Below are 126,876 nucleotides of genomic sequence, written 5' to 3' on the forward strand. Positions count from 1 at the left end.
CCTGCTGTAAATTACCCCATAAAAGTATATATTTATGAACAGTAGACAAGTCAAGGTGTTCAACTAGGGTAGTTTTGACAGTTTTCAGCTAGCCATTTCTTCACTGATGTCTGCCAAAGTTCACGGAAAATTTATTTTATTGCGTTTTTAACAAATACATTTCAATGTTGCAATTTATTTCTTGCACAGCATATGTGTAACACTGGAAAAGAACCCCCCGGTTCCAACAAGGCCTCACTTGCATGGTTCATGTATTTTTTGAGGAAGCTATGAGGGCAAAACTGGAACATGTGCATTTACATTTTTTTTAATATTTTTTTTCATCAGATTACTTGTAAGTGACAGGTTTAGGCCGCTGACATCAATCAGGGAGACCGATCAATAATCAGCGACTTAAAATGTCACCGACAAGTGATCAGGTAATAATTATGATTTTTTCATTTATTAATAATTTGTGTTTTTTCATAATTACCCTAGATGACCCCTCTCTCTTTGTAGAGCAGGGTCATCCGTGGGCTGCCATAATGATCTGATCACTCCTATTGGCCAGGAGTGATCTGATCAGCCCAGCATTTGACCTGGAAGCACCCTGGACTTTCAGGTCAGTGCTGTTATTTTTTTTTTATTATTATTATTATTTTATTAATTTTTTTTTATTTATTTATTTGTAAAAAAAAAATAATTATTATTATTATTTTTTACATTATTTTTTTTAACTCTTTCAATGCTGATGCTCCATTGAAGCACAGCATTGATTGATATTTAGTCCCCACAAGCTTGTGGGGACTAATATTAACCCCTGCAATGCTGCGATGGGGGTCATACACAATCACAGCATTGAAGGGGTTAATTGAGGAAGAGGGGGGGTAGGGGTTAACTGAGGAAGGGTGGGGGTGGGGGAGGTCTGGTCTCCACACTCATGTGGAGACCAAAGAACCCTGTCTCCCTGTCCCTGAAGCTGCCTCTGGCAGCTGGGACACAATCTCCAATAGACTGGAGATTGTAGGGGAGGAGTCTCTCTGATCAGTCCTACAGGACTGATCAGAGGACTTCTGGGGGCTCGTTTTTGCTGTTGCTGGTCTGCCTGGGCTTTCAGGCAGACCACCAGCAGCAGAACCCCCTAAAAAACGGGAATTAACCCCTTCAATGCCGCGATCGCGGCATTGAATGCCGCGATCGCGGCATTGAAGGGGTTAACGCTGCACTGACGCTCTCATGGAGCGATCAGGCAGCAGGGGGGTGTTGGATCAGGTCCCCACACTTGTGTGGTGACCCATTCAATACCCCCCCACCCTTCCCTGAAGCTGCCTGTGGCAGCTGAAACCGCGATTGCAGATTTTTCTGCAATCGGGCTTGGGGGCGGGCTTAGTCAGGCTGTGCTGTCTGCCCAGGACTCCTGGGCAGACAGCAGCAGCAGCGTCCCCACGATCACCGCGATTGTGGTGATGTGGGGGCGTTTTTTGGAGGAGACGTACCTGGTACGTCCCGGTCTACCGGTGACTGTTAACCAGGAAGTACCAGGTATGTCCCGGTACTGAAGGGGTTAAAACTCACATTGTTTATTTATTATGTAGCAGAAACCAGTAGAAGTACAGTAACAAGAAGACAGCTCAAATGATTAAAGGAACACCACCAATTTACGTATTATACTATTTACTTTTAAATCGAAGATATAATACTGTGCAAACGTTTTAGGCAGGTGTGAAAATATACATATAAATTGTTTATTTTTTATCTTTTAACCAAATGCAAAGTGAGTGAACAGAATAAAAATAAAAATATAATGGGACTACCTTTTGCCTACAAAATGGCATCTTAAGAAAATGCCATTAGCTCAGCTTTGGCAGAAAACAGTGGGACCCTGGTACACCCATCTACTGCTCAGAGCAGTCTGGTCCAAAGTGGCCTTCATGGAAGACGTTCAACAAAAAAATATACCTCAGATGTGGAAACAATGCCAAGCAACTCAACTATTCAAAAACACACAGGAACTGGGGTACAGAAAAATGGCAGCCGGTGCTCTGGACTGATGAGGCAAGGTTTGAAATATTTCGCCATAGCAGAAGGCAGTATGTTCAGCTGGAGAGGGGTTCAAGAATCAGTGGTTGCAAGCAACAGTAAAGCCTGATGGAAGTTCCTTACAAGTGTGGAGCTGTACTTCTGCATTGGGGACTGGAGATTTGGTCAGAATTAGTGGTCTGATTAATGCTGAGAGGCACAGACAGATATTTATCTACTATGCAATACAGGGAGGAAGGCAACTGACTGGCCCCAAATGTATTCTGCAGCATGACAACAACCCCAAACAAATAGCCAAAGTCATTAAGAACTCTCTTTGGTATACAAAAGAACAAGGAGTCCTGGAGGTGATGGTATGACTCCCACAGAGTCCTGATATCAAGCACATCAGCAGCCATCTCCGTTGACAAACACTGGTAGTAGAATGGGTCATACTGAAGAGCTCAGTGACTTTAAACATGGCAGAGTCATAGGATGCCACCTTTGCCACAAGTCAGTTTGTTAAATATGCCCTGGTCCAATGTAAGTGTCATTATCGTGAAATAGAAATGTCTATTAGTAGCAACAGCTCAGCCGCAAAGCGGTAGATCACACAGGCTCACAGAGCAGGACTGCCAAGTGCTGACCAGCGTAGTGTGTAAAAATGATCTGTCCTGTGTAGTGTTACTCACTGTTCCAAACGTCAGCGCAAGCACTGTGCTTGAGGAGCTTCATGAAATCTGTTTCCATGGATGAGCAGCTACACACAAGCCGAAGATCACTATAAACAACACCAAGCGGCGTCTGGAGTGGTGTAAAGCACACCAACACTGGACTCTGGAGCAGTGGAAATATGTTCCCTGTAGTGATCAATTGGGCATCACCATCTGGAAAGCTAATGGATGAATCTGAATTTGGCAGATGCCAGGATAATGCTACCTAATAGAATGCATAGTTCCTAATGCTAACTTTGGTGGAGGAAGGACAATGGTATGGGGCTGTTTTTCAGGGTCTGAGTGTCATAGTTCCAGTAAAGGGTAATGTTAATTCTACAACATACAAAGACAGTTTGGAACAGTTTGGGGAAGGCCTTTTCTATTTCAGTATGCCCCGGTGCACAAAGCAAGGTCCATAAAGGCATGGATAGATTAATTTTATGGGGAAGAACTGGACTGGCTACACAGATCCCTGATCTCAACCACATCGAACACCTTTGGGATGAACTGGAACGGAGATTGTGAGCCAGACCTTTAGACCTTTTTGATCAACATTAGTGCCTGACTTTACAAATGCTCTACTGGATGAATGGGCAAAAGAAACACTCCAAACTCTTGTGGACAATTTTCCCAGAAGAGTGATAGCTGCAAAGGGCATACCAACCACATATTAATGTCTATGTATTTAGAATGAGATGTCATAAAAGTCCCTCTTGGTATAATGGTCAGGTGTCCCAATACTTTTATATAATATGTTATTTATACCTTAACTAACTCATGCTTTATACCTGCATCAAGGTAACTCATATTTCATATGTAACACATTCCTTCCGAGGAAGTTGTTTTCTGTTGATTGGTTCATTATCCTGCACTACTAATGCATCTATTTAATATCTCTAAATAACTCTCTAAAAGTTAAAGTTCAAAAAATATACATAATGATTCAAAATTCTTACTATTGGGCCAATAACATTATGTGATTTTGTCTTTCACTTTGGATACATTTGCAGCACAAATATTTAAAAAACACTATGATATAATACAATAAATATATGAAAATCAATAAGGAAGATTTTTTTAGATCTTGTATTTTACATTTGTACACAAAAAATAAACCTATTTTATAGTGTTTACAGAATAAAATAAGCAATATTAGAAAACAAATGTATGTGTATACCATAAAAAGAGCCATCTTAGCTTCCTGTTGTTATGGAGCTGATTGTTCTGCTATAGGTATTTTTGACAAATACATTTAGTAACGCTTTAGTAAGCTGTGTAACTGACAGTTCCCCTATCCTTTTTTAGGATTTACTTGATTATGTCCATCCCACCTACAGAACCCCTTCCATTTGATATGCTGTTTCTTTGTGTATACTGTACCTGTAATTACAGTACCCTATAGGCCATGTCCTTTACATAGATATGCAGATTTTACTACTTACACATCTTTGCAGGGACAATAAATAAACATGCTCCACATCCTCATTGTGTTTTTACAGTTCATTTATCAAATCACAGCCCTCAAGTGTATAAATATATATTTGAGTAAATAATCATAGGTTTTTGAACCCAGAGGGCAGTTTTGTATACAGTCAAAGTGTCAGTCAAATAGCTGCATCCACTGTATGTTATTCCAGCTCATACTAACACGTTGTTGTTGGGCAATTGAAGCACCACATTGAAATTTCCTAATTTTTTTTCGTTATACTATCAGCCTTCCTCACATTCTTAGTTTCACTGAGCTTATAAGTGGACTGTATACAATTAAAGAAAATGCATTAATAAAGTAATAATCAATTATGAATTTATCACATTTTTACCCATGGGTCATGGATTGTATCAAGTAGCAGTGCAGAGAGTTTTGGTTGTTTTGGTTCTCCTTGTTTCCACCAGATGGCAGTAATGAACATACTAGAATTCACGGCTTATGACAGCAAGCATCTATGTTATTACCGTAGTTGCTCGATTATAAGACGACCCCCCAAAATCAGAAAAAGCCTGAATATAAGAGGACCCTATAGGAAAAAAGTTTTACCAGTAAATGTTAATTCATGTAAACTATTCAGTTTATTAAAAAAAAAAAAAAAAGACAGCGTTTAAAAGCCGCTTGCTGAAAGAGGGAGAGCATGAGTTGTCTGAATGAGGGAGAGCATGAGTTAATATGTGGATGAGTTGTCTAAATGAGAGAGAGCATGAGTTAATATGTGGATGAATTGTCTGAATGAGGGAGAGCATGACTTGTCTGAATGAGGGAGAGTATGACTTGTCTGAATGAGGGAGAGCATGAGTTAATATGGGGATGAGTTGTCTGAATGAGGGAGAGCATGAGTTAATATGTGGATGAATTGTCTGAAGGAGGGAGAGCATGAGTTGTCTGAATAAGGGAGAGCATGAGTTAATGTGTGGATGAGTTGTCTGAATGAAGGAGAGCATGAGTTAATATGTGGATGAGTTGTCTGTATGAGGGAGAGCATGAGTTAATGTGTGGGTGAGTTGTCTGAATGAGAGAGAGCATGAGTTAATGTGTGGATGAGTTGTCTGAATTAAAGTGTGAATTAGTGAGTGACTGTAAAAGTGTTTGTGTGTATCATAGATGTATAATTGTGGAAGGGCAAAGATGGCACTAGCAGGAGGTTTGAGCCTTGGGGACCAAGATGGCACAGGCAGGGTGTATATGGGACAAAGATGGCACAGGCCGGACTGTTTGGGGACAAAGTTGACTTGTGCTGTGCTATTTGGGGACAAAGATGGCAAATCTTATGTGTGTGATCTGGGTGCTGGTCAGGTTGAATGTGGGCAGTGTGGATGTCAGGGCTGGTTTTGGGGTGTGCAACCTGTGATCTATGCCTGTAATTTAGGGGATTTTAAATATACCTTTAATGCTGTTTTTTTATGTGAATTCTAATTGATCTATACCTGCAAAGCTGGGTTTGTGTATTCTGTAGATCCATATCTGCTATGCTATGTTTCCATACATTATTTATGTATACCTGTAAATACAGGGTTAATATGTCTTATTCAGTTGATTAATACCTGCAATGCTGTTTCCATGTATTTATTTGATCTATACCTACGATGCTACGTTTCATATATTACTATTGTATACCTTCAAATACAGGATTTGTATGTCTGATTCTGTTTATTTGATATATACCTTCAGTGCTGAGATCACAAGTGAATTTCAATTGATCTAGGTTTGTGTGTTGATCTATACCTGCTATCGGCAGCAGGGACTAATATTTATATATATATATATGGGCAGCAGGGGCTAGTAAATGGGTTTTAGATATTTGGACAGGGGCACAATTTCAGTGCTTGCCATAGGCGCTATTTTCAGTAGATAAGCCTCTGGTGTACAGTATGTATGTTCATGTGTGTGAACATGGTTGTATCTACTTACTAAACATTCATGTTAAAGCTGTGAATATTGAAAATTGGTAACCACAACATTGCTAAACTACATCTTCCAAAACGTCAAAAAAGAGCTAGATTGTTTAAAACATTTTTTTTGTAAAATAAATTAAAAAACAAAACATCAGGCAGAATGCAAAACTATCCACATTTCCTGAGGCATCTAAATATGTGGTAAGCAAAACGTAAGCTCATCATCAATTCTTGCAATTTCCTCTTTTTTCCAATTGCAACACCGCACAGCTCCAATTCCATCCATATGATCACTATACCATATTGCAACCCATTCATTTTCTGTTTTTGTAATCTAAGCTTAGTTATTATCAATATTTTTTTCTATTTTATCGACATATTATTATTAGTAGTACATATATTTGATACAATGTTATATGTAATAGTTCTGTGTTTAGTTGCTTAGATAAGGGAAATGGATATAACATATTAGACCAAGAGAGGTTGATACCTTTTTATTGTGTCAACATGAAAAAAAACTAAAGTCACATAAGTTTTTCAGAAGCTCAGCTGTCTCCTCCTCAAATTGAATAGTTTCTGAAGGTATCATATTTAACTAAAGACTCCAGTTGATTAAATAAATTTTTTTTAATTAATGATTTATCACTTAAAAACATCTGTTTTGGCTTCAGGAAAAAAAGAATAATAAACCGATAAATATTTGGACATTATTATTGGGCTCTATCACTAGACAATACACATATTGGGATTAGGAACATCAGGAATGTACCTGGAGTTTTTTAGGGACAGCATAAAAGGCAAACAACAGTAATGGGGGTTAGGCGTGATAAACTGGATGATAAAGAAATGTTATAGTTTACGAGACATGTGCAAAAGGTCCAAAAACGTTTTAGACAATTTTTTTTCAGTTTTTGGCCCATTCATTTTTGGGCAATGAAATTCCATCCATGCCCATTCAGTTTGGCCAAAAATTCGGGCTGCATTTCTGCACAAAATTTATTGCCCGCTGCCAACATTTACTCTCATTCTCGTTTACTTTCTCTCGCTCTTTAAATGCTTCTCTACCTTCTCTGCCGACCACTTTCACATCTCCTTCTTCATCTTCTATGTTCTTTCTTTGTCCACACCTCCGCAGGCATAGGTTCCGACCAAAATGGGGACACTTGCATTAATGTCCTTTCCCCGATCCCCCAAATAGGGAGATGCAGACAAAGTAAGCAGATTGAAGAAGATATATGAAGAAAATGTGGAAGTAGTCAGCAGAGAAGGTAGGGAAACATTAAGAGAGTGTGAGAGAGAGAGAGAGAGAGAGAGAGAGAGAGTGAACGAAAGTGCGTGAGCATGTGTGAGTGAATGTGGGCCCATGAATTTGAGACAAACATTCTCAGGTTTTTTGCTTTGTTTTCATCCAAATGGGGGGGTCTGGCTTCGTTTCAAGGCTTCTTACGAGATGCTGAATTTACCAAAATTCTGTAAATTTGCAATTCATATGAATCCAAATGCACAGTCTATTGTTTACACACAGGTATTAAGAGTCAGAGCTAAAACACATAAACATGGCTAATATGCAGTTACCTGAAAACATTATATTTTGCAAAAACTAAACATTTTTGAAAATATGTTTTAATCTGATACTAGTAATAAAAAGGATTGGTGAGAGTGCCCTTTGAGAATGGATACTTCATGCTAAAATTATGCTAATATTTTATATAATATTTCTTAGTACTTTTATTCTCTTTTTGAGGTGATGATTTTGGGTTAAGATATACATTTAAATCCTCTCATCTCCAGCATCCCCTATTGCAGAAGCAAGAAATCAAAGTAATACAGCTCTGAAACATATAAAGGGCATCCAAAGAATCTTTCAAGGAAATACATTATTTCCTTCACTATTCTTCTATCTTAGCAGAATTCTTAACGTTGTAATAATTTATTTATGCAGTGACAACATTTGTGTTGGTGAGATTTATTGCCATCACTACACTATCACAGTACTGATTAAAGTCAGGAAGTAGGTAAGACACATAAAGAGAACATTAAGCCTCGCTACCTTAGGCTATTTAAATGTCAGTAGGATTTTACTGTTTTAGCAATTGATTGCCGTAAATGTATAATATATAGCTCTGAATGCATCAATACATACATAATGAATCACCATTTCATTGCATTCTATCGGCTGATGTTATTTGCCTTTTAAAGAACACCCACTCAACGCCCTTTTCCACGGGCAAATGATGTCTCCTGCTGCATCTACTTGGTTCTTAATTCAGGAGAGGATATGGCAGCATTCTAAGCCGCCAGCCACTTAAATTGATTATAAAGTGTGACAGAGAATGCATGATTTGTATATGGTTCCCTTAAAAAACTGTAACTTGAGTGTTTATCACATCTTTTAAAATTTAAAGATTGAAGTAGTGACATTTTAAGGGGCCTGCCATCTTTCCCAGTGACAGTATTCCTTCCTGCTTTAATTATACTGGGAAGGGGGGAACAGAAAGATCTCTTCTTGGCACTGGAATGTATGGTCATACGCTCATTGTATATGATCATACACATTGTATGTCTGCTCACTGTGAACTTTACGCACACTCATGCTACACAACCAGGAGGTAGCTTTCAACGCCGAGCTTCTGAGATCTTTAGTCACTGCATCCTCTGCTATGGGTACATCGCTTAAACCAGTCTGAAAACGTCAAGAAGTTTCAATAACTGTTCTTATATGCCCCTGGTGTCAGCTGTCAGAAGGTGATCAGATAAAGGAGACTGTAGCAAATAGTGAGCCCTGTATATACAAAACATACTTGCAAATATAAGGCACATTTTTAATGTATTATGGTTTTCATTTACACCTTTAAGAAGAAAACTGTGAAGATGTCAATCTGAGCATTTTCTGTGAATGCACACACTGCATCCATCCATTTTGAAACAAAGATGTGTTTCTTTGGACAATCTGACAGATTCACATTTTGTTTTCCACAGTATTCCTCTTAAACGTGTGCCGCTTGAAGGGTTTTTAATTACGGTTGCAGGATGACAGCTGAAGGGGTCTTGTTTTGGTATCCCTCACTATTTGTGTCATTTTTTCTGTTGTTTGAGATAAGAGTGTATACCATTTGCAGCAGAATTATCAACATTACCTTAGTAATGCTTCATGTAAATCCGATTTTTACGCGCTTTGTTTGGGAATAGGGGACTCCTCGTCTGTCGTTTACAGACGAGGAGTCCCCTATCCCCAAACAAAGCGCGTAAAAATCCTATGGCAGGCATGGAAAAAACTCCTGGGTAAAAATACTGGCAAACACTGAAAGAGATACAGAAATCTTGGGAGGATGTTCATCTTGATTACCGCTATACGGCCGAACCAGGAAATATGGGGTACGGACCACCTGCGTAAGTCTCGAGTTACGGTAGCCAATAACGTGGAAAAATTTAGTGGAATAACCTGGGAAAGGTCGGACGGGATCCATAAACCTAAGTATTTAAAGGCCGCGTCCTTCCATTTAAACGGAAAAGTACGGGACATATGCAAACGCAATTCGTCGGGAATGTTTATGCCAAGAATTTCCGATTTCTGTAAGTTAATTTGATAATTAGAAAGAGTATTAAAAAGTTTCAATTCCGAAATAATATGGGGCAAAGAAACGGAGGGATTGGTGATCATGCACAACATGTCATCAGCATAGATGGCAATTTTGTGGGTGGTGGAGGCAATGGTTAAACCAGTGATCAAATCGTTGTCTCGTAGCGCCTGAGCCAGGGGCTCCATCGCCAAAATAAACAATAATGGGGAGAGAGGACACCCCTGTCACGTGCCATTCCGCAGGGTAAAGGATGCCATTAATTTTTATGTGAGCAGAGGGATTAGTGTACAAGGCGGTGAGTAGGTTGAGAAAAGGGCCCTGGATGCCCAACTTCTGTAATACCTTAAACAAGAACACCCAGAAAACCCTATCAAATCTTTTCGGCGTCCATAGAGACCAAGGCGTAAGGGATGTTGTGGGCGTGTGCATACGTGATTAGATTAAGTGTGCGGATCGAGTTTTCCCTGGCCTCCCTCCCCGGGACAAAACCGACCTGGTCCTTATGAATAAGGGAGGGGATGTATTGTTGCAAACGAAGAGCCATCACCTTAGCTAAAAGTTTTATGTCCGTATTAATCAAGGATATGGGGCGGTAATTGGCACACAATTCCGGGTCCTTGTCCGGTTTGAGGATGACCGAAATGTGTGCGACATTGGACTGGGGGTCAAGCTGAGCTCCAGCGGCCAAAGTATTGAAGAGAGTGACTAAATGCGGGCCCGGAACGGGGAAAAACTTTCGATAGTACCCAGTGGTGAAGCCATCTGGGCCAGGGTATTTGTCACGGGGGGATTTTAACGCTGCCTGAATCTCATCCCCAGTAACAGGAGCGTTTAAAAAGGCTATCGTGTCCCTGTCCAAGCGCTGGGGCAAAAATTTCCCTAAATAATCCTCAACGCGAGTGGTCAGAGGAGACCTACGAGCCTACGAGCAAAGCCTACGAGCCTACGAGCAAAGGAAAAGAAAAAATACCCTGGTTAGGCGACGAGTCAGCGGAAGAATGAGACCGTACTGCATAGCGTCCATGGGTCCCATTAACAGTCAGATCTCAGCCAAGACAACGAAGAAGTTCCTGAGGAGCAGAAAGGGAGGCGACCCCATCGAGTAAAGCGCCATGATCAAGGGGTGTCTTGATGCTTGTGCTTCTTACGTCTTTGCGGACTGGGGGACCAATCTTGTGATGGGTCCAGCAGAGTCGCTGGTGCAGAAAATGACGGCTGCCAGTCGGTGATCCCGCATGCCAGTAGACCAAGGTCCACTGTAAACTGGCGGACATCACTAGCATGCCTGATGATATGGGTAGCGTTGCCACAGCGGACCAGAAGAGCAAACAGAAAACCCCACTGGTAGGGGATATTAGCCTCGCGCAGGGCTTGTGTGACGGGACGGAGCAGTCTCCGGGACTACAGCGTGAGTGGCGAGAGGTCCTGAAAAATGGTAATAGGGTGCGAGTCCCATAGGCAAGTTGCGTTACTCCTGTAATGGCGCATTATTTCTTCCTTCAGGGGATATCTTTGGAGACAGCAAACAACATCCCTTGGGGGTGCTGATCCCGTAGGTTTATGGCGGAGAGCCCTATGAGCTCTGTCAAAATGGATGACTGTGTCAGTCGGCCTGTTGAGAATCTTATTAAAGATGAGTTGTAGCGTCGGGGCGATCCCCTCATGAGCAACCGATTCCGGTATACCACGGACCTTCAGGTTATTTCGCCGACCCCTGTTATCGAGGTCTTCCAATTTCCTGGTGAGTTGCACCAGAGCATCACCCTGGTCCCTTAGCTGGGAATTTAGAGCGTCAACGGTTTTGCAAATCTTTGGCTGCGCGTCTTCCAGAGAGGCCACGCGGTCGCCAATATGTCGGATGTCTGCTTGTATAGCAGAAAGACTCACGTGGATGCCTTGCGTGGCTCTGTCGATAATCGCCGCTATGTCATCCTTAGAGGGTAGAGAGTCGAGCTTATCGTGCCATAGTCGATCTGCCCGGTGAGTGTGAGGTGCAGCGGTCCTCGTCGGCTGGTTCACTAGCCGGGCTCGCGGGAGAAGATGGCGGCCTTTGCGAGGAGTCGCGGGAGTCCTGGTCGGACGGTGCGTTGAAGAAGGAGCGCATGGAGGTAAGAGTGGATCTATCCTTGGACCCCGATGGCTTCGGGGTTTTTAGCTTAGAATGCTTGCCCATCTCGGGGGATATAGCAGAAAACCGAAGCCTATTAACGAGCGTGATGTGCGGGAGCTCAGGACTTATGCATCCATCTTGGCTGCTGGTCGGTCACACCCCCTGCCTTCCATTTTTTGTCATTTATATAAGTGATACAACACACTAAAAAAGAAACACTTTATCTGACAAGTTCAACTATTTTACTAATAGTCTGATATAAAGTTAGAAGGTGTTTGCAGGTCAGTGAGGCAGCTTCTGGACATCCACCGTATACTTCCATATAGATGCTCACAAGAACCATAGGGTTATAATGGAAAAAGAATTCCAGATGACTTGACTACAGCTTGGATTTTTTATAAACTCAGCAAAGCAAGATGCGCTCAAACCCAAGTTGTCTTCTCCAACCACCTTCCAACAGGAATATAACCAAGGATTATTTGAAACCAATGTATGCACATTGCTGCCGAGGGTTGGCCACTTCAACTAATACATTAATGGTTTAACTCTTAATTAAGAGGTATATTAAACTTTATTTTGCCAAATCAAATACCGTATTTGCTCGATTATAAGACGACCCTGATTATAAGACGACCCCCCAAAATCAAAATATTAATTTAGGAAAAAAACAAAAAGCCTGAATATAAGACCACCCTATAGGAAAAACGTTTACTAGTAAATATTAATGTAAACTATTTTTTCATATTTAATAAAAGCTATGATTGAGAAAAGTATATTTTTTTTATTTCCTGCCCCCCCAGTTATGCACATCTGCCCCCAGGCTTGCCACTCTGCCCCCAGAAATGTCTTCTACCCTCCTATATGCCACTGTGCCCCATGATATGCCTTTTAACCCCCTATATGCCCCTCTGCCCGATTATATGCCAGAGTGGGATATAGGGGGTTAAAAGGCATATAATGGGGCTGAGTGGCATATAGGGGGTTAAAATGCATATCATGGGGCTGAGTGGCATATAGGGGGTTAAAATGCATTTAGGGAGATATATATATATATAACTGCTAACAGCAATCACACTCCTATCAAGCCAAGGCAACCAGTACATGCTGGAACCTGGGGATGATAGTAGTGTGATTACAGCCTCCCTATGCCATGCTACCACCACCACCCCCCTTACACATCCATGCTATCACACACACACACTCATTCACAAACATTTAAATACTTTCCATTCATTCCATTAATCACACATACTTCACACATTAATCACAAAAACCCTCCCCCACCCCCTTACCTGAACTGCAGATCTCCCACTCGCAGACTTCTGCAGGGGCCCGGCTGTGCGAGCAACTTCTCTGGCCCCGCCCCCAGAGGAAGGAGGGGGGAGGTAGAGTTATGTGAGGACTGTGCTAGCTTCCTGTTCTCCTGCAGCTAGTAGGAGCGACGCTGCTCCCGACCAAAGCCCAGTAAGCAGCCTGGCCCCAGCAGAATGAGGTCTGATTAGAAGACGACCTCGATTATAAGACGAGGGGTATTTTTCAGAGCATTTGCTCTGGAAAAAACCTCGTCTTATAATCGAGCAAATACGGTAGTTAATAAATCACATTATGGATAGAAACATTGTGCTTGAAAACAGGTATAATTCTGCCAGTATCCTAACTTGCACCTTTCCCTTTTTACTATTACTAAAAATAGAGAGACCTTTAACTAAATGTGCTGTTAGAGAGTTTTTAAGTACACTTCATGGAGCTTCACTCCAGGGAAGAATACTGTGCTTTATCATGAGGAACAATCATGAGAAAACAGCCATCTGACAGCGCAAGTTTCTCGTTTGGTCCAGTGAATTCTAGTAAAGAAAAAGGTCATAATTGCACTTGCATTATTAATAAATGGTACCTACAGAAACACACATGCTTAAGAAAGTGAAACTGATCATTATTAGAAGACTTACGGTCAAGCTGAAAAGAGTTTAGTCTTTTAACTCTATGTGTCAGTGGTCCAGATCCATTCTTCCTTCTAGTGGGATGAAGACATTATTTGTAGTTTTGCTTTAGTTACATAGATGACAACCATATAAATAGTTTAAAAGTTGCCTACGGTAACATTATATGGTTTTGAAGGACATGTTAAGCTATTCAGAGAAACTGCAAACTGTACATCACATGATAATGGTAAAGATGCAAAGACAAACAATACCTCTAGATAATATAAATGACAGAGCAAGGAACATAAAAATGAATTTTGCTGAAGGTAGTGATAAACTAATATTTACTTTTTAGAGCAAGCCTTTACGAACATCAGTCTCCGGATATCATGTCCAAAGTCATATTTGTCACAGTGTATGGTTGAAAAAAAACCCCAAAAAACCAGACTGATAAATTATTGTATAATGTATTGAAGGTGGCATTAATAAGGGATGCACGAGTACTGAAAAAGAAAATAAATTTATTCATTTATGAACTAGAAAGGCCACTTCAACTATCATATAAACTTTCCTGCATATTATAGATGTGTCCCCTTTGAATTTTTGTAAATACCACACATAAAACATGTACAACGCATTTGTTACATTAGTTGTTAGTGGGGCTACATGGGGCCTTATATTGTAAGAAATGTTATAAAATATTTCTAATGTGGCAAGACACAAAGCAAATGTGCCATAAAGCAAACTTCCCTCCGAATATTAATTTTCAAAACTTTCCTTACAAAATCCTCATGATGATCAGTGAAAAATAGTATATTCAGGGCCAGACTGGCCTACTAGAATACCTCCCCTGTGTGCTGGTCTTCATGTTGGCCATCAAATTATACATGCAGCTGCCACCTCAGGGGCAAAATAGATATTTTTTATGCCCACACAGATCTCATACTTAAACTCTCCTTATAGACATGGTTGAAGGAGTTTGGTGTGGAAGAACTTGACTGGCCTGCACAGAGCCCTGACCTCAATCCATTTGAACAGTGACTGACCTCATAAATGATCTACTGGATGAATGGGTACCCCTCACTTTTTTGTAAATATTTTATTATATCTTTTCATGTGACAACGCTGAAGAAATGACACTCTATACTATAATGTAAAGTAGTGAGTCTAGAGCCTGTTTAACAGTGTAAATGTGCTGTCCCCTCAAAATAACTCAACACACAGCCGTTAATGTCTAAACCTTGGCAACGAAAGAGAGTACACCCCTAATTGGAAGTGTCCAAAATGGGCCTAATTAGCCATTTCCCCTACCTGGAGTCATGTGACTCGTTAAAGTGTTACAAGGTCTCAGGTGTGAATGGGGAGCAGGTGTGTTAAATTTGGTGTTATCGCTCTCACACTCTCTCATACTGGTCACTGGAAGTTCAACATGGCACCTCATGGCAAAGATCTGAAAAAAAGAATTGTTGCTCTACAAAAAGATGGCCTAGGCTATAAGAAGATTGCCAAGACCCTGAAACTGAGCTGCAGCACGGTGGGCAAGACCATACAGCAGTTTCACAGGACAGGTTCCACTCAGAACAGGCCTTGCCATGGTCGACCAAAGAAGTTGAGTGCATGTGCTCAGCGTCATATCCGGAGGTTGTCTTTGGGAAATAGACGTATGAGTTCTGGCAGCATTGCCGCAGAGGTTGAAAGGGGGGGTCAGCCTGTCAGTGCTCAGACCATATACCGCACACTGCATCAAATTAGTCTGCATGGCTGTCGTCCCAGAAGGAAGCCTCTTTTAAAGATGATGCACAAGAAAGCTCGCAGACGGTTTGATAAAGACAAGCAGACTAAGGACATAGATTACTGGAACATGTCCTGTGGTCCGATGAGACCGAGATAAACTTATTTGGTTCAGATGGTGTCAAGCGTGTGTGACGGCAACCAGGTGAGGAGCACAAAGACAAGTGTGTCTTGCCTACAGTCAAGCATGGTGGTGGGAGTGTCATGATCTGGGCCTGCATGAGTGCTGCCAGCACTGGGAAGCTACAGTTTATTGAGGGATCCATGAATGCCAACATGTTCTGTGACATACTGAAGCAGAGCATGATCCCCTCCCTTTGGTGACTGGGCCGCAGGGCAGTATTCCATCATAATAATGACCCCAAACACACCTCCAAGATGACCACTGCCTTGCTAAAGCAGCTGAGGGTAAAGGTGATTGACTGGCCAAGGATGTCTCTTTTTAAACTCCAAATTTTCTTTTTGGTTAACATAGGTTTTTTGCAATGTTTATTACCTACTGTAAAAGTAGTTTCTCTGTTTTAAATAAATTTGTTTTCAGTAATTTGTTTATGTACATTTTGAAATGGTAAATTTCATGCTATTCACATTATTTGAAACTATACCAGTGCTCTTTTAGTTGTAACCAGCCCATTGCCTTGTGCCACAGTGATATTAGGAAACATGTGTTTTCATATGTATTATTTAAGACGAATGCATTTTTCAAAATGTATGGTTTATACCTATTCTGGGATATAAAATATTGGGGCAGAACCTGACATGTGTGACCAAAATATAGGACATGTATTCAATTATTTCCATGGCTGGTTTTAATTTCCTGTCTGGCCCTTAATATATTATTCACCATTTAAAATAATCTGCTAAAAAAGGGTTAGTAGTAGTACAGTAATTTCTACTAGCCCCACTCACTGAAATACAGGTTTCTTGTTCCATGTGTTATATTCAAAATTAGAATTAGTATTGTACATACAGTCCCTGCTTTACATGATCAGTTTAGCAGGACACATATATATTCAACTTTACAGAACAAACACCAAAACAGAATGTCATAATTTCAGTTTACTAAACCGTATTGAATTTGAGACTCAAAGGTTCAGTGCAGTTCTTTGATGTGATTACAGAGCAGGAATTGGAGCACGTCTAATATGTGCGTAACTACTGAAGCTTAATTTATTTTGGCTCGTTTCCAATGGGCAAATACTTGAATTTTGAACAAAAATTTTCTAATCCTAGTGAAAAATATTTACATAAAATTGGCCAACTTTTATTTTCTCACAATATTTTTTTATTATGAATGTTTGAGAATGTGAGAGAATTTGATACCTCACCATAATTCTCCTTTCCTGAGTACGTAGGTCGAGGTTGAACAGACAGTCGATCGTCTCCGAGATTCTCTGGAAATAGTTCATTTCAAATACTTATAGAGTATTTCAAATAAGCTTGCCTCCTGCACTTTGTTAAATGCCTTTAAGTATTTAAATGTTTCTGTTGCATCCCCCTTTCTCTTTTGTTCACCCAGGCTGTACATATCGAGATTCCTTAGTCTTTCCTGTTTTCTTGCAAACCATTTTTGTAACTCTCCTCTCAACTCTCTCCGATGTGTCAATATCCTTCAGGAGATGGGGTCTCCAGAGCTGTGCACAATACTGTAGGTGAGGCCTGACCAGAGATCTGTAAAGTGGAAGAACCACCTCCATTTTCCTGCTACTAATGCCTCTCGCTCTACAACCCAGCACCCTGCTTGCTTTTTCTGCTTACCTTTAAGTCATTAGAAATGATTACTGGCCAGTACCTCACTGACAGAATCATTGAGTGTCCTCAATGCTACATGCTGATTTGGGATATTTACATGGGATTTTTTACATCATAAGCATTACTTGTTTAATCATACACCTAACTATTTGTCTACAACAAGTACTTCCCAGAGATATGTCTCAACTATATGAAATCAATATCTTCATAAGATAATGTCTGATTCTAGGGGAAAGGCAGTAACACAAAATGTTTGTGATCCACACATGTGATTATGAAATGACCCAGACCTAATCCTAGTCCCACTGAGAATCCCTTGCACTATTTGAAAATTGCAGTCTACAAGCGATGTATGACCAGCATGGAGCAAACACAGCCATCTGAAACACACCTTTCAAGAAGAATGGGCCAAAATCACTCTGACAATGTGCAAAAAGCTGCAACATATCTACCCAAAAGACTTGTGCTTTATTTGCTGAAATGATGGCTATGCTAATTATTAATGTATGGGGGTTCAATAGTTCTTTCAGTGTATCATCTTTGAGTCAGTAGTATGAGAGAATTGGTAATAGGTCTGCATACATATGTTACATATGCGATATAATATAATATAACAATACGTATCTTGCTGATGACGTAAATGACGTAAAAGAAAGCAATAAGGCAGTTAAATTGCATGCAATATGTGAAGGAAGAAGCTTTAAATCTGTATTTAAAAACTATTATGGGACAACAAATTGGCATCATTCTTTCTTTTAGATACTTCAAGCTATCAATGAGTAAAGCATTACTGGGAATTCATGTACCTAATATTGTAGCAACTGCTTAAAAGATTTATTAATGAAAGTGCCGTAATTATTAATTTGCATAGTTCATCTTGTATATCGACATTAAAAATTAATAGACATTCTTAGAGTAGCTTGCTGAAAGCCAAGATGAACGTGTGAGCACTACCGATTTACTCCACGTGCCACTACACAAAATGCCATTGTGTGGGGTAAGAGGAAAGACAAATAACTATTGGGAGAGGGAGAAGGTCCACAAGGATTTGAGCATGGTCATCGGTATACTATGAACCAACAGGCCAATCAAGCATGGCCGTCCAGAGAGGGTGGGCAAGCTACTACATATCATATATTTTTTCTTATTAATGGGTAACTAATATTTGCCTTTCACCAGGAAACCACCCCAGTATGCAATGGGGAGGAGATAAGAAAGTATTGGGTGGGAGAGAGGGAAAGTGGGGAGGATATTTAACCCCTTGGGAAAAAAAATCCCAAAGATATCACTCTATGAACAGATTGTGATAAACTTAAGGTTGAGCGCTACCTTTTTAAGTTGACACTTTATTATTAACCATTTTTTTAAATGTATTCCCATATGCCAAAAGGATAGTCAATATAATTTAGTTTGTTTTTCTTATTTTTGTAATGTTAACAAAACATTATCTTTTCACCAGCCTATTGCATATTTTGCCAAAGTGTTTTAAAATTGATGTATTTACATTGTATACATGCACGATTCTCTGTATTGACTATGCAACCAATAGATAATTGGCAACAGGCAATGCTGTAATTCCTGTATTCTTTTAAATTAATACATTTAGAGATTAAAGAAGCAGCTACAATTAATGAAACAAAAGGTTCCTATATTGGGCCTATGACTTAAACAGACGAAGGCAGCTACTAGAATATGCCCTGCACTTATAGTACTTAGAACGTGGAAAGGTCCAGTTATCTACCAATGGTTTCAGGAATAAGGGATACACAATTTCAAATCTGAGATAGGAATAAAAACAATTCTGTAAAAAAAAAAAAAAAAAGGATCTCGACATGAATGTAGCTAAACTCTACTTCCCAGTAAGATTATTAAAAAAAAATCCATATTTAGGAAACGTCAGGATATTAATAAAACTGTCAGTTTACCTGGATTTGCAATTTAGATCTAGTACAGTAAAAAATATTCTCCCAACTGCTGGCCATATTGATCTATTTAAATAAAAGTTTCCTTATGTATTGGTGAATCAATAAAAGAAAAACAAAATATTAAAGGAAATAGGGGATTTCATATTTTATTGCAATGGTATATCAGTTGATATGTGCAAATTGACTAAATTGTTCAGTTTAACTGTACATGCACATTACATATTACACACCATGAGCATTCAGGCTGATTGCATGCACAGTTACATATTTTTTCCCCCCAAATAAAATTTTAATTAAAAATGACACATGTATATGAAAAAGTACAAGATTATATTTACACAGTTGTCAACATTAAGAGCGGTTTTAACCACTAAGTGGTATAGTTGAGCCTAATGGATTGCCATGGCATTTGTCGCATTCTCCAGTGGCACCCAAAGTGTTAAAACCAAAGGAAGACTACACGATAAAGAAAAAATAAAAGTTGCAGTGTAACTTAACCCTTTGAAGGCCAGAGGAATGAACAAAATATCTTAACACTGTGCATTGCTCACCTCTGTGATAGTCAAGCTGTTAAAAGCTCAACAGGAGCACTTTCTAATAAAACTGTCCATCTTGTAAACAACACAGAATTGGGGGACCATATACAATTTACAGTCTTAGTAGGAAATATATTTCAGGTTCATCAGTATTGCTTGGCTCAGTCTGATAACTGAAATGATCTATACAAAAGGGATCATTATATCTATATGTTTGAGAAGTACATGCACCCTCTGGAATGCCTCTCCTTTCAAGGCTCTCTCTGTTAATGTTGTTATAGTACCCTGCTATATAAGAGCCAGTGGAATGTCTGTTTATAGTCTGAGAAGGTGTAGGCTGTTTGTTTCGAAGAACAACTTCATTAAGGTTGGGATTGCTGTGTTTTTGCTTATTGGCCTCCTGACGTTCCTTGGCACGGTTAGCAATGTTCCTGACCCTGCTTTGACTTCTAGAGGACAGCTTTCGAGTTAGAGGTTTAGGATCATCTTCATCTTCACAAACAGATGATTTACTACAGTCGTCTTTGTCAAACAGCATCAATTTACGCAACTGTTCTGTCAATGTATCCGTGGATTGAGGTCTACTTTTTGCCAAAAATGCATTTTCCTCCACAATGCCCGATGAGAGAAAGCCCCTGTTGATTCGTTTGTATTTGCTGTCAAAAGTACAAGAAATGTCATCTGATGTCAGATCACCAAGACTTTTTGATTTGCATGTACTGGGTTCCTTGTTACCTTGGAATGTTCCAACACTGGAATTGTTGAATGTGGACATGTTGCAGCTCTTCATTCTGGCCCTTTGGGGAACACACATTATATGTTGCTTTTGATAAAATTCTTGATGTTGATAAAGCTGGTCAGAATCTTGTTGTCTGACGGACATATGACTGGTTGAAAGCCCATATGATGCAGTCCCATGGACATCTGTGTGTAATGTATAATTCTGGAAGATTTTCTTTGGATGTTTATCTATGTTTAGTGTCTGTTTTTCTGCCAAACAAGGCAAGCGTTGCCTTTTGTCTTTGGCACTTGAATTCATTGAAAATTGAGATGTATTACCAGTTGCAGCACTTTTACTGGGATTTTGAGATCTATCAGGCTGGATCCTGTTAGTATAAGCAAATGAACCACAATTCACTTGACTTTCTGAACTAGCTTGTCGTATTTTGGCTGGGTTTGGTTTTAATTCAGGATAGGGGGATCTGCAAGGTGAACTTCTGACGTTATGTTCCGAACGACTTAATTGATTTGCATCCATCAATGAGCAACTAGCATCAGGAGGAAGGTCTTCTTCATGAATAATTGTGTAGACTGAATATTCACTTGCGTCTGGCCTAGAGAAGACAGTAGTTTCAGCGGTTGAGTATACATTTTTTCCCTGCTTCAAACCTGACACGGACTTTTTAGGTGTGTAGATGCCAGGTGTGAAAATCTCAGAATATTCACTAAACTTGGTGTGGCTACTTGGGTGTTGTAAACTTGAGACACAAGTCAAATTGGTTTTGTCTTCGGTGAGGTCAAACTGCTTAATAAGCGCAGACACTGAACTTCCAAGCTCACTCTGAGTAACAGAAGGTAACTCATTTATAACATGGGAAATATCGTTTTCCATCACAGCTACTGTGGATTGTAGATTATTGATGTCTGAGCACATGGTACTTGATAAAGCAGTAATCGAAAATAATTCAACTTTCATATCATAATCTGATGCTTTGTTTTCTGCAGGTATTTGAAACACAGAGCCATTCAGTTTTGGTTTTTCATTTTCGTCATCCGATTCACTGGTAAAGGTATCATTAAACTCCCTAATATCTTCATCATCACTCCGCTTCCCATAGTCTAAGTGTAAACTCTTCCATTTTTTATGTACAATGGGTTTGTTACATGTAGCTTTAGTCTGGCACAAATCTTTAGAAGTACATGCAGAAAATGGTGCAGGTGAATTATTTTCAGGAATCGGAAAATCCAAATCTTCTATAAACAACTTTCTTCTGACTTTACCATCCAATCCTCCTATGAAACCAAAACAGACAAAAAATAAATGAATTGCATCATATATATTTTGTAAGACAAACTAATGGAAAAGTGACACAACATTATGATTCTGTGCATTGTGTAAACAAGGTTTGGCGTGAAATGAAGACACAAATCAAAAATGGCAACTTGGTTGGACTTTTCCTTGAAAGTCTATTATTACATCCGACATGTGATGTAATACTTGTTGCAAGTAATGGTAATATGATACCATACTGAATACATTGCATTACCTTGTGAAGTTTCCTAGTCAGATCTGTACTATAAAACATAAAATAACTATGTTAACATCTTAAAAGTAAGCATAATGACAGCAACATGGCAGTATAATAATTCACATCAAATCATGCAAATGATTTATAGATGTCAATGGGAATTTCAGGATTTGATCATTCCGAATACGGATATGTCCTCTTAAAAAATATGGGTTATTGTCAGATACAATATTTGCTTATTTTTTATTTAACACAAAGTTGTGTCTCCATGTATGTTAAAGACTCCCTTTAATAAGGCACTCAAACATCATATTCTTTCATAATAGGAAGTCAGAGTCTCTGTATTATTAAGTAGGAAAATACAGAACTGCATTGCCAATAAGACACGAGGGAAAAATTCAATTTCCTACTGTCTGTGCAGATTAGAATCTAGTTAATTTCTGTAATGCGTATACATATAGACAGGTCCAGATTTCCCATAAGGCAGACTACGTGTTTGCAGAGAGTGCCATATCGAGTATTCCCCAAGAGGCAAACAATATGGCTTAGTGATAGCCCTGTGTATGTTACAAACATTTTCCTATTCTACTCGTAACTCAAGACCTTTGTGCAGAGCTATACTTATATAAATAGTTCAAATGCACATTGTAGTTAAAAGTAACAACATAATATAAAAGGTTAATTACTAGTTTATTACCGAAAACTGCAAGGGCCAGATGCTTGTCACAAAATCCTGTTAGGTACGCCTAGGAATTATACCTTCTTCCACCATTACAGCACCATGCTTCTTTTAAAGAATCACCAATTAATACGACAACAGAGATAAATGTATTAAATCGATTTTTGGTCTCCCCTTCACTGAGATGTACCTTATTTCGAAACCACAGGCATAAGATATGGAACTACCTCTAAATACATAAATTGTGTCCTAAAGACATTAGCACCACAATTGCTTCATGCTTGTATGTAGTTCTTTCACTCAGCATTTACTAATGGAGTAAACCATTGATTGGCACACACATTACCTCTTCCCACTTCCAAACAGGAGAAGTTACACATAAACGTTTGTGAAAAAAACTTTCTTTTGACCTCCTATCCTAATAGCATATAGACCACATGGTTCTTATGGGCAACCCTGCAACCCAATTGGCATTGCATGTTGCCATAATTCCCCAAATCAATACAAGCCAAGTCGTGTCTTTAGATAACATTAGAGAACATGCAGCAAACTGTTTTAAACCACAGTCTCTTTATGACCTGCATACATTATTCACTGATATGGCAAATCCCAAATTGAAATAAATAACCATTTTCTTTCTCTGAATTTTAGCCATGTTTCGCTTTACATCCACTCCTCTTATTTTCCTTAACTTATTCAGTTTTGCAGTCTAAGCTTTAGTCAATCTTTTAACTCCTTTAAGCTCTTCTTGATTTAATCTACCAAGCAGAAGGACTGGATTTAGTTGCTTCCCCACTATTCTACGATAAGAATAGATCCTCCCTCAGATGCTGCAGTGTCCCGTGGAACCACATCTTCGTGTAGTCCCTTTATAACATCTGCTTTAAAACACTTCAGAGAAGATCAAGAATTGCATTTGTGCTTTCTGCGTTCGATTATGTTCACGCACATTATGGCTGAGACTCCATACTGAGCTATCTCACCTGAAGATGGGTCATGTATTTTGGTATCTTTTGAAGTGTTTGACATTGAAGGTTCAAAAGGCCCAAGAAGGAGCTTGTCCACAGGCATTGATACAGGGCGTGCTTGTAGGCTCCTGGAAGTTCTCCTGAGCACAGTTTCTTTTTCTTTAGCACCTGATACCTCACAGCTAATGTCCTTACTCTCTGTAGATTCTTGAAATACCATCTTGGTTTTCTTTCTGCCTTTTGCTGGTGCACTGGCAGTGCGTCTCAAGAGGCGGTCTCCGATTGATCTTTTCCGTACGTGACCATTGCTTTCAACTGAACTGTGCTTGGAATTCTTATGAAAAAGCCCTTTAAGACCAATAAACTGTCTGTTCTGTAAAGAGCAGAATACGAAATCATACAAGAGTCAAAACACTTTCTTTACACATAATGAAAATTAATAATGGATGAAAGACGCAAAAAAAAAAACAACCTGCGTGGAGTACATTGAATATCAATATGAGCTGAAAAACTCATGCAGGGATGAAAAGCTCCAAGTAATTAAGCCACAGCCACCGTAACCCCTCACTGCATACAACTTCTAATTAGCAGACAATCTGACCTACAAAGTGTATGACAGTAATAGATTACGACTTGGAACAACTATGTTTAATGCATGGGATGCGTAAAATCACAGTGTTCAACTATTTCATGCTCGAGTGAAGAGTGACTGGTAATGATAGCTGGAGTTAATTGACACTCAGCAGAAGCCATGATGTCTACCTTTGTAGCTCCTAAAAAGTGCAATATAGTATAACTTGGATTGAGGATTAAGGGGCTCCACTGAAATGGAAAGAAAAGTTAATTTTTAACACATTTATTTAGTCGTACACCATCATGCATATCACTATTTGGACTGATTCACATTTCTCATCAAATTTTGTTTTTTAATGCACAATATTTATTTCACTTATAGCCAATATTAACAGAATCATGCCAAAAAAAAATAGCCAGTTATTTCATGAAAACTAGAATTTGGCAAGGAGATTGGTATTTTTACAATAGCATAACCACACCACTATCTTGCCATCAATATTTTGAAAGAGGGTGCTGCTTTGAGAGGTGGCTATTGGGAGAACTATCATAACATAATCTAGCCATTTTTCTGTAAACTTTAGAAAGTAGGGCTCGATTTTCATATGTCATGGACTGGGAAGGACTTTAAAAGGCCAGGAACTGCCAAATAATGTACACACAGTGGATCATAACATTTTCATACTCTCGTATGAGCATTGCCAGCAGATGCATGTACCCAGCAAGTAACCTGTAGAGCAGGGGTAAGCTTTAGTATGGGCTAGGTGGCCAGTTGGGGTCTGCAGGCTGTACACCTCCCCTGATGTACACACACACACGAACAGACCGATTTAGTGGGTGCTTCATACATGAAGAATAACTATAACAAGTAAGGTGAATTCTAATCAGTCTGCTAATTAGTGAGCCAATAAAGACATATTTATATATATTATATATATATATATATATATATATATATATATATATAACCTATATACACAGATCCTGAATAGTTTAAAATCAATCATAGTAAAAACAGCAATATGATTGCAAATCTTGGCCTAGAGAGAATACATGATGATAACGTATATTCATCTGAGCCAATGCATATTGCTAACATATGAACTCAGAATGTAAATAAGTTTTACTTACTTTGCCATATATCTCATTAATAGTGACATGGACAAATATGGAAGCTTCGGTCAGACCTTCTAAGTAAACGTGGCGATATCCTGGTAGGATCAAAGACATTTTGTATTTAGGGACTACGTTTTGCTATATAATTGGTTACATATAAAATACCATTGTCTAGTTAAGAAGGGTAATACACCCGCAAGACCATACCAGGCTAGCTATCGCTGTGCTTACCAGGCATGAGGCTGCTGAAAGCCACGGTTCTTTGTCCAACGAAATCCCGACCAATTGGATCGTGGTCCCACACTAAAAACCGTACCAATGCAATGTCCGCCATGTGAACGGTAAAGGTGAGGGTCTCTTCCCACACTGGATTAAAACCTGTAAACCATGAAGAACATTTCAATATCAATTGCACATACAATCACACTAAAGGTGCTCCATTTGAAATCCACATGCATTCCTTAGCAGAATGGGAATTGCTCATTTATGTCTAGTGTTAACAGTACTTTGGTTACATACTAATAACAAGATTTTACGAAAGAGATGCATTTTATTTCTGCCCCATAGTTTCTCTTGATGCCCATTTTAATAGATGGCACAGCAATGTTATCTTCCCTATACCAAGTACTCTAGGCAGTGCCGCACATGTCTGTAAACGGACAAGCTATAATTTAGCGATACCAATTTATAGCAACCTCAGTAAAAAGCACTGAAATGGAAAATGCAGTATTGTTATAACATGCGCAAGATGATAAATCCCGCTAAAGATAGGAATACTCTTAAGGCACTACAAGCTCCTTTCTCAAAATCTGGGGTTAGACTCAATGACCCTTAATTGGTGTTAACAGTGGTCAAAAATGTACCATACAAAGCTGAAATAAATACGTGCTCAGAGGCAAAAAACACAGTGTACCAGCGACTATCTAACCTTCCAAAGCCATCATTACTATAACGTGATTATGCTCTTTTTTAAAACTTAATTATATTGGTTGATACATATTATAGGCTGCAAAACAAAAAACAAAATTAAAATATCTAACACAGGAGTAAATAGAAGCATTAAAAGAAACTCACACCACAAGCCAGTTAGGCATAATAAGCTTCAGCTGTGGAAACGCACTCACATCAGAAGTTTGCCTTTGATGCTATCAGTCGCACGGTGGTTTCCACGTGCAATCAGTGCACACTGGGCATTCTCTAACTAAATATTTAGGTGCATTTGAGCAGTTAGCAACCGTCTTTGGATTTGTGCCTTGGGATTTCAACTGCTTTTAGTGTGCAATATTAATTTGCAGCAAAAAGTCTTTTGGACTTTTAGACTTGACATCGAAACAAGCCCATGGAATCTGGCAATTCCCATTAGTTTCATTTATAACACAATACATTCTTAATAGTAAAATAACTGGATACAGTTTATCCTAAATAAAAAAAAAAGTAATAAAAAGAAACCGAAGTTAATAACTCCTACTCCTGAAAATTATATACATTATCTTGTTACTTTAAGGTTGTGCTGAGGTGTTCTTCTGTGTCTAATGTTTTAATTTCCAAATGACATTTAGTAATTTTTATGTTCCATACGGCAGGCAAGTGAGACGGTTGTGGTGTTCAAAAATGAAAAGAAAAAAAATAATAAATGTGTAAAAAAATATTAAATTTGGAAGCATTTCCAGTTGAAGAATCAGAGCCTGGATTTTAAATGGGTCACTGAATCGAGGCTCTGGAATCTGGCAACTCTTATTAGTCAATTTATAAAACAATACATTCCTCAGACTATAATAACTGCACACATTTCTTATTAAATCATTTTCAAGACAAACCTTTTGTTAGTACTTGCAACTCCTACTCCTCATAATTACATGTATTATCGTGTTAGTTTTAGTTAGCACTGAGGCATTCCCCTGTGTCTAAGGTTTTTGTCTTCGAATGACATTAGGTAATTTTATTGTTATATATGGCAGGCAAGTAAGAGAAAAAAAAAAAATGAAATGTTTTATCATTTGGATGGTTAATACAATTATATACAATTATGCTCTTCCAGCTGAAATATGCCAAATTAAGTCTTAGATATATCAAACGGAATCTGTAGTTTTTTCTTAATGGGAGTATTGCACATACTGTATAAAAGATTTATACTTGCAAGAAATAAAATAGTCATAAGCGAAAGCATAAGCATAGTGCAGGTTATTTAAGTAGCTGCATACATGATATGATTGCTGTGCGAATGCCTCCGTGCAGTTTAACACTTACAGGGCAGCGCGGCTCCATCTACTCAGAAGATCCTGCTGAAAACACCTGGATTTTAAAGGACTCCAACATATGTTATGCTGCACCGAGAAGTCATTCGGGATCTCTGTATAATACAACAGACTACAGCGGGGCCTCTAAGTACTTCCAATGCAAGCCCTGTTACGTCAGTAGCTTTTACTGATTAGAAACTCATGTCTAGAATAAGATGCATTGAATTCAAGAGCATTCTGAAATCTACCAACTAGAGATTATTGTATAACTGGGTGAAGGGATATTCAGGGCTTTTTTTGGGGGGGGGTGGATGGGACAGTAAGGGAGACCATTGATCCTTCCCTCCCCACTTAGACAAGACCATATTAAAAATCTGTATTAAATACAACAGGATAGATACTTTAAGAGTAACTTTAACTTACCATCTGCCCCCCCCCCCCAAAAAAACCCCAATTATAAATCAGATAATGAGAATCGATACTAGTTCACTAGTGTACTGTACACTACAGAAAAGACACATACAAGTACAGGATTACAAGTAAAAAATAACCCTTTTTTTGTATAACCTTTAGTTTATTATTTATATTTCAGGTTTTAAACCCTGTTTCCTATGTGAACCCAGATGGGTAAACAAAGTATATTGTGTAGGCCTCTGCCAATATATGACTGTAGAGTTTTGATTTTATATTTAAAAATATTCACAATAAAATTGTTAATTTAAAACTGAGAAAAACAAAAAACAAAAAAAAAGACACCCCACAGATTTGTTGGCAAATCCCAGATATTGTTGTAATGTGCAGTCATATACCATGCCAATTCCTATACATTGCTGCTGTTGACATCAGGGTATGTGAACTAAATGTTAAGGTAGAGTTTTTTTTAGGCAAACTCATTGCCTCTGGGGTGAGAGATTTTCTATAAGATTCTGTGCATCAACACACTCTTTACTGAACTAGTAAAAATACAGGTCAAACAGTCTGGTATATTTTATCGCTCACAGGACAAAACAAAAGAATAGTAATCTTACCGTTGTCATCGACCACTCGAGTTTGCTCCTTACAACAGTCCACGGGCAGTCCAATAATTTCAACTTCTACAAAAGGGTCAATTATCTGCGCAGCAAACAGTCATAATGATTAAATATGCACCAAACGAAAGGTGGGGGGAATGCTAAACAAAAAATACCCTGAATATATAAAAATCAGAAATAAAAAAAGGCCAGGGGTTTTTAATGCCTTTTAATTATTAATTATGAAATACTACTTAATTTTTTTTTTATTTTTTTTTACTTAATTTTTTTTAATGAGAATCATGACCTTACCTCTCCTCTGTCTCCTAGCATGGAATCTGGGGGTTTCGGTAGCTGCTGTCCACTTATTATTTTAAGAATAAGTTGTTTTTTAGGACTGGCAGGATGGGGATCTCCAGAAAATGGATTAAACACACCTATAACACAATGGAAACACACAAGATCACAATTCACCAGATATGAAATGTAGCACCAACCATTAATAATGATAAACTTTGATAATATCCCTAATTAAATCCACCACCTTAAGCCTCACCGTAAGTGTTTTGTGAACAAAACGGCAAACTGCATTAATTCATGACAAGTACTTGGAAACTATGGAGTTCACTGAAATTTTCAAAGTTGCTGATTATACATTCTAGTTACTTAGGTTTTCTGTTTAGAATATTAAGTTATATAAAACAAATGAACAGGCAGCCTAAATAAATAGGTAATTAAAACCCAATGCTGAGCAAGAAAAACCATTTCAAATGATCTCATTAAAATAGATGTAAAATAGGGCAAAGCTTTCCATAAATCCAAGAAAGCACTGGCCTCAGAAGGCAATTTGGTCCCTTCTCACAGACCATTTATTTAACGACACATATATCTATACAGACACAACATTTAAAGATACTCACGAACGTCTACCGACAATAACTCACAAATAACGCTTTTAACAGCAGGAAATTGTAGGGAAATTGTCAGGGGGATATAACATTGTGACATTTTGATGACAGATTGCCTTTAAAGATGTCTATATGTTGGAGGAAAGAGCTGAAATACCTTTGCACATCTGTTGAGGTTTCAGGACGTATCCACAATTACCATTCACCTTGAATTTTGCACGGTTTAATTCCATCATGCGTCCCTCTGTTTGATAGTTTAGGGCCACTGCAGACACAGAGACAATGGTAATCACACGAGTACAATGCGAGAGAGGCAACACATTTATTATAATGAGTGAAGTATTGTCACTGCTAGAACAGGCACTCCGTGTGGGGGATAAGGAAGAGATGTCTAAAATGATTCCTCATTATTCCAAACTTGTAATTAAAATAGTGGCCTTTATTAAATGGAAGCCCGAGTGACTCTGCTTACCCAGCTGAATCCCTGCATTCCAATATGGCACGGGATTAAAATTGCTAGAGTCTATCCTGTACGCAGATGGATAAATCCTGGTGAGTTGTTTCTGGTTGTATAACATAAACGGTTCTGATTTCTGTTGAACCACCTGATGGGCTCTTGTTTCGCTGAAGGACAGAACATTTCCTCCAGAGCCTAAAAAAATATACATGAAAGTTGATTAAATCAGTCAAAAGCCAGATTTCATAAGAGAAGATGATCAGAAAGCTCGAGCTTTGATACACAGCAGGGCCTCTAATGCTTGGATGCTGCATATTAAGTTTGAAGTCTAGGCACTAAACCAAAAATCCATCAGCTCAACCAATGGCAGGGCCACCATCAAAAATCTCTCCGGCACAGTGTCAACTTTAGGACCCCTATCATGTCACAGTCTATCATTGTAATCAACCAAGGTACCCTGCTTGTTAAAAAAGCACATCCAGCCCATTCCTTAACCCCACTATGGTAAAATACAAGTTGCTACCTTGAAAACAATGAATTGGTGGCTGAAAGTCTTATGAGGAAAGGTTTTATGCTTCTCGAAAGAGGTGGGTTTTCAAAGAGCTTTTGAAATTTGCATATGAGGGAGAAACTCTGACAGAACTGGAAGGGAAATCCAGAGTACAACATGGGTGAAACCCTAGATGTGGGAGTGGGAAGAGGTAATGATGGTAGAAGAAAGTTATGAGAGTTACGAAGAGAGCGGTTAGGGGTGTGTTTGGATAGAAGGGCAGAGATATAAGGGGGTGCAGAGTTGTTAAGGGTCAAATCAGGATCACGAGTTTGAATTGGATTCGGAGTGGTATTTTGGTTGTTTCCTATGTGAGTAATGGGCAGATTCGGGAGATGTTTTTCAGTTGAAAATGGCAGGATTTGGTGAGGGACGAAGGAGAGAGGAGAGTCAAGTGTGGCACCAAGACAGCAAACTTTGCCAGATGGTTGGATGGGGAAGTTGTCAACGGTGAAAGAGAGGTCTGGAATTTTGGAGCGGATAGTGGGATTAACAGAAGCTCAGTCTAGGAGATGTTGCATTTCAGGTTATGCGACACCATCCATGATGTGATTCAAGAAAGATAGCCAGTCAGGCGAGTTAGACGAGAGGGTGAAAGGACAGGAGAGGAGATAAAGATTAGGGTGACACTCTACATTTAGGTGGTATTGGAAATCAAAAGTAGATATGAGTTGTCCAAGTGAAGAGGTGTAGATGGAGGTATTAATAGGTTAAGCCACAAAAAATGCTGTAGAAAATGTTTTTACATCTTATATCCCACAAAATATATTCAACTACATTTTTTCATGGGGTATATTTCACATGGCTCAGACTTGCATGTACATGTTGTGTAAGTGAAAATCCACAGAATTTGACCTTAAAATATAACACCAGCTTCCACATATAACTTCTAGCGCTGGTGAGAAAAAGAATCCTTGTTCACCCACAATAACCTTTACTTCAGGAGATGAGAAGAGATTAGGATGATTGGTATATGAACCAAAAGGGTAAGAATAATGAAAGGCACGGTCTAACTCATAAAAAAAACATGAACAAGCCATCTCTCTACCACTTACGCTCTACAACGGCAGTAAACCTTTAAAGGGTCATACGATGTTTCATCTAATCAGAAACACTGTAGAAACAGATGCTATCATATCTAGATTTCAATAAATCCCCACATTGGTTTATTTACTCTTTGCAGAGAGCCGCAGGATTACATAAATCATGGTGACCTGATTGCATCTGTATTTTATTATTATGTAATTATTGGGCATTTTAATATAATACGGGACAAAAACAACAACCCCCCCCCCCAAAACAGGTGTACGTTTATATCTCTTCACCATGCTATAGTCACTGGGCTTATGGAACAACCAGACTGTCTATTTATATGGCTCATTGTAAATATAGGGGTTACATAAAAATGGGTATACTTTTAATTTCCAGCTTCTATTTCCAGATAGTGTCCTATGCACATGCAAGTATTGCAAAACCTATTAAAAAAAACAGGTCAGCACGGTACATGCATATGATTTAAATGGAACCACTGGCCATATAATGCACTGGACAAAAAACATGCACCCAAACGACCTCAATGAAAATATAGCTTTATAATTTCATATATTTGTAACATAGCTATCTATTATAAATAGTTACTTTGTGTATAACTGCACAAAGGAACAGAATACATTGCGTTTTCCCCAAAACACACAATATCAAATACTTACAAATGTTCTGCATCGTATAGTGCTTTATTAGCTCCAAATACCATTGTGCTGAGCAGAAAAGACCAAGGCAAACTGCTTTTGTATGAACCTTTTAAGTAATGTAATAACTGCAAGCATGATACAAAAAGGCATTTGTGTTGCCTAAATAAGATAAGCTGCATTGTTTGGATCGATGTCAGGAAGACACACAATTATTATAAATGCTCAAATCGCAGACCATAACTGACCCAAAAGCTTCCTCTAAATACGTCAGTAGAAATGTAAATATAATACGGAAATAAAAATTTCTATATGAAAATAGAGAAGAATACAAGTTCTATTGTCTGTTGACACGGCTAGTTCATCCGAAAATAGACAGCTTAACTCTTTGAGGACCAGGGTTATTTTATAATGTTTTCCAAAAACAACTAGAGTGATTTCCATGTTTTTGCAATATTTTTTTCTTTCCGGACACATAAGGCTTTCTTTTGAAATAAAAAAAGACTAGAGCCACTACACCTTTAAATAAAATAGGGTCACAAGGTTGAACTAAATCCCAGAAAAAATATTATTAAAGAAAAAACAAAAGGAAAAAGGGAAGTTCTAAAACATAACCTTTATTTAATAATAAAATTAGTAAAATTGTGCAAAAAGCTGTTTGATTCTTAGGTAGGACAGGATATTTTAATAGGAATGGAAGTTAAGTTCTGTGTGCTAATCTTATACTAAAACATGTACTCATGGTCTCAATAACCTATCCAAGATTGCTACCTAGTCTGCACTCTCCCTACAGAACCTAAGCCTACCCTATCTAAACACAGACTAGGAACTACGAATTTCAATATTATTGATTATTGGTGTTAGGTATTATTAGAAGTTAGAGAATTCTTGAAATAGTTTGTAGGAGCCAGTCCAGACTAGACTACATCCTTGACACAACGGTCCCAGAACGCAATATACTGTGTATAATGGTTTGGAGTGGCTATGAACCATTTCCAGTCATCTCTCATGTGGACTATATTGAGGTTGGACTATAAGATTATTAGATATATACTGAGGGCCTGTTTGATGTCTCTAACAAGGTAATTGTAGGACATAAACAAGACTACATTAATAAAGCAATGATGTACCAAGTACAACATGAACAAATCTCCCTAGAGGCTATCAAGTGATTAGTGGGGTTTATATTTATCCTCAGCCCCAGTGGAACCATTTTTTATCAACATTGTTTTAAGCTGGCCACTTCCCAAAGTTTCAATTACGTCTTACATATTTTATTGTGGTGCTTGAGCTTTGATTTAATGTCTGAACCAATGTCATTCTCCTCCTGACTTGTCTTGTTAAATATATTATTGGTAATCATTCATCTGGGTTGAACTTGATAACAAATCTGTCACTGTTGTGGCTAATAAGGTATTGAAACCTAAATATAGTTGAAACATGCGTCAGAACTTTTATTTGATTTTCTATTCTGAACAAAAGCATTTATATATTGTTTAAGTACTAGGGGCGTCTTTTAGTTAGTGACAATCATTATCTAACATTACAGTAAAAAAGATGCAATATTTTTCCGAGGATATGTGCAAATAGAAAAACAATCCAGAGTACAGCAATACCCAGCATGGACAGGTAAGCCAAGTTTCTTGGATGTTGCTGGGTCAAACTTTGAACATGCACATTACAGAACACACTTGCATTAGATGAGAAGAAATAGAAGAGAAATAAAAGGATTTGCATTCCAAAGAAGGATACTTTGCGGGTACATATTATTTTACAATGAACAGTACACAGCATTGGTGATGGAAGTAGTAGTGTAACCAGTCAATGCCTGTTAAGACTGCACAGCTTGGAAACAGCTTCTTAAAGGGACAGTGTAACACCGTCTTTAGAATTCATGATCCCCCCCCCTTTACTTTTTAACACAATTTTCCCCAAATCATAGTGTCCACGGGTGCAGCACATTGGCGACAAAGTACTTTTATAGCAAATGGATGGTATCATAAAACTACATTACTCAACTAACATTAAGCACATGCTATAACTAAATCAAAAAGCTATTATAACCAACAGAAAGTTAACCTATACATCAACATATTTGTAGACAGAGATTGATTGATTATGATATTACTGATGATATACAATATGTATGAACACCAAAACCATTACATTATTCTGCACAACATTTATGTGGACAAACAAACTATTACTGTTACTACGAATGGCTATTAAATCTCTACATCATATGTTACACTGCAGCATTTCAGTCCCTACATTGATCTACAGCATCTGCATAAGGTACATTTAGTAAAACTGTTCCACTGAATAACATTGGGTCCAATGAGGCTTCTTACTCACAAGATTAGGTGCCATTAATAGCAAGTGGCAGTACAGGACAACAAGTTCTCAAGGCTCTGCAGCCTTGTACCAAAGTCAAACCTTTTTCCTGGTGGTTTACTTTAACTTCCCATACCTAGCAGTTACTTTAACATCCATGTCTTAGCATAAAACAACCAAGAAGGCTAATAAAGAGATAGGAGGATGTGACCCTTCTTCATGTCTTTCTGGCATTGTATGAGGTTGACTGAATTGCCTCCATTGTTAAACCATTCTTAAATATTACACATACTTGATGCCTTTTTTCTGATAAAGGATCAATATGTTCAAACCTTACCATCATCTATAATGTCCTGTGCAGCCACTGAGTTTGTGTAGACAACCAGATCTGATAAAGCTCGACACAGTTTCATGGTCTTCCTTCGTCGGCCCAATCTGTTGATGAATGTTACATTTCAATAAAAAAAAGATAGATTTCAGGTTCACTTTCATAAGAGTAATGCTCAAAACTAGACAGTTATTCTCATGTAATGATTTAATTGTCAGAAATAAAAATAGCTGTGTTTTGTTTTTGGGAGGGGGGGGCTTAATATATTAACGGCAGTGATACCTACATTTTAAATGTAAATTCCATAAGGTATGCCTATTACACAGCAAGTGGCTGACGGAGGTTTGTGGTACATATAGTCCAATAACATACGGCGCTCTACTTTTTTCTGTCCAAACTATAACATTGGGTTAAAAATGAGGTAGACAGTTTACAAAACATTTCCGTGGATTGTATAACTATTTGATAAACATCACTGATATAGTACATCGGTAGGCAACACATTCTTACCGGTAATGCGCATTTTCAAAGTCTTCTTCTCCACCAATCCAAGCACAAGTAAGCAAGATGCCATACGTGGCTTGGCTCCACCTACAGGAAGTTGTAGGTAATGACTTCATTTACCCTACCCACCCCCTTCATTTCCAATACTTCTTGAAAAGTAAGGCAAGAGTTATACAAGAACAAAAGTAACAGAAAGAAGATAGAAAGAAACCAAGGAAATAAAGATTGACTAGTAGAAAATGAACTGTGAGCAAAACCAATTAGATTGTAAGAATAAACCTGATGCCTCGCTGGTGCAATTCTAATAAAAAGTAAGATATTTTCATTTTCTCCCAATCAGGAGAGGAAAAATTGTCATTATAGAAGAAGGTAGAAGGAACAGCTGGATGGATGGAAATGTTTATGATGTTTGTGAAAACTGTTGTAATACAATAAACAAATGTAATAAAAGACACAGCCAATGGACAGAGCTGTTGAATATGATGTCACTTGTGTATTACAATACACACAACTGTCAAAGCTTGGGCCAGCGTGTTATAAAGAGGACTTCGTACATCATTATCGCCAACACAGCTCAGGAGTGCGCAGAGTTAAACTACAATGACAAATCCTAGCAAATGTTTGCCGTTCACTTGATTGTGTTTTAGCTGCTTCTCCGTTTTTAATGTTATATTATGGAGCTTAAATGCTTTAATCTGGTTAAAAAACCCTATTCATAAGATAGTAGGACATGATGGTTGTTGCCCAAAGTAAAACACCATAAGCTTATACCATTTTAATGGTTAGTTTTTTTGTTTGTTTGTATAAAGGGTTGATACAAAAGGTTAGATTTGGGTCAGTCCCATAGAATCAGAAATAGTACAGGAAGGAAAGAAAAAGGCATATTGGATGTGATGAAGGGGGGAATTGCCATTTGGGGGGAATTGCCATTTAAAGTGAATTTACACACTTTATGCGTAGTGGAAATGCATTTCTAGCAAGGGGTTAATTTACTATTAATATGGCTCTTACCTGGGTTTGCATTGGTGGTGAAGAAAAACGTAGTAACTAAGAGAGTTACTGAACTGTAAACTAAATCATTCCAAACTGCATTTTTACCTTCATCTAGTGTATTATTTCCACATTAACCTCTGGGGCAAAATCAAATGCCCCAAAATAAATACAGCATTACCCGCATGGCAGCAATTAGAATACTTTCAGCTAAAGAGTAGAAGGCGTGCCATCATTTGTCTGGTCTCTTCAGTTTGTATTAGACCGTATCTGCAAATCTCACACTGGTGAAACACCACAGCTGCATTTCCAGCAATAATTTGTTTGATAATTCATACTGGGATTGTCTTAAATTCTTTTAAAATGACGTGATATGGAAGGTCTGAACGTGGACATGATTTATGACTAATCAAGACGACAGGACAAATCAGATGATGTCTGACGGGGGGAAAGGGGAATAGTAGGAACACTTTAGGCACCTTAACGGCATCCGGCTACAGTCGTATTATAGCTACAGGGCCGTATGTTATTAAACACAGCCTGAACACATGCCAAATGGTAGAAAACAAAAAAATAGCATATCGAAGAGGTCTTGTTTTTTCCATTAGGTATGGTAGCCGAAGCATTAATATATAATTGACTTTATATCGTAACAAATTCAGACCTGTGCATCTGTCCTGCTTCCTTCGGAGGGGGATCTTCCTCTTCATCTGTGCTGCATGATTTTGACCTCGATTTTGAAGTTCGCTGTTGGTTAAACAAGAAGATAAATTATTATGCACATTGTGGTGTACGTTTGGATTGACAATTTGAAAATTTCCATAATCACCACGACACTATCCCACAACACATCTAATTACAGTGTTCACATGGTAATAGTAGTGTGCTTTGAAGCCAGTTATAAGAAGAATTTGAAAGCACATATATAATATAATATACATTATATATATATATATATATATAGATATAACATATGATGACATACATTTCATCCGTATCTATTACAGAAACTAGTTTTCTAAATGCTCCAGAAATAAATAGAATGTAAAAATGTGTTTACAGAAAGTTTTGTAGATACAAAATGTCATGGAAATGCGTACAATAGTGAGTCTAATAAATCCCCTCCACTGACTGTGGTTAATATGACATTCAGCTTCAAGGGGTAACAAGCAGCGGTTCGCAGGCAGGGTATTTGTCTCTTCATATCTCTCTATGGAGTTTAATGATTCCTTGATGATTCCATCTGGAAGCTAAATCCCTTCAGAAGTCCTGAATGTTGGCAGTGGCCTCACAGCTTATTTGAGAACGTAATTGGGCAATTGGTTACAGCACTGCTGTAATAGTTGATTATTTATTTATCTTATGCTAAAATATCTAGTATCTAATTTGTATCTCAATATCGACTCTTATGATTCTATGTCTTTTAAGGCCAACTACAGTTATGCAATCAAAAACATACCCTCCCTACTTTTAGACTCTCACTTCGTAACAAAATATAGTATAAATTGGCTGTGGAACACCCCACAGCTACAAATTCAAGTGCCGGTCTATCATAAAGCTTGGGACCTAGAGTTGCAGGAGTTTCCCTCTACAGCCCAGATCTTGATCCGTTTCTTCAAGGGGCTCACCCCTGGCCTCCGGTCCCCCTCTCATTTTTTTGTACAATTACTATGATGGGGCTTGTAATTGTGAGTTTTTATTACACCACTGTGTATGCCTACTTCCTCATTACCTTTATGGTGTTCTTTAGTAACCATACCAATAAGCATTCCATGGTTGGAGTTGACCTTCCCAACCTTCCCACAGGTTAACAATAATTGATGCACTGTATTGGGCTGTGCTTTTCTTGTCCTGTTTTTGCCTTTTTTTGTCACCTTGTTTTAAGGTGGTCTGGGGCAGGAGGATTTATTTTACGCCCTATTTTTTAATCGGGCAGGGGGTAAAGGCTGCTGTGAACATTTAGCTATGTCACTAAATGGTAAGGTTCGTTCTTTATAGCATGGGAGACATGTTACATATAATATTATTGGGAATATTATCTAAGAGTAGAATGCAAATGTCCGTCTTACCATAAACACAGACAGCTGCCTCTTGGCATACAACACACCTTAGCATAAGTGTTACGGCATTGACTCTTCTTCTGATTACTAGTTGTGCCTTCATATTGAGATTTGTTGTTGCTTCAGAGTGGATAGCGGCACAGCAAAATTGAAAATGCAGGGTGCTGTGTGAACTTCACTAATAAAAAGGATTCATGGCCGTGGGGGGTTATTAATGTAATAGGTGTAGCAAGAGGACATGAAAGCTATGATTTTGTATCTTTGATGAGAAATGTTGATTACCCAAAGGCATGCGTGAAGAACAAAGTAGCTCTCTTCAGGGGAATGTTTTTAGAGGAAATAGTAAATTATTTGTCTAAATGAATTTTTCGCTTGCATACAAACTAACAAGCTAAACCGTACACATCGTAGATGTTTTGTAAATGCTCATTTTACATGGAAACACACTTTTACAGTAGAATGTGGTATTTGTCTGTAAACTGTAATACAGATTCTTACATATAAATGTCCTCTTGTATAATTGTTTTAAGCGCAGGCATTTACTTAATTCTCTGAGGTGTATTTGCAAATTTTTCTGGTGAATGAAACAATTAAGCTTTCCTGGTGGGAGTTTGCAAGAGAATTATGCTTTCAAATGTACTGACTTCATTATACATTGTAAGTGTAACCTTCAACCCCAAAAGAGTTTGGTATGGCCCTAAATAATGCATAGTTAGACTATGACATCTTGTCAATTAAGCTATACATTATGCAAGGGCAGCTGAGCCCTTCTTGCAGGAGAAACTTGCCAGAGATGGTTCTCCATAATTTACAATTAATTTAATTAATGGAAACCACAATTCTCTAGGTAGCAAACTCAGTTTAACACTCTCTCTTGATAAAGAAAGTTGATATCTGTATATTGGAACATGGAGAAATAGCCACAGTGGAAATTGGACCCTGGAATCTTCCGAGGTGGCTCTCCCTGAAGGGATATGACAATCTTCCCACTCAGCTGAAAAGCTGAACAGTCAGGATCTTTTTGGTCCACCTCAAGAGTGTCATGAGGTGGGCCATTGATGTCTTCAAGGACAGACAGAGCCAAAGGGCACAACGTCTCTCCATCCAAAAATAGCTGAATCATTTCTGTGATCAAATTTGTGTCTGTGTCATCCTGACATTGTAATGTTAGATATCAAGAACAACATCATGCAAATAGAAAAATATACAAAACCTAGAGGCACACATGCACAAACAATTTATTGAGGGTAAGTTGCATATACACAGAGTAATCATTTTTTAAAATGTACCCCCCCCCAAGATCTTTCTATTCCTTTCATCCCATCCATAACAATTGATTTTTGGCATGATTACCAAGTTCCAAGACATGTTACGTTGGTAAGCTATGCTAAGCATTGCAATGTACTTGAATCACCACTAGTGAAATGCTGTTATGCCCGGGGGGCCGGTGCCCAATGGTGCCTCCCGTGTACTTTTATTGGTCCTTGCGTGGCAGATACTGTCATTTAGTGTGCGGCTGCCAGCTCAACACATGCAGCTACATGCGACAAAGGTGTACAGCCACGCATATTGGCCACTGGCTTTAAAGTGCCAGTGTCAATTTTAATCCCGTCTCTCCCTGCCATTTGTGATCTCGACCTGGAAACCATGGGATGCCTGCACTGATCTGTGTGCTGTAAAATGCATTGCAGTCCAATATGCACAATGGACTCCAATATTCTTTTAACAAGACCACAGTGCTGTAGTTGATGATGGATTGTTCACCTTAGGGGAAAGCTGTCACCAGCATACGAATGGACATTGTTTACTTTCCTGCAGTGCAATGCAATAAAATACTTCACATAATGAGAAAGTACCCCTCAATTTCATTCCGAGTAATGCTTTGTAGACGGAAATCTTGCAAAATATACACTAGCAGGTTGTTTTCATCCTGACGTGATTAGAAAAAAATAAATAATATTTTTCTGGCGATCTTACCTTGTGTTTAGTGATGTTACCCATCGAAGACCTTTTGGATTTCTCTCGATCTTTTTTGTCTGAATTCTGTGTAGTATAATAAAAATGTTACCGCTAGAGTCTATTCTTTATCCCAGCCAACAAATTGTACATTGTCTAGGGCCAAATGTTTTCTATTGAGTGTAGAGTGGAGGGGTGCTAAGTTAAGCGTCTCTCAACTCTAATCTTTTTTTATTGGGGACTGAACTCCAACATTGCTGAGTGCTGATCCAACATTGCGCAAGAGCTGTCCCGCTGAGCTGTGGAATCATAGAAACATCTATGCTTTTTCAGCGCATGCAACAATTGATTCGCAGATCCCACATGCCCACCTCACATTGTATATGATGCGCCTTCATGGTACCCTAGTTAACATAATTTATTTTAAAATTCAGATAAATAAGATATATAAAATGTTTTACGATTACGATAAACTAAAAAAGTGTGACCTAGTTAATGTTTAACTATTTGGCTGTCAGTATAGTCTACGCTTAAGAAATTAAATATATGAACATAATTATGGGTATATAATAAATATCTAATTTCGAAAATGGCATTTTCGATTACAAAATATGTATAGTCAAGTGTCAGAAGCAGTTTTTTCAGACACAAAAACAAAATGCACAGAGGGAATAAGATAAATGGAATTCCAAATGAAAAACAGTTCCTGGCACGTAACGTTTATCTATAATCTCTCAGTTATGACTAAAGATGACATGTAAACAGGGAATATCCAGGGCTTTTTGTATTGTTGGGGGTGGTTTAAACAGAAGCTAATTTGCCAGTGGGCAACCGAAAGACAGATGTGGTCTTTATCAAGCATTCTGAATTTCAGTTCTACAAAGCTTCCCTGAGGGACGCTGCTTTAAAGCCGACCAAATTTGTTTTCTGTGCTAGCATAAAAAAAAAAAAAATCACTTCTTTTATACCTAGAGGCTCTGCAACAAAGAAACCTAGTTCTTAATGAACCCTTCAAACCTTTTAGACCTTTTCCCAGAGCCAGGTTTAAGATGCTACTTGCCCTAAGCAGGGTAACAAATCAGGGTTCCCCTTTGCAGGCCATTAGACTTTACTCATAATACAGGAGCTGCAGCTGGCATGTGCAACCCATTTAACCATACTATGACCACTGGCAGGACCACCATTGGGTCGTGGGCCCTAGGCAGTACATAGTAACATAGTTACATAGGCTAAGAAGACATGCGTCCATCATGCGTTCAGCCTCTACCACATCTGCTAATTGCTGTTGATCCAAAAGAAGGCAAAAAATCCAGTAGCTTTTTCCAATTTTGCAACAAACTAGGGGAAAAAAATCCTTCTTGACCCCAGAACGGCAATCGGATCTCTCCTGGGATCAAGAAGAGATTTCCCCACAATTAAAAAATTATATTTGGATAATCTATTTTTGCCTTCAGTATCAAGAGCACAGAGAAGCCCCCATAACAATAATTCAAAGTGTATAATGCGCAACAATGAACATACTTGGAGTATGATGTGGATTAGAATACAGTTTTGTGGTACTTGGCTAAAAATAATGAAAAAGCAGATGTTAACCGAGGCAGTGCAATTCTGTTATAAATTAGGATGCGTATTATACTGCAAGATTTTAATTATGTGCCTATTTATTTTACAAAATAATATAAGGTAGAAAAACAAAGATAGATTCATGGAATTAATCAGAGTCACTGAGGCATCGATCTGCTTCCAGGAATGTCGCATGAAGATTGTGAATGCAAATTTACATCCTTGTAGCACGTTTTATAGCCGATGTAGGAAACTAGCGATGGGTTCATACGGGCACTCAAAATGTCCATAGAATGATAACATTTATATACCGTATTTGCTCGATTATAAGACGACCCCGATTATAAGACGACCCCCCAAAATCTGAATATTAACTTAGGAAAAAAAGAAAAAGCCTGAATATAAGACGACCCTAAAGGAAAAAAGTTTTACCAGTAAATGTTAATTCATGTAAACTATTTTTTTAAATAAAAGCTATGATTGAGAAAAATATTTTTTTTGTTTTTATTTCCTTGTATTTTCCAGCCTGTCCCCCAGTTTCGCACATCTGCCCCCAGGCTTGCCACACCAATATGGCACTGTGGCCCATGATATGCCTTTTAACCCTCTATATGCCACTGTGCCCCATGGTATGCCTTTTGACCCCCTATGTGCCACTCTGCCTCCAGAAATCCCTTATACCCCTATATCCCATTCTGGCATTTAGGGGGTTAAAATGCATATTATGGGGCAGAGTGGCATATAGGGAGGTATAAGGCATTCCAGGAGGCAGAGTGGCATTAAGGGAGTTAAAAGGCATTGTATAGAGCACTCTGCCTCCAGAAATGCCTTATACCCCTATATGCCACTCTCGCATTTAGGGGGTTAAAAGGCATATCATGGGGCAGAGTGGCATATAGGGAGGTATAGGGCAGAGTGCTCTATTAAATGCCCCCTTAACGCCACTATGCCTCCTGAAATGCCTTATACCTCATTATATGCCACTCTGCCCCCTAATATGCCTTTTAACCCCCTAAGTGCCAGAGTGGCATATAGGGGTATAAGGCATTCCAGAAATGCCCTATGCCCCCATTTAACACACACACACACATACACACACACTTACCGGTGCTTCCAATTTCCTGCTGTATTGCCGAGGCAGCGGGTTGACGTCTCTTTCCGCTGCAGCCGGAAGGAGGTGGAGTTGGCAGCGGGGGTTTTTCTGCGTCCGTCCCGCATACCTTCCCCGGCTGTCAGAGATCAGAGTTCCCCGCACCGGTGCGGGGAACTCTGATCTCTGACAGTCGGGGAAGGTATCCGCGACGGACGCAGACAACCCCCGCTGCTAGCCACACCTCCTTCCGGCTGCAGCAGACGTTGTCTACGCGGATCGCGTAGACGTCAACCCGCTGCCCCGGCAATACAGCAGGAAGCACCGGTAAGTGTGTGTGTGGGGGGGAGACAGGAGGATCCAGGTCCCCTGCAGCGGTGCGGGGAATCTGGATCTTAGTCTCATAATCAGACCTCTATTTGAGGTCTGATTAGAAGACGACCCCGATTAGAAGACGAGGGGTATTTTTCAGAGCATTTGCTCTGAAAAAAACCTCGTCTTATAATCGAGCAAATACGGTAAATTATATTAAATTATGGTTAGGGTAGCAGCTACACTGCACTCAAATTCTAATAGTGAAAGCTGCAAAATAATTAACTAGAGGTAATAAACATAACAATATTATGATTATTATTAAAAATTATAACCTTCCCGTTTCTTAATATTAGATCTCTTCTGGGATTTTTTGTTACACGTGACAGACTGGGAAGTTAACAAGTGGCACAAAGCAAGTAACACTAAAAGATAATTATGAAAAGCAGTCTATAATAATGAAGCAGAGAAGCACAAATGGTTGTTGACATTATTACATTTGGAATGTCAAAAAAAAATTTATGAAAGAAAATATGCTTTCCCTTTAAGAATTAGTAATTCATTTATGAATTCTGTATATTTGTATGTAAAGCAAACTAAATAATTCATCTGAATGGTGCAGCACAGCATATTAATGTTCATAACAAGGGGTTTAGTTGGACCTGAAGGAATTTTTTATTATTTTCAGGTGGCGGGATAAATTAATGGTATTTTCATCAACTGGGCATGACAATGAAATGTTTAGTTCTGCCAGATACACAATGAGATTCAGATAATACACAGTAACTGAAAGTGGTTAAAATCCGAGGAAGACTATTTATGATTTTAGGTACAGCTGTATATGGTGACCGGGGTGCCTATTTGGGTGCGTAACTCTGGGTGTAATTCTGGACGAGGAGGGAAGAAGAATCAGGAGCAGGGAGCTGTAGCTGGGGGGCTCACATACATATAGCAGCTGCCCCTATTCCCTTATGGAAGTTATGGCTCTGTGGGCAGCAACCAGAACGTGGCTATGTCTTCTTTGACGGCACCAGAACATGTGGCCTCATTGGGGGCCACAGGGAAAAAATCTCGGTACCACTGGTATACTCGCAAAAGCTACAGGACATAAGGTGCTTTCGAGCTGCGGGTGCTCTCCAACTACGTAATATCTCTTCCATTTTTCATAACCACCGGATCACTTAAACATCACTGCAGGCTAGAATTCACACAGTTAGAAGGTGGTAGGCACAATTTCTAGGAAGCGGATGTTTGCAGTTTAATTACAGAAGCAATGGTGGTTTTTCTTTTCTCTACCTGTTTCAGGTTCACATTCAGGCCTTCGTGTGTTGCCTTTAATAATGCTCTCACAGTAAAGCTGTCGGGATCTTCCTTGTCTCTGATTTGCGATTCCTTCAGTAAGGACTCCAGTTTTTTCCTTATGAAAGACTCCACCTGATGCTCTGTTGTACCGTTGCTCTGGGAAGGATGAACGCAAAACCCATTAGCATGTTGATTCTGCGTTCCAAGGCTTATTCATCAAAGCCCGTATAACTATAGCCGATTTTTTTTAACTCTTTTGTTTGTGTTCCAAAGCTACAAATTAATCGGTGTAATAGATGGCACCAACAGACAATTGGAGGTTCATGCAATCAACAATGGCTGGTATCTAGGGTCCTAATGTGTATGCAAACAATTAATGATTTCCGAACAGAGCAGAGTGATTGGTTTCCCCTACTGGTATCTCAGCTGGAATTGGAAATTTCTTTTTAGTATTTTTTTCTGAATGAAATTCAACCAATTCTCAGTAAACTAAACACATTCTGTTAAACAAGCAACACAAAGAATAATAATGCCCTCAATGGAGCTTAACAAAAATGCTTTCATGTTTACATTGAATCAAGGAAATAAGACCTTGCCTGGAAAATTTACAGATTTTGCTGGAAGGTGAATACACTCTCAGCATTAAGAAAACAAATTCTAAGCCTTATGTCTCGCATGAGCCCAACAAGCCACAATTCCCTTCAAAACTATCATGCTATACAGTTACCTACAAGGAATGGGGAAGAGGCCATAGGGCACCCAGGAGGGCCATGGAGCCTGGGACTAGTTTTTTACTGCAGATGGCTTGTAATCACTAATCAATGGGCTGGGTTGCTTTAAATAACCTTTTGAGTTAGTCCTGCAAGCTGGGCCAGTCTATAACTTGTGGATAGACCTGACATACCCGGTCCTATGTCACCAGTACCACCCCAAAAAGTCCCAAACGTAGTTCAAGGGCCTGGCATGGAGGTGCTAAGGATTGCCCTGTAACATGTAGTGTTATGCTTAACCTATTTTGCACTTTGAATGTAAAAAAAAGATGGTTTGGGGCCACCAGAGAGATTGGGTGCGATTTGGTTGACAGCCCACCCTGGCTGCAAGAATAGCCAAAATGTCCCTGCAGGATTCACATGAAACATAGTTTTGTCACCAAAAAGGACAACATGACAATTTGCTTTCAAATGCATACAATGCCTGGAGTGTCCCTTTAACCTAAAAAGATATTGTCTACATGACAAGCATTTATTACACCTAAAGAAGTGTAAACCAGTAGGTCTCCTAGACCTTTTACTGTCTCTTTAAGGGACATAATAAAAGCTTTCAATCCAGCACAAGTATTCCTTGCAGCTGTGTGTGATCGTGATAAGAGACTAAGAGACGTTTAGTAATTTAAAATGCATTAACTTACAAAACAGTGGCTTAGTTTGCATTCCTCTTCTATCTCATCAGCACTGTCTTCATCGGAGACCTCTCCTTCTTCAACATCCTCTGCCAAGTCATATGGCAATTTCTTCCCCTGAAATAACAAGAAAAAGGGATATGATCATCTTAAACCAAGAGAATATGTTGTCTTTTGTCAAAGATCATACCTTTTATTAGGCCAACTTAGAAAAAGATGCAAAGATACAAAATTCACATGGAATGCTGAAAAGACATCTCAGATTCTGAAACCTTATGTAACTTTATTTTCTATGCTGACCAGATAAAGGGTATATTACCTTTCACTAAACATTACTGTGAAATACTAAAATTTACATTCAAGAAGATATTGGGATTTTTGTAGTGCCAAATGATATTGTTTTACAGATGATATTACAATAATGTGTAGTATTTGTCCTATACGCCATGGTCTTCTCATGCGTTTGCTGAAAAATGCAGATATCTAAAGAATCCTCTATTTGTCTTGGATATCAGACCACCTCAAAACATGGCGACGATCTAGAGCTACAGATTTAGAGAGAGCATTTTACAATGGGGTACCGGGGGTCATCATAGTTTTTTTTAAATTGCTGTTAAAGGATGCAATTGCATTTAATTTTTTTACAGCATGCTTAATAAGTAAATGGTCTAGTGGCTTTTGAAGAAATGTTACAGTTAAAGGACATTGTTCAAGCCTGCATGAAACGATTAAAAAAGCATAAAAAAACCCTGTCCTTCATAAGTCGGCCACCACAGCATTGTTAATTGATACGTAATTGAGCTGCCAACCATTTCTCAGCCTACTGGCATTTATATCAATATTAGAATTATTCATTATTCATTTTTACAGTCTTCAAAATTCTCTTCATTAAACCGAGTTATGAGTTTATGCAATGGTCAAAGAAGCTTCATCTGCTATCCTTCTTACTTATTGACTTTATGTATCTCAGTATGGAACAGAGAGGCCTTTTCTCTAAAATGCAAATTGACACAAAAAAAATATGAGTTTGCAGCATCCATGCTAGGAAATTCACTAATATCCACTTGCAACCAAAAAACACTCAACTTTGATAAATTTGACTGCGGGAAAGTTGAGTTAAAAAGGATGCAAAAGCACAGATTAGATCTCCAAAATATCTCCTGACAGCCCGGGGGAATAAATAAAATACATTGTACATTACAAGGAACCCCAATTAACCAGGGGAGTAATTAAAAGTATTTACCTTTACAAGTATTTTTCCCTTCAGAGCTTGGGGACTGGGAAGCTGCTTGGATTCTCCAACTGGAACTGATGACAAGTCAAGTTTATCACCAAATATTTCTTTAAGGTACTGAGCTATCTTTCTTTGCTGTTGAATGTTGCAGTGATTTTCAATAGAGAGTATCACAGGATACCTACAATATAAGATAATTTACTGATTATGTCATTAATTAGCTGCGGACAGATAAGGTGTATTCACTTAATAGAGTTTTCAACTCCCTGGATCTACTATGGATTTGAAATAGCCAACCCCATTGAGCTTCTGCTAAATGAAGGCCTGAGTTGGGCCTGTATCATGCATAGTTAATACACAGAGATGACTTTCCAAAAATATGAGGACCAATGCCATTCTCCAGACAAAAGTTCACTGGCAATGTTGGCAAGTTGATTTAAATTTCCCACAAACACCTGGTTTAGGGAATTCACCTCACAAGAATTGGTAAAATAAAATGTATTTGCTTTACTGGTCCATGTCTTTTAATAAAATAAAACAATGATTCACGGGGGGGGGGGGGTATTTTTGCTTAAATCTAAAGATCTGCAGAGACACAACCAAAGAATAACAGTTTAAGCCATTCCAGCATGACCGCCAATTCCAGCTAGCCATTAATAGATTCAGGTGGGTATTACTGGAGAATACAAAGGAAGGGCTAGAGAATGGTCATTGCAGGAGACCAGAAGGAGGGGGGTGTCCATTGCAGAAGACAGGAGGGGAATAGCAAAAGATGGATGTTGCAGGATTACAGGAGAGAATGGTTGACATTGTGGGAGATTGGAGGGGAGAGAGATGGATGTTGTGAGAGGCTGGGTGGGGATTGGGTGGGAAGGGTGCATTGCATCATGTTAGGCATCTCTAGGTGTGGCTGTTACATGCAGCTCCCAATAAATGATAGGATCATGGCGCTCCTACCAAATGATGCTAAGTATTGCCTATACAAGAGCTGTACATTATATATTGTATTACTTAAATCCAATAATTACAGAACACAATTAAAAGCATTGCTGAACACCTGGCCCACTTACTCATTTTTCACAAAGGCATGCTTGTTGATGGCCTCAACAACATCCTTAAAGGGAATTTTTGAGGTGAGTGTGTACCCATGATGCACCACTGGCTCTCCATCTGGTCCATCCCAACAGTCAACTGTTAAAGCAAAAAAAAACAAACCAATAAATAGAAGAATTCCACTGTAAATCACCAGGGAACATGGCAGAAATTTCTAAATACACAATAATAAAAAAATACAAGGTGATATATGTGAAATATCTGCACAGCCCTTTCCTGCCCTTGCCACCTGTCTGACTCTGCACCTCCCATGCACTGAACTATCCTTCCTCTTCTATATTAAACTAGTTCTCTCGTCACGGAGGATGAGGTTTGTGCTCTGTCCTCTTGTCCAACCACATGTCCCCTCAACCCTATCCCTTCTCTTACCCAGCCTCTCTGATCTACTCTTGTCAGTACACTAGCTCATATCTCCTCTACTGATACCATAGCCCCTAACCTGAAAAAGCCCTCCCTGGACCAGACCGATCTGTCCAACTACTGTTGCATCTCTCTACTTCCTCAAGCCTACAAGCTGAATTGTATCCAAAAAGGTTATTGACACCAACTCTTTACCATCTTCAAACTGAATTTTGCTCTCTACATTCTACTGACACCACCCAATTGCCAATGACCTACTAGCTGCTAAATCCAAGGGCCACTACTCCTGACAAGCCTGGCTTTTAAAGCTTTTTATAGTGGTTCCCCTACTTACATCTCCATTAGCTCTAAATACACTCCCACCCAGTCTCTCCACTCATACTTCTAGGGTGGAAAGTCCATCCCTAAGAGCGGCACTTTTGCTGCTTGTGTAAGACATCGTAACTCCCTCTAGATTGTAAGCTCGTTTGAGCAGAGCCCCCCTTACCTCGTATTTCTGTAAACCAAATTGTTATGTTATATACTACTTCTTATGTCCTGTTTACCCATTGTACAACACTGCAGAATATGATTTCGCTATAAAAAAAACAACAATAATAATAACCTTCCTACAAGTTTGTTGACAAAAAAAGATTCAAAATTCAGACAGGGAAAATGTACAGAGAAGAAGGAAAATATACATAAAATATATTTTGTTTTGGCTGATATGAAGTGCCTGTGAACTGTGTCTTGGAAAAAGTGTTGTTAGTGGAGTTCACAACATCCGAGGCCAGCAAGATTTGTGTCACAATTTAAGAGTAATTGGAAAGGCAATATCAGATGCAGAAACAGATACACTGTGTTGACACAAGAATAACAGCAGGCAATTTCTTCTTAACATGTAATCAAATCTCGTATCACAGAACAGCAGCTGAAGAATGCAGCATGCGATTCCAACTTTGCAATATTGTCTTCAGTTACAGGTGACAGAAGACACGTCGTCTGCCTGTTTTGACATAAAGCATCCAATATATTCTAGCACCATTACCCTAAGATGGCAAACAGCCTAATCATAAGGAGGTGTGAAACGCGGTAGGTACTTTAGGGTGAGCGATTGTTTCCATTCTTACTGCTAAATTCTTAATGGGATTCATTTTTCTTGTGTTTATCACTATCATAGTGTTACCATAAGGCTGCCATCATTAGTCATAAATTGGACTGTTTAATACGGTTAGATTAATTTCTGTTCCAGGATGCTTTGTTTATTTATGATAGAGAAATGGGAAAGTAAAGAATATAAACTGCAATAAGTGTTAATGTAATTTCGCTTGACCAAAATCTGAGCTTGATGCACTGTTAAACCAAGCTGTGCCATCTCAATAAATAGTATAGTCTGCAATCTCCAAATTACTAATGAATACATAATATACTTTGAGACCAGTGTATTACCTCCAACATTTCAGGTGCCCAAAACAGGATACTTGTTTGGGGGTGACTGGTTTTAAAGTGGTCAAGGATATGATTAAGGGCAGCACACATCTTAACAGGCTTAACAGCTTGTGGGTGAGTCAGGGGGGGATCTTCTGATTTCTCTAGCCAATCTATGATCCCCACCAGCTGCAAGAGCACAAAAGAGGGGCACTAACAGTGCCCAAAATTGTCAGGGCAGTTGGGAGGTCTTTGTCTCTTTATTGGTCTAGAAGGTAGACTAAGTCTCTTTGTCAGTTGCCAGGGGAGGGCTGACACCTTCTGGTCCAGGGGGACATATGTACAGATGGTACAGATATGTGTACATACTAAAGCTTTCATCCACATACTCCTACCAAACACACACTTACACACCCATGCTAAAACAAACTCCCTCGCAAACATATACATGCTAACACACAAACGCTTAAACACACATGCTCACACACACGCACACACGTATTCAGGCTCGCACACACAAAATTGTTTACAAAGCATTTGCTCCCTAGGTAAACCCTCAATATATTTACAGGCCCTCTATATGTGCATTATGACCACGTGTGTGCTCTTCATTTTGACACTTCAAATACATATTGCAAAATTTGTCATTGGAAATACGCATATATATATAAAAAAATTGAACATACCCTCTATGCACCGGCAGCCATCTTGCAACACCCAGGCATACATATCTACTTTCGACTGAGAAAGAAGTTGGTCCCCAGTTAAGTAAGTGTTATGGGATGAAGCAATATAGTAGTTGCAGAGTGGTTGATCCATGTCCTGATAGACCTCACTATGCAACGGGTTAAAGATGTCCCCAGCAGGACTTCTCATGAAACTGGTAAAACCTTATGAAAAGAAAAATCAAAGTATGAAAAGTATTCTGTTTGTATAATCACAATCCACATCTAAATCTTTAGCACTGGTACTCTGTTTCATGAGGTAAACAAGAGACTCTTGTCTTGGGGAGATGTATAAATAGTTGTAGCAAAATTCCGGTGACAAGTGACAGCAACCATATTGCCATCTGACTATACCACACTGGATTTAGACCTCAGGGCTTTCTAGGCACAAAAATTTCTGGGTTCACATACACTTGAAAACAACATATATTTAAAACATCCTAAAAGAGAAGGATGTATGAAATAATTGGTGTTACAGCCCTCCTATTTTGTGTCGTGTGTGTGTGTATATATATATATGCCTCATTCTTCATGGCATACTTTCTACAAGGTGCTGGAACCATTCCTCAGAGATTTTGGTCCATATGGACATGAGGGCATCACACAGTTGCTGCAGATTTGTCGGCTGCACATCCATGATGCGAACGTCCCGTCCCACCACATCGCTAAGGTGCTCTATTGGATTGAGATCTTGTGACTGTGGATGCCATTGGAGTACAGTGAACTCATTGTCATGTTCAAGAAACCAGTTTGAGATGATGTGAACTTTGTAACATGGTGCATTATCCTACTTGAAGTGGCCATCAGAAGATGGGTACGCTGTGGTCCTAAACGGATGGACATGGTCAGCAACAATACTCAGGTAGGCCCAAAGTGTGCCAAGAAAATGTCCCCCACACCTTAACACTACCACCACCAGCAGGATGAATCCATGCTTTCATTTTGTTTATGCCAAAGTCTGACCCTGTCATCTAAATGTTGCAGCTTGAATCAAGACTCATCAGGACCAGGCAATGTTCTTCCTGTCTTCCATTGTCCACATTTGCACACTTACGCAACCAGGTTATTGTGAGGTTTTTTTGTTTATTTTTTCCCCTCAAAGATTTCAGTTTGTTTTGCGATTGAATTGTTCACATTAAAGGTGGAAAAAGTTCTGACATGATTTATCTTTGTCTCATTCTTTAACATCACAAGAACCTGGCATTTTAACAGGGGTGTGTAGACTTTGTCTATCCACTGTATATACACACTGCACAACTCCAATAGACTTCTAATACTGGGATATTTTTTTGGGATAATATATTATACTGCCTCTTGTCTGCTGAAAATAGCAGACTTTTAATTTAACTAATTACCTAGGTGACATTTAAAGCTATGGGAAATCAATGAGTTTAAGGATCATAACAGTTGAAATGCAAACATTGGAATACACAGTATATCACATCAGGCTTGATACCCTATCATGTATCTATGGCGCACTGTAAAGCTTTAAGGATGCATTACTTCACATCTGGGCATATAGCATCAAATGTAAAAGATAACAAATATATAGATACTGCATATTACAGTGCAGCGATATTTGTTGTAGCTTCCGAAACATGACCTATTTTTCACATTTATACGGATGGATCGAGACGAGAACGTTAAATAAAGTTAGTTTCAAAATTAATGTACCATCTGTGACCTGGATTTTTACAACCTTAGGGCTTTTGTAACTACTGCAACATTCAAAGAAATAAGACAATCGTTTCCAATTCATTACTTAATGAAAAGAATAAAGTTTCAAAGCAAAGTAAAGTAACAGAAGTAAACGAAACATTACGAATCAGGGGAGTGCTAAGGGAAAGTCATTCTTGGGCAGCGTATTGTAGTCTTAAACACGAATATGTGTTGTTTCTCACCTATACTATATATCTGCGGCATTCTTCACTCCTGTAAAGGATTCTCCATTAGAAATACTAATGTTTTTATGGGTGCCACGGGTACCCCTGTAGATTGTGGTACTGGGGTGGCAACGCTTAACTCCTAAGAGATCACAATACTACATTTATTTTAAAATCTTATGCATATATAGATGGGGTTAACTTCTAATTTAAACTGTATGTAATATAATAATTTAATGACATTAATGTAAAGGATTTAATTTTAAACAGCTAAAAACGTTTATATATATATATATATATCTATATATATATTTTTTTTTTATATATATTTTTTACAATGTATGCACAGTTTGGCAGTTCTACTAAATAGATATAAAAGTAAAAAGACATTTCTCTAAAAGGAAAAAAAAATATTTGGTTAAAATAGGAAAAAGGGATATTGCCACATGAAGACACTGAAAGCTAGTCTTTGCCACTTAATGGTTAAAATTCACTTTAAGAGGTAGCCCAATTACACACACATCAAAATCACTTGGTTTGTAAGGGCTTTGGTTAACTAACCTCCCCTTAACTAACCTGTTAATTTAAACATGTCATTTGGTTCTATGGCCTGTGAACTAATGCATGGTACTGTGTTCTAACTGGATACTGGATACAATAAATTCTGACCGCGGTTATATACAGGGCCGGCCCAAGGCAAAATGCTGCCTGGGGCGAATTTTAAAATGCCGCCCCCCCCCCTATCTACCTTCTCTCCCCCTCCGTCCCTGCCGCTCCCCCCCCCCCCATTATCTACCCTTACCCCTCCCCCTTGTACTTACCTTTCAGCAGTCCTGCGGTGAGTCTCCCTGTTTGGTCTCGGTGCCGAGACCGAACAGGGAGACTCGCCGCAGAGGAGAGAGAGAGAGGGGCGCCGAGCGGGTACTGACAGCTTGGTAAGTGAAAACCACTCGGCGCCCCTTTCTCTCTCGCTTTAAAAAAAAAAAAAGGGGGGCTTGGGGCGGCAAAGTGCCACATTCTGCCCTGGTTTCCTGGCTCCTGTATTGTGCATTTAGGTTTTTAGACTGTTCCTTGTTCAGCCTCTAGTGGCCGCTCTGCCTATGTTTCTGCTCTCCTCCTTTTGTTGTCACCTGGCCTCGTTACCTGCTGCCCTGCAGTATAAAGGGCTGTAGCTTCCTGCAAACTGGGCCTTGGCATTGTAGTAATAGGACTGTTTTGCCCTGGTCCTGTATTATTCCTGGCTTCCTTTTGTACCTGATTCTGTATTGCTCCTGCCTTCAGACCTGCAAGTGGGCTTCCGGTCGTGTGCCCAGCCTGAGGGCTTCCAGCAGCATGTCCAGTACTGTGCTCTGCCAGTGAGCTTCCAGTCGTGTGCCCTGCCGGTGGGCTTCTATTTCAGCATCAGCCTTGCCAGTTCCAGTCCCGCACTTCTGTCTGCCGTGTGCCTGTCTACCTTGCACCATGAATCGCAGTGTACAAACAGACAACGCTATCCCTGCACCGAGGCCCCTCGCTAACCTGCTTACCCAGTGTGTGGCACGCCCCTTCAAAAGTGCCGCCTGGAGCGGTTGCCCCACTCGGCTCCATTGTCGGGCCGGCCCTGTTTATATATGAAAATACTAAACCCATGACAAAAAAATAGCCACTAAAAAAAAATTCAATGGTCTTACCTTCAATTCCCAGCACGTTTTGTTCCTTGTTTTCCTCCGAAACTTCAAACTTCTGAATAATGTCAAGGCAGTACTCCGTCGTCACATTACTCATCTGCATACACAAAATGACAGCGCAGGGTAAGTTCTATCTGTCCTGTGGAGCAGTGAGTGTTAATTCAACGGAAAATCTCAGCCCATGGCTATGGGAGAAATCCCTTTGATAAAGCTCTGGATGCAATGAACCATAGATAAACTGTCAGCAAAACAGTAATAAATATTGCATTTCAGTAGCTCTCCATAAATCCAACTTTTCATCTACAAAAAGACACAGTACATACAGTATAAAACAATAAACAAATCTGATGACATGTTGAACACACAGGACACATTGACATGGCAAAGTATTTAGAGGATAGGACTGTACTGCCAACGACAGGTGATAGCAAGTCTTAGAAGGACATATAGATTTTCTTAGCAAACAAAGAAACATAATGGAAACCTTTTTAACACAACATGTCTCTAACTGGAGACCTTGTATAATCTGAAAGGGTCACAGAGTCTTAATCATTCAATGTAGGCTCACTAAAAGGTATCACAAATATCTAAAGCCTCTAGTTTTAGAACGATCTGTTACGACTACATTCAGATTTGTGGAGAACAGGTATTAAGAGTACATTAATAGGCTGACTATCCTGTGAAGAAGTCGTTCAAAACGTTCAAAGAAGTCGCTCCAAAGAATTCCACTTATTGCATCTTTTGCTTATGATCCAATAAATGCTTGTGCTAAGATATATGCTATGCTTATGAAAGGGACAATCGTGTGGAGTAGGTATTCTTTTATAGATATGAAGTTTAAGATGAGATATTAGTGAGATTTCAATAACTTCTTGACACCACTCCATAATAGAAAACGCAGGCCAAGGTTTAGGATCGAACATAGTAACGAGTAATGTATTATTTTCTGAAAGATTTGTGTTATTATTTCACACACGCATATTATTTTAATTTCTCAAAGTTGATGTGCAAGAAATATACAATACGCAAAGTGACATCATAATGAAAACAAAAAATGATTACTTTTAAATTTCAGTAAATTTAGACCTTCGCCTACATATTTTTTGTGAAGTGTTAAGAACATTGACTGAAAGTTGCTTGCTCCTGTTTACAAGGAACTTATCACAAGGAAGCTATATTTACTTCTGACTTGAAAGGAATCTGTCATAACCGTTTTGCATAATGTTATTTCATGGCTAAGCCCGTGCGTGCGAGAAGCGGATTCAACGCAATATACAGTCCTTATCATTTTCCGCTCAATATAGTCATCAAGTATGTTTTTGATTTGTGTCGCCACATGCATAAAAAGTATTATTTTTTAATACAGCAACATAACATTAGGTGCTTGTGGTATTTCCATTTAGTTGACTACACTTTTGGGAGAACATTTGTGTAATGGCTTCTAAAGCAGAAATAAATAGCTTTTTACTGAGCAGAATTAATAAAAAGATATAAACACAACTAAGCATTGTGTAAATTGTTGGTGCTATACAAATAAAAGATAATAATTATAATAATAATAATCAGTAACAACTTGGCCTCAAATGAGGTCCTGCCTAAAAAAATGTATGTCTAACCTTTTGTTCCACTTTCAGAAACTGAGCAAGTTCTTCGACCGTCAAGTGATCTTTCTTGTCGCTGTAGCTTAAAAGCAGCAGGTACAGATCCCTCCGTAATGACATCATCTTGTAGAACACGGAGAATTCTTCAAAGGTTAAAGTTCCTTGGTTTTCGTCAGTGTCTGCTTCCTGTGAGAAAAATTGTTCGCATCATTAGAAACTTGCTATACATAAGTATAATTAAGTATGTATATATATCTTTATATAAGAATATTATATAGCATGTGCTAAATGTGCTGTCCCACCTTCTCTGCGGAATATAACACTTTTGTAACTAAATCCATTATAAGCAACACAATTCTAAGTACGTTTAATGTCCAAAACATGTACACATATATTTGTTTGTAAAAATGTCCAGAATATTTGCTGGGAATACTCTGGTGTAACACAAAAGAAGGCAATGATAGAGAAAATAATTAAATGACAGATCGGCTAAGGTATATTTTGCTTAACATTTAGGTAAGACTTAAGGACTTAGGACGATTGCGGTCTGGAAGTGGTAAGAAAATGAATTCTGTCTAAATGTCTTTTATTTAGCCACATAGGACACCACCAGGGGAGTGCTAGCAGCTGAAGCAAAGGACAATGTTCTTCTGGACTTGGAGAATACAGGCCACCAACTACAGCCTTTCTCATGGACAGTTATGACCACAAACACCTTAAATACGATGTTGGTATTGCTCTATTTAGACTGATACATTACTAAGGGGACTATGGGTTACAGAGCTGCCAGTGCACTTGACATCTACCAGCTTGTAAGATGAACTGTGCCATGTCAATACAATTGCACACTTTGTATGTTGGGGAACAGGCAGATGGAATCCATTGAGTGGAAACATTTACTTTCTTCGGGGAGACCCCCAATGTCTTATTTTTCTTTAATTTTGTAATAGCAAAGAAAAGTAATTTAGAAAAGGAGAAATTGCTTTCTAAATTTGCATCTCAAGTTCCCAAATTGATTAAACTCTGCAACTTATCTTTGACCTCATTCCAGCTCAGGTCATTCCATCTAAAATAGTTGAGCTGGGGCTAGATTTGATATCACTGAGGTTCTGTAATTGTATTAAAGATGCGTCACTTAGGCAGTGACTTCGCTGCCTGCTCTTATTCCAGGCATTTCCAAACATATGGATCGGATAAAGAACCTGTGCCAGACATTGTGGTTTTTATGGGTCGTGACACATCTGCATATAAAATATATAATAAATAAAAAAAAAACAAAAAAAAAAAACAATTATTCTATTACGTTTTCGGTGTGTAGACTTAATAAAGCCCTAATCCATGTCATCTCTAATGCTTAAGTGTATAATGCTACTGATGCATTTAATTATTAGCATTATTCATTTGGATTGTATGTTCTTTGTGAACCCAAATCCAGACACACCAGAGCCAATAAGACATGGCTTGGGGGTGTTTCAGTCAGCTGAGACAGGAGAACATATGTAATCATTGCTTCTGCTTCAGACATCTGCCTAAGAGGATTTTCTCGGGATTTATTAAACATTTGACAAAGGTTTTCTAATATACGTCTCTTTTTATGTAGGTCTTGAGAACAGGGCAATCACAAGACTAACTTACAGTGCATTGCGAAACATCACAGAGCCAAAAGAAAGGTCTGGACCTGTATACAAGAAGACTGATGTCGGTAGGAGATCACAGCCAAATCAACAGGCTGACCATCAAGATATCAGAAAGATTTGTTCACTGGATCACTAATGTTACAAAGGCCTTTACATGCATAATGTCTTGAATATTGTTAATACAGCAATATGACACAAGGAAGGGTGACAATTAGAAGGGACGGACAGAATAAGGCCACAAAAGTTACAGATGACGTGAACTCAAAAAAGCGCAGCTGGACCAAACCAGAAACATTAAACTGGATAAAGCATTAATGGTAACCCAATGCAATATTTTTTTTCTACTATATTAAATAACCTTGTTTTGGAAAATATGAAGAAGAAAATGAAGTTTTAGGTGTGTAGGGTAGCCGGCAGTCAAGGCGCGATAATTGGTTGTCATATGCAGTCATAGTCTATGTTTCCATAATAACTGTACAATTAGCAGGGAAAACTAACAGTAGAATAGAACCAACCTGGAACATCTGCCTGACTTTCCTGCGAGGCAAATTGACATTAAGCTTGTGCATGAGTTGGTAGATTTCTTCTATATTCAGCAACCCATCGCCGTTCTTGTCAGCTTCTTCGAATGTCTGTTTTACCCATGTATAGATTCATTAAGGAAGTGCTAAAACTCAAGAACGCGGCCAGCGAATGTTGGGAAACCGCAACAGTCGTGCCATGAACGGGAATAAACCAGCGCGTCTACAGCAGCGAGACATTATAGGTGTGAATTCCCCCCACAGCACCAACACAAAATGAAATTTTAAGGGGATATTACTGGTATTTATTAAATGCCTTAACTGTGATTGTCAATTGAATAAATTAAGATAAAAATCCATTTAAAGGGATAAGACTTGGCCTAATAAAATGTATGGGATTGCAATGTTTCATAAGGTAATCTTTACCTCAACTCTGTCTTACTTTAAGTCTTATCAAAAAGGATAGTGATCACAACATCTACATCACATTGTATGCCGTGTGCATTACTTGAGTTACAGATCGCATAATACAACCTGCTGAAGAGATTATACTTTAAAAGTTTTCCATGTTGTATTATTAGCAAGAAGATGGTGTAGGATGCACTAGAAGTAAAAGGGGTTAATGGTCTCAGCCGAGGGACCCTGGATATGGACTGAACAATTCCCCAAAGAATAAAAATACAGTAGTTTAAAACACATCACTTTTCTAAACTTAGAGAGATTGCTGACATCTCCACTCTTGCATGCAAAAAAATCTTAAGGTCTCAAGCAAGTCTCATAAATATTTAATCACCAACGCCTCTTCCACTGAATTAATAGCACTTGTCTTTTGGGAGAACTGAGAATGTCTGGAATGTGAATCTTACGCATGTTGATATACATACTGATGTTTTGGGGTCCTTTATTAAATTTTTTTTTGTGGATTTTGTTCTTCCATTTAATCGTCAGGGCTCTGGTCTCGTTATAGGGGTCAACCTTATGTCTGACTGCTTTTGCAAAGATTATATGTCTTTTTTGGAGCTGCTACGGGGCACGAGTAGCCAAACCTACTCCCCCAAGTCATGCCTTTTCCTCGCCCTGGCCCACTTTTTTTTAGGACACAGGGTACTCTTTGTGCTTAGCACTATCTGGAATCAAGTGTTGGTTCATTACAACATCCTTCACAACATCCTGACTATATTTTCCGGGATTCACGGAGTTTGAGGGTTAAGCATGATGGGCATTATAGTCCCCATCACTAAAGTTTTGGGATACTGTGCTTCACATCTGTATTCTCACCCTCTGCGGGACATGCTAGTGCCTTCTGGCCAAGGATTATAAAAATAGTAAGATGAAAGAGACTTCACATCAAGGCTGTCAGCCATTCCCCAGTTCTCCCTGTGCTAAACGTCATCCGCACAGTAGCAGCCATTTCAAACCCCTGTCTCCATGAAACTATTCCTATGTGGCTCTTGTCAAGTAGTCCTGCCAGCTGGGTCTGTGCTAAGCTCAGTTCCTGCAGCAAAATGCCAGCTGCTTATTTTATCCAAATAAAATCGGAGGGGGCTTCTCTTACATAGAATGTACGCCGATTAATAAATATTCATTAATAAACAAGCAGAATTTGGTAATGTACTTTAAATTATTCATTCAGAAGTACAGTGTCACATAAAACAAACTTAAAAATATATACATTGAAATCTCAAGATAAAGGCGGTTACGTTGATTAAGAACTAAACTACTTGGGTCATTGTTGCGTAAACAAAATGAAACGTTGGTGAGATATGTTACTTAAGGTATCAAGGACTAGATAAAACTGCCTAAAGTAATTTAAGCCCATAGAACGTATCGAAATAAATTATCACAGGTTCACATGAGTCTAGCTTTGTATATACCGTATTTGCTCGATTATAAGACGAGGTTTTTTTCAGAGCAAATGCTTTGAAAAATACCCCTCGTCTTATAATCGGTGTCGTCTTATAATTAGACCTCAAATAGGTCTGACTATGAGACGACTAAGATCCAGATCCCCAGCAGAGCTGCAGGGGACCTGGATCCTCCTGTCTGCCCCCCCGCCCCACTTACCAGTGCTTCTGAGTCCCCGGTGTGTAGCCGGGGTAGCGTGTAGATGTATACGCGATTCGCGTAGAGCTTTACACGCTGCCCGGACTAAGCACCGGGCAGCATGTAGAGCTCTAAGCGATTCGCGTACACAACTTCCGCTGCAGTCGGGAGGAGGTGCAGCTAGCAGCAGGGGTTGTCTGCGTCCATCGCGCAGACCTTCCCCGGCTGTCAGGTGAATTCTCTCTGACAGTCGGGGAAGGTCTGCGCGATGGACGCAGACAACCCCTGCTGCTAGCCGCACCTCCTTCCGGCTGCAGCGTAAGTTGTCTACGCGAATGGCGTAGAGCTCTACACGCTGCCCCGGCTACATGACAGGGGACTCAGAAGCTCCGGTAAGTTTGGGGGGGGGGGGGAGTGTTAAATGGGGGGCATAAGGCATTTCTGTAGGCAGAGTGCTCTGTGAAATGCCTTTTAACCCCCTTAATGCCGCTCTGCCTCCAGAAATGCCTTTTTAACCCTCTATACGCCACTCTGCCTCCTGAAATGCCTTAAACCTCCCAATAAGCCACTCTACCCCATAATATGCCCTTTAACCCTCTAAATGCCAGAGTGGCATATAGGGGTAAAAGGCATTTCTGGAGGCAGAGTGGAACATATAGGGTTAAAAGGCATATCATGGGGCACAGTGGCATTTAGAGGGTTAAAAGGCATATCATGGGGCACAGTGGCATATAGGGGGTATAAGGCATTTCTGGGGCAGATGTGCATAACTGGGGGGGGGGGGCAGGTTGGAAAATAGAAGGAAATAAAACCAAAATATTTTTCTCAATCATAGCTTTTATTAAAAAAATAGTTTATATGAATTAACATTTACTGGTAAAACTTTTTTCCTCTAGGGTCGTCTTATATTCAGGCTTTTTCTTTTTTCCTAAATTAATATTCAGATTTGGGGGGTCGTCTTATAATCAGGGTCGTCTTATAATCGAGCAAATACGGTATTTCCTACCGGTCTTGTTTGATTTTGAGTTCAAATGTTCGGGACGCCATTCATCCACATACCATCCATCACCCTGCTTCAAGGCTTACCCTAAACTAAAGTGTTAATACTTAAGTGTTAATACCAACCAATCTACAGTCCTACTTTTTTCTAGCATTTAAAGAAAATCAAGTTGGGTTTTGAATATGCCAGACTGCCTCCTAACACCTACCCACATATATTAATCTCTGATTTACACCAAAATTTATGAAAACTATAAGCCAAAAATGAATTTTGATAAGGTCATTGACAATAAAGGAAGACAAATTTTAAAAGGATATTGATCGTGCGTCCTTTGCCTTTTTGCAAGTGAATCTTCATCACTAATTCCGGCCATCAGATATTTCAACCCTGTAATCCAAGTTCGAGCCTCCTCGGGATTCGATGTTATCAAATCTAGAGACTCCATGTGGTTTCCATGGTAAATTGTAAAACAACAACTGGGGTCAAAGTTCCCATCTGCATGCCGATGGAATATTTCTGACTGTCGTCCCTCGGTGACTTTGTAAATTGAATCAATTATAACTGAAATGAGAAAAACAGCAGATTATACTCTAGATAGAATTCTCTGAAAAAAATATGCAAAAATGTTTTTTTAACACATGGTTTTGCCTCCTCTCCTTCCAGGTGCCGCAGCCTAAACAAGTTAATAGTTACAAAATATTCGAAGTGCTATAGAGGTGAGAAATGTCTTATATATGTTAAAATGTAAAGAAAATAAAAAATAATAAAACAATTTAACAATTTAAATTAAGGTAACAAAATATTTCATATCTTTATGCCTTTCCATGGACTTTCTCTGGGAAACACTCTGCAGAAATGCTAAGACCGTCTTCCTTAAAACTGGTATCCCATCCTGTGTAATGGAGGCACAGCCACTAGGGAGAATGAATTAGTAACACAAGCAGAGATACCCAATGCTGCTTTCTGCCTGACTAAGGGTGAGCGAATGAGTAGCATTAAACACAGGAAAAAGATGTGGGAAATGTTGCTACAAATATAAAATTATGGAAACGCTGCGGTTTACAAACGGTAACAAATGTGTTTATAAAAAAATTGCATTTATAATAAAAGATAGCAAATGTCACTATATTCAGTAACCATAATACATTTTCTTTGGGAAACAAATTTAAACATTGAGGAACACTTTAAAATTCTCTGTCATCATAAACAAATATCCGATTTAACTGCAAGGTGCCTATGTACTAATATTAACTCAAATAAATTCAAGATCCAACAGAGGTTAATTAAGATTCCACTTCATAGCAGCGTACTAAATAATGGCCATGGTATTCTTGCACTGCCCCATGAAATCAGCTGTGGTGTAGGCCAGGGCCCTGTCTTTGACATAGGTTTCAGGCAGTAGCCTAGCTTGCCTTATGATTATATCTGGTGAGCCAGTGCATTGATGGCTCATTAGTAACTATAACCATACATTTGCCAAGGAGGACCTGGGTAGGGTAGCCAGTGACATATTTTGTGTGGGCATTGCCCTAGGCCTGACCCACGGCAGTCCCCCAGCCACTAGCTTACCTAAGTGTCCGCTGATCTCTCTGCCGAGCTCCAGGATATGACTATACCTGGGAACTTGCTGGGTCTGGCTACCCGGAGCTCTCCCTCTTCTGGGGGGAGCGGCTTTATGAGCGGGTGGGGCCAGGTTGGTGTGTGGGTGGGGCTAGGTTGCTGTGTGGGTGGGGCTAGCCCCAGACAGTACTTAGTAGGTTAAAAGTGGGGAGTGAATCGGCAAAGCTAACCACTCTCCCTGACAGAAGAAAGAAAATGACCCAGAGACCTAGGGAATTAGTGCTTCACCCAGAGATAGACTCGGTAATTTCCTCTATATCAAAAGTAGAAAAAAGGACAAGGAAAAAGTACACTTTATTTACATTTATCAGGACATCATTAAAGTGTACCTTCTGTTACAAGTGAATGAAATGTAAAAGATTTTATATTCATTTATAAGTCATCATTATAGTAAAACTAAAACGTTGTAATAAAATGAATATTTTGCTGTTCCCTTTGGATACATTTTAGAGAATGTAATTACAGAGCACATACTGAACATCAAAGTCACACTTATCCTTTATTTAAGAAAGGGTGGCCTATTTTTAGATAATGGCACACTCTAGGAATAATTTATTTTCCTGTGCCAAAAAATCAGAAGAGTTTAAAAAAAAAACATTAAAAAAGCTCTGAAAAAGTGTGTGCGTGTGTATAGATGGATAGATGCACACACGGTATATTTAGATAATTTAAAAGAATGAAGAAGAGGAGAAGGAGTCAGGGGAGGAAGAGAAGGAGGAGGGTTGGTGGAGTGTCCGGTGCTAACACCTTAAATAAAGGGAAACAAGTTTGAGGCGGAAAGAATTTAACAAGAAGTGATAATCCCTCTTCACTACTTTGATTTCATTTGACAATACAAAGAGAAAAGAAATGTTTTATTTTCTTCAATAAACCTTTTAAAGTCCCCTTTTGTTTTTCAATTTACAGGAAATATTTATCACCTTTTTTACTTTCCCAGCCAGTCTGTTTTGCTCTTAAATACTTTTTTGCCTGACTATTTTTCCTTTACTCTGATCATCAGGTCTTCAGTACCTAAAAGGTACACATAATAAAATATTTTTCTCCCTACTCAAACACCACACTGAGTGGTTTCTTTATGGTAATGCTGATGAAGTCCGTTCTTCCAAATGCTTTCATTAGTCAGAGAGTGTCAGTGTTTCGGTGATCCAGATTTAGATAATCTATTGTTCGTCTAGGAAACTGGTCTAAAATAACAGTGCAACAACACAAAAAAATGGTAATATGCAAAAGCCTGAAAACAATATATTATTATTCAAAAACTAGACCTAGAAAATAGTACAATATAAAAAAAAAATTAAAAAAAAAATGTTAATTTGGTACTATTAATAAAACAAAATTGATGGAAGTGCATTTTTACCCTTTGTTTTTTTTAATTGGTTTATTTTTTTTCTTTCTACCTAACACGCATGTGCCAGCATTCTACCATTGTTTTCTACTATACTACTATTATGGAAAATAAACTCTATGGGCATTTCGATATATATTGTACAGATTATATTAACATGGAAAGATGGCCTTCTAAGTGCTGGTTTCCAGTTATATCAACTGCAAACCTTTTCCAAAAATGTACTTTCAAAATCGGCAAAAAACACAATAAATACCTGATATGAGTAAAGGTACAATCTGTGTTTGTATAATAATTACACACTTTGTATGCAGAAAGGAGACTATACTTTTATCCATTTGTTTTTATATATTATTGTATGTTATTTTCCTTAAATTTAAATGAGCCTTTAAACATCTATGACCCCAGAGGCCTTTGACACATCCTTGTTAATGTCCTGTTTTGCTACGTTGCACCCCAATGCATTAAAATCGTAAGGTTCTACATCTGCATTGATAACACTTGATGAACTATCACGCGGCGATTCCTTTTACCTCTCAAACCATATACGGTATTTTTTTTTGGAACAAGGACATACCATGAGATTTTTGTGTGTGTCTCATTCTTAGACATGTCCTTGTTGGCATACGTCTATTTTATTATTGTTAACATAGAAGATACACAATTTCTCCTGGTTACAGAATATAAAGTTAATGTAAAAAAATTACTTTTGGCTTTCTCGCTTTTCCGAGATGGTCTCCATCTAATGCATGTGCGATGCTCATCCAGGTAAAAAAGACGGACCAAACCCTTGGTTCCACTCTTCAGCTTGATCATCTGCGTCCCAGACTGCATTACACTCATACATCTTTCAACTGCGGAAAAAAACACAAACAATAAAAAAATAAAATACACAAAATGGCTGCAAGCATACCAGAATACGAAAAGCATTAATAAGGGTAAGCGTGTATTACTCTCATTGGCAGCAAACGTATTAGGGGCCCTAATCCATGATTTTGCCAGGATCCATGAAAGTAATAAGACTGAAATAATGTGGGGTTTCCATTCCACTTGGAAAACTGCATGACACAGATAATAACAGAGAAATCCACGTTCTATCATATGCTCATGTGGAGTAATGTATTGCTCTGCACACACTAAGAATTAAATAGATTATCCACAGCCTTGCAAACCATATCACAGTGAAGGGACATTATTCATTATCTAGCAGCACGATGTGAGATTAAAGGGTTCTTCGCATAGATCCATACTTTTGTGTTTGATAAATGTATCTTTTCGCCACTAATTAGCTGGGTGTTTAATATATTATGAGTAGAGTAATGCATACTATTACATAATAAAAATGTCACATTTTTACACATCAATAACCATTACTACCAGAAGTAACTTCATAATGTATTCATTTTGCGTCCTGATTGCTATATGACCCATGTGTAACCGTTTTGTACATTAAACTTAATCCGACGGAAGCTATAGTTATCTCTTTCTGCTGGAATTTTCAGAAAAACGGGTACATTTTCAGATATACAGATTATCTGTAGTGGGCCCAGAGGCATTCGATCATAGGGAGATCCAAGACCTGAAGAAAAGTAATTTCACGTAGAACAGCTAATCAAAATAAACGGTAGTCTATAATGGCATCTAAAGATATTGGCCTGTCGGCAGCATGGCTTCCTGACATGTAAATAAAACATTACGGAATACGGCATTTATTCAGGTAATTGCAAAAGGATTATCCGCAAATCTATAAAGCTCCGATGGTTTCTGCTGTCACACGAGAATGGGAAAGCCCCTTTGTAAGCTGCTCGACAGAGTAAGAAAGAGCATAGTTTACAGGTCCTACCCACTTTCAGCCCATTCAATCACAATTGTTGAATGAGACGATTATTTTAATGTAAAAGTGGTTCTTGTCAAACTTAGCCCTTAAGGAATACAGTCTTATAATCATAATAATAATAATAAAAACAATAAAGGCATGCATTTGCTAAGGAACCATTGGTGAGTTGATAATCAGCTTTGTTTGTAATATGGCGCAAAGCATACTCCACACCTAACTGATTAAGACCCCACTGTGCAGCCTGTAGGTGTATTCTATACAATAACTTATAGGGGTACATGTTACTTTTTAATAATTACAAATCACAGCATCAGATATGATCCTTAGTTTGAGCTTCATTCTTTCATCTATGCTCGCCAACGATGACCTAGTTTTCAGAATCGGAAAAAAATGCAAGAATAAAATAAGCAATGTTTCGATTAAATGACACTGAGAAATGCCAGTGCAATTTACTATATTTCATAAAGATGTAGCTACTGACCTACATTAATAAATGAATAGAAATCATTAGGCAATAAACTGCATGCGTAGATCAGTGCCAGCTCATGTCACTTAAGGTAATACCTTGTGTAGGGGTCACTGTGTTGACAAGAAAGCATTTCTATGAACACAGACATGGAGGCACAAGTAAATTTTTGCCTAGGGCACAAGAAACCACTTTAAACTGTCCCTACCCAGTAGACTCATTAACTGAGATACAAAAAGGCTGCAAACAATGTGATTTGTCTTAACCTGGGTGCAAGCATTGCAACACAGAGGAAGAATGTGTATAATTATATATAAATGTATGTATGCATAGTGTGTACGTACATTGTTGAATATATATATATACACACATATATATATATATATATATACACACACACACACACACACACATACAGTTTGTGTTTATTATTTCTTTATTAAATTACAAATAAACATGAATGGTCCATTCATGCATTGTATGACTATTTCATAACATCCATAGAGTAAATACATTTTGTGTGTGTGTAAGTGTGTGTAAGTGTGTGTGTGTGTGTATAAGCACACACATTGTTATCTTAGCATCTAAGACTTCCAGGATATTACTTTGTATGATAGACAAGAGATCACATTAGGAAAACACACAAGGGGGGGGGGGGGGGGAAAGGACATTAACACACGGGGTGCTGGATGGTTTTGAAACACATTTCTAATGCAGATCCTGCTGTCGCTGAAAGGTTAATGAAGCACTGGTTACTGACAAACATTATCGCATTCTGTAAACTATTATATGTCTAACTTACCTGTGCTGTGATGCAAAAAAACATTCAAAAAAATCCTCACTAAGCTTTGAAGCTGTCAGCAGACATTACTCCATTCTTTAAAGTAGACGGCATAATCATCGTAAGGGTGATATTTAAATGGGTAATTACTGGACTCAAAGCAGCTGCTTTGTAATACATTGTGACAGCCTAAACACTCAGTAGATAAACGTATCCGAGAAGACACTGAGCATAACATGAAGATTTTAACAGGTCATCCGTCTGTATGTCTTAGTGGCCATAACAAACTTTACTATTTCATTCACGCTTACTCAAACTTGGAACGTTTCATACAGGTAAAAATAGAAGATCTCTGATAAAAGATACAAGATGATATGAAACATTCATTTCTTCTGCGAAACGCAAAGAACACAAACATTAAAAAGCTACCAGACATGACCATAAGTAAAATCTGCATAAAGCTGTTATAGAAAGAACTATCCAAAAATGCAGTGCACTTCATCAAACCAAGTAACGAGCAAAGGGATAAACTTTAAGTCAGGTACTAACCCATTTGTGCCAGTCTGAATCTTTGCGAAGTGGCTACACTTCCTACCACATGGTACATCTCAGACGCCAGCAGGGAAGCCATCCGAGTTAAAGAAAGGGTCCAGATGTTGTTTGAGAGCTTCCACGTTAAGACAGATGATAGTTATTGCACCTGACAAGATCTGCTTCCCATCGCAGAATAAATCTCAACAGCTGAGCTGGAAGCAGTAAGCTGGAACTCTGAGCAGAAAGCGGGGCTGTCATCGGACGTTCAAAAAAGCGTTCTAATCCACTAACCACCAGGAGACTGTGCGGCACGTAACCCAGTTCTCAGAATTTCACAATCAGAACTACAAAAAGTGTTAATGGTTCAGTCCTACAGAGCAGGCATCCAGCCGGCGTAATATTCCTTTGATAGCAACACAAGGGGCAGTATTCAGCCTACACATATGGTAAATATCCAAAGCATTAATGTTACGTGCCAAATATTTTATGCATGCCAGTGATTAATTGCTATTCCGAATGCTCTTCCAAACAATTTATTTACAGTAACCCTAATTATTTAAAAGGAATCTATACTGATCGACAGACATGAATACAACCACAGTATTGTTCCAGGAAAATGTTTGCAGAAAAATCAGCTTCTAGATTATAAGCTCTGTTGGACAGGGCCTTACGCCCCTTTTGTTTTTGTGCAAATTGTTATATGAGGCATTACTTAGTATTTCCTTTGTACCTATAATAAAATGGCGCTATTAAAATCAATAAGGAGGTGCAATTCAACACTTTACTTTCCTAAGTTTAAGTCTCTTTTTGATAATATTGACAATAAAAATATGTAGCAATCTTTAAAAAAATGTAGTATGAATCCCATTTCTTTTTTTTCAAATGTGTCAAAACTGTGCTTGTGACGTGAATTATGCAGGGCAGCAAATTTTATTTTTTATATGGTCTTGCTGGATATACTGCATATTCCATACGCACCCACAGTTAACTAGATCTGTCCCATTCCCCAAATCCTACACCCAACAGTTTCATGCACTAAGTTACATAATGGAAATATATGTGTACACTATGGGGAAAAGAATTTAAATTTCCTTTTTTCTCTGGAATTGGCATGATTATTCCTCCCCATTAACTTATCTTTGCCTTACTGTTAAGTTGCTGATTGTTTCTGACTTGTTGTTGGTAGGGTGAGGAGAAGAAAGAGATCATACCCCCAACATTTCTGGTGTTCAAACCTTTGTTGGAGGCAAGATGGGGTGTTGTTACATATAGGGCCGGGGCAGTATCATTCAAGCCACCACACACATTATGAAAGCAAAACACCAGAACGTGATGTCATCTTGCGGCACGGTTTCAATACTTTGTATGGTGGTCACACGGCATCTGCAATTTAAGCCTGTGCTATATGAGCAAGGACTTTGATTTACAGCTCAATTGGGCAGTCAGGGGAGATCCTATGATCTCCCCAACCAGCCTGTGATACCTACTACCTGCAAAACCAGGACAGCGAAGCAGCTCGTTGGGAAAGCAGAGCAGTGGCCAAAAATCAGGACATTTATCATGCCACCAAATATCTCTAAAACAATAACGTTGACAAAAAAAAATGCACAGGCCATGGGCTCATTTCTCCATCAACAACTGGTATATACCACAAGTAAACATCAAACCCAATATATGTTGTGTTCCATTTTGTCATAACAACTTCCTCTGAAACCGTAACCATGTTGAAAAAGATCACTTTAGTAGTCGTGTCTGTGTATGCATAAACGTATGTATACAATGGTATAATAGTATCATTTTGACTACAATCCAATAATTGTTCAATGATCTATTTAGGGGTCCTGAAATATTCAAACATGATAAAATCTACTATACTCTAAAAGTTATTTTAAACGCGATTTAAACATTTCCTACAAATAATAATAATAATCAACAACAATAATAACAAATGTACTAATACCATCCAATCCCTGATCATCTGATTACAAACTGATATACGGGGCAGGGGGAGCATTGCTTAGCCTTACTTACCCCACCCACTTTCCCTCCTATTGAAAAAACACCTGCGGCTAATCCTGCCCCTATGCAGCTTACATATGTACGACTGGCCCTGCCCCCTTGAGAAGCCACTCCTCCAAAACGGGGCAGGCTCAGAGTAGCCTTCCTAAATTATAACCCTAGTGATGAATCTATATGCAATAACCCACACTAATTACCAAGATAAAGCAGTGAGAAACCCAACTGTGCATGCATGATCACACGGATGTATCTGTGCACACATTTTTTCATGGTAGTACCAGTAACACTCTTATTCATAAACCAAAACCAGTCCTCAGATTTGTGGGGTGTTATATATATATAACACCAGAGCTTTTTGTTGTGTCTGTCAGGTTTTTTCAGCCATGTTTCTCATGTTTGCTTTAGTCGGTTGAACGATATTTTAATTACTATTTTAAATCTGATCATGCAATTTACTGGTACCTATAATATTTATGTTTTTTTTACAATAAGCTGATTTTATTGCTTTGTCCTGTGCCTTATTTGTATATTTATTTCACCGTACAAAACTGTGGACACATTAGAACTCAATAAATAGCTCTATGAATAAATCATAAGAACTCTTACTTCTCAGATTGAATTACAAAGCACACAAGAGAAAATACTGAATAAATACATGAAAGAATTTGCAATTATACAAACAGATTTATTTAATCATCTCCATCATATTCCCTGCATGTTGCCCTACATCCTAAATGAGAATACTTTAGTGTCCTGCAGAGAAAAGGATAACATTTTGTTATTTAGTAAGGATTAAAAAACGCCCTTATTACAAACCTAGACAAGGTGAAGAGAAAATTCAATGCACTAGACGATAATCAAGATAAGAAAAAAAGGAGAGGTTCACCTCTGCTTCCAAAGCACGGTTTGGACTATATGAACAAGCATTAGAAGTCCACAAACTGGACTTTGGTTACAAGGGTCGTGGAGGACTATGTGACCCATGAAGAAGTATCCTTGGCGTTCACTAATGTAAGCTATGCCCAATTACAGAACTATTAATATATTGGTGGTAAACATATCTGGGAACAAGTAGGCCACACAGAGCTTTCCCTCTACCCAAGGAGTAACATTTAGTTGGTTGGTTGGTTGGAGGTGGCCACATGCTACTCCCCTGCCAGGGCAAGGAAGAAACTAGCCCGGAGTCCTGGGTAAGCAGGGCTGAGACTCCAGTCAAACCCGGAGAGTTCCCAGGTATGGTGAAAAGTGAATCTGATTAGAAACTGTCTACCTGTCTTGCCGAATAACATATAATAGTTTGTAAATAGACTACATTGAAGAAGGAATTCTAATTTCAAAAATAGTTTCTTTAATATATTTTTTTAATAACAACAGTTCATAAACAGTGATTTAAAAAGGAGACACAGACAAGTAACTGCTTAACATGCAGTCCAAATCAGTTGTTGTTTTTATGTGTTTATGGCTACATATCTTACACATTTTTAAATAAATACATAACACATAAACCTTTCTTTTCACGACATTGTATTTTGAAAGTTTGTTTGAACAGGTATATCATAATTGGAATCAAGGCTTGAATACAGTTGACTTAATTCAGGATATTTTTACCTCCTTACAAGTAATTACTTTCAGAAGAATCATTTGATGTCACTAATGAGATATTACAATAGAATCCACATGACTGACTGTTAAAAACTAAACATCTTCAAAAAGTTAGCTTATTTTTAATTTAGATCAAGTATAATCATTGATGTCTTCTGGCCTAGGACAGCAGATACAGGGGGTTAGTAGCCCCTGGCCCTCTTCACTTTGGACAACTGGTATCTCTAGCGCACCGCAGCTCTCAATGGGCTGGTTGGGAAGATCAAAGATCTCAATACATCTCCAAAATCTCAATAGTATTGTGTCAGGAAAGGCGTGCCATGTAGAAATCGAAGAAAGAACCCAGTGGAGTATAATCTCTAGGACATCCATGGCTCAGGAGGTTTGAGGAGGCAGCACCTTAGGCCAGGCTTAGATCAGCACTGGGTATACGGTTGAGCATTTGTAAAACATCATGTAGAGCTTAAAATGATTCACTAAAGAATGAAAAAAAATCTACAAATTGTACTAATTGATTTTCAAAATGCTTGACATTTTTAAAACCATTTTTCTCCAGTAACTCGATAAAATGATTAACTTCCACTGGGTCTTGTTAATTTCTATGGATTCAACATACATTATATGAAGACTGTTAAAAAAATCCCAATATGTAAAATACATACAATGCAACCTGAATTAGGTTATTAAGTCTTTAAGTCTACGTTCCAAGGTAACAAAGTTAGATGTTTATATTGGTGTTTCTAAGGGGTTTCATTCTGGATTTGATGAATGTCATGTTGCTACCCGATGCAGGCATTAGATCTCCCACTGCTCTGTATTGCTAGGAGTTTATCTGATTCCGGGAATAAAGAAGAATTTTACAGCACTTCTGTTGAAATCAATAGAAATTCACATTATTTACAGCGCTAGAGCCAAATTCAATGGTCACTTGTATATTCTGCCGTTATTTTCTTGTGAATATCTTTAGAATAATCAAGTATACTATTTCTTATTTCATAGAAAGATTTTAAGCCCTTAATGACAAAGCCCGTACATGTACGGGCTCAAAATGCATTGTTTTCAATGGGTTTAGCCCATTGTCCTTAAGGGGTTAAAGCACTAAACTTAAAAAAATAATACATCTTACGATCGCTAAAAGTTCCTTTACACTATAAACCATCACAGAAATGTCTATGTTAAGGCTGCACAATCCCTTTGTCAATCCTAATTTACATAGGATGTGAATTAGACAGGGTTTGGGTATTGCTGTATTCATCATCAGGTGAGATATATTCACCTGATGATGGTATTTCCCAAAAATTCGAGTCAATATGGTTAGTTAACTTTAATATACTTGGCACAAATTCTGCCATAAAAAACTAGGTCAGGAACTCCGCTGGCGGAATAGAAGGCCTAGATGTTTCTCATCTGACTGGATGCCATCTGTTAACTGTTAAAAGATACAATTTATCCACAACACTATTTATTTTTCATTTAAAATATACAGCACTATATAAATTATAATAGAGCCGTTTTCCTAGACACAACAATGTAGAACTCCTTAAAGAGGAACTCTTTTCAAAAATATAGTGTGCCGTTTTAAATTTTACCTGTTTTTGCAATATATGTTTTCAGGAAGATGCATATTAGCCATTTGTATGCGTTCTAGCTCTGTTATCTTAGCCTAATTTACTAGACAAATACCCTGACTCTTTATTATATTGCCTTGTGGGAAATAGAATTAGTCAATGTTAATCATCCAGTCAGAAACTCTGCAATGGAAGTCTATGGAGGAACGGACTTCACTAGCATTGCCATAAAGAATCAACTGATTCCAAAATATCACCTGACCGACAACAATGGCAGCCCCCAGGTCCGTAAATAAAGGGAGTTTATAAAATTAAACCAGGGTTTTATCAATGCTAACCCATAATCCTGGATACAGTACTGTATTTTATGTTCAAGGAGAAAAATATTTTTCCATAGCGCTTCCCCTTTAAAGAGACGTGTTTATTAACATTAATTATTATCAGATGCCTAGTAAATACTTCTCACAGCAAACCTCACTAACACGTCTGGAGGATGAATTGGGAGATCTGATTGATGTACATGTTCAGGATGGTCTCAAATGGGTAAAAAAACGATTTTCCAAAGTTATATTTTGTAAGCAAAACGAGTTCTAGTTCTATATAATACAAAACGGTTAGATTTAGAGATAACGGAGGTAGTTGTCTTAAATATAAGAGAAGAATATGCAACTCTATGTTAGTAAAGCATGACATGCATGGAGAAGCATACCACTTGGTTCTTTATCAGTGCAAGCAGACCTTCCGCTAGCCGACTATAAACTCACCCAAAAAAGCACGTCAGAACATATCAAAATAAAAGATAAGAGGCAAGAAGTCATAGTGTATCCTTTCTGGTTGTCATACCTTGGAATATACAAAAAAGACTTGCTTTCGCTGGAGATGAAAGAATGCTCTTTAAGGGTCAGTGCTAGTTCATCGCAATGCTGGGTAAATTGGTTTATCCGTATGATACAGACGGGCCAAAGTAAATTAGATTGCCAAATGGCACACACACACACACATATATATATATATATATATATATAGACACACGCATACACACGGCCTTTAGTACTTTCTGCTGGTCCAATCCTTTAGTAAAGGGCTCTAACATCAAATATCCCCCCACTACAATACTATATATTTTATTTATTTATTGTATCGAGCTGTCCACCCTCCCAGTGACAAGTACCTCTATATAAAGCTACATGTGGCTAATTATGTATTTCCCTGTGCCCAGTGACGACCGAGATTTTATTAACACGCTGGCCATGTACAAATGAAATCTTCTGTTTCCTTCGATAAATATTTATACAGACATACAGCGTTTAGGAACTTGGTAGCCGGAGTGTTGCGAAAAGTGTTTATAGTGGCTTTCATATACATAATAATTCTATTACACAAACAGTCATACATGCGCTGCATCATTTTCTAAATAAGAACGGATTGGATGCAACAAAACTGCCCCCTGCAGCAGCTGCCGTGAAATACAAACAGCCTCTCCTTACAGATGCCTTAATTATTTTATGTTGATGAGCAATTAACATGTGTGAAAAGATTTGAAAAGTTTTAATACCTTTAGGTTAAAATAAATGTTGAAAGGCACATTCATGCGCAGAAACAAAATAACTCATTCCGCCCTTTCATTTTATTTGTAACCCTTTGTCACAATATATTGTTGCAATTGTTCCATAGAACAGTGTAACACTAGTTCTCTAGTCGTATATATATGAGCCGTATATAGATGGCCCTCTACAAGCTGATTAATTCACTGCACTTCACACTTTGAATGTTATAATCCGTCAAGACTTCACATCTACACTTCTGCTGTTGGTAAACCTTTTTTTTTTCTGGGATATGTATAAACAAAGTGACACCGATCACGGAGCATAAACGCTTAAGAAATCTGGGAGTCACCGTGTTACCAACAGTGCATATCAATATTTGTAACCCCCCCCCCCCCAAAAAAAAACGCATTTGGTGGACCTGCATGTAACAGTATGCCGATAACCAGAAAATATATATGTTAAGGAATTATCCAATTACATTTATTAGCTCTAATCCATTCTTGTAATCAATAACCAACATCCATGTATATGAAACATATGCCATTTCAAAAAATATATATCACCTATAATAATAATAATAATATATTTAGACAGTTATGGAACGTGTATGAGACTTTCTGAGAAAAGACCTGGATTCTGACAGGTCATTTACTGGCAAATACTCAGATGAGAGGGCATTTTTTGCAGCCCTTAGTGAGCTTTAAAAATCAATCAATGAAATCTATGTCACAAAGCATCTGCATTCACATTTGCAGTACTCAAAATGTTATCTTTCATATAATCTTAGGTTTAGTAAAATGTCTCTTTAATTTCAATCAATGACTGTTTGACCTTGATTAGTAAATTCAAACTACAGTATCTAAGATTCCGTCAACTCTTTCCTACATATGCATTGTTGGTAACCATGTTTAGAGGAACAGCTAAATCTCAATCCTGGTCTCCTGATGAGTCCCCAACTTCTAAATATGTAACATAATTAAGAATACCTACTGTTATCCTTACTTACTTTTGCCAAGATATTATACCAGGAGTCGTGTATTATATGAATGCATTTTACATTTTAATTTATAGTAGTTACAATTCAAAATACACAAAACTAGTAATAACTTGAGAAAAGAATATACAATATACTGTTACAAAAGGAGAATTGGGCTCTGCTCTTGCAAGCTAACATACGCATTGCCTTCAGAGCCTCGGAACAGATCCGTATACCAATCTCAGTAGAAAATATGCAAAGTGAAGTATTAGAGTAACAGGAACCTTTAAAATGTCCATCATTGCCATAGTCTGAAAAAGCCAGTCTTTTAAGTGATTGCTCTTTAAGCAGCTATCAGTCAAATGGACCTCCACCTGATAAGCATTTTCAGTGACATCAATAAGGGGAAGATGTCAATCTTAAACGCTTAGCGTGACCTCATGTGGGGTGAAAAGCTGTGTCACCCCCACAGAGAAGGCACAGATGACTGCTGAATGCCAAATGAACAATGCTGCTTTTCAAGATTAGGGGAAAAAACTGAAAGCTATAAAGTCAGTCTCTGACCCTTTGAAGAACAGTATAACCCTGCATTATATTAATAACTAGAATTACCAAGTCATAATTTTTTACAGAAAACACTATTATTGAGTTTATGAAACAAACCTAACATGTTAACAAAATACTATTTTGTACAATTAATTAAATAAAACCGATGTCCTAACTTTCAAACAGGGAAATAACAACTCCTGAAATATTCCTAGTGACAAACTATAGGTGAAGACTGGCACCACAAATCTGCCCTATCCAACATCCGTAATCACCTAGACATTCTGTATTCCATAGAGCAGGGGTTCTCAAACTGCGGCCCTCCAGCTGCTGCACGACTACGTCTCCCATACTCCTCAGCCAGCCCCTTAGCTGAAGGAGCATTATGGGAGATGTAGTCCTGCAGCAGCTGGAGGGCCGCAGTTTGAGAACCCCTGCCATAGAGGCTCGAAGTGGATTATTTGATCTACACCATTAAAAAGGTGGCCCGAACAGGGTCATGGATGGAGAAGCACATTGGCATTCTCCAATGCAGAACTTTCATAGAGACAAAGCATGTCTGACAAATAACAGCTTTGTTTTGAGAAATAAAAAACATAATTCATGATTGGCAGCTGAGCCATGCAAAAGGTTATTTCGGTTCTTTGTGTAATAAAACATATTCTGAAGATTTTTCTCTTTGCGACATTACAATTCATTCAGGATGGTGTCGATACAAGTAGAAATATTTTGTTTTATTTGGATTCGCAGTACAAACCTAATAAAGTTAGTAAAATGAGTTTCATATTGTCTGACTATCCTGGAGTGGCAGAAACAAGGGCTAAGATATATTTGAAATGGGTTGAATTGCACAAATTAAAGTATAACTACATTTCAAGAAAAAAATTTCATCTTATAACTTATAAAAGAAAAAGTAATTATACTGGCATAACGTCTACTATTTCAGAACAGTTGATGAACAAAAAGGTCTACCCTGCCAAAGGCCTTAAATATACTACAATAATCCTAATTTTAATAATTTATTTTACATACCAAAGTATGGTGTGTATTGTATACAAACAAGGTTCCTCACGACAAAGAAGCCAGTAGAGTTAAACCCAATCAGTGAATAACTGTAGTCTGTAGGTGTCAGGAACCACTTTTTCGCTGCCTGAATCATGGCTTTTTTATACCCGTGGCGTTTAAATCTCCTACCACTAGTGGCCACCCTCCGCCCTCTGGAGCACTCAGAACTCAGGTGTGCCTTGTTACCTGGGTTGAGCCCTAGTCAATACATCCAGCTGGGCCTTGTTACCTTGATTACCCTGACTTTATGAATCTGCCCTTCAGTCAAGGCCTTTGTATTGAAGTCTGTGGACCTTTCTGCTGTGGCTCTGCACCTGTACCGTTCCTGGTTACCTGCTTTGTGTCTTGACCAAGTGGATTCCCTGCTTTGTGTCCTGACCAAGTAGATTCCTTGCTTTGTGTCCTTCCAAGTGGATTCCCTGCCTTTCGTACCCTTCCAAGTGGGCACCCTGCCTTTCGTACCCTTCCAAGTGGGCACCCTGCCTTTCGTACCCTTCCAAGTTGGCTCCGTGCCTTTCGTACCCTTCCAAGTGGGCTCCGTGCCTTTCGTACCCTTCCAAGTGGGCTCCGTGCCTTTCGTACCCTTCCAAGTGGGCTCCGTGCCTTTCGTACCCTTCCAAGTGGGCTCCGTGCCTTTCGTACCCTTCCAAGTGGGCTCCGTGCCTTTCGTACCCTTCCAAGTGGGCTCCGTGCCTTTCGTACCCTTCCAAGTGGGCTCCGTGCCTTTCGTACCCTTCCAAGTGGGCTCCGTGCCTTTCGTACCCTTCCAAGTGGGCTCCGTGCCTTTCGTACCCTTCCAAGTGGGCTCCGTGCCTTTCGTACCCTTCCAAGTGGGCTCCGTGCCTTTCGTACCCTTCCAAGTGGGCTCTGTGCCTTTCGTACCCTTCTACAGACCGAACCCCAAGTATCGCCTGCACATGGGCTCCTACCCGAACCGTATCACCCGAGTCCTGACAGTAGGGTTTGGACTATTGTACAATGTAAGGCTGCCCGTGTAATTTCCAGATGGTCGCGATCATACCTGCTATGTTCCCCTCATCAGTTCATCTCTAAGGAACATATTAAGTATTACAATACATACAAGCTACAGGTATGAATTATTTAAGTGATATAAATACTCTTATGATAAATTATTTTTAAGTCTTATGAGGCACATACAAAGCACCTTAACAATTTTTGAGGTGGGGCTATAAATTAACAAAACACAAAAATCAGATTATGTTAAATTAAATGAATAATATAGTTCTTATTTCTGTTCCATACTGTGAACCTATTCTGACAACAGTTCTTCTTTCTTATATGCTGCTTATAACCATCCCAGTATATCCTTAGCCATTTAAGTATATTCTTACTGGTAACACACCAGCTATAAATAAAACATTTTCTTTTTTATGAAGAGATGGGCTGTTTAAAGTTCTATTTAAAAAGAGAAGGATTTTGATGTTTTGTTATATAACTAGAGTTTTATCTTAGTGTGAGCCTGGACCTTTTCAAGTATAAAAGAGAAGAGGTTACCTTTGGTAAGAATCTTCTACAGAAGAACTGAACAGCATAGACCATTAAAAATGTTCCGCTACGAAGGAAGGTTGAGGCACTAAGATCTTAGTGCCTTAGTCTTTCATCATTTAGCAGAGACGGGGATAAGATATGCACATACCATCAGGAGACACTGGGACATATTTCTAAGCAACAATTCTGTTGTTACAAACAGCAACATTTGATTGGTTGCCCCAAAGTTTGAAGAGTTGTGATGTCCTCAAAGACCGTAAAGACCTCTTATGAATCTTTGCACTAAAGTCGTTTATAATACATAACCCGTCCACCTCATACTGATCTTTATAAATATGGACCATCTTCTCTAGTTTTTGTTGTATCGAACAGCATTTGTACTTGTGTAATGCTTACAGTCATTAATAATATATGGAAACTAGCATTATTGTGAGTTACGCCTTCATCAGTGAAGGGTGCCAACTCATGTTTTGCCCCTTAAAGGTGTAGGTGCTTGCTCTTCTGAATCTACAATAATCTACCAACTCAACATTACACGGAACAGTGAGATAGGGGCTGTTTTATATAAGCCAGTGCTTCTTTCTCAAATGGACATTAATCAAGCAGCTTGATCAAGGATACAAATAAAACAGCTTCTTCCTACTTTTAAGGCTAAACTTTGCTCATAAATGGTATGCTTCAAATATTGCCTCATTTGGGGGTAATACACAAGTGTTAAAATGCAACTGTGTGAGAATGGGCCCACCAGAAATACACCTTTCAGTTTTCATCTGAGAAGTTAAAGCCTTGCACAAGTGGTCGATGAAAAAAATGAGGTGTCCGTTTTAGCCACATGAACTAATCCAGCCATAGTCTGTGAATTGTAGTTTTGTCATTTTGAATATATGCATTGTAAGATGCACTGTGTAAAGTGTTGACGCTAAATTCCTATTTTAAAGAGCCTCAAGGTTAGGTCATAGAGAGTTCACAGGCAAACCCATCAGCTGATTACCAGGTCTGGCGTTTCTAGTAATCAAATCAGAGCAAAGTGTTATCACTATAGGCATTTTTCCTCCTTCCATTGGGCTTTCTCAAGCGGGAACGTTTAAACCGTCCCTTTAAATTTTGCATAACTTCAGTATCATTTCCTCTATTCTATATCTTACATAATAGATACATTCTAGAGCTGTGTGTTGATATCGTACTTAAGTTGAAGACACAGAAAAATATTACTGGCATAAGGTTATCAACAAAACTCCTGCTCACGAGAGCGTCCAATCTTGCCATTTAGAAAACAAAATCTAATTTTACTTTAGACAATATACTTTGCTTGGTTGCTTTACTTGCTTAAAGGGAAATTCAATCATTCTGATCTAAGTCCAAGACTGAATGCCAGATCGGATCATAACAATTGTGTGGGCATTCAGTATTGCGTCCCCATGCCCCTCTACCACTAGACACTTCACTATGTGACTGGTGATTTTTAATGATTATGTAAGTTAAGTATTTTGAAATTAGGGAGCTCCCTAATCACTACGCGCCGGCTATTGATGCCGGGCGCGGGGATGACGTCATGTCCCAGCGCTCGCCAATTGCCGGCGCGTAGTAATGAGGGAGCAGTAAAGCAGAGGTCTGAAATGACAGACCTCGTGCTGGATGGAAGAAAGAAGATAGAAGATGAGAAAGGTAAGAGATGGGGAGAAAGGGGTGTGAGTGCAGTGTATGTATGTTGGTGTGAGATGGTCAGTGTATGTGTATGGTCAGGTGTGTGTTTGTAAGCTGGTGTGTGTGTGTGTGTATATATATATATATATATATATATATATATATATGTAGTATATGTGTGTGTGTGTGTGTGTGTGTAAAGGCAGGGGTGTGTGGTGAGGGCAGTGTATAAATGTGTATGTATGGACAGGCATATGTGTAGATATATATATGTGTGTGTAAGGGCAGTGTATGTATGTATATGTCTGTATAACAACCAGCCAATCACCGGTAAGGTACATCGCTTGCCGTGATTGGCTGGTTGTTGTATGCTGGGTAGAGGGGTAGTCTTATACGGCGAGTATAGCCCAAACTCTATATTTGAACTGGAAAAGTTGGGGGTCGTCTTATACGCCGGAATATACGGTAGGTGCAGGTTTGTTGACATTGTGAATTGGTTCTGTATTAGTAGATACACTATATGACCAAAAGTATGTGGACACCCCTCCTAGGTGTTACCTGCAACCATTGCTAACAGGTGTATAAAATCAAGCACATAGGCAGCCATCTCCATATCGGCAGTAGAATGGGTTTTCCTGAAGAGTTCAGTGACTTTAAACTCAGCAATGTCATAGGATACCACAAGTCAGTCAGTGAAACGTTCTGCTCCAGGCCACTCTAAGCGCTATTTGGAATTGGAAGCGCCTAAGAGTAACAACAACTCAGCCACAAAGACATAGACCATGCAAGCTCACTGAAATTTAAATAATTGTATGGTTCCAACTTTGCGGGAAGGCCCGTTCCTGTTCCAGCACGACTGAGCCCCAGTGCACAAAGCAGGGTCCATAAAGACATGGTTTGACGAGTTTAGTGTGGATGAACTCTAGTGTTTTGCACAGCCCTGACCTTAACTCCACTCAGCACTTTTGGGATGAATTGGAACGCCAATTGTAAACCAAGCCTTCTAATCCAACATCCTGCATAGATTATATAAATTAAATGAATTTCTTTATTTTCTGGATTTATATATTTTTTGTATATCGCTACATCTACTCCAGTGTCTGGAGGTTTTTGCAAACTGCATATACGAAGCTCCACGTTATATATGGAGCAACTTTTGCGAGTCTATTTCATTTTTTCTTATTTTTCTTCACATACACAGATTTACGTCATGTATTATTGATTTTGTAGCAGATATATCTTTTGTTATTTTTGAGTGACATGGAAATGTATGTTTCTTTATGCAGTTATATTGGTTGTTTTTACGTTTTTTGTTGTGTCATCTGGTGCACATTTCTTTGTTATTTTTTTTTTAATAGTTGTTGTGCGCTATTGCTACAGTTGCAGCAGGATTTCACATTTCTCTTTTTGGCTGCTCCTCATTCAGCGCCTGACTTCAGAAATGCTCTTTGTCTGTGGGAATTTGTGCCCATTCAGCCAAGACTCCCAAATCTTTCAAGAGGAGTGGAGGATGTTATAGCCACAAAGGGAGAGGGGAACGCCATATTAATGGCCATGGTCTTGAAATGGGATGCACAACAACCTCATATAGGTGTGATGGTAAGGTGTCCACATACCTTTGGGTATACGACTGATCTGATTACGCAAAGTATTGTTAATATGAACCGTTCATAAGGTTACCTATTACATAAAACCAACTTGTTGCCTGCTGTTTTACTAGCACGATACGTCATCATCATCCTTGATCACCAAATAAAAATAAACTGATTGGTAATGACAAGTCTAGATTTTTTTTTATTAAACTTACATTTCTGGTGATGGTATTTATTCATCAAACCGGTTGTGGTTATAGGTGGTACCGCATTAAGTATGCATTATGCGCGGCCGACTTTGCTCTTTCAGCTCACACTTGTTGTGTTCACGTTGGCTCCTTATGATCCATATTTCAGTGAATGGACTCCTAAGAGTTAAACATCACACAATACTTCTCACAGCAAAGAGCTTAATGAAGAACCCGACATGATATTGTGGTCAGGTCCAACATAGACTAGCTTACATGTGGACTGGTGGACAAAACCAACACTTCAGGAGGGTATTTGCAATATTTGTACTTTTTCTGAGAAAATATCTGTCATCATGTCAATTATATTAAATAATAAAAGTAGAAATGTATAAAATATTTGATTATTGGAATATTCCAAAGTTGCAGCCCCACAGCTTGTTAGCTACTACATAGCTTTTAGCATCACTAAATATAAATTTACAGAAGCTTTGAGTAAGTTTCACTCAGTATATTTGGTTTAATGTTAAGGTTTATTTTACCAGCTCTCACCTGATCTGGTGTCATGTACAAATATGCTATAGTGTTGAGTGTTGTGCTCTTGGAATAAAGCTATCCTTGTGTCTGAATTAAACATTATTGATTCTGTGACTTCATCGAGAAACTCTTTGAGCAGATGACTGTTCACAGGTATAGAAACATGATCAATGAGGTGCTACATCAAGTTCAAAGGAGGCTGTCTGAGGACATCAATACATCACCCTCACCCCCTACTATGTGCTTTAAATTAAACCACAAAAATACATCTCCTTAAACATGAAGTGTAAATTACACTGAAAATTTCATATGTACTATAGCTAATAACCAGATCAGACAATGCTCCAATTACATCAGTCAATACTCTGAAGAGTATGCTGTAGTTTATATATCTCTTATTATTTCAAGTTCTTGCTTCTTGTAACTTTAGTACCTGCGGGGTGAAGTTTTGCGAGACCAAATCTCTTTTAGACTAGTAAGGTACTGAATCATTGCAAAGGCACAATATACCGTATTTGCTCGATTATAAGACGACCCTGATTATAAGACGACCCCCCAAAATCTGAATATTAACTTAGGAAAAAAAGAAAAAGCCTGAATATAAGACGACCCCAAAGGAAAAAAGTTTTACCAGTAAATGTTAATTCATGTAAACTATTTTTTTTAATAAAAGCTATGATTGAGAAAAAGATTTTTTTTGTTTTTATTTCTTGTATTTTCCAACCTGTCCCCCAGTTACGCACATCTGCCCCCAGGCTTGCCACTCCAATATGGCACTGTGGCCCATGATATGCCTTTTAACCCTCTATATGCCACTGTGCCCCATGGTATGCCTTTTGACCCCCTATGTGCCACTCTGCCTCCAGAAATGCCTTATACCCCTATATCCCATTCTGGCATTTAGGGGGTTAAAATGCATATTATGGGGCAGAGTGGCATATAGGGAGGTATAAGGCATTTCAGGAGGCAGAGTGGCATTAAGGGAGTTAAAAGGCATTGTATAGAGCACTCTGCCTCCAGAAATGCCTTATACCCCTATATGCCACTCTGGCATTTAGGGGGTTAAAAGGCATATTATGGGGCAGAGTGGCATATAGGGAGGTATAAGGCATTTCAGGAGGCAGAGTGCTCTATTAAATGCCCCCTTAACGCCACTCCAGAAATGCCCTATGCCCCCATTTAACACACACACCCTATACCCCCATTTAACTAACTAACTAACTAACACACACACACACACACACACACACACTCTCCCCCCCCCTTCCCCCGCTCTCCCCCCTCTCTTACCGGTGCTTCCAGCCGGGGCAGCGGGTTGACGTCGCCTTCTGCTGCAGCCAGAAGGAGGTGTGGCTAGCAGCGGGGGTTTGTATGCGTCCGTCGCGTATACTTTCCCCGGCTGTCAGAGATCAGAGTTCCCCGCACCGGTGCGGGGAACTCTGATCTCTGACAGTCGGGGAAGGTCTATGCGACGGACGCAGACAACCCCCGCTGCTAGCCACACCTCCTTCCGGCTGCAGCGGACGTTGTCTACGCGGATCGCGTAGACGTCAACCCGCTGCCCCGGCAACACAGCAGGAAGCACCGGTAAGTGTGTATGATGGGGGGGGGGGGGGGACAGGAGGATCCAGGTCCCCTGCAGCGGTGCGGGGGATCTGGATCTTAGTCTCCTAATCAGACCTCTATTTGAGGTCTGATTAGAAGACGACCCCGATTAGAAGACGAGGGGTATTTTTCAGAGCATTTGCTCTGAAAAAAACCTCGTCTTATAATCGAGCAAATACGGTAGTACCAGTGACATTTGGGACAAGTGGTAGCTTGGAAAAAAAATGAGAATTTGCCAAGGAAACTAAAAGAAGCCAGAAGCATGCATTTAAAACTCACATGTTATCTTGAGCCACAGACTGCCTATAGCTTGGCAATTATATTTCATCTAATTATGTTTTCATTTAGCCATTTAACCCCTTAATGACAAAGCCCATACATGTACGGGCTCAAAATGTATTGTTTTCAATGGGTTTACGGACTGCCCATTGTCCTTAAGGGGTTAAGGTTCCAAAATCCTTTGCCTGACTGGCATGTATCGTTTTCAGTAACCAAAGTAATGTCCAGACTGAAAAAAATGGTTTGTTTTTATTATAAATCATAAGATGCACGTTTGGAGAGATCATGGAAGTATTATTTCCACTTCTAATTAGTCTTTCTATTCAACGTCTACTAAAACGATCAGCATTTACCCCGCATCGTAACGAAAGTGATCTCTATAATAAAATTATTCAACAAATACATTATGAAATAATAGGATCGTGGAAATAAAGAGTTAGTGGTGCATGAGTATCTTAAAATGCAGCTATTCTACTCAAAAAAATAATGATATATATATATATATATATATATATATATATACACCGTATTTGCTCAATTATAAGACGACCCTGATTATAAGACGACCCCCCCAAAATCTTTTTTTTACCAGTAAATGTTAATTCATGTAAACTATTTTTTTAAATAAAAGCTATGATTGAGAAAAAAAATTTTTTTGTTTTTATTTCCTTGTATTTTCCAACCTGTCCCCCAGTTATGCACATCTGCCCCCAGGCTTGCCACACCAATATGGCACTGTGGCCCATGATATGCCTTTTAACCCTCTATATGCCACTGTGCCCCATGGTATGCTTTTTGACCCCCTATGTGCCACTCTGCCTCCAGAAATGCCTTATACCCCTATATCCCATTCTGGCATTTAGGGGGTTAAAATGCATATTATGGGGCAGAGTGGCATATAGGGAGGTATAAGGCATTTCAGGAGGCAGAGTGCTCTATTAAATGCCCCCTTAACGCCACTCTGCCTCCTGAAATGCCTTCTAACTTTCTATATGCCACTCTGCCCCATAATATGCCTTTTAAACCCCTAAGTGCCAGAGTGGCATATAGGGGTATAAGGCATTCCAGAAATGCCCTATGCCCCCATTTAAAACACACACACACACACACTTACCGGTGCTTCCAATTTCCTGCTGTATTGGCAGCGGGTTGACATCTCCTTCCGCTGCAGCCGGAAGGAGGTGGAGTTGGCAGCGGGGGTTTGTCTGCGTCCGTCGCGGATACCTTCTCCGGCTGTCAGAGATCAGAGTGCGGCACCGGTGCGGGGAACTCTGATCTCTGACAGTCGGGCAAGGTATGCGCGAGGGACGCAGACAACCCCCGCTGCTAGCCACACCTCCTTCCGGCTGCAGCGGACGTTGTCTACGCGGATCGCGTAGACGTCAACCCGCTGCCCCGGCAATACAGCAGGAAGCACCGGTAAGTGTGTGGGGGGGTGTTAAATGGGGGGGGGAGAGACAGGAGGATCCAGGTCCCCTGCAGCGGTGCAGGGGATCTGGATCTTAGTCTCATAATCAGACCTCTATTTGAGGTCTGATTAGAAGACGACCCCGATTAGAAGACGAGGGGTATTTTTCAGAGCATTTGCTCTGAAAAAAACCCCGTCTTACAATCGAGCAAATACGGTATATATTAATATTACACATATATACATACACACACTGTGTAATCGACACACTACATACTTGGATTTCTGCTTAAGACAGAAAAAATAACAGCAACATGTTTATATGTGTTCCAAAGAACCCCATCCTTCTCACCGAAAGGTATTTATACCAACTAATATTCCAAGGGCAGCTGGAAGGCAGACTTTTGCTATTAATTACTGTTGTAGTTTGAAACAGGACTATGATTATCTTATTCCCCAGGGACCACGGCTGCTCCGAGCTAGGTACGTACCGGTGAAACCAGTGCATAAACATATTGCCAATCTGGAAATTGGCCATTCCTCCTGTAAACACCTAATATGATATTCCAACAATCGTTTAGCAAGACCAACGCGTCTTTGTAGAACAGGAAATTCATTTAACCCTTTTCAGTGCAACAGGGAACAGCATCACCCTATACGATGTAGTATAAAAGCCAATGGGGAGCCCAATCACCATCATCAGAAAACACCAAATGAATTATTAAAATGTTTCTCAGAAGCATGCCCGTCAGGTAATAATAACAATGTATGACTATTTAATAAGCATGATAGCTTGCAATGCTGTTATAAGCAAGTAATCGTCTAATAGAAGAATATTCCATTTCAGCACATTGGACAGTTCGTCCTTGTAAAGGTTTGTGCAGTTCTGTGTCTGCTTGGAATAGTCTGACATTATTGTGCAAATGTTATTTCTTACTCATTCATTAATATGTTATCTGTTGAATGGGAACTCTCCAATCCGTATAATCACAGCATTTTCCGCATTAATGATTTTAATTTTACTGCAAAACTGTGAACTTTCTGAAAAATGAAATGATCATTGACACTGTGTCAAGGATTTTTGCCGATCAACCCACTCAATGCCACCTTTCCTAAAGCCCTCAAAAATATTTGAGCTGTCTCAGTACAAACAAGGTTAAGTTCTCTCTGCAATGTTTCCATAGGGAATGACCCTACAGTATAAACAAGGAAACAAATCTTACCAGTTTTAAATTTCAATAAGCCACTAAAAAACATGCATTTTTAAAATAAAGGCTTCTACGACTGCAGATTACGGTTATTTGCTTTTCTGCGGTCTTCCAAATGAACACAACTAACACGACACATCTTCTTACCTTTTTCAGGGCTTAAATTTTTGTATACTTCAAGGTCTGCCATTAAATTTGTTACTGTCAAACATTATTGAAACACACAATGCAGTTACTCCCTGGATTGAAGCTTCTTCACTTTCCAAAACTGCATTTGAAATAAAAGATTTTCCAAGGTGCTCTGTAACTTTCCTTGAAGCTGCTCCAAGACTCCTCATTCCGTTGTTATACCAGGAGAAACCCAGGAGATCGCATAACTTTCTCGAACGTTGAGAGACCCTATGGATAGGAATCCAGGAGCTGTCTGCTGGGTTCAGCTGCTATTGTCGTAATGCACTGGCTGTGACTACTTTTGCTATGAGACATGCATGCTTAGTGGAACGATTAAATCCTTGAGGCATAAAATGTGCAAATTCCCTATGAAGTGCAGGTTTCGAGCGTAAAGGAGATCCTTCTCACCTAGGGTGGTCACTTAGAAATTAACATATTTCTTTCCTGAAAAAAAAATATGAGTGACGTAGGGTGAATGCTGGAGGGGAACACTCTGCATCTTTCATAGAGGCAATCTGTGAAGGCAATTGCTATTCTCATCAAATCCTCTTTCAGAACTGCAGAATGGTTTGATTACATTCTATATTATTGTTCCAGGTCTGTAGGGAGCATACTAAATTACCAGATCACTCTTCTTTTTGTACAATGATAGATAATACACATTGAATCAATTGGGACAAGTCTGTTCGGAAAGTAAATACTGGATTTCACTAATTGTAGAGGAGGAGAAAAATCAAAGGGAATAGTAAATGTTCATTTCAGTCAAACCTATTTTGAAACACTGGCTAGCGATCAAAAGAGAAGAAATGGAATAAATCATTTCAGGTTCATGATGTCTGTAATTGTGTTCTGAATTCTAAGAAATGCACATTCTTTACTACTTTGACTTGCACAGTGACACCTAGGTTCAATTATGGATGTACAACAAATGGCAGCAATAGTAAATAATTTGTTCTTTGCTAGAAATGACGTGTATGGCACATTTCCCCCTGACATATGAAAGTGCATTTGTATAGCGATTTGATTTTCTTGTAAACCATGGGTCAGAACACTCACTATATCATTTTTAAGGGTGCTTTTCCGCCTGTTCTGCTTGGAAAACATCATTACTGCTGCCAAATATCTTTCCAGAAATAATGGTATCATTTCAAATTTTGCCTCATTCATAGTTTTTCAGGGAATGCTTAATTCTCATGTGACACAAAAGCAGGCTGGTTGTTGCCGTAGATACTGAAAAATGTCTACAGAAGAAAAAAATTAAATGACAACTCTGCTTAGGGTTCTTTGTGTAACATGCTAGAGAGCTGAGTTAATGTTTTTCTTAAGTGGAACAGCGTTAAAATAGTAAATTTGACATTAAGACACGTGTCTTAATCACACTATGGGCTTTCTGTTTCAAAGTTTCAACATTGGTCTTATCCATAGAAACCAATAGACTGGCGTAGGCACCAGGAACATGCCTATGTCATGTGTCTACTTTGCTCAAGACTCACATAAGTGTAATATGTGTTTTATATATATACACCCAACAGCCATAACATTATGACCAGTGGGTAGGATATATTAGTCGAACATTTCATCCTCAAGGTTGATGTGTTAGAAGCAGAAAAAAAAATTTAAATAAAAAAATCGGCAAGCGTAAGGACCTGAGTGACTTTGACAAGGGCCAAATTGTGATGGCTGGACGACTGATTCAGAGCATCTCAAAAACTGTAGCTCTAGTGGCACCAGTCAGTACATATCAAAAGTGATCCAAGGATGGAAAAGCGGTGAACTGATGACAGTTCACCATGTGATGCACATGGGTGACCAAGGCCCATGGAGGGCAAAGGCTGGTCAAATCCAAGAGACAAGCTACTGTAGCATAAAATGCTGAAAAAGTTAATGCTGGTTCTGATATAAAGTTGTCAGAACACACAGTGCATCGCAGTTTGTTGTGTATGAGGCTGCGTAGCCGCAGACCAGTCAGAGTGCCCATGCTGACCCCTGTCCACTGCTGAAAGCACCTACCATGGGCATGTCATAAGAACTGGACCACGGAGCACCGGAAGAAAGTGGCCTGGTCTGATGAATCAAACTTTCTTTTACATCATGTGGTTGGCCAGGTGCGTGTGCGTTGCTTACCTGAAGAACACATGGCACTAGGATTCATCCATGGAGGCCCCACCATGCAACTTACAGGACTCCTAACGCCTTAGTGCCAGATACCGCAACACACCTTTAAAGGTCTAGTGGAGTCCATGCCTCTACTCCACATGCCTCAGGGCTGTAGTGAAAAGGAGACTTACAAAATATCAGGCAGGTGGACATAACATTATGGCTGTATATAAATATATATATATATATATATATATATATATATATACCGTATTTGCTCGATTATAAGACGAGGTTTTTTTCAGAGCAAATGCTCTGAAAAATACCCCTCGTCTTATAATCGAGGTCGTCTTCTAATCAGACCTCCGCTGGGGCCAGGCTGCTTACCGGTGCTTTGGTCGCGAGCAGCTTCTCTTCTACCAGCGGCAGGAGAACAGGAAGCTAGTAGTGTCACATAACTCTACCTCCCCCCTCCTTCCTCTGGGGGCGGGGCCAGAGAAGTTGCTCGCACAGCCGGGCCCCTGCAGAAGTCATCGAGTGAGAGATCTGCAGTTCAGGTAAGGGGGTGGGGGAGGGTTTTTGAGCAAGTATGTGTGATTAATGGAATGAATGAGTATTTAAATGTTTGTGAATGTGTGTGTGTGTGTGATAGCATGGATGTGTAAGGGGGGGTGGGGGTGGTAGCATGGCATAGGGAGGCTGTACTCACACTCCTATCATCCCCAGGTCCCAGCATGTACTGGCTGCCTTGGCTTGATAGGAGTGTGATTGCTGTTAGCAGTTATATATATATATACCTCCAGAAATGCCTTTTAACCCCCTATGTGCCACTCTGCCCCATGATATGCCTTTAACCCCCTATATGCCACTCTGGCATATAGGGGGTTAAAAGGCATATCATGGGGCAGAGTGGCATATAGGAGGGTATAAGACATTTATGGAGGCAGAGTGGCATATAGAGGGTTAAAAGGCACATCATGGGGCAGACTGGCAAATAGGGGGTATAAGGCATTTCTGGGGGCAGAGTGGCAACCCTGGGGGCAGATGTGCATAACTGGGGGGGCAGGTTGACAAATAAAAGGAAATAAAAAAATATATATTTTTCTCAATCATAGCTTTTATTAAATATGAAAAAATTGTTTACATGAATTAATATTTACTAGTAAAACTTTTTTTCCTATAGGGTAGTCTTACCCTACACATTAAGGCTCATTAACTATATAACACAAATCAGCCACATTTACTTTACTTTACTTTAGCTGTACCATAGTACCATAGTACCATACACACGTATATATTCAAGGTTACGAGAACAATATACTGATAGAAGTTTTTTTTTCTTAAACAGAGTTAAGGTGTGGCAGTAAAATTTTGGTAGATTTAGTTTATATTTTCAAAAAAGGTTGATTTCTTATTCAGCGAAAAACAGGCATTTGGTATCAAGAGGTAATTCGTACATCTTTGGGATAATATGTGATAAAAGTCTTATTTGTATTTTTTTTTTTTTCAATTTTCTTCTGAATCACTAGACACGGATATTTGGGAGTGTTGAAGTTGATGAACTACATGTTCTTCCTTCAACCTAGAGTTTAGAATTAATATAAACATGGTAGCTACCAGCTGCCCAGCAGAAGTGGTAGCGTTTAAAACAGTGACTCAACCAACAGAAGAAAAAGGTTTATAAGAGAAGATCATGAACCAAAGAAAGATGAGTTTTTTTACAGCAGAGTATATGAGCAGACACAGTGCTGATGTATTAAATATATGAACCATTGTGACCACTGTCAGCCAGCATCAGCACAGTGCTTAAGAGTTATAAATTCAATAAAATAATAACATTATGTAATAAATAGGCCATTATTTCTGGCAGTAGTCAAATGCAGCTGAAATCCTTTCCTGATGAGTTACAAATGTGACTCAGAAATGGAAAAAAACTGCAATTGCAACAATGTTTAAAAACGTCTCCATAATGTCACGCACCAAAAATTACATGGTACACAAAAAGGCACGCAATTGTCCCGTGAAAAAGTGTGGTAATTTTCCTTATATCATGCTATAAGTAAAAATAAATCACCCCCTTTTTTGTTTAACAATTAATCATAAATCTATCATATATAAAAGGAACTCGCTGTGAATTCATATAATGAAGAGGTTAATGTGGCGCTATTAGCAGGGAAGCTCCAGAGGTTAAATTTCACCACTTTTACCACCACTTTTTAATTGACCTTTTATTAGTATTAATACAGCTGGAAGCATCTTGTAAAAAGGATCATGAAGATATTTATCCAAGCCAGGTATTATTTAATATCACTGTCTACAATCCTCCCCTGATCTCTCTCCCTCTGTCTTAGACCATGCCTTGCCTCTGTCTCTAACTGGATGTCTGCATCTTTCCTAAAACTCAATGTCTCCAGAACTGAACTCATTACCTCTCGTTCTCTCCCTGATTCAGTTTGTCTAAAAAAACGACCCCTTTCATCTTAAAACATCCGTCCCTTCCTAACACAAGATGTCACTAAGACTCTTGTCCATGTTGTCATTATCTCTGCCTCGATTATTATAACTCTGTCTTAGCTGGTCTCCCGCTTACCCGTCTCGCCCCTCTACGATGCACCATGAATGCTGCTGCCAGACTTATCTTCCTCACCCATGGCTTTACTAACGTCTCCCCCCTCTGTCAGTCTCTTCACTGGCTGCCTGTGCACTTCAGGATTCATTTCAAAATCCTTACTCTTACTTTCACAGCTCTTCATAGCGGTTCCCCTACTTACATCTCCTCACTCACTTCTAAATGCCCTCCTAACTGGTCTCTCCACTCATCCAATGATCTCCATCTGCCCTCTCCTCTGGTTTCTAGTATGCATGCACGCTTACAAGACTTCTCTAGGACTGTCCCCATGCTCTGGAATGCCCTTCACTGGCCTTCCCTTACCCCACTTTTTTAAGGACGCTTATGAACTTACGCCTTAACACCTTCTTCCCATATTCCTTTAGCTCGCCTTTCCTAGTCCCTTTCCTGCAATACGTATACTAGTGTGGCTGGTCCATCCCTAACAGTGGGACTTTTTGTGTAATACACCCTAACTCCCTCTAGATTGTAAGCTCGTTTGAGCAGGGTCCGCCTCACCTGTTTCTGTAAGTGAAATTGTTATGTTATATACTATTTGTTATGTCCTGTCTACCCTTTGTACAGCACTGCTGAATCTGATAGTTCTATATAAAATGATAATAATAATAATAATAAATAATAAAAAGGCGTTCCACAAAAAGCCATATTGCCTTGTCAATAGAATCCCATTCACTTAATACACTGACACCCATATGTTTTAAGCCTTATACATTCTTTTACAGTTATTTATTGTAATATTAATAATATGTACCGCTTGCAGACAGCTCCTACCTAGAATTAGGTTTAATAAGCGCCTTGCACGTTGTTTCCAATACTCCTTTTAAATATTCTCCTGTTCGCCTAGCTGAAAAAGAGGGTTTGCTCATAAATCTGACAGGCTGAAAAAAAATGTACATTTATGTCAGACCAAATTTAAAAAGAAAAAAAGCTATCAGCCCAATTCTAACCAAAGATCCCAAGTTGTTTGAATAGCTGATATCTCATTGCAGGGGCTTGAGATGTTTCCATGGTAACTGAGGCCCTGCCATACTAAGTCAGAATCAAACCCTCCTCAGCTGTCACTCAGATATGGAAGTAAAGCAACAAAACAGAAAATGAGATGTATTTGGATATCCTCCAAACAAAAATGTAATACATTATGAGGAAACATAAAGAACACGTAACGCAGTAAATATACCGAAGTATCATGTTTTATACAGTCTTATAGCAACTACTTGAATTCTACCCAATACTAAGATTTAACATGAGCCCAATAGTCTGAGGATGCTGTTAATTAGTATTACCTTGCATGAGAAAAAAGGTAAATTACCTTTATTTATAGAAGTTATATATTATTATTATTTAATGCTTTATATATATAGCCATCTTATTTCATAGAGCTGTACAATGGGTAGGCAGGACATAAGTAGTATATAACAATCATTTCACAGAAACAGAAGGTAAGGATATATTGTTATTATTTATTGTTTTATATAGCACCATCAGGTTCCGCAGCACTATACGCAGTATATATATATATATATATATACACACACACACACACACACACACACTGCGTATAGTGTTGCGGAACCTGATGATTGCATACCTAGGAACTCTCAGTGTTTTTGCCCCAATCTCAGGGTCTCAGGGTGATGCAGCAGATTCTCAGGGTCACACAGTCTTGAGCTGCCTCCAGAGCTTTTCACTGTTCTGATCATAAATAAGACTCCAAATTGGTGTCTTTGTTCTATTATTACATTCCTGCTTGAATGTGTGTCACTCGAGTAAGTGTATCTTTAAATAAGGACAAGTCAAGTTTTCCATGAGGACCATATTAGAGCCAGGTGGGTAACACAAATTGGTACGTCTCTATGAAGAATCTTCTTGACGGGCTATTAAAAGGTTAATACTTCAAGAATTTTTGGGTTGGCTTATCAAGTCTACTGGGCATTATGTATAAACCTTGTGATTATCAAAATACACATTTTGTGGGGAAAAAACTATGGAATACCCTATTGAGCCTAAACATTTAAAAGGAATTTAAAAACTGGGAGAAATCGCAGCCCATATGATACGCCAAATCCAAGTCAAAGAGAGAGACTGTGCCAGGAACCCTTTGATGGTACAGAAATCATTGTTTAAAAACTCCTTAATTTGAAAGATTCCTAAATAAGGGTTTAGCAGTTGTTGCCACCTATTGTGAAAAAAAATAATACTGAGGTTTTCTGTAATGTTTTCACTGGTCTCCCTCTAAAACACTGGGCAGCTGGCACGTGTGGTTGCAACTAGAACATCTTTATATGCTTTATCTGCCGGTCCTACTGCTTTATATGAGCTGAACCAATTTTGCAATCCAGCCACGGCTCCGAATTCATATATTGCATTGCCAATCTGGTATGCGCAAGGAGAGATTTAGTTATTGACTTATCCATGCTTTACCTAGCAACTTCACAAAGCATGCTTCTTGATAAAACTATTTATCATGTTAGTAACGTATAAAAGTAAAAGAGCTCAGATGGGAAAAAGTTTACTTATCAATAAAATGTTCTGGCATATTAACATCTGAGAAATAGTTTCACCTTCAAAGAAAGCTTTTAGATAAAGTATAAAGTACTTTAATGCCCAGGTAGTATTTCTTCACAATAGGCGGTCTAGAAGAACAAGGTAGATTTAAAACATTCATCTGCCGCTGTGAAGAGATGTGGACATGCATTCGTACGGAACAGCTTACAAGTACCAAAGAAGAACAAAAGAAAAATATATTTAAGAGACATTAATACATAGAAGCAAAATGTTATCTACAAAAAAATCAATCAACTACTTCAGAGTGACAAAGTATTTATATCAATTAATAGAAATAGTGATGCCCAACACAAATCAAAAGAGGTTCTCCATGCCCCGTCTCACCTCATGCTCCAATCCAACCGCGGGAAAGGGACACCAATCCCCAGAAAGGGTTCTACTAGGCCCCAATCCTGGGAAAAGGTCCTACCGAAGGCCAATTCCCATGAAGAGGCCAATGGGCTTGAATGCCCCGGAAGAGCCTAGACACAGCCCTGTGTAGCAGGGCTGCCAATGCCATTGAAGGGGCTCATGGCTGATCAAGGAGGTCAAGCCCTCCTGCTTTGCCCATACACAGGTCCTGGTTATATCTAGGTGTAAAAAGCAGTTGCACAATTTCAAAACAACTACCTTGCTCCCTAGTAAAATAGCCATATAACAAGTTACACATACTGTACAGCAGATGACTAAAAGTGGACAACAAAAGCACCTAAGGAAACTTGTTCTGAAACAAGGAAAGAATACAAATGAAGGGGATTTGAAACAACACAGCAGGGGGAAAAGCATTTCAAGGAAGAGAACGATATTAAGCCTTCAGGGCAGAGAGTTCCAATAATATTGAAAATATCTAAAAGAAAAAAGAATTTTGAAATCTCGGTAAGTATTTAGAGAGAAATGGATCACATGTAAAGCTAGTGAAAAGACTTAAAAAAGAAGCAGAAGCAGAAAACCAATAAAAGAAATTCCATAATCCAAACAATTAAGGCCAAAGGCGGAACTCCCTATGAATATATATCAATTTTCACATAACAGATCATACCTGCAAGCAGTCCAAAGCTTGCCTGGACAGTCTTAAGCAATGAGGATTTTGTCCCAGCTGTCAATTTTTCCAGCAAAAGTCCCATCCATTAGGACTGGGGATGTTAAACTCAAAAGGGAAGTCGCTTCTACACAGCACACCCATCCATCATCGTTGTACATTGTTCACACTACACCATCACACTCACAAAGGTTTGCACTTCAGTATTAAAGAGTTTAAATGCACATGGAGTTGTGCACACCAGCACTGAAAATGTGAACCACACACACACAGCTCCTTGTTACATTGTGTCTGTCACTGAGGAGCCAAGCATGCTGCTCCTGCTGTGAGAGGGGGCACCAAACTGTAAGACTTTAACCTCCCCCCTGCAAAAGGAACTCACTGTAGACCAGGTCAGGGTATCCAACCGAGTTGACCTTTTACAAAACAGGCACATACTGGTCATCTGGCATCCTCAATTAGAATTGCGGATAATTCATATTTAAATTGCTCTTACAACAGCCATCTAAGCAATGATAAGTCCTCAGCAGGATAAGTTGCAGCAATGCCACCTGGTTCATGTCACAGAGAACCATCACTGTCATGTCTCTCCTGCTGTGAAGTGGCAATCAGCGAGATCAGCAGGCCTGATCTAGATGGGCCTGCTTGGCAGGAATGAGTGTATGGGGGTTTTTTTCTGAATAGGGGAGGCTGTATGGGTGTTTTTTGTATGGTGTGTCATTTAAGGGAGCTGGAGAAGATGTTGGAATTATTAATAGTATTATTTTTATATATAAGCATTTTTCTAGTATTGGCCTTGAGGGCACCTGCGGAGAAGGGGTGATGGCGGCAGCTGGTGTAGTCGATGCATATATTTTTGTCTTTAATATGGGTATTTGGGGTATCGCAGTAGAAGTGGAGGACTGTCAGCCGGCCGGCTGAAATTCAGTTCAGGGTTCGATTTGATTTGAACATTTTCCCCTGTTTTGATATGTCGTTTGATTTGGTAAAAAAAGTTAAGATTTTCAAAGCATTAGTATTAGCAGAGTGAAGCTAGACATGAAATTCACTCAAATCGAAATAAGAAAATCGCAAGCTGACTGTAACATCTCAACAATGCCAAGCTACAGCTGTTACAAGCTATCTCAAGGAGAACAGTTACAGGAGAAAACAACTCTTCTAATTCAGAACAATGGGGGTTATATATATAAAAAAATGATTCTGGTGCAAAGTCTAGAAAGTGGTCTTTATCACCACAGCAACCGATGGAATGGTCCAATCAGCAGGAATGTCATCTTTAAGCGTGAGCCTCAATACCTCAGTTACTTAATCTGTATGCAACAGAGCGAGCGCAGAGCTGAAAAATCAGTTCTTTTTAACCGTTTGAGTGGCACAAGTATACGTAAGCATAGCTCAATACCAGGTACTCTTAGTTACTGGAAAGGTAGTTTAAGAATCTGCAGGCTACAAGGAGCATTTGTCTCCCATACTCAATTTAATGTGTTAGAGGAGGCGGATAGTACTTTTTAAAATACACGCTGTAATTACTCTCTGTACTGCATGTAAGTAAAGTTCAGGTCAAGCTGTGCAGTAAAGTCCAAGCAACGACAAAAAAATCTTTTGGATTAAGAAATAGTGAAGATACGAGAACTGGAACAAGTTTTAGAAACAGTTCAGAAAAAAAACACGGTGTTGTTTGCTAAAGAGGTAATAAAGATAATAGAGATAATCTAGAATAGTGAACAATAGTTAGCAATTGACTTAGCTGGCAGATCTCAGACTGGGGCAGGTCAACTATTATCCAGGTCAATGGGTACAAGTCTGTTAAACCCAAAAGCAGCCTGACCCCATCACAGGTATTAGGGGGAATCTTAGCTGCCTTTTTTTTGTTAAAAGGCAGCTTGCTTCACTACATACTTGCCTATATTTGAGTGTTTCTATTGCAATACGTAGGCTGTGTTGTGTTCTCAAATTGTATATTGACAATTTTAATGTTTAGAAAAAATTTTATATTATTTTTAATATGCCTACTCTATAAATATATGAAATGCAATCTGATTGCTATTACGCAGCAGCTGCCATTTTTAGCAAAGGTAAAATATCATCACTAATAAACTCTGAGCAAAAAACAAATATGTTAAGACATTAAACCTCCTAAATCGAAAAAAATCACTAGTCACGATACCTAATGACATGGAGCAACATGTTTTTTAAACCAAAGGTTTCCTAGCCTCATACAAGTTTACAGCGTCTAGAAAACCACAGCTACATGTTGTTTCTATGACCTGGCCAACCCAATACAAGATTGACGCAATACCGACCCTTAGAGAGTCTTGTCACGCACGTAAATCATAGCATGGAAATTACATGGGCTCTGCTACAAATAAATTAATCATTCAAAGTGAGCCTGGGTGAGTTAAATCTGCCATGGAGAAGGGCAAAAAAAACGAATCGAAGTTTTCAAAGGCTGCTGCTGAAAATATTTTTTTTAGCTGCAATAAAGAAAAAGAAAAGTCATTTTACAGAAACTAGTGATTAATGAAACAAAATTGCTCATGATGAGTAAATCAACAGTTAATTCATGAAATGGTAAAAATATATAATCCATTAGAATCCTTACACTGTGCCAGCAATAAAGCGGAACCTATCAAATGCTGTATAATGTTTGAACCATGTGAATTTTATACATCAGACAAAATATACTGTATGACCAGAAGTACGTGGACCCTGCACTGCCCTGTATTGTAACAGTGCTACAGGATCGACTGGTGCTATATAAATAAATGTAATGTTGCATTTTATGGAAATATTTGTCAAAGGTACAATACTGTAGTTATAGAGAGAGATACTTACAGCATTTTAATTTGCAAATAGATTCGCACTCAAACGATAATATGAGCATTTATAGGCAGACAGTAAAAGTAAGTGGAGATAAGCACTATCAATAATAACAATGAACAGAGCTTGACACAGCAGTCTACCCCTGGGAGTCTAACACTTTATTATTATGCATCGCGTTCAACAGACATTCCTGTATTCTATATAACCCTTCACAAACTGCGCCCTAATCTGGATTTTCTAAATCAACCTGAAATCTGCTAGGTCTGCATCTTCACAACGAAGGCACGAAAGAATGCAAATGACCACCTCTTCACGACTAATCACCCACCTAGCACAGAGTAGGAGAATGTCAGATGCAGGAGATGACAATAATAGTGTCTACAGTTTGACAGCTGGAATTCTGGAAAGAAAAGGGGGATCATATACAATGACTGACAATGCCTTTCAACCCACTGATAGCTTTTCTGAGTTCTTTAGATTTGAACGTTTATTAGATGATCCTACTTTTGTATTTTAAACAGTAAGTGCCACTAGAATCTTTTGCAAGGACTCTGTTAACTACACTCTCTTAACTACATCTAAAAGTATGATTAGGAACTTGATTCACAAATTACACAAGTTATTTAAACGTATAAATGGTGAGCTTACTTTCCAAATGTCCATCTTTAGATGGACCAGTCCCAATTTCCGATGCAAATCCTCCCTTTCTTCTGATGACCTTATAGGAGTTCATAACGTTCATAGGTATGTCACAGTTTTCCTGGCTCTTTCAATAACATCATGGGTAAACGTGTTTATAAAAGAAATAATAAATCTATGTCTTGCATAAATAGCTATCAATGTCATTTAGTCACTAAAGTGTAAGTTTAAAATATTAGCTCATCATATTTACTACGTATGGGGAAGGCCCAGTGGATCTTCTGCAAAAAAGACCAGACTGACTCTGCATAATGCATGATTAAATCACTGAGACTTCTTGAACGTGGATCTAACTAGGGCTGAAACAACTAATCGATAATAATCGATAATGAAAATCGTTGTCAACAATTTTCATTATCGATTAATCGAATCGATTTTTATCGATTATAAAAATTATAATCCGACCTCAAACAGAGATCAGATTATAACACTAGAATCCAGATCCCCCGCAATGCTGCAGGGGACCTGGATTCCCCTCACTGTCGGCTGGTCTCTCAGTTCCGTCTCTCTCCCCCTCCCATACACCCCTCTGACTCCTCCCCCCTCCCATACATCACTCTGCCTCTCTACCCGGCTCCGTTACTGACTTCATAGAAGCCTCAGCGTAAGTGAAGGGCAGTAACGGAGGCTGTCTGTGCGCATTGTTTAGACCCCCACTGGCTGACAGAGGATCATCCTCTCTGTCAGCCGGTGGGGGTCTGCATCGCACAGACAGCCTCCGTTACTCACCTTCACTTACGCTGAGGCTTCTATGAAGCTGCAGGGAAAGTTCCTGTCAGTAACGGAGCCGGGTAGAGAGGCAGAGCGGTGTATGGGAGGGGGGAGGAGTCAGAGGGGTGTATGGGATCCACCCTCCCATACACCACTCTGGCTCCTCCCCCTCCCATACGGCACTCTGCCTCTCCACCCGGCTCCCTGGTGTCTTGTGAACCTCCGTGGCTGACAGGAGGCAGAGTGGAGTATGGGAGGGGGGAGGAGGCAAAGTGATGTATGGGAGGGGGAGGAGGCAGAGTGGTGTATGGGAGGGGGAGGAGGCAGAGTGGAGTATGGGAGGGGGAGGAGCCAGAGTGGAGTATGGAAGGGGGAGGAGCCAGAGTGGAGCATGGGAGGGGGCAAAGTGGTATATGGGAGGGGGAGGAGGAAAAGTGATGTATGGGAGGGGGAGGAGGCAGAGTGGTGTATGGGGGAGGAGGCAGAGTGGAGTATGGGAGGGGGGAGGAGGCAGAGTGTAGTATGGGAGGGGAGGAGCCAAAGTGATGTATGGGAGGGGGAGGAGTGAGTGGTGTATGGGAGGGGCAGGAGCCAGAGTGGTGTATGGGAGGGGGAGGAGCCAGAGTGGTGTATGTGAGGGGGAGGAGCCAGAGTGGTGTATGGGAGGGGGAGGAGCCAGAGTGGTGTATGGGTGAGTTATAGTGGTGTATGGGGGGTATTATGAATTTCAGGGCATATAGGGGGTATAAGGCATATCGATATTAGGCATATCAGGGGGGCATAAAACATATCTGGGGGTAAAATGTTTATCAGGGGGCTCAGTGGCATATCACTGGCATATAAGAGGTATAAGGCATATATGGGGGCAGAGTGGCAAGCTGGGGGTCAGATGTGCATAACCGGGGGCAGTTTGGTAAATAAAAAAAATATAAACAAGGCTTTTTTCTCATAGTTTTTATTAAATATGAAAAATAGTTAACATATGAATTAATATTTACTAATAACTTTGTATTAAAACCTAGTTTGAGAAACACTGTGTTTGGGTTCTTGTAGCTTTTATTATTATGTCAGTAAAATAAGAAGGTGAATAGAGAGGCCATTGTGATAAAGAGATGAAAGTGTAAATTGTACGTTTTTTATTACATTATTTTAAATTGAAAAAAATGTAATTTTTTTATCCGATTAATCGATTAATCGACAAAATAATCGGCCAACTAATCGATTATTAAAATAATCGTTAGTTGCAGCCCTAGATCTAACTACTAAAATTTTCATTATGCAGTGCCACATTAAAATGTTTCCAATTCTTATGGGGGTTGCACCCCTACACAAGGCTAGTCCTGCCCCATTAACTAAGCTTGCCCCCGTTCCTACATCATACAAGGAATAGGAGGAGCCTTGTTCCAATCAACCCATCCAATCTGCGCACACCCTTTTAGACATTCTTTACAGTGCCACCACCTACTTAAATACCTTTCACTTAAGCTTGGCTTGTAAAAGCTCTATATACATATATATATATATATATATATATATATATATATATACACACATATATATATACACACACACACACCCTGGTATGTGGTTGAAAGTCCTGTAAACAATAAACACTGACCTAGAATGTTGAAGCACCTAAAATAAATACAAACAACTGAATGTAACCTGTATAATGTGAATGTTAGAAAGTAGCATAACTAATGAGCGTTACTTGTGTTTAAAAGCAGTCGTTGGTCTTACGGACTTCTTTTATTAATACATAATAAAAGCATTGTTGAAACAAACACATATGAGAACAGATGTGAGGACAATCTTTGGGAGGCTGTCTATCAATTTACTCAGAAGAAAGCCAGATATGTCATCTGAGACTTGGTTCCAGCTGCTGCTGTTTTGTAACAGCAGGAGTTGATGCTGCAACTGAAGATAAGACTGCTTAGAAGGAAACAACTTAGAAAACAAGACGTATTAGGGAGAAAAAGGGCAGAGGGTTCACACAGGACTGAGTTTAGAGAAATATAAAATTATTTTAGAGCAATCAAGTACTAATAAGCTATGTTGTTTCCTAAAGATAGTATCCATGGATAGAACATAGTGCGGGGTGACCAGATGTCCCAGGTTTGCGGGGACAGTCCCTAGATTGACGCTGAGCACTGAAGTGGCCAATGCGGCGGCAAGGCTGTCTTTAATTTCGGGTCGAAAGCCTGCAGCAACCGCGATCGCAGGAGCCCTGCTGCTTACCTGTGCAACGTCTCTTGTACTGCCCAGGGGATGCATGAACCCAGTGGAGTCACGTCACATGACCCTGCTCCGTTCCTGCTTCCCCTGGGCGGTACATGAGAAGCAGTGGCCCCTGCGGAAGTCTGTGAGCGGCACCAAGAGATCTGAAGTTCAGGTAAAAGGGTGGGGGAGGGTGTATGAACGAGTATGCGTGATTGAGGGAATGAATTAATATCTGTGAATGAATGTGTTTTTGAAAATGAGTATATGAATGAATGTGTGTATGTGATAGCATAGATGTGCAAGTGGGGGAGCATGGCACAGTAAGGCTGTTTGAGGCTAGGGTGCCACATGGAGGCTGCTTGGGGGCAAAGATGTCAAATCATTTGCCTCCAATATGGGTGTTGAGCGGGTTCTGTGGATGCAATCTGGGTGCCAGGGCTGACATGATACTAAAAGAGTGGGGGAATATGCAACAGTGTGGGGGAATTTACTCACAAGGGGGTGCTGGCTGGGTGCATCACCTAAATCAATAATAAATGTGCGGCTAGCTGGGGGCCATGCACAAGGGTGTGGGGGGCATTAGGGTGACCATGTCGGCCACGTTTTCCAGGACACATATAATTTTTACATATTGATTTATGTAATGGCCCCAGCTGCCCCCTTGTGTATTGATGTCACCTGGATGCTGAGGAGTTACGATTCTGGCTATTTTATTTATTTATTTCCATAACACAAAACCACCGAAATCCTACTACAGGCCCATGATGCTCTCAATCTGCTCAAAAGATTCGAAGTGTTTTTTTATCTCATGGACAAAATGTGAGAAATAACATATATATCATACAATCACTTCATAAACACATACCAAATACACTGCATATACAGTTTGAATAAAATATGCTTATAAATTTTGTACCATTTTCCAATTAAAATAAAATGTCCCTGGATTTCATTAAAAAAATGTGGTCACTGTAATGTAGTGCAAATGATCTAGGTTGTCCTATGTTTTTAATACGGAGCTGTTTGTGGATATTAATAAAAGTGCCATTGCTTTTAGATTTTTCAGAAATGCTCTTTTTGAAACAAAAAAATCTTTAATAAAAAAAAAATTAAACCGACATTTGATTTTTGGGGATTTTAGTAGTATTTGTTTTCCTAAACACAGGTAGAACACAAGAATGTATGTGGTCCCTAAACTACAGTGTATAGCAGCCTTCTATTGGCTGGATACAAGCTTTTGTCTTTTGGCTACCCTTGTTTAGAAGGCTATGCAAGGTTATAAAAGGATTAGTAATGGGATTGATACTGAAATCCGTGTCAATTACTTTGACAGCATCCTCTTATACATTTTTTGTTTTAATTGTCTTGGTAAAAAGATTGGAAATATTATTTATGTTGTTGGTCATCTACCAGACCTCTACCTACAGATGCAGAAAGTGGTAGTTGTCCCCATCTACCTTAAATTTAAAGAAATCAAAACATTTAAAAATGAGCGTGGCAAGCATATCCAAGAAACATCTGAAAGATTTCAGATTATTATGCTAGAACAGATCTTCAACCTGTCTTGTTTTCATCTGAATCCGGCTGGTGCCATCTTGTGGCAATTACACTACGCTCATTGCAAACATTTTTTTTGGTCTTTTTTTATAGTCTTCAATCCACCTGTGTGTTCAGTCATTAAGGACTTTTGGGGTGACTTTGTTACTCTGTGGTACTCCCACTGGTAATCAAGTTCTTGATAACTGTCATGAACTAATCTAACCACCACTACACTTTCAGTGTCCAATATCTATCTTTGTTGGGGTTATTTAATATTAAGTAAAGGGTGGACAAACATTATTTACGTAAACAATAAAAAAAAAAACCATACATATGTAAATTATCTATGTCACAGAAAGGTCTCACAGGGATTGGAGAACCAAAACCGGTGTTAGTTTAAAGCTACATTAGTGGTACTATAAATCCATAGAATCTAAAGAGAATTTTCCAAATGTGTTAGGTCTAACAAACATTTATTTATACAGCTCCAATAATGTATACAACATATAGGACATGACAAAATCAGGCTGACAGAAATACTAAACACGGTACTTGAAGTGAGTTTTCATTATCAACTCCCAGCTTCCGTAAGACACTGCAAGTTCAATCTCCATTATTTTCCTTGGGAACTGAATTTGAGAGCGCAAATTCTGGGTAACTCGGTGCTTAACACTGCTTATTAGATTTACTGAGGTTTTCTACTGTGAGATGGCTAAAGCTGGCTCTTCAGACCTACAAGTGAATATCCCAAGATTAAATAGACTCCATAATTAAAAGACCACCAAAACAAAGCTGGGCTTGTTTGATCACCCCTGTTTGTAAGATCATAAAGAAAGAAGCCAAAATGTGCTCTATTTTAATGCTTCAGATAACTGATCAATGAGAAACAGACAGTTGACTACGAGGTTTGCCTTTCCTTCAGATAGGACATCAGATCTTTTCTTGAGTCCATGTCCTACCAATGTTATTCATCTTTTTAAATTTCTTTTAAGCTATACTTCATCTGCACTCATTATTTGCGCCAGGTCTTGTTCAAGGAGATGGACCATCTATTGCTGTAAATGTGTGTTAACTCCTTGAGAAAAAAAAACCTATGAAGCCTAATAGATTGTAAGCTTGTTTGTGCAGGGCCCTCCCTACCTCTTGTTTCTCTAAGTCGAATTGTTATGTTATGCACTACTTGCTATGGCCTGTTTACCCATTGTACAGTGATGCGGAATATAATGGCGCTATATAACACGATAATAATGATAATAAAGTTTCAAAGTAAAAACTTCTTACGCGTCAGATCAACAATGATATGAAGGAAATATTTGAACAAAGAAACAATTTTCTTATAACTTTTGCTAGGAAATTCAGTAGGACAGGAGTTCTAACTACAATATCCCTTATCTGAAAGTTTAGATAAAACAAATCATTTAATCTCATAGATATAGGAATGCACTCTGAAGGGCCAAGACAGGTATATATATATATATATATATATATATATATATATATATTCTGTTTCCTCTGACCTCAACTCACCTCGAACAGTTTATTGAATACAAAACGCTGTGCGAGAAAACTTGAATTTTGTAAGGTCTTGTGCCAGCAGAAGGAACTCAAGATTTTGTAGCATGGATATGTCACCCTTATCCGCATCAATGTAAGACCTAAGAACTTGGTCTTTCTTATTACATGGAATTTCAGGTGTTATGTTGCTGGATAATAATGAAGCCCTATCACTGTACATTTCTGCACCAACCTTGTATTCTTTTACCTTTTTTTGTAAAAGTAATCTGCCATATAAAACTGGGTGTTTCCTTGTATAATGGTACCAGTATACTTATTTAAAGAGTTCTTCCTCATCACAAAAGACATATATAAGAATATATCAAACATACTTACAGTTCAACATACAGGTTTCTTCCTGCTCCCACTTTTTAGAACACCTCTATACACTTTTTAAGATGACCCGTGTCCATGATTACCACACTGTTTAATAACCTACTTACTTATTAGGTGCTGCCCAATCCCTGTCCAATTTTTCAGTGTAAAAGTTATAATAAGACATGTTTCCTTATCATTATCCTCTAATTAGTATGAGTGACCTCGAGCTGCGGACTACTTGCCCAAGACATAAGATAAGGACATGAACCAAATGCTATAATGTCTTACACTTTGACACTTGTGTCAAACTTTCAATCTGTATATTTGATGTATAACAATTATACAAAGATAGAGGAGCGCACAACCTAAAAAGTATGGAAGGTCTTAAAATTCAGATTCCCAAACTGCTGCAAGAATAATAATAAGTACACAAAACAAAGCAAGAATTCAGCGCATACCCTGTGAATACCATTGAAAAAACACCTAAAAAAGCACAAATATTGAGGATTCTGTCATAGTATATGGCCATATATTTCTTAGCCCACCACTACAATAAAGTACCCCAAGTTTGGCGAGTCCTATCTAGTTTTTCATGGCTATATTGCTTACCAAGGAGCTGAATCATGTCTCATTGATTCAGCTCCTTGGTAAGCAATATAGCCACGAAAAACTAGATAGGGCTTGCCAAACTTGGGGATGTCTTTCTTTTCTGACACAAAGCCATGTCTAAATCCTTTGTAAAGTACAATGTTCATGACACACAAATAAAGATGGCATGAGTTGCCCCTTACCATGAAATGTGCCATTGTCTGCCAAGAAGTGCCTGCAGTACTGCGGAGGCCGTGCCTTCTCCAGATTCCTTGAACTCATTCTTCTGAAATTCTATGCTTACCATGCAGGCACCTGACCTGAAGAATAACAGGAGAATGGGTAAAACTTAAATTAGCCAATACCGAAATGTAATCTGTTTGGTACATGTAGTACAAAAAAAAGTGTATTAACCAGTTACAGTGATGAAATGTGAATTATCTGCACATTAGCAGTTTACATAAATATTGTTCCAGTAACCAATAATCATAGTGAATGTAAAGCAGATCTGTCACTTCTACTCTTTGTAGTTATATTCACTAAACAGACCCATGCAACAGTTTATACAGATTATTAAAATACTAAACGTGTATTTCAAACACACTTTACAAATATACAACTGGAATAAGCAATTGTGTAAAGTGATGGCTCCCTTTTGGTGGCATTTGATGGTTCTTGATTAACTCTGTAAGGATGGGAGAAAGAAGGTAATATCAGGACAGTAAACTGATACGCTTGTTTTGTCATACTTTCCCAAAGTCTCTGATTGTGTTATAGGTCTACTGATTGTACAACTAAAGGGTCCTTTTTAAGTAGCCCATGGAATTAAAAAAATACTAAGGAAGATACAACTTGTGGTTTACACTCATGGTATATACTATGGTAGCTTAGGCCAGTATAGATACAGGAGGTGATAGCCCTAGTGCCACATTACCAGGAACAGATCGCTCCTCAGTGGATCACGTCTCACCGGACCAACTGGGCATTATAAGGGGGCCATTTACACTATTGAGATCAGTGCAATGACTGGCGCAGAACTCTGTAGTATCCCTTACACTGCGCAAGCTCCTGAGATGGAGTGCTGGGGTATGACATGTCACAGGAAGGCAGTAAGACACCCTCAGTAAGCCAGGCTCGGGGGGTTGTTTCTCACTGCTCATAAGTACATTAAGACAAATTATGTATAGTTATAACATTTTAAGATCAATTTGCAACAGGGTTGATGTTCCTGGAGGAAGAAGCCAAATGGCAAACGATCTAGGTAAACTGGAAAAATGGTCAGAGCTGTGGCAACTGGCATTTAATGTAGATAAATGCAAAGTAATGCACCTGGGGCATAAAAACCCAAGGGCAGAGTATAGAATATTTGATAGTGTCCTAACCTCAACGTGTGAGGAAAGGGATTTAGGGGTAATTATTTCTCAGGATTTAAAGGTAGGCAGACAATGCAGTAGAGCAGCAGGTAATGCTAGCAGAATGCTTGGTTGTATAGCGAGAGGTATTAGCAGTAGAAAGAGGGAAGATCTCAGGCCGTTGTACAGATCACTGGTGAGACCTCACTCGGAGTATTGTGTACAGTACTGGAGACCGTATCTCCAGAAGGATATAGAAATGTTGGAGAGAAGGGCTACTAAAATGGTTCATGGATTACAGGATAAACCTTACCAGGACATGTTAAAGCATTTTAACATATATAGCCTGGAAGAAAGACGGGACAGGGGGGATATGATAGAAACATTTAAATACTTAAAGGGAATCAACAAGGTAAAGGAAGATAGTTTACTTAAAAGGAGAAATACTACCACAACAAGAGGACACAACCATAAACTAGAGGGGCAAAGGTTTAATGGTAACATCAGAAAATATTACTTTACGGAAAGGGTAGTGGACGCATGGAATAGCCTTCCAGCAGAAGTGAAAAATGTTATTCAATAAAGTCATTTAAGCAAGCATGGGATAGGCATAAGGCCAAGCTAGATATAGGATAAGGGCAAGTACTAAAGGAAAGTACTCAGAGGTTGGGCAGACTGGATGGGCCTATTGGTTCTTATCTGCCGTCACTTTCTATGTTTCTATGTTTATGTCTGATTTCATAAGGGGATCAGGTATGAGTAGATACATGGGAAAAATAGCCTTATGCTTCGAAGATTTGATAAGACTTTCTAGTGATTTCTTCTCAGAGGAACAGTTTTGTAGTCTAGGAAAGATTACATGAGAAAAAGCAACTACAAGAAATATAGCCTCTACAGACGATTCTGTTTCATTGCTGTTCAAGGAGTGGTTCTCTGTAGAACTGACTTGGCGAATGACAGATGCAGAAGACATAAGGGTTTATGCGCTTGCCTGAGTTGACCCAAGGTGTGTGATAATTCTTTGATGAATTATTGTGTTAAGCATTATCTAACCTCTGCTTAGGTCCTACTTAAAAACTAATCTCTGCAGGGTCACCTTTCACCTTGTATACTGCCAATTCTGGGGGGGAGGGGGTAGTAAAACCTCCACAAGTTTATGTCAAGGTTCTCACATTCGCTCACATTTCTGAAGTTTCATCGAAGTCAGAAGCATAATCGGAACTGAAAAGTAATAATATTAATAATGTCAACAACTGAAGCCGTCTTCATCCACTAATAGAGAAGGAAAGTGTAAAAAATTTAAAAGAACAAACCATCCTTTCCCCACAAGGCTAGGCTCCAGTAATGTCTGTGATAATGGGGGGAGGTGAATTTGTAACACCAACTGACCCTCATACTCTTGTTACTTTCTCCTCAGGACATAGATCAACCAAACCTAACCCAAATGCTTCACCTCCACAATCCCCAAATCACTTCCCGACATGACCAAGTTATATTTGAAACATTTAAAACTCCCAAGGAGGTTTCAGAAACCGTGTGGAAAATATTCTAGCGAAGCAAAAAACAACTTGACAGAAGTTTGTGCGAACGTGCAGGTGCTGGAGTCCTAAACGAAAAGTCAAAAGAAATTCAAGGTTCCCTCTCTGAGTCACATCTTTTGTGGGAAAAGCAAATATGTTGTCACATTCGAGGAGGGTACAGAATCCCGGTAGTTTAGGTCCCTTCATGTGCTAAAACATATCCCAAACAAATCATTAGGATGTAATAGCCTAGGCTTTTGCATCAGGGGGGCTAATTTCTGTTTTTACAATTCCTAAGAATCAGTCTCAAAAACTTTTTATCCTCGCTCCAATATTAACATTACTTTGACCGCCTCCATCAATGTTAATGGTGCAACCATCATCCCTATCCCACTTTCCTCATATTCCACTCTTCCTAACACAAGATACAACTAAAGACCCACATCTTCAGGGAAGCCGATGAACTGACGGGTTAACTACCCATCCTCCCACACCTTTCCTAGCGTTACCCCAGCTGTCAGGTTTCTCCCATCGTACCATCCATACCTGACCGTATTTGCTCGATTATAAGACGGTTTTTTCCAGAGCAAATGCTCTGAAAAATACCCCTCGTCTTATAATCGAGGTCGTCTTCTAATCAGACCTCAAAAAAATTTCTGCTGGGGCCAGTCTGCTTACTGTGCTTTGGTCGGGAGCAGCGTCGCTCCTACTAGCTGCAGGAGAACAGGAAGCTAGCAAAGTCCTCACATAACTCTACCTCCCCCCTCCTTCCTCTGGGGGCGGGGCCAGAGAAGTTGCTAGCACAGCCGGGCCCCTGCAGAAGTCTGCGAGTGGGAGATCTGCAGTTCAGGTAAGGGGGTGGGGGAGGGTTTTTGTGATTAATGTGTGAAGTATGTGTGATTAATGGGATGAATGAGTATTTAAATGTTTGTGAATGAGTGTGTGTGTGATAGCATGGATGTGTAAGGGGGGTGGTGGTGGTAGCATGGCATAGGGAGGCTGTAATCCCACTACTATCATCCCCAGGTTCCAGCATGTACTGGCTGCCTTGGCTTGATAGGAGTGTGATTGCTGTATATATACCTCCAGAAATGCATTTTAACCCCCTATATGCCACTCTGCCCCATGATATGCCTTTTAACCCCCTATATGCCACTATAAGGCATATCATGGGACAGAGTGGCAAATAGGGGGGTATAAGGCATTTCTGGGGGCAGAGTGGCAAGCCTGGGGGCAGATGTGCATAACTGGGGGGGGGTCAGGTTGGCAAATAAAAGGAAATAAAAAAAAAATATTTTTATCAATCATAGCTTTTATTAAATATGAAAAAATAGTTTACAGGAATTTACCGTATTTGCTCGATTATAAGACGAGGTTTTTTTCAGATGCTCTGAAAAATACCCCTCGTCTTCTAATCGGGGTTGTCTTCTAATCAGACCTCAAATAGAGGTCTGATTATGAGACTAAGATCCAGATCCCCCGCATCGCTGCAGGGGACCTGGATCCTCCTGTCCCCGTCCCCCCCCATTTAACACCCCCACACACACACACTTCCCGGTGCTTCCTGCTGTATTGCCGGGGCAGCGGGTTGACGTCTACGCGATCCGCGTAGAGAACGTCCGCTACAGCTGGAAGGAGGTGTGGCTAGCAGCGGGGGTTGTCTGCGTCTGTCGCGCATACCTTCCCTGACTGTCAGAGATCAGAGTTCCCCGCACCGGTGCGGGGAACTCTGATCTCTGACAGCCGGGGAAGGTATGCGTGACGGACGCAGACAAACCCCCGCTGCCAACTCCACCTCCTTCCGGCTGCAGCGGAAGGAGACGTCAACCCGCTGCCCCAGCAATACAGCAGGAAATTGGAAGCACCGGTAAGTGTGTGTGTGTGTGTGTATGACCGTGTGTGTGTTAAATGGGGGCATAGGGCATTTCTGGAATGCCTTATACCCCTATATGCCACTCTGGCACTTAGGGGGTTAAAAGGCATATTATGGGGCAGAGTGGCATATAGGGAGGTATAAGGCCTTTCAGGAGGCAGAGTGACGTTAAGGGGGCATTTAATAGAGCACTCTGCCTCCTGAAATGCCTTATACCTCCCTATATGCCACTCTGCCCCATAATATGCCTTTTAACCCCCTAAATGCCAGATTGGCATATCAGGGTATAAGGCATTTCTGGAGGCAGAGTGCTCTATACAATGCCTTTTAACTCCCTTAATGCCACTCTGCCTCCTGGAATGCCTTATACCTCCCTATATGCCACTCTGCCCCATAATATGCATTTTAACCCCCTAAATGCCAGAATGGGATATATGGGGATATAAGGCATTTCTGGAGGCAGAGTGGCACATAGGGGGTCAAAAGGCATACCATGGGGCACAGTGGCATATAGAGGGTTAAAAGGCTTATCATGGGCCACAGTGCCATATTGGTGTGGCAAGCCTGGGGGCAGATGTGCGTAACTGGGGGACAGGTTGGAAAATACATGGAAATAAAAACAAAAAAAATATTTTTATCAATCATAGCTTTTATTAAAAAAAATAGTTTACATGAATTAACATTTACTGGTAAAAAAAAATTTCCTTTAGGGTCGTCTTATATTCAGGCTTTTTCTTTTTTTTCCTAAGTTAATATTCAGATTTTGGGGGGTCGTCTTATAATCGAGCAAATGCGGTAATATTTATGTTGGGATATAGTTGTGCTGCCTCTACCTCAAACAGGCCTGGGCTTGTCATGGCACCACTCACTTACTTTTATTATCACTTGAGCAGTAGATTTGGTCCTTTAGTGTGCAGCCGCTCTCTGGGTACACCTGACAAGTGTAAGAGTGTAGTGTGTGCGGCAGAGTGTGCCATGCATGCGTGCGCACAGCATCATTTATTGTCCAATTGCCTGATTTTAATCTCCAGTCCGGCTCTGACTTCAAACATGGTTACACATTAGCTGCCAAGGAATAATCGTATAAATTATAACTACTAGCCACCAATGCAAAATAACCACCAGTAATAATTACATATGTTTGTGGTGGAGCAGATGGGCCCCTGGGGCAGGTCCCCGGTCACAGCTGTTTCTCCATAACCCCTCTTGTTACCATCAGAGGAACAATGCAGAGAGCAGGTTAATAGAAAATTGACATTGCAGAAGGGAACTTGTAAAACTAGATCCACGCATGGAAGACACAGGCTGCTCATTAACAGGTGTATAAGCCAGTATTTACACAACATAGTTCTCCCCCTCTCGATGTCCCGGAGCCATTAACCTGTTTTGTGCAGAACGCTTGTTAGTAACCCAATGTCGTAAAAATGACTATACAACATAATAAGTAAGCACAGATCATAAAAACAACTTTATTTTCATGTTCTCAGCATCTCAATGATTAGAACTCCCGATCAAACTATCCTTCCTTTCATTAAGTTATTCAACCCTTTGTAAGGATGGGGGGAGAAGGGAGCGGACAGGAAATTATCTGCTATTCCCACCGTTTGTCTTACATCTGAGCTTTTTTTTTTTTGGAGTAGAGAAGTTTAGCTAAGTTTAAAGAACTCTATGTATTTGCTCCTTTATGTCAATGCTTCTGAACAGAGCTTTGTTTTTTAAAAAATAACTTTTGTGAATGAACACGTTTATCAACACATGCTGATACATTTTAACACCTTAACACTATACTACCTGATAAAATGTAGTCATATATATATATATATATATATATATATATATATATATATATATATATATATATATATATATATAAGCGGATGTGACATAATTGTGTATTACATTCTGCTGTTTTATTTTATTGGAAGTGTGGTAGATAAATAGAACAGACTCCCATCAGAAGAGTCTTTACATCAGGACAACTGGGCAGATTGGATGGGCATAATGGTTCTCATCTGCCATTAAAATCAGTTTCAGTCATCTATTCCAGTGTTATCAGGCTTAAAGTTAATAGATTGTAAACCTACAAGAGCGAGCCCTCGTCTCCTTCTGTACCAGTATGTTAATATTATTAACCAGTGTTAATATTATTGCCGTTTTTTTATCAATTTAAATGGACAGTTATTGTGATAGGCGCAGAGGTATCTTATTTCTTGACACTTCTGCTCCTAACCCAAATGTGTATCCCTGTATAATTATTACTATTATCAAAAAAGGTGAGAGTCCCTCCCTTGTGTATCCTAATGAGCAGCACTATTCCTATTCCAGCAAATCCCCTCCTTAAGGGAGTCCTAAGTTGCCCTGTAACCATTTGTTACTGAGGCGCTTACTTGCAATGCACTCTAATCCACAAAGTGGAAAATCCAGGTCAGGCTTTATGCAAGTGCTTGAAGGGGTTAAATTACACAGGTGTATCTGTGCTCACAATTCCCACGATACTGTCACTCTATCTCCTTCTGTCTGCAACTAACAGGACATAATCTGGAGGAGCAACTTTGGTTTCTAAGATCATTTAACCCTTGCACTGCTACGACACAGGCATCACTGTGACTACGAGTACAAGTGGTGTTAAACAGCTTTTGAAAAATGATTCAGCAAACCAATGGTAAAAGAAAGATCTGTGGAATCAATTATTTGGGGGTTAGAAGAACTAATGGTGATTTCTTTCTGACAGCTTTCCCTGGTCTTCTGCTGAAGAAGTTGTTCTCCAACCATACAGAAGCTGGCTTCTCTATGGAGGTAGGCAGACAATGCAGTAGAGCAGCAGGTAATGCGAGCAGAATGCTTGGTTGTATAGCGAGAGGTATTAGCAGTAGAAAGAGGGAAGAGCTCAGGCCGTTGTACAGAGCACTGGTGAGACCTCACTTGGAGTATTGTGTACAGTACTGGAGACCGTATCTCCAGAAGGATATAGATATGTTAGAGAAAGTTCAGAAAAGGGCTACTAAAATGGTTCATGGATTACAGGATAAACCTTACCAGGACACGTTAAAGCATTTTAACCTATATAGCCTGGAAGAAAGACGGGACAGGGGGGATATGATAGAAAAACAATTAAATGCTTAAAGGGAGTCAACGTGATAAAGGAAGAAAGTTTATTTCAATGGAGAAATACTAACACAACAAGGGAACATAGTCCTAAATTAGAGGGGTAAATGTTTAAAAGTAACATCAGGATATATTACTTTACCGAGAGGGTAGTGGATGCATGGAATAGCCTTTTCACAGTAGTGGCAAGGGGTTAATTCAGTGAAGGCGTTAAAGCATGCAAAAAGCTTTCCTAAACATAAAATAGACCCAGGGACGGACGGACGGACATTTGATATTGATATTTATATGTTAATTGATTGTGCTAATCTTGCGCAATTTGTGTGTTTGCACAATTCCTCTAACAATTGTTCCTCTTGGAAATCAGAAAATGTTTTAAAATGCAGACTGACTGAATAAGGAAGGAACTTTTGGGCTTTTCCAGGCTAGACACAGACCCCTGTAGTGAAAATGTAAGGGGGGGGGGGTCTTGGCCCACTGAGTAAGGGCAATTTGCCAACACTAATACATCAAAGGCTGCCACCCAGGCTTGGATTAGCCATTATGCAACAGCCCGGTGGGCCACTGTCCATTGGGGTCCAATACTACCTAGTGGCAGATCGGGTGCTGTGGCTTGCTGTCCGCAGCTGCTTGGAGAACTGTACTAATCATCTAAATAAGGAAAGTGGATATAGCGTTGGTCAGAAATGATACCTTATATTAGGCAACATGGAAAAAGATACAGAGTAACAAATCTTTCCTTTCATCTTAAAAAAAATAAATAAATAAAAATAATAGTTACTCCACATGAGGGAGACAAACTAAGTAACTTAGTGGCCTTTTAAGTGACACGGAGAATTAACGGTTAATTAGATAAAAACCCAAAAAGTCTAGCAAGGCTTGTTCTTGCTTAAAGACAGATTTGGACATCTCTGATCCTACGTATTGTAATTCCATTTAAAACATTGTCACTCCATATGTTGTTGTAGTGAACCCAAATTCCTTATGTCAAAGGTCAGTTTACTAAGTTCTAATGCCAATTAACCACCAGGCGGTAAAACATAGAGTAAATCCATTATCCCAGCAGCCCAGCGCTCACAAATCCGTTACATATGGCGATGTCTGGGTTTAAAGCCGTGAACCTACAAGAAAGGTAACTAATCGTTTGAATCCACATTCCTCTTAATTCACATTGTATTGAGTGCTAAAGTTCTCAGCCAGGTACAACTGCGTGCAACCCAATAGTATCAGGATAGTTTTCACCCAAAAAATTGATGTTTCAAAATGTTCCGTGAAACCGACAGGAGCAAGAAACTGTAGAACTCTGTAAAAGTGTTGAAGAATAAACCTGATATGTACAGTAACCAGAACAAAGAAGCCAAGAGACTGCTTTGTAAGGCGAGATGGGATGCGAGAGAATTTGCTTTAGCTTTACTGCGGGTGTCTCTTTTTCCTGTAATTATTATGTAGTGCTTTGTATCTTAGCATCCACAACATGTCTCTCCTGTAATAACAGTTTGGAGTCAGCCGTTTAGTATACTTAATTAGGATGAAACCATAACTCTCTTACAAACCCATGCTTGGACAGGAATGGATACAGACTGGGCTATGGGGAATGCTTTACCAAGTGTTTCTAAGTCTCATTGTGACATTCATATTTTTTTATGTAACTGAATAAGGCAGACGAAAATATAGTTTGGCCACCTGTGAGGATGTGTGGCATGACGCTAGCCTCGCACACAAAAACGCAACAATGAGTGTGCTACAACTGCACAGACCTTCATTGATTCTTATAGCTGCCAGGGACAGTCATGGGTGATCAGAAGATCTGGCCTCTGATCATCACTTTCCACAAAAGCAGGAGAGCAGAAGAGTGCTAAAAAAATTTAGGATTGTTGGTTGTTTTATTTACGAGACTTCATTTATAAAGCCATTTTCTGCTCTTTCACATTATTTCGACTTCTGGGCTCCTGGAAAGGAGGAACAAAGAGATGTCTTGCCTTCCAACCAGGGCCGGCCCGACAATGGAGCCGAGTGGGGCAACCGCTCCAGGCGGCACTTTTGAAGGGGCGGCACTTTGCCGCCCCAAGCCCTTTTTTAAAAAAAAAAAAGCGAAAGAGAGAAAGGGGCGCCGAGTGGTTTTCGCTTACCAAGCTGTCAGTACCCGCTCGGCGCCCCTCTCTCTCTCCTCTGCGGCGAGTCTCCCTGTTCGTTCTCGGTGCCGGCTTGTAATGCTGAGTGCTGGAAGATTTCCGGGGCTCAGCATTACAAGCCGGCACCGAGAACGAACAGGGAGACTCGCCGCAGGACTGCTGAAAGGTAAGTACAAGGGGGGGGGGGGGGGAGAGGAAGGGTAGATAATGGGGGGGGCGGCAGGGACGGAGGGAGAGGAAGGGTAGATAAGGGGGGGGGCGGCATTTTGCCTTGGGCCGGCCCTGCTTCCAACAGTCCCAGGTTCCACGAGGCATGGGCACTGTCCTGCTCTCCTGTGTTGCTGCCCCATTGTCCTGCTTTTGTAGGAGCATGGGCTAGTTGGAAAGGTCTTCTGATCTCCTCTGACCAGCCTAACAGGGGTGAAAAAGCGAGAGGTCTGTGCTGTTGCAGCAAAGAACCCCATTGCAGCTCCAGCTTTGCCTCCTTGTACCTCAGCCTCTCTGTGCACACTAAAAGAAACTGCTCCTTAAAATAAGAAGGGATTACATTTAAAATGTTACATTCTCCCCAAGACCGTATAATTGATGTACACACCTGCAATCTAACATCTAGAAGAAAATGGACTAAGGGCATTGAGGGACACCTTGAAAAGCCTACCTAGTATTTTCAGTAATTTATTGAATAAAGTATTGCATATTTCCAATATTTGCAACCCTAGTAGTAACAATATGTTATAGCCATATAGTAGGAGGTTCTGATTCACTGTGCGTGAAGCCACCTATTTACTATTACCTTGTATTCTGAAGAAAAGTCCCAGCAATGGCTATTGGGTGGTGGTGCAGCGCCGGCAGTGAAATAATCAGATGTGACTCATACCTGCAGTTAATATTTAACTGAATTCTCATTCAAACAGTCTTATCCATCAAAAAAAGTTTGGACTGAAGGAACAATCATTTTTTTTCATGACTGCCCTTTTATGTTTTCTGTAATATTTGAGTTCCCCCATGTTCTTCAGAGCCAGTCGGCCTTTTCCCTTTGACGGCATAGTAGCCTGTTCAGCTAGGCAATATACCATTGTGATGGAAGGGGCCGCAGAGAACGCATTAGGATCGCATTGGGGTCAGCGACACAATTGATAACCCTTAGGAATAAAACAAACGCATGTAAATGCATGTCATGGATTTGTATGTGTATTCTGATCTATCACTATGTATACATTAACTGTTTACATGAGGCTTTACAACCTTGGGGAATAGGCACATTCACTAATATGTGTTTACATCACTGTTTATTCCCCAAAAGTTGGCAATATTTGCATATCTAATCAGTTTCCTGTACAGATGCTCTATCCTTTTGTCATCCTTATTAAGGGCTACCTGAACCAATCAACAACTTAAGAATAGAGGAGAGATAACGGGGAGGAATAATCACACAGATTGTACGAATAGGTAGTTGGGGAGGCTGTTTTTCTAATACAACTTATTTTAATTTACAGAGAGCATTATGTGTGTTTAGTGTGGGGCACTATAATTGTGTAATTTTAAAAGAAAAAAAAACAAAAACAAAGTTGTAATCCGTATCTGGTGCTGTAAGTAAATAGTTAAGTGAATAACTTTACCTTTTACCCCACCCTTTAGTTTCAGGTGTAAGAGTTTGTAACACGGGTATAAGGAGAGAAGCCGCGGTTCACTAATCAGAGGCGGTGCCACGATTAAGAATAGCAATCGATACTGAATCCATAAGACCGAATGACTTCTTTTGCCTAATTACACCCCGAACCCTTTCGCTTCATTTCCTTGTACTTGTAGTTTCTCTCATGCCAAATTTACATATTCTTTACCAACTAAAGCCACATTTACACCACAAAGCCCAGAATATCCTAAGCCCCCATCCACCATAAAATAATGGCTGACACGGGTGGATTCTAAGGTATACATTCACATGACAGAACTATACATGTTCATACCGCGTATATATGTAAACACACAGAATAAAGCAGTGTCTCGGGCAGCATCCCCATCAAACTATGATTCTTAAGGTACTTTTTTAAGTACTTTAATATGCTTTTTTTTATCTATCTAAAAGATGACAAAAAATTACATTACTGTCCCCCCCTCCTCTAATTCAAGCAGCCAATCACTGGCAGGGAAGCTTTCCCATTTAATTTTCATGCATAAGGGCTCTCGTAAGACCCCCTGAAACTCATGCACAGCCAATGCTGGAGCTAGCTAGGTGTGAGTACCCCATGCATGCGCGCTGCTGACCAGAAGATGCATTTGATGGAACCTGTCTACTGCAAAAAGCTAGAAGCAGGGCAAAGGGAGCAGATACAGAGAGGGCATTCAGATGATACTGTCTATCCAATTGCTTGCAAAGTCTAATAATAATTCAAAGGTTATACTCAGTCTTAAATAAAACACTTTAACATTATATTTTAAGTGCTTTCCAGATTAACCATTGGACTATGGCAGTTGTTAGTTAGGTGCCTCCTTAAATCCAGGCTTATATCTAAATTATGTAAAATACATGAAAGACGAGTTATGATCACGTAGGTCACCAACACTTAAAGGTCCATGTTTCCGGCTGAATATTATTATTATTTATGCAAAACCAACAATTTAAGCAGTGCCTGACATGGGGCATGTCACATTTGAGGATCGCGCACCCTGGCCAGTTTATGAATACTTTTTTGTTTGTACAGTTTTAGAACGACAGTGACAGAAGTCTAGGAGCACCAGTGAGACTCCAGTCTCTATGCCCTCATTTGACTCATCCAGGGCTTTGGCTCCACCACATGTCTAAAACTACATGACTGAGGTCACTGACCCTCCCCGGGACCTACTGGCCTCCAGTCTCCATTCTCTTTGTCTCAGCTCTCCCTCCCCCTTTCCTCTTATCTATTCTGAATTGTCACCCGCTCCCTGCATTCATACAACTGTTTCTGAATATGTTTTTATGGAAAACATCAATAAAACATGCTTAATTGAAAAACAAAGCCAGGCCCAGGAATTCCCAATTGCCACTTTTGTTTACGTAGCAGTTAGAAGTAGATAGGGCTCCTTCCATGAAGTCAGTGAACCATTATACAATGTAATTTGAAGGTGTTGCTTTTGGCACGTCTCTCCCGTGGTGTTTGACTTCAGGAGTTATATGCAAATAGTTCTAGCATCCAAAGCACAAGGCTGGGGAGTAAAACTCATCATATAAGATTTTAAACTCTACGAGACATGGCTTCTATTCCCTAGGGTGAGTTTAAGTTCTTCCCGCGATATAATACATATGTGACCAACTTTGACTGCAACCAACAAGCAACGTCATGGTGTAAAGTAATAAGAAGATTTCAGTATGTGCCAGCCAAGAGGTAACAGCAAAATAAGACAGCAGGGTTGGCAAATGACACCTAATTGGCATCGAGATTAACAAAGTTTTCAGCTACGATAACTTTAAGTACACGTTTGGTATCATACCATGTCCTACTTAGCCATGGTGACCTTACCATCAAATGTCCATGAATGACAGGTCAACTGAACTTCACAAAGTCCAAGCTTAGTGACCCATCTTAGTGAGAACTAGAAGCCTCACACATGGGATTTGCATATGGAGTATAAGACATGACTGTGGACCGGTTAAGGTTTAAGTCTTCATGGCACAAATTATGGGCAGTCTAGAAAGGCTGAAACGCTTTTAAGTAGTAATAGGTAGAAAGCACTACTGGTGATGATGTGCTTGGCAGGTAGGTCTAGAACATCACGAGATAGAGTTGTTTGAGGGGACTATTGAAAGGACCTATATTCAGTAATAAAGTTGATAAGTATTTGAATGTTTTTTTATGATGCATTTTACAATAAAATACAGATACTTGTATCCGACAGGGAAAAAATAAGGCAAGATTCTAACCATGATGGGAATCCGGCTGGTGAAACTTTCAGGCAATATGTTTTCGGGTGAGCGCTCATACCGCTTCACATAAAGCTTTTGTTCTTCCCACTAGCTGAGAATCTCCCTAGCATCAAATGCTCAGCGTTGTTTACCCTCCTCCCAAACTCCTTTTAACGACTGCGTTTTATTATACAACTGGGAGAATGTAACCTATTAAATCCATCAGCTGCATATGTTATTAAGACTTCAGTTTAAGGTCATCAGAGAAGCAGAATGAAGTTTTTACTGGATAAAAGTTTGTAAAACCTTAAATTGAAGTCCCTTGTTTAACGCTTCATCATTTCGAATGAAACATAAAATCTTTTCGTGGGTACTGCTCACCCTCGCCGGCTGTTGGTTAGTAACGTGTTATACATCAATACAGTTCACCTTGAGTCCCACTAAGAACTTCAGTAATATGACTCTCCATGTAAACGGTGTATGAATAGACTGAAACTGGCATGGACACAGAGGTAAAAGGGGTATGGATACAGTGTACCTTAAACAAGTATCGGGGGTATATAATCACCCTGCTGTAAATGATCAGTAGCACATTGAGCAGACATATCGCATATCGATAAAAACTTTTAAGAAAAAACACTTTACAGCCCATGGATTGCCCAGATCTTACAAAATCTAGTTGATTTAAAAAAAAAAAAAGTTGCTAGTAGAACAAACAGAAAGTACAGCAAGTGAGAACGTCTGAAATATATATATATGCATATATATATAATATATACACATGTATGATATCTGTTGTTGGGTTAATACCCTGTGACTGTTGCCATCACCCGATCGGTGAAGATCCCTGGTATTTGGTGCAGTGCATTGTGTGTTTACACACAATCTCATGCATTGTATCCACACAGCCAGCTCATCACAATAGTGTGACCCCAGAGCAGCACAACCTGTCCCCGAGCAGCTCCAGACCCGCATCCCGGTGTGTCACAGCAGATCGTGTACCTTTATGCACGTGTCAGAAAGGACACGTGCCCCGGTAAAGTTCCTCGCGGCAGATCGGAGCTCATCCCCCGGTCCCAGCGCCGGCTGTTAATGCGAAAGTACCGCCACCAGCAGCCTAGTGTTTCAAACTGCGAGCCAGCGGGGATAGCACGCAAAACCCGGAGCCGGAATCTACAGGCTGGGAGCTGGAGCGCCAAGTGACACCTCCCCACAGTCACTGCACAGGTGGAGGCGCCGCATACAATGGGCGAGGAAGTCAGTCCAGGATTTCCCAGCTCTCTGAGTGTCTGGCACAAGGACAACGTACACGTTCCCTAAAGAATCGTGCCTTCAGTCAAAAGATGCACCTGTCCCGGCATCACGTGACATCATACCCCTGTGTACCCCCTCACTGGGGGGCGGGAAAACATCGCAGAGTTCATTAACAATGCAAGTGGAAGTAATGAATGTAACAGGCACTAAAATACATATAAAATAGAACAAATATCCTCCTGTAAATGCCCTTCCCTAAATAATAGTAAACATTATTATCTTTTATTTATATAGCAACAGCAATTTATACATACAGTCCAAGGGTCTGACACAACTAGGAAACATCACCTATTTTGGCCATTCTAGAGCTGTTTTATATGAATCTTCCCAAAAACGTATACAGAAAAGACAAACTGGAGGCGTATTCTATAATGGATGCCCTTTGTAATTCACGAACCATGTACCCCTCCATACTGCTTACACTATATACTATAACGCACTATATACTATAACGCACTATATACTATAATGTACTATAATGCACATTTCAATATATTCCAGGTGTTACATTTACACCAAGTTTCACCAACTGTGAACGTGCTCTTGAGATTGAACATTATCCTGCTCATATTTAAACTCACTGACTGCTACATAAACAAAGGGGTCTTGTATTTGGGGGGGGGCATGCTGTGTTACCTGGTCTGTGCTATAGCCCTATGTGTTAATATTACTTTGACCCTAAACGACCCAGTATAATAGGCACATTCTGCTATTCTCCTTTATGGTTGACAATGAATAATTGGAACTGGTGCAAGCTTAAGAAGGAAGTAATAGTAGGGTAAATAATCAGGGGTATACAATTTATTCAACGACAACGTACTCTTAAAACATATTGGCATAAAAAGGTCAATAGACACAAAGCACATTAGAAATAAAATACACCTAACATGTTTCGCCTCACTGGGCTTCTTCAGAGACAAGTATTACAGTGATAAACCTAAGAAAAAAAGGTTGACTTAGGGTTATTGTTATCACTGTAATACCTGTCTCTGAAGAAGCTCAGTGAGGCGAAACATGTTAGGTGTATTTTATTTCTAATTTGCTCATTTCAAGAAGAATAAAAAGTCTATTGGCCTTTTTTATGCTAATGTTTTCATCCATGTTTTAAGATTGCATTGTCGTTGAATAAATTGTACCCCCGTGATTGTTTACACTACTATTAATTCCTTCTTAAGCGCTTGTACTTGTTCCAGTTATCTGTTTTTTGCTTTTCTTTGAGTTTATGGGAACACACTCTTTTGTGTTTGCCAAGTCGCTCCTCTTTCTTACCTTCTTTCTTTCCTCCAATTATTCTGGGCTTAAGACTTTATTGGAACTGACCCTTTATGCTTGATGAGAAGTAGTGTTGTCTTCTCTATCATGTCTCTCCATGCTATCCTTGCACAGCAAACCCCTTTCCCCTCTGAGTTTGCCCGTTTCCTTCTGTATTGTTTAGGGAGATGCTGTGATTGGGAGAATGCTTGAGTTTACAATAAGTCTGTGGCAACTGTACCTTTGTATGTTGAAGGCTTAGTTAAGCCCTCCACCCCCCACTAGGTAAATCACCTAGCCTAAGTGTGCCACTGGAAGAGCTTTGTAGTGAATACAAAGAGGCATTGATCAGCACACTAATTTGTCTCGTTATGTCAACAAAGCCCTTCCTATACTTCATCCTATATTGTTCTTTTATCATCATTTTTATTACTCTATATACAGAAATACGGGAAAAATAATGTGCGCCACTTTTTTTATATAGTAAAAACCTTTTACATGTTAACATAAAGATTGCCATTTATAGGTCATTACGTGACATTTGAGCAAGATCTGCAGTTCATACACCACCACTTCTGCCCATAACGGAGGGAATAAGATTTGTATCTCCTTTTAGGAGTATTTGAGTTGGACTCCTATTAATCTCCTATTGAGTATTTGCATTGGACTATATTAAATGTGTGCATTACAGTTTCCAGTGCAAATAACTTCAGGGTTTGATTTGCTTTCCTTTGAATTTTAAGGTCAACCCTAAAGATAGATTTTATATTAGGAAAAGTTATAGTTTGATGACATCATCAACCTTTCCCAGTTTGCTGTTTTAGTTACGGTATATGTATTTCTACATCAATTCCAAAAGATAAAATTGAATTATTAGTATCATAGCTTAAAATAAAATGAACTATGGTGTAGCAAACATTGGCTACATAAAAATACAAGAACATTAGCCAGAGAAACTTAAAAAAAACCACATATATATTTCAGAACTATGGAAAAGGCAGGGTATTTCCCCAGAAGTATTTAAATACTTTCATGAGTCCTTTTAACACCAATAGTTGCAAATCTTTTTTTTTAATCTTAGATTTGCTGCATAAAAGTAGCAATTGTGCTTACGTCTGTTGCACACCGAACGATAACACAATAACCCCTATTCTGTTCGTGCAAATCCCACATATGCACTATTCTGACATAGATTACGGAGAATTTCAAACTGCAGACTAGGGGCATCTAGGAGGAGGTGGATACAGTGACCTCCACTGACATTGCATATCAGGCCACTATCAATAATCCACCCACATATCTCTATTATATTATAATACTACTATAGGCACTTTTCTCTGTCTACAATTCCCACGGTGGTTTGGAAACTACACTTTTGACAATTCAAGGCAACGTGAATTTTATACACGTTGGCATAAATGTATTTTATTTTACTTGCTGTTGTCTGTACAGCAGACCTCATATGTGGTGGGACTCTTCACCATCCTCAAGCCATCAACCAACGTTGCTTTCCTGAGTGTAGTGGAGCTGTCAGTCAATCGGCACTTACCCAACAGATGCTGGTGTCATGTCGTCTAATGTACTTGAGAGACTTGTGTTGTACACCGAAGCTTTGCGTTCACACTTAAACATAAGGCTCCAGTGAGAGAGAGGACAAAACTACTGATCACTGAGTGAAATAAATAATCTGATCCAATAGGATCACTGCATGGAACCGGCATTTTAGCGTAGCTGCAGGTTTTCATGATAAGTTAAGAATAAAGATCCATGCATGCTGGCAACTGATATATTGATCAGCATGTAGAAACAATCATAGGATCATTGTGCAGACACTGAACACTGTGACATAAAAGCTAACAACCCATCAAACCCTCGATAAATTATTTTAGAGTGACCAAGCCCTTTTTCTTCACAGATTTCAGCATGACTGTTGGAGTTTTGGGTAAATCATGCAGCAAAACCATCAATATAACGGCAGAATTACAAGTCTGAGTGGTTTTTCCACCTGTGACATGTGACAAACTGTACTTTTCAACACTTTTTTTTTTCTTTCTTTCAAGTAAAGTTATCACTGGCAACAGAATCTGATTGAACGATATACTGCACCTGGAGCCTACACAGTCAGAACCTTGTAAGCAGAGTACAATGAGAAAAATGTATTAGAGTGTGAGCTCACAAGAACAGGGTCCTCTTCTTATTCTGCACCAGAATGTCCTGAAGTGTGTTACTCTTATTGTCATACTCTAGATTAATGTTCATTTTACTGTTATTGTTAATTTCATTGTCCCCTTATTGAAACCGTACTATGAATTCTACTAGCGATGCATACATTTATAATATAAATATAACTGTACACTTTACACCAGTAAAATAAACTCAAAGATTAAAAGAAATGACCATAAGGATGTTTGTGTCATACATAATTCACAATTTCTGGAAAAATTATGGATATAATAGCCAGTACAGACTGATGTTGCATTTGGGACTGTTTTAATGTGTGCCTAATCAAAAGGGAAGTATACAGTCATACAACCATTTCCACAAAGTGAAATATCCTAATAACGAAAACCCATTCAACCTTTCTAGTCTGCTCATTTTTCCTGGTGTACATGCATGTTCAAATTCCATCACTGCATTGGCCTCTACCACTTCTGATGGGAGGCTGTTCCATGTATCTACCATACTCTCAGTAAAGTAAAAGCTCAGCTACTAACTTTTAAGATTAGTAGACATTATGCAAACATTTGTGGGTTTTTTTAAATACTTTTCATCCTTCAATCTCACTAAAACACCACGGCCTCAGAATGTTGTCATCGCAAGCGTACAGACGAGGAGATCCACTGCCACATTTTCTGTCTCGCTTTCCCTTACACGCCAGTAAACATGGCCACATTGTTTGTCGGGTCAAAGTCTGCCGGGAGCACTAATCTTAAATTTTACCTCCTACTCCAAACTCTCCGAAAGTAGCCGAGTTGGCTTCGGACATTAGCATAACAATAGGCTTTGAATGACACGCTTGCTGAGTAAGACATGCTCTGATGTTAATGTACAACTAAGATTAAATAAATTAAACACTCAGCAAAGACCTTGTTTAAACGTATTTATTTCTTAAAAAAAACCCCAAAAAAACACGCTGAGCCATAAATACTATCCATTTGCAGGTTACAATCTGGTCACAAAGTAACTCAGTGACACAACTTTGCTTCCAGACAAAACACTCCTTAGCAAGATGTAACAGTTAGCTGGGGGAGAGTTATACCTCCAATGATTAGTGAAACATAAACCACCTCTGTCGTGTAACCCTACCATGTAGCTTCTTAGGTTTCACCGTTTGATGTGAGTCCGCCGAGCCTGGCCGATGCCATAGAAACAACGGACTATTGTCAACTGTCCCAGCAGGGGCATTTCTGGCCTCCTGGCCATGAGGCAATTTGAGGAGAAACTTTATCTGAATGTAATTGTTAAGGGCAAGCTTTGTCTGCACCACAAATGAAGGGACGACACAAGCAAAGTGTTTGTGAAGGATTTCAATGGCGAGCTCAGTTAAAAAATACAACGCAGGCTAGCAGAAAGGCTATCAGAAAGAACACATAAACTAGTCCTACTGTTTAATATTATAGCAGCATGTCTGCTCAGACATCCAGTTATGAACAATACAGCGCTGTGGAATATGATGGTGCTATATAAAACTTTTTTCACTACTCACTGTTAAGCAACCTGCCGGGAACCACATTACATTTTGGCTCAAAATCTGTTGTTTTACCTGAATCTTAGCTTTTGGACAATGTGATGGGCAGAAACCGTAATCAAGAACAGTCCTTGTCAAGGGATAACACAGAGCCATCTATTTACTCTTTGTATTTATATTTGGCTTCTTAACCATATGAAACAAATAGTATATGTTATCGTATAACAAAACTGTATTTATACACAATGAACTGGACCGCCATGCATGCTTATGGGCTATAAGTCCTATACACTAATAACTACCAATAGCAGCAAGGGTTGTAGCCAGAGGTGTGAATTTGACTATCCCCGCGGTATCATCTTAAAAGAAAAAGATATATATATATATATATATATTTCACAGGCTTTAACTCAGTGTTGTAAATAGTAATGTAGTTTTATAGTTTTGCACTGAAAAGAAATTGGTTTGGTTCACAATTCTCTCCCACCCACAAAAAATCACTTTAATATTTTGCTTAGATTGCATACACAAACATCACATTGTGCTTATTCTTCATGGCTATGCTAATGAAGTCCCTTTGCCATAGCCCTTAATAAATCAGATGGTCCCTCTAGGGGATTAAGCCTGGGCTATTTTATTATTTATCACAAAGAAGCATTTTAACTATTAGCTCTCGTCTAGCCCTTATAACAGACCTAAACACATGCAAGAATTCACTACACAAATGTTATATTTTGTGAAAAGTAGTTCAAACTGAAAATGACACTATATTATTAT

General features: G+C 39.3%; 1 protein-coding gene across 1 annotated transcript; it reads right to left on the reverse strand.

Annotated features, from left to right (window-relative positions):
• Positions 1-19,827: 19,827 nt before the first annotated feature.
• On the reverse strand, positions 19,828-67,859 carry LOC149300338 (1-phosphatidylinositol 4,5-bisphosphate phosphodiesterase eta-1-like). The gene is made up of 23 exons (XM_089485299.1): positions 67,778-67,859; positions 64,852-64,998; positions 61,497-61,740; positions 58,131-58,260; positions 55,994-56,164; positions 54,381-54,474; positions 50,789-50,992; positions 48,293-48,413; positions 47,232-47,403; positions 45,998-46,105; positions 44,584-44,745; positions 40,344-40,409; positions 36,971-37,053; positions 34,822-34,919; positions 29,928-30,107; positions 29,613-29,720; positions 28,860-28,984; positions 28,566-28,650; positions 25,532-25,678; positions 25,316-25,395; positions 24,374-24,433; positions 23,627-23,984; positions 19,828-21,728 (listed from the first exon to the last, which is right to left on the reverse strand). Exons 1-23 carry the CDS (start codon positions 67,857-67,859, stop codon positions 19,828-19,830), a joined length of 4,926 nt encoding a protein of 1,641 aa, XP_089341425.1.
• Between the last annotated feature and the right edge of the window lie 59,017 nt (positions 67,860-126,876).

Source organism: Sceloporus occidentalis, unplaced genomic scaffold (assembly GCF_023333645.1).
Source record: "Sceloporus occidentalis isolate IW3139 unplaced genomic scaffold, rSceOcc1.0.p SCAF_25, whole genome shotgun sequence".
In the NCBI taxonomy this organism is placed as follows: Eukaryota; Metazoa; Chordata; class Lepidosauria; order Squamata; family Phrynosomatidae; genus Sceloporus; species Sceloporus occidentalis.

Excerpts from the sequence above, each read along its gene's own strand:
- LOC149300338 (XM_089485299.1), bottom strand. The coding sequence starts at position 67,859 with ATGGCTTCCCTGCTGGCGTCTGAGATGTACCATGTGGTAGGAAGTGTA. Across the intron at positions 29,721-29,927 it reads GAATGCAGGGATTCAGCTGG|TGGCCCTAAACTATCAAACA; the intron begins GTAAGCAGAGTC and ends CTGTGTCTGCAG. Across the intron at positions 23,985-24,373 it reads ACTTTTTAGGAGCTACAAAG|AACAGACAGTTTATTGGTCT; the intron begins GTAGACATCATG and ends TGCTCTTTACAG.